This window comes from Cyrtonyx montezumae, unplaced genomic scaffold, assembly GCF_038088225.1.
Source record: "Cyrtonyx montezumae isolate F1298 unplaced genomic scaffold, pur_monq_1.0 scaffold_1, whole genome shotgun sequence".
Classification (NCBI taxonomy): Eukaryota; Metazoa; Chordata; class Aves; order Galliformes; family Odontophoridae; genus Cyrtonyx; species Cyrtonyx montezumae.
This window is the reverse complement of record NW_027071825.1, coordinates 8,158,719-8,297,704: the sequence shown is the minus strand read 5'-3', so window position 1 is coordinate 8,297,704 and position 138,986 is coordinate 8,158,719. Positions and strand designations below refer to the sequence as shown.

At 46.5% G+C, this 138,986-nt stretch overlaps 7 protein-coding genes across 8 annotated transcripts; 3 read left to right on the top strand and 4 right to left on the bottom strand.

Annotated features, from left to right (window-relative positions):
• Positions 1-56,605: 56,605 nt before the first annotated feature.
• RAD54L (RAD54 like) lies at positions 56,606-74,230 on the top strand. The gene is made up of 17 exons (XM_065739416.1): positions 56,606-56,621; positions 56,716-56,835; positions 57,504-57,564; positions 59,402-59,537; positions 60,336-60,405; positions 62,786-63,074; positions 63,562-63,686; positions 65,726-65,876; positions 67,795-67,921; positions 69,990-70,064; positions 70,497-70,627; positions 70,732-70,842; positions 70,984-71,107; positions 71,418-71,496; positions 71,604-71,783; positions 72,322-72,485; positions 73,632-74,230. Exons 2-17 carry the CDS (start codon positions 56,782-56,784, stop codon positions 73,831-73,833), a joined length of 2,079 nt encoding a protein of 692 aa, XP_065595488.1. The 5' UTR covers positions 56,606-56,621; positions 56,716-56,781; the 3' UTR covers positions 73,834-74,230.
• A 442-nt stretch (positions 74,231-74,672) lies between these two features.
• LRRC41 (leucine rich repeat containing 41) lies at positions 74,673-83,422 on the bottom strand. Of its 2 annotated transcripts, XM_065739542.1 has the most exons (10): positions 83,314-83,422; positions 83,139-83,225; positions 82,631-82,701; positions 80,761-81,925; positions 79,238-79,483; positions 78,632-78,796; positions 77,981-78,079; positions 77,377-77,499; positions 76,389-76,464; positions 74,673-75,428 (listed from the first exon to the last, which is right to left on the bottom strand). In XM_065739542.1, exons 1-10 carry the CDS (start codon positions 83,420-83,422, stop codon positions 75,194-75,196), a joined length of 2,376 nt encoding a protein of 791 aa, XP_065595614.1. In that variant the 3' UTR covers positions 74,673-75,193. The 2 variants fall into 2 exon arrangements, with proteins under 2 accessions (XP_065595614.1, XP_065595623.1); XM_065739551.1 differs by lacking the exons at positions 82,631-82,701; positions 83,139-83,225 and having other exon boundaries at positions 83,314-83,317.
• Positions 83,423-83,524: 102 nt separating this feature from the next.
• LOC136050645 (cytochrome b-c1 complex subunit 6, mitochondrial) lies at positions 83,525-84,519 on the top strand. The gene is made up of 4 exons (XM_065739681.1): positions 83,525-83,625; positions 83,720-83,746; positions 83,890-84,051; positions 84,487-84,519. Exons 1-4 carry the CDS (start codon positions 83,584-83,586, stop codon positions 84,517-84,519), a joined length of 264 nt encoding a protein of 87 aa, XP_065595753.1. The 5' UTR covers positions 83,525-83,583.
• Positions 84,520-85,740: 1,221 nt separating this feature from the next.
• Positions 85,741-89,099, top strand: NSUN4 (NOP2/Sun RNA methyltransferase 4). Its single transcript, XM_065739406.1, has 6 exons — positions 85,741-85,839; positions 86,074-86,477; positions 87,267-87,421; positions 87,589-87,743; positions 88,279-88,403; positions 88,586-89,099. Exons 1-6 carry the CDS (start codon positions 85,741-85,743, stop codon positions 88,857-88,859), a joined length of 1,212 nt encoding a protein of 403 aa, XP_065595478.1. The 3' UTR covers positions 88,860-89,099.
• Positions 89,100-89,774: 675 nt separating this feature from the next.
• On the bottom strand, positions 89,775-97,376 carry LOC136054843 (vitamin D3 hydroxylase-associated protein-like). Its single transcript, XM_065746303.1, has 15 exons — positions 97,182-97,376; positions 96,757-96,870; positions 96,278-96,421; positions 95,347-95,480; positions 94,773-94,979; positions 94,332-94,372; positions 93,838-93,962; positions 93,330-93,455; positions 92,436-92,533; positions 92,193-92,292; positions 91,645-91,688; positions 91,170-91,209; positions 90,599-90,707; positions 90,262-90,407; positions 89,775-90,163 (listed from the first exon to the last, which is right to left on the bottom strand). The coding sequence occupies exons 1-15, from the start codon at positions 97,374-97,376 to the stop codon at positions 90,038-90,040; spliced, it is 1,749 nt and encodes a 582-aa protein (XP_065602375.1). The 3' UTR covers positions 89,775-90,037.
• Positions 97,377-102,225: 4,849 nt separating this feature from the next.
• Positions 102,226-112,450, bottom strand: LOC136050633 (vitamin D3 hydroxylase-associated protein). The gene is made up of 15 exons (XM_065739637.1): positions 112,111-112,450; positions 111,064-111,177; positions 110,597-110,740; positions 110,198-110,331; positions 109,648-109,854; positions 109,271-109,311; positions 108,663-108,787; positions 107,983-108,108; positions 107,341-107,438; positions 106,736-106,835; positions 105,955-105,998; positions 105,293-105,332; positions 103,595-103,703; positions 102,687-102,832; positions 102,226-102,497 (listed from the first exon to the last, which is right to left on the bottom strand). The coding sequence occupies exons 1-15, from the start codon at positions 112,318-112,320 to the stop codon at positions 102,369-102,371; spliced, it is 1,767 nt and encodes a 588-aa protein (XP_065595709.1). The 5' UTR covers positions 112,321-112,450; the 3' UTR covers positions 102,226-102,368.
• Positions 112,451-114,390: 1,940 nt separating this feature from the next.
• On the bottom strand, positions 114,391-122,668 carry LOC136050639 (fatty-acid amide hydrolase 1-like). The gene is made up of 15 exons (XM_065739652.1): positions 122,454-122,668; positions 121,355-121,468; positions 120,952-121,092; positions 120,525-120,658; positions 119,686-119,892; positions 119,191-119,231; positions 118,569-118,693; positions 118,251-118,376; positions 117,434-117,531; positions 116,973-117,072; positions 116,652-116,692; positions 116,158-116,197; positions 115,246-115,354; positions 114,802-114,947; positions 114,391-114,711 (listed from the first exon to the last, which is right to left on the bottom strand). The coding sequence occupies exons 1-15, from the start codon at positions 122,628-122,630 to the stop codon at positions 114,583-114,585; spliced, it is 1,728 nt and encodes a 575-aa protein (XP_065595724.1). The 5' UTR covers positions 122,631-122,668; the 3' UTR covers positions 114,391-114,582.
• Between the last annotated feature and the right edge of the window lie 16,318 nt (positions 122,669-138,986).

Sequence of the window (138,986 nt, the reverse complement as noted above, 5' to 3'; positions counted from 1 at the left end):
TCCTGGCTCCATGCATGGCCACCGTGTCCCCAAAGCTTTGCTTCTAGCTCTGCATGAGAGTCCCCAGGAGGACAGGGTAAGTCCTCCAGCGCTGCTAAAATTGCTGTCAGCAACAATAGCTGTGGCTTAATAAATGGTAAATTTTCTCCAAATCCACACTGTCGGTGCTTTGTTGGGCCTGCAGGGGCTTAGGGGAAGAAAAGAGCTGGAGCTGCCACCCCTGAGAACATCAATCTGTCCACTGTGAGCACAAGCCACTGACCTAGACTTCAGCAAGGTCAGTTGTGATTGGACAAGAGGAAGTGGTTTCAAACCAAAAGAGGGGGGATTTAGACTGGATATGGACTGGATTTAGACTGGAAAAGGTTTTTTTGCAGTAAGGACAGAGAAGCACTGGTACAGGGTGCTCATAGAGGTGGTGGATACCCCACCCCTGGAAACATTCGAGGTCACGCTGGATCAGGCTCTGAGCTGTGACCTGATCAGGTCAAGCTGTGAGTGTCCCTGTTCATTGCAGGGGAGTTGGACCAGATGACCTTTAAGAGACCTATCCAGCTCAAATGATTCTCTGATCCTATGATCCATTAACCTTGGCATCTGCTCAATCCTGAGCTCTTGAGGCAGATACTGAAGCCAGGACTGGAGAGGGTTTCCCCGTGTTCTGCTGGGTTTAGGTAAAAATTAAAACAAAACAAAAAGAGAAAAATCAATAGAAGTAAAATGTCCAGCCCATTCTACAGCCCAGCTTTTCTGTCTCTGTAAGTTGTCCAGAGAAGTTGTGTGTGTCCCATTGCTGGAGGTGTTCAAGGCCAGGCTGGATGGGGTCCTGTGCAGCTTGATCTGATGGAGGGCAACCAGCCTGTAGCAGGGGGTTGGAACTGGATGGGTTTTAAGGTCCCTTCCAACCTAACCATTCTATACCCCCAGAATAGGACATCCTTTCAAATCCAGTCTTTGGAGCTGGAATTGGGGAGATGAGAGCTATCATGTCTCAGAGCTTCCCTGGGGAAGTGCCCTGGGGGTTGTCTGTCTGCTGGTGGATGGTTTAGGGTTAGCAATGAGTGTAGATCTGCTGCCCTAGCTGTGTCACAGGGCTGTTGGGTGCTGGGGGTGGACAGGAAAACAAGCAGATAAAGCAGCAGAGCAGTGCCAGAAAACGCCCACTGCTGTTACAACAACACTGCCTGCCAATTCTTCCTCTTAGATATACACAGAGATTAGGCTGTCTTAACGAGGCAGTAAAACACTTTAATAACTGGCAAGGGCAGCTATTGGAAAGTCCCCTGGGCTCTCCCCTCCCTGCATGCCCTGAAAGGGCCTGTCCCTGGAGTGCTGCAGTCATATAACAGCTTCTATTTAACCACCTTTTCCCAGGGAGGGGGAGAGCCCGGTGCCAGGTCCTATGTTCACATTCATGATCCCCATGCTTGCTTCTCCCCTTTTGCTCCTCTGGGGGGTTACACACCAGATTCACCACCTTCTTCTCCTCTGTGACCCATTGCTTAGGAGATGTCCTCCTGTGTTCCTGGGAACACCTCACTCAGTGCCACGCTAGGGGTGACACCTTTGCACTGGGGATCATCCTGTCACTGTCTTCTGCCTACCACCTCTACTCAGGTCTCTCTTGGGGTGGGGAGGAGGAAAAATCAGAATTGCTATTCCGAAAAATTTATCTCTTTTTATCATCTTAGCCCAGCCTGATCTCAAAGAACCCCTCTGTTGGTTTTTTTTTGTTTGTTTGTTTTTTGTTGTTGTTTTTTGTTTTTTTCCATGGGGTGTTTAGAGCTAAAATTACAGTAAACACTTTGCAAAGAGGCTGTGGGAGATAAGAACTGGATTGTCAGCAAGGAAAAATTGGCACAGTGAGCTCGGCATGGCCACTGGCAGGATTTCCCGTACTGCCCTGCTCCTGGGAGCTGGAGAAAAGGGCATAATCATGAGCAGCACAAAGTCTCAGAAACAGCCAAAGGTTAAAACACATTGGGTTCTGCTGGCAGGCAGGCAGTCTGGAGAGAAGAGCTGAGCTGCTTATGGGAGAGATGGTGTGGTAGCCAGAGGGGCTGGGGAGGGACTGATCTGTGCTGTACCCAGGGAAATCGGGGTGTCAAGTCCCCCTGCCCACCCAGGGACTGTGTCCCTGTTCTGCAAAGCAACCTCTCTCAGTGATATCTGGATATGTCTCCCATGCAGGGCACGGATACACTTCTCCCAGTCACACTCTGGCACCAACTGAAGCTTTTGCTGCCCCATTGTACTTCATCCCCAGGGCCTGCACTCAGATGCCATTGCAGCACTGGCATAGGACACACAGTGGGGAGTTCACAGTTGACATAACCCCAGTTCCACCTCCTGGTGTGGGAGTTTGGTACTGGTGGCTGATGTTGGCCAAATAAAATACCAAAGCTCAGGTCTTGGGTGTAGTATACAGATATTCATGAGCTTCACCAGCTCATGGGCAAAGGATGTAGTTCCCCTGCCCAGAGTTTCCCTCTTATTACAGCCCCTCATGCATCCCCCTAGATATTTTGTTCATCCCATGCACATCTCTCTACTGGGAACCAGGGGGTTTGAGGCCATTTTTGGGTTTGGGAACCTCCCATTTGTGAGGCTGTGCTTTGGGCAGGAGGAGCACACATTGTGAGCAGTGTGGATTACAGCTGCTATGTAAAGGGCTGGCACCTCTCACCCTGCTCCCTAAGGCGCTTAGGGGAGGAAAGCAGGATTTAGGGAGCTGTGCTGAGGCCCTTCCCAGACTCTAGAGAGGCTGGATTGAAAAGCACTGCTTTCTTGGGGAACTGTTTTCGGCCAAAAACTGTGCACAGCTCCAGGCTGCCCCAGGTGCCCCCTTCAGCACATGGAAGGGATCTCTGCTTCATCAAACCTGTATGTGTGGGGGCTTGGTGGGTTGGACATGGCATCGCTGGGAGCTGTGGAGCTCTGCACCTCCCTCCTGCCATCAGTTGCTGATGATGCTCCGTGCTCTTGCAGTGCCGCTTTGCAGTTGTGCCACTCTGCAGGACGAACCCTTCCTTTTTCTTCCTCGTCACATTCTGAAGTCTTAACCCATCCCTCTGTCCTGCGACGTTCACACGGAGGGGTCCCGGCTGCAGGATACCGGGGAGGAGCGGCCACAGGAGGGAGCCGTGTGCCTTCCAGGACAGCGGGTGACAGGGGGACACTGTCGCTGAGAACCCGGCGTCAAGCCCCAGGTGCTGTGAAGGCAGGGGATGAGGAGACCCACAACCCCCAGGAAAGCTCCGGCCCCCCAGGAACTGGGATCCCCCCGAATTTCCCCAGTTCTATCGCTGCAGCCTTGCTTCCAGGGTCCAAAATTGCAGGCATCACCCCTGGCCCCCCAAAGCCTTCCTCCAACTCCATGCAGTGTGCCAGAGGAAGGAGATGCTGTGACAGTGCAGCTTCAGTGGTGGGATCAGCAGAGGTGCCCCCACCTCGGCTGGCAGGAACGCACACATACACATAAACACACATATACACAGAGAATTAATGGGAACTCATGTCATCCTTTGGCTCTGCACACACATACAGAACTGCTCCCCATCTCCCCTGGCATTCCCCATTGCAGCACCACTTCCCCTGATGGCCACAGCCCCATGAAGTACTTCTGGAAGGCAGATGATGCCTGCTATGGTTATCTAGGGCTGGATCAATTGCTGCTGCCCAGGATCAGCCCTTCCATTTTTCTTGAATTCAGGGAAGATGTAGAGAACTGCGCTGTGCAGAGAAATGATGGATCCTGGCTTCAAACATCACATGTAGCTGTACTGATCCCAGTGTACCTTCAGGGAGTCAACCAGCTTGGAGGTGACAAAGGGAACCCACATGGGGTGAGCCCGGGATGCAGCTAATTGAGGACCCAAAGAGCGGTGTTCACTGCTACTGGGTCCCTGCCCTCCCCTCCAGCATCATCCCTCCAATTTGCATGGGTGTGCTGGGAGCTGCTCTCCTTCAAAGGGAGGTTTGTCGGAACACCTGTATTTCTTGTACATCTTCCTCCCCTCCCCACTTTGCCCTTCCCACCACCCCATTCCCACGACGTGGGACAGCCGCACACCAAAGGACCACCCTTTTCCTCTCCGCCTCGCCTCTGTTTGCTCGCTGTATTTCTCCATTTGCATTTTTGCTATTCATGGGGAGAGAAGGGAGGTGATGGACCCACAGGACCAGCGAGCCTGTGGCCCTGGCAATGTCCTTAGAGGGTGAAGGGCTCTGCTTTGTGGGCTCTGCCCATCTCACAGCACCTTCCCTTTGCCCCTATCCCTGCAGCACCAGTTGCTCAGCAGCAGACAATCCTCCTCTGTCGGCGGTGAGAGGCAAACAAGACTTCCCCTGGTCCTTCCCCGCCGTGCCCGTGCCATCATGCTGCTCACGTCTGCTGTGGCAGGTGGCAGGTCTCACCGATGGCAATGACCACGTCCTGGGGGTGGCGGTCACGGTGGTGCTGCACCTCGGGCATCTCACTCATCTCGTTGACGCTGTTGGTGATGCAGTTGACATCGCTTTTGTTGCTGTTGTCATCTGGACTGGGGCCGAAGATCCAATCTGGGAGCAGAGGAGATAAAAATAGAGTTGTTTCTGGTTGTTCCCAGATCCGAAACTCAGATGGCAAATCCTCCATTCCTATCCTCCATTGCATCTTGAGCTTTGAGTATGAGGTCCCAGGGAGGTCCCTTGCCCTCCCTGTCCCCATCCCCATCCCCCTCCCTGTCCCATCCCCACGACTCCATCCCATCACCCCAGTGCTGTGTCACAGCCTGTGCTTTTCCCTCTTCTTTTTCCTGTTTCTCAGGCTGCTGTTTTCTGGAGGCCCTCCTGGCTCAGGCAAATGAAATCATGCTGCTAATCCTGAAAATGAAAATTAAGTGTCTCCGAAGCGAGGCGTGCATCTGGGCTCTCCAGCAGAGGCAAGCAATGTGTTCTGTGCCATGGCTTTTTGCTGTCAGGAATAAAGGGGACGATTAAGTAACCGTGTGACATCCCAATGCATCTGCTGCTGGAATAAGGAAAAATGGCCTGAGCCAGTGACTGGGGACACATGTACTGTGAGAATGCACTGCAGCTATGTGTGGCTTGGGACCCTCCTTGGGCTGCTCCGGGGACTGGGGAGTAAGAAACGAGAAAAGCAGTGAGAAAAAATAAAGGTGGGAAAACCTAGGTGAGAGGAACGATGTTCCTGGGACTGTAGGAAGTGGAAACCTTTTCACACAGTACAGGGACACTCTTTGGGGTAGGTTTTTGGTCTGCAGTGCCTGACCTGACCAAGTGGGGGTGGAAGGGGATCAACTGTGTCACTGCCATGCGGGGAGAAAGGGAAAAATCTCCTTTAAGTCATCAATTTGATGCAGTTATCATAGAATCATAGATTCATAGAATATCCCAAGTTGGAAGGGACCCATTAGGATCAAGAGCCCAATTTACCAGTGACAGTTGGGAAATAGGCAGACTCACATGTTGTCACCCCAGGGCACCATGCTGAGTACAGAGGGGATGCCAGGAGCTGCCTTGGTGGTGGCTGTGCCAGGACACATCTCATTTCTTTTTTTGTTTTTTTCTTTTCTTTTCCTTTCAAGATCTCATTTCTTGGGTCACTGAAGTGGCCAAGTGTTGTGAATGAAGAGATGAGAAAGACCCATGGATGCTTGGTGTTGGAGCAAAAAAAAGTTGAGTTTTGGAGTTTTTTGAAGAACTTGTCATGGGGTTTTTCCCCCAAATCAGTCAACCTCCCCAGATTTTGTCATCTCTGCAATGCAATATTTGTCATTTCTCTCCAGTCTGAATCCAGATGGCCATGCCACCCCTAAGGACATGGTGCATGGCTTTCAGGGTGCCCATAGGCACTCAGGCTGGTGGTACCCCTTATGCAGCATCTTGTAATGACGAGGAACCAGAAGGCAATAAAGAGATCACCTCCTACAAATACTATTAAAGCTCTTGGCTGGCTTTTTCCTTGACGTCAGCACTAAAACTCCCACTGGAAATGGTCTGGCTGGGAAAAGGGGGAATAACCTGAAGAGTACAGAAATATGGGTGATGAGTCTTTGTATTTCAGCTTAGGATTTGGGCTCAGTGTTCCTCATGGGTCCAGTTCCACCTTGAGATATTCTATGGTTCTATGATTTAACACCCCAGGAGTGGTTGGATGAGGTTTGCAGTATACAGAGGGCACAAAGCAATGGGAAGAGAATAAAACAGCTTTGAGCGAGAGGAGGTGGCAATTGATGACCAAGTGGAGAGCCCCTGGGGATGCGTGGTTGGAGAAGCAAGAGGAGAACATGTCAAGGCAGTTGTAAAGGAAGAAATGCAAAGATCAGTCTTTGGGGGGAGCACAACAAAAGCCATTTCCTTGAGAAAATGTCACATCTAGGAGGATGTTGCTTGGTTGTGAGGGGCACCCGCTGGCTGCTTCTCGAATGTGTGCGGACTGGATTGTGCACGCTAATCCCAACCCCTGCTTCCCTGGGAATTATTGCTGAAGCCTGCTGGATCTAATTACCTGGTAATCTGCAGGAAGATGTAATTAGGTTGTCATTAGAAGGTATTTACTGCGATGCCTTTATGATTTGACTGTGTTAGAAAGGAGTGAAGTAATTACACAATTACACGTTATTTGTGGCCATTTATGGCCCGTAACTGCAGTGTGGTGCCATGTGTGGATGAGGGAAGGCACGGAGGGCATCAAGGCCCCACGTGGAACCAGCAGTGGATTTCCTGCCAGAAGGTCCATGAAGATACAGCCATAAAGATGCTGATGCCTTTATCCCCTGCCAGCCTCCATCATGCATCCTTGGCAGTGATTGCCTGCTCTGGGCTGGGATGTGGGGACTGAATCACAGGACAGAAAATGGGGTTCCCCCAGGATGTCCCTGCAGCAGGGACCAGGGAGAGAACGGAATGAATATCTTTGGCTTCCTTGTAATGATAACTTGCTCTGATGAGGAAGAAACTTTGCAGGGGATGGGATAGAAGTGGGATGGGATGGGATAGGGATGGAATGAAATGCAGATGGGATGGGCATAGGGATAAATATGGATGAGGATGGGGATGGGACACTGCACCTCACATTGCACTGAAACGTGAGTTAGAAACCTCCAGTACCAAATGCTGCAGGAGGGTTTGTAACCAGCTGATAGAGAGTGAGAGCAGCCAGGAACAGAGGAACAGTGGTTACCAGCTGAAAGCAGATAAAGCCCTTAGCCTCGTGACGGGTATTCCTCTCTCCATCTCATAAATCTGACAATTACTAACAAGAGGAAAATGAACTCTTGTTTTGGAGCAAAGAGCCCAAGTGCCAAGAAAATGGATCTGCTTGTGACCTTGATAGAGCAGGGATTTGTCTACAGGAGTGAGAACTGTGATCAGGAGAGGGGCAGAGGGAGCAGTGAGGGGTTGGAATTTAAATGCAGCCCAGTGAGCGAGATGTTCACGTTCCCTGCAGAGCTGGCAACAAGCAGTGGAAGGGGAAATGTGTTAGATGAACAACCAACCTAGTGCTTGCGCTTTATTTGCTTCAAATGGAACTGAGTGTGAAAAGGGCTGCTAAAAAAGTCCTTGTTCCAGCAGCAGGAGCAGAAGCACCTTGTGTGAAGCAGGTCCTGACCCAGAAGTCTGCAGATATCTCCCACATTTTCCCACTTCAAAGGGCTTCTCTGCATCAGCACAGCCAGCCCCAAAGGGAAACTGAGGTGGGGGTAGGTTAGCACTGAGATGGGGACACAGAGGGGAGCCTGACATGGTCTGTTCTTTTCCGGAAACTTTGATAGGCAAATGAATCATCCTCAAATCAGATCCTGAGCAGGAGACATGACAGTCCTCTCTGATGGGGCTCACACCATTTACAGTCCCTGCCTCCTGACACAGCCATGGGATGCAGCATCCAAAAGGCCCTGCAGATCTGCGTGGGAGCAATTAAAGCAGATCCCAGCTCCCCACAGGATCACCCAACAGCTATTTTCAGCAGTGATACAGTTTCTTTGTTCAAGGAGACGGCTTCTTGAAAGAAGCCCAAAATGTGGCGGATGGAGATAAGGCTGAAAAATAAAAATAGAGCCAATAGGGTGAAAGGGTGAAGAGAAGAAAGACCCCACTGCAAGGACAGCTCAGGGCTTTGAGCAACCCCAAAGCCAGCATCCAGCTCTGTCCTAGCAGAGCCTACTCTGCGTGGGACTGTTCCAAGGGGAAATTTGGGGAAGAGCTCTGTGGATCAGTGATGTGAGGAGACCTGGGCTGACCTGGGGACACCGTGGAGCATCAACTCCCACTCAGACAACAGCTCCTTCCCATGCAGGTCCCTTGCAGACAGCCCGGTGCATTCCCTGGGCATCACATCCCCATGGCAACTGCTTTGTTTTGAGTCAAACTTTTGTTATATTTCATTTCTAAACCTTTTCCCCTCCCTTCTTTTACTTTGTGTCTAAATGAGGGTGATTTGAAGTATACTGGGGAGGAAGGAGGAAGGGCAGGCTGATTCCCCAGGATTGCAGTAATTAGGCACTTCCTACGTTGGTGACAGGCTGCTCATCTGCCAAGGCAGCACCTGCTGTCTCCAGCAGTGCTCCGAGTTAAGCTGCTTTCCGAACACTTCATTCCGATTTGTCTTAGCCAGCTCTGATCCGCACCCAGCATGCAGCTTTCCTCCCGCCTTGGGGTTCCCACCTCCATCCTTGCTTGGTGTGGATTTTTTGAAGAACTCCCAGAACCTTTCTGCTGGGAGTGCTGTTGCCCTCGCAGTGATTTTGTCCAGTGCTTATCCTCCATGGGCACTCTGTTGGCCAGGTGTATGGGAAAAGTATCACTCCACCCCTCGGGGCTGCCTGCTCACCAGGTCCAAGCTCACACTGAATTCTTAATAAGCATCAGCAAAAGGCTCAACTACCCATACGGATTCAGCACGGGGAAGGACAGGGAGCCCCTTGGCCATCCCAAACCTCAGTGCTCGCTGTGTGCAGTCCCCATGAGCTGTGCCCTACAGGGAGGTACTGGGGAGTCAAAATCCTCTCCGCCGTCACTGAGGGAATGTTTAAAGCAGTGATTAACTATTCATACTTTAATCTCTCTGAAACAGGCTCTAGCCCTTTGGCATCTTATTTCCATCTGTCTCTGTATCCTTCTAAATATGATTAGCACAGAAACGCTGATAGCGGAGGTTTGAGCTGCTGCTGAGCGTATAAATCCGGTCATTGTGTTTGAGCAGCTAATAGAGCAGCTTCTTATTTACAGCCCCAGTCCTTCTGCCTTGTCCCTGGAGTCATTTGGAGCACACTCACTGGAATGCAGCTCTCTCTGTACAGGCTGGAGCCAGGCTTGGAAGGAAAAGACTGTCCAGCCTGAGAAGGGCTGACCCTGGAGAGACACAGTGTGCTGTCCCTGTGCCCACCCAGCCCTGGGATGGTCCTGGCCCATCCAAAGTAAATCCTTCTGCAAAGGGCTTTGTGGAGGACAAAGTTCAACAGAGTTCACTTTGTGGGCTGGGGTCTGCACATAGGGTTCTGGGCTGACCCTGTGCTGGGGCATCAGCATGAGCCTTTAAAGGTGCTGTCCCTACTGCCCACCTCTGTTGGGAAGGCAATGCTAAGTCAGATGAGTCCCAGAGCTGGGAAACATTACAACCCCAGCAAGCTGCTAATTAAGTGTTAGATTTAATACTGTTTCTCTTCCCCCAGCTGGGATGAGGGCAGCCTCCATGCTCTCACCACAGCTGAGCCTCACATGAGCCCCTGAAGTCCTTGCCAGAAGAGTAAGGTGAAATAAAGAGGATATGTGAATGACCAGCTAAATATATTTTAGATCAAAACCCAAGACTATTGTTGAGGTCTCACCATGACCAGCTAAGTACAGCTGACTTCCCACAGTGGCAGAAGCCAACAGTGTCCAGCTCATGTGGCTGATGCCAAGGGATCTCATTCATCAGCAACAGGATGACCTGAAGCAACCAGGAGGTCACATCTCATAGTGATATGCACTCCTTGTACTGTCATTTCACAGCAACAGCCCCAGAGGTTGTGATCGCTGTACTGGGTGCTGTGTAAGGCAGCAAGGAGGGTGAGCTGTGTTTCTTGGGAGGTTTGGTGGTGTCTAATAACTGATGATCTGGACTAGATGACCTTTAAGGGTCCCTTCCAACTCAAATGATTCGATGATTCTATGATAATAAGGAGCAAAGCTGATAATGCAGGTTTTCTTGTTGGGTTGCTATCATGTGCTCAGATGTCTGCTGCCATGAAACTTTGTCAGAGATCTTTAATCCAAGCTCAGATGAAGCTGGCAAATGGGTTTTAAAAGCATTTGGCAGCACAGACGTATGCGCACACACATTTATACACATGCACACGCACGCACAAGGCTACTTCTTTAGGAAAGGGCTAAGCCCAAGGATTTCCTCTGGAAAGCTGATCAAAGATCTCAGTATGGAGAACCCAATACACGGGTTACATTCACTCACAAAAATATGAAGGGGTCAGGGCTTGATCTAACATCCACCCACACCCAAGGAAATGGTCCCCAGGATCTTTTTGAGCACATGCAATGAGGTATGACGCCTGCACTCACCTATAAAATCATGAATGAGGTCCTTGATGAGGTGCCCAACGATGGCGTACGCCACTGCCACCACCACCAAAGCTGCCATGAGAAGGTAGAGGACAGCCTTGGGCAGAGGAATGGCGTCGCGAGGAGGGGGTTTGTACTCCTTGTATAGCTGGTCATTGTCAGAGTAAGAGTACTGAAACAAGTGGTCTAGGCCGGCTGTGATGTTGCTGGAGTTCATGGGCTGGCTGTTGGCCAGGTAGCTGTCCTGCTCAGGGTCCTGCAGGACACTCACCACTGAGCTGGTGGTGGCCTCCACTTGCTGCACCAAGTTCAGGGTCTTGTTCACGCTGGGGAGGATCTGGGAGAGGAAAGTGCTCCAATCTTTGATGGCACTGATGTTGCAAATGAGCATAGTTGCAATGGGAACAGAGATCTCCAAGCCCGAGAGATGTAAAAGGGAGAGAAATAGGCAAAAAATTGCTGTGCTTACACCAAACCATATACTTCAGGCAGAGAAAGTCTCATTGGGGTGGGTTTCTTGGTATCAAATTCTTACATGATCCAGTTGGGATGCATCCGTGGTACCGCTGCTCTCAGTGCTGGACGTGCATGCAGCAAACCCCTATGGGCATGGAGTCCCTCGGGAAAAAGTAGGTGCTGGGATGAATTGGAGCAACATCATTTCCATTCCTCAGCCACCTCTCCCTAGTGCCACTTGCTGATGAAAAACAGAGAGGCACGACCCTGTCGGCGTTTTCAGTCATCTGGAAAAGAGAGACGATGAGAAAGGAACCCCCCAGTGTCGCTCCGGCTCTGGGTGCTGCAGCGCTGGGTGCGCGGTGATGCGTTGTGACCGTTCCCAGAGTGTTTACGGAGGAGAAATGGATCTTCCCCAGCTCCAAAGTTCATCTGCTCCCGGTGTGCTCCGGAGGTGCACAGCTCCCGGCCCCACCAGCACCTGCAATTTCTGCCCACGTCTCCCGATCGATGCCTTTAAAAACAAAATCCCGGAAAAAAAATGAAATTAAATTAAAAACAAGAACCCAGAGCCCTGTGCTGTCCGGAAAGCACCAAGCGTCTGCTTTTACCTCGGGGACTTCTGAGAGGGAGCGGCTGTGCGATGCTCCGCCTGGCTTAATGCCGGGCTCCCTGCGGAGCTCCCTGCGAGCTCTGCGTGGGTGCCCCCGTCCCGCGTGGCCCCGTGCTTCGGCGGAGTTAATCCCCAACGCTGTGCTCGGCTCGGGCTCCCGGCTGGAGGAGAAGATGCGGCGACGAGCAGCCCGAGGGCGCGCGTGGGCGCGGGTGCACGCGTGGGCAAGCGTGGACGCGGGGCCGGCGGCAGCTGGGGGTGGTCCGGAGTCCCCGAGCCCCGGGCCGAGCCCCCCGCCCCCAGCCGGGGCTGAGCGGTGCCGGGCTCCGGGAGCTGTGCTGCCGGCGGGCGGCTTCACATCGCGGGCGCTGACGGGAGGAGGGCAGCCGTTCCCATCCTCATCCCCATCCCCATCCCCATCTCCATCCCCATCCCCATCCCCAGCTGCAGCTTTCCCCGCCGAGCCCCAGCTCAGCCAAGTTTTGGATGCCCGGCTTGCAGGAATTGTGCGTTCCCCCCACTGTGGAAGCCGGTAAGAGACACCTTGATGCTGGTTTTAAACCGGTCCAGAGTGCATCACCTTTGTCCGCTTCGGCAATGGGCTTTTGCTGGGGTGCTGGCTCCTTTGGGATTTAAAGGAGGAAGAAGGAACCTTAGAGAGGGAGAAATCGTCTTGCTATATTTGGAGGGGAAAATAAATCACAGCTCCATTTCTCACATCTACTTTTCTGTGTGCGTGTGTGCAGTTTCCCCATGTAAGAAATAGCTGTTATGAAGGCAAAGAAATCACCACATTAGTCTGAATGCAGACTAACACAGGAATTATAGCCAAAGACTCACATGTTTTTCTTGTGCTAGAAGGCAACAGCAGCCCTGCCAGCTGTATTTAGGGTGGGAGGGGACTGAACAAAATGAAACATCTCACCCTTACAATGGAATTCCCAGGGCTCAGGTAGGTGATGGACAGAATGTCCAACACCAGTAGCAAAGGAAATGTGGAAGAAAATGATTTTCTGCCCCATCCTTGCAGTGTGCATGGAGCAGGTTGCAGTGACTTGTTTGTCCAAGAGAGAAAATGTGGCAAGATTTATTTATTTTTAACAAAACTCTTCAGTACTAGGCAAGTTTTGAGCTCTTGCAGTGGCACTGTGGTGCAGCCTGGATTTTCCCCATTCACACAATATTCAGTGGGCTCCCCAAGAGGCAGAGAGTGACCCCAGGGTATTCCTGTTGGTCCTCAGGGACTGCAGCTGCTCTGAAGCTGTATGTTCACCAGTTGCCATGGCACCACCAGCATCAACCCAAGGGAAAGCATCCTGCTGGGCTGAGCCACCTCTGTGCTGCCTGCTGCCTGGGGCCCTGTGTGCCACTGTCTCATGCTCAGCAGGGTATGGAGCAGGGTGATATTAGGCAAAGTATTTTGCTTGGAGGTGTGTGCATAGCGAGGGACGTGGGGTGCTTAAGGTCCTAAGTAAAGTTAGGTTGGAGGCCCAGGCAGTTGAGGCAGGGGCTCTGCCCTGTGCCATATGGTGCAAAACTGCCATGACCCAGCGAGCCATTGGCTGTTGGATGTCCAGCCCTGGAGATAGGTGGTGACAGCTACAGTGGGACAGGGAACAGCCTCTGAAATTTCCTAGATATCGTGGAGCAGTTCTCCAAGGTCTGCTGCAGGCACTGAAGTCATTATCAGGCTCAAGGCAATACCCAAACCCTCTTTCTCTTTTATTTCCTTGCAGTGGAAGTGAAGTTGGCTTCCTTCATTTTCACCAAGGCCCATACCAACTCAAAGTGACTGAATAAACACTTAATTTTTCATTTTATACCCTCTGCCTCTCTCAACTGAAGGGGAGGCTTTATTTCCATCATTATCATTTCCATCCCATTACAGAGGGAGAGAGCAGGGAGAAATATAAAAGTGGAGGCTTTAATAACCTGATATTTCAAATTCTCTGTTATTAAAAAAAATGTTTGCATTTGTGGTGATGGTGAAAAGATTAAAAGCATTGCTGTGTATTCCACTTAGGGAACATTACTAATGATATCAATAAATCACCTCAAATAAAAATCACAATCTCCACAATTCCACCAAAATGCCATTTGGCAGAGGGATTGACTATGGGAGCAAAATGAATTTCAGAATTAGCTGCTTGTCCTAATGCAATTGGAGAAATTAAATTTAGGGATACACACATAGACAATGACACACACATCTCATGCAGAAGAGCGGTGTTTTGGCCCCTGGGAACAAGAACAAATAGCATTTTAGAGGGTCAAGACAGATGCTATCCCTTGTGATGGATGTTCAGTGCTTGTTTCAGCGATTTCCATGGTATTTTTACTTTATGGCTTACTCTCTATGTAACTACAGTCATAGAATGGTGTTTTATTTCCATATGGGTAGAATCATGCTGACACATCTACGATGCTGCTCTGTCTATGTAGAGTTTCATTGCATCTTTCTTCTTGTACTGGCTGCCAGCAGAGAGAATCGTGGAACCAAGGTTGGAAAGAACCTCTGAGGTCATCCTCTTCAACCATCAACAAATCACCACCATGCCAACTCACAGAATCATTGACTCCTTAAGGTCAGAAAAGACCTCTAGTCTTTTGCAGTCCAACCACCAACTCATCACCCATGCCTACTAACCACATCCCAAAAAATATCGAGCCCTGATCCCCACCAAAGCTCCCATCTGCTTGAAACAAACAAACAAACACGGAGCAGTAGCAGATTTTGCAAAATGAATCAGAATGAGCTATCTTTATCTAAATACAAAAATGCCTTTTTTTTTTTTTTAATGCTGTGTTATTCATGCTGCCAAAGCTGAAGACATTCAGATTTCAACAATAAATGCCAAAACAAACATGCCATTGCAGTGCCTGGGAAGGAACTTCCCTGTCTGCTGTCTCTGGTAAACAGAGTGGGGTTTTAACTCTGCATGTGGCACTGTATCATGGCCAGCTTGGCTTATTCTACAGCACTTCTCCACCTTAGAACATGCCACTGGATTTGGAGGCAGAGGACATGCACAGAAATACCTGGTGTGAAAAGGATCACAAAGGGAAGAGGAACATTTCTTAAGTAAACAGACCTGGGGTGATGGTGGAGGAGAGATGGGAAGAGTGAGATATGTGTTCTTTTAGCATCTCCGGAAAGTCCTGCTTGGCCACCACAGATAAAAATAGCTGGAAATTACTTGCAGGGCCTATTTATGGGTAAATCTGATACCCAGAGGCAGCAGAACAGACAGGCTCTATCACAGCAGGTGAAGGAGCAATGGGTTTTCCATGTCCTCTCCCACTCTGCTCACAGCTTCACCATTCCTTGCAGAGTCTTTGCTCCTGTGTTTCTCCTCCCAGAGCAGGACCTGATTCTGTGCTGGGACCTTCAGACTCATGCTGGTGTTCCAGCTGTGGAGGAAGATCTCAGTAGGGTGAACTGCTGCCAGGATGCCAGGCAGGTTACAAACACCCTCTGTGACTTGCAATCAATCTGCTGCTGCATCTGAGAGGTGATGCAGTGCCCTCCTTTGCACTGTAAATGGTGCCCTTTCCCCATCACCTTCTATAATGCTGAAGTGCTGCTTCCCAGTGCAGTGCCCTGTAGATGCCAGGCACGCTCACATTACAGGAGCTGATGGTGGAATGGGGGGATGTAGCTTTACCCTGTGTTCATCTTCTAGTGGGCACCACAGGATACAAAATCATAGAATATCCTGAGTTGAATCCACGAAAATCTCTGAGTCCATCTTGTGTTCCAAAGCAATGAGTGCAAATAATGGATCATAGTGAGAGCATCCAATGGCTACAGCTAAGTAGTCCTGAAGCCCAGGCAAGATGAGCTGTGGCAGCCCCAGACTTAGTGACAGAAGCACAAGGGAGCTCCAGCCCAGGCCGAGCTCTGCAGTCTCAGCAGGGACATTGCCTGGAGCACCCCGTGTTGCTCCACCTCTAGCAGCAATGTTTCTCTTGTCATCAGCACACAGCTGCAATTGGCAGTGGCAGTGAAATGCCTGATGACTTTGGGATAGAACAAACTCAGGAGCAGACCCAGCAGAAGACAAAAATGTGTATTTAACAATATCGAAACAGTTTTCAGCCCACCTGCAACTAGAGTTGAGATTGCACCCCTTCTGCCTTATTTTGTGACTACAGTGCTGCATGTTGTATTTTCCTTTCTGCCCGACTGATACCACCAAATGAATGTTCCCTTACTGGACCTGAAACCCCAGAAGAGGACTAAATTAAGAGTAAAAAATGAAATTCATCATGAGCAGGGCACTATTTTGTTTAGTAAGCTGTTAACCATACAGAGACATAGAATCATAGAACCATAGAATATCCATAGTTGGAAGGGACCCATAGGGATCACTGAGTCCAACACCTGGCAACTCCTGTCATAGTCCTTGGACTCCAGCATGCTATTGTTGGGAGGACATTCAATGTCCTCTAATGTGGTTAACAGCTCACCAAGGCACCTTGGCCATCAGACACCATACATAGGTCTATATTGGTCTATAGGTCTGTAGCTCCCATCCTACATAACACCTATCTTCAATATTGCCTGTACAGGGTGCACACAGCTATCACCTCCCCACACCGACAAACTCTTCCCTCAAACATGCTCTGCTTCCTTCCTTGTCTCATTCTGCTCCCAGCCCCGCTTTCCTGCCCCAGGGCATGCAGCAGACTGACTTGGTGGCCTCAGATTTGTTTTGTTGTCTTGTTCTGCCTGCACCAGCCTCCAGGCAGGGAGCAGCACGCGGCCCTCCATCCACAGCTGCTTCTGATTTATGACTCTGTCACAAGCCCCAGGGCTCCCTGTCACTCCATGGGTTAACAGCTGCCACCTAGAGAAGACCTTGCAAATTTAGGGTTGCTTAAACAGGTGTCCAACAAGCACCTGAAGTGTAAGTGGTTTTAATTGTCCTTTTGTCTGGCTCATTCCAAGGTCAAAGAGAAGAACAATATGGGTGAGCCATAGTAAAACACACAAAGCCTTCTGCAAATGTCCACACAGAGCTCCACAGCACAAAAGCGTTTTTATTTTCCCATTAATAGAGAGAAGTCAGAACAGCATCCCTCTGCTACAGATGGGGAAACTGAGTCATGCAGCAGCTGAGCGACAGACCCCAAACTTAAAACAAGAATTGGTTCCTCCTTGGCTTCACTGCACTCTAATTCTGTCTCAGAAATCCAGGTGAACTGCTCAAATCATCAATTTTCTAAGCAAAATCTTTTCTACGAAAGGAGAGAAGCAGTACTAGAGGGAAGGAAGTGTGGATGCCAAAGAGAGAGGAAGGGGGAGGGGGGAAATAGAGAGATCTCATATCTGGGACCCCAGCATTAATTCGTATGTTGATGAATGCCATAAATTAGACTGCAATCAGCCTGCATTCTCCAGGGATCTATTCCCCATAACAAGGCAGAGCTGAGGCTGTTCAAAATCCAGAGTAATTCTGGAGACTATGAACGTGGTTCCTTCCTTTCCCCACCCTCAATAAATAAATAACGTTTGAAAAGAGGAAGGCATTAGCTGTGAATGGATTTTAATTGAAGCAATGGCAAATTTGTTTCATAATCTTTAATTAGTAGGGGTACTTGCTGGAAATGTAATTTGCAATAAACGTGCTCTTTCAGTTCCAAATCTCCTGAAGGTCCAGGAGATGGGATTTAGAAGGATGCTCTTTCGCCGCAGGACACTTACTCTCTTTGGAAAGAGAGCACATCACAAGGGATCCTGAGCAACCTCTGGGAGCAGATTGAGCCATTGGACTGGAGACATCCAGGGGTCCCTTCCAGCCAACGTGTCTATGAGGTTCTGGAACTAATTGGGACTGGAGACCCAAGTGAGAGAAATAGCGATGAGCAGAAATAAAGGGCAGCTTGAGTGCAGAGTACCATGATCAAATCACAGCTCCTACTTCTCTGCTTGTCTTCTCTGTTCATGCTCCATTTCTTGCCTGCTTATGCTAGGATGAAAGCAAACTCCTTTCATCTCAATTCCTAGCAGATCTAGGGTTATCCCAGCAAAGGGAATGTGAGTTGTTTCTGCTCCTGAACTCTATTGACACATTGCTAAAAAAAAAATCCAATTGCCAGGAGAGGAGGAAGATAAAGAAATGAGATTCTGTCTTTTCATGATGAAAACTTTGTGAGCTGTCATTGAGAGAGCAAATTCTTGGTGTTAACTGGAAAAAAAAAAATAACGTATGAATCCCATATTGAGATTTGAAGGTGGTGATGAGAAAATAAGACTCTTCCTGGTAATCAGAGGACCTTTTGCAAGGAAGCTAAATGGGGGAGTGTTCGTTACACCTTTAAATCTAATACGGTCTTCAAACTTGGTGCTGAGCATGTATGACACATCTCCTATGCCTCAGTTTCCCTTTGGTAACAAGAGAATCTCAGAATCTCAAAATTATAGAATAATTTAGAATCATAGAAGCACTGAATCATAGAATCACTGAATCATATAATGGCTTGGATTGAAAGGAACCTCAAAGAGTATCTAGTTCCAGCCCCTAAGATCACCAAATGCAGCTATCAAGTACCAAATCTGTTACTCAACACATCCCTAAGCAGTGCACCCTTATTGCAAGTGGTTGGAGAAGGGGTAGACCTCAGTTTTCCGTGCTGGCCTCTGGCTAGCTGAGTGTGGGCACAGGGAGGTGCCTAACGCTGGTGAATGTAGTAAGAACTACACTCATGGGTGGCTTAATGCAGGGAGATAGGTGTGGCACTGAGGGACACAGTTAGTGGGTATTTTGGTTTGTTGTAACCTTGGAGCACCCCTCATGAGACTCAGGGACTGGGAGCTGTGGGGATGGATGGGTCCAGCCTTCCTCACTCCCACAAATAAGGAGAACAAAGCAAAACCAGAGCTGAAATGAGAAACCTTTCTGGACACAGCAGGGAGCTCCTGTTTTATTTCCCCTTCATTAAATACCATGCTTTCCTCTAATGAAGGGGCTATCCAGAGCAATAATGAGACTCTTCTCATATCTCACTGTTTCATATGCCACTTCCTCTTTCCATGTAGAGAAAAACATGGGCTTCAGCAGCTCGGAGGGCGGGTACCTCACTGCCACCTTGCTGTTTCTCTATCAAAATAAAAGAAAAATTAGTTCCTCGACAAGAATCATAAAGCATCCACACAGGCAGCATCTTTCTTCATCCCTTTACCCTTTGCATCAGTGATGCATTAATTTCCTTCCTACTGAGCTCTGTCATGCGCTGTCTTGCCAAAGAGAGTGTTTCAGGAGGCAAATGTGGCAGGCATCCCATCAGATCCAGATGTCTGCCACTGGGATCTTGTTGATTTTGCTCAGGAAGTTGCTGGGAGGATGGTGATGGCGATGGCAGCAGCTCCAGAGTGGCTGCACAGACACAGCGGATGGCCTGTAAGCATATCCTCATCCATCATCAACATGAAGTTCAATTACAGCCTATTGGGGTTTTCTCGATTTGCCAGTTAATTAATAAAATCTGCATCACAGATGAGTTCTATTTACATAAGAGCTGAAGGAGGCAAGCCTTCATCTTATTTAATAGCAGTGAATATTCAGATGCTAGATTAACTCATTGCTCTTGGTGCCAACTTATTATTTACTTGGTTGTGTGTTACAAATTCTCTGAATTTTCACTTTTTTATTGTGAAGCAGTAATGGGAGTGTTGCTTTTCTGAGCTCTGACTGTTTTATTAAAACAACTTCCAATGAGCTGCAAAATCATTTCAGTATCATTTCTGACTCCCTGGCTAGAACAAACAGTGCCTAAAGGGGCAATGACAGAGGTCTACCATAGTATATCATATCTGAGAGGGAAGTATCACTGTCTTTCCTCATAACTAGATGTTTCTGAAAGCAAACAAGCAGTAGCTTTGACATAGACACAAGTAAGTTGTTTTTTCCATGAAGTGCAATTGAATTGCCCAATCGATTGCTGTAGGATACTGTGGAGGCTGGTGTGAGTTCAGGGAGGGATTAGACAAAACTGTGGTGGTTGTAAAACCTCATGAGGTGAATGCATCTTCTGACAGAAGCCCTGTCCTTGGAGACACTCAAGATCAGGCTGGACTGGGCTCTGAGCACCTGATGGAGATGTAGGTTCCCTGTTCATTGCAGGAGAGTTGAACCAGATGACCCTTAAGGGACCCTTCCAACTCAAATGATCCTATGATCTTATGATTCTAATGAAGCTTCAAACTATGTATCACCAAAGCTGAGAAGTTTGTGTCAAGACCACTTTAAACATGCCCAGTTTCTGTTGCTTTTTATGCATCTGTTGTAGCCACAGAACTGGGTGGGCCGTTGATCTTAACCCATAAAGCCATTCCTATGACAATTTGACTGGCAATTTGGAGAAGAGGCAGCACAGGTCCCTTTGCATCCAGAGCTAGTGAGAACCAAATAGATATCTATGAGAAGGCCTGAAAAGGAGAGCTCTGCTGGGACATAAGGAATTCTTGAGTGGCGATGAATTTTCTAACACTTTAAGGTCAAGGTGCCACAAGCCAATCTGTCATCTGGAGTAATATAGCATGGGAGAGATCTTCCCTTAATATACTCTTCACATCTGACCTTTGTCTGCTGGTACCTCAGCATTGTCCTTGTATGATGAGCTTCTTTGAGGACTTAGAATTAAGAGGCTGTGGAAGTGCCAAAAGAAATTAGGGAATGTGATTGGGAAGGAAACCTGGGAAATGAACCTTGCTTTTTAATCAATGTACCATGCAAAGCTGGGCTAATCAGCATTAATCAAGTAGAGTACTGCTGTTAGATGGAGGCTCTGATTTAGAACATGGTGCTCTAATAATGGCCCAGCAAATGCAGGGGAGTTTTTCCAGCTAGAATTCCCTTGCCAGTGATTGATCTGCCGAAGAAGCATTGATCCGCTTTCCCAACTGCACAGCAGCTCACCTCCACAATTGTTTCTCCTGTTTTTGCAGCAGAAATGCTGGGTGACCTCCTCGGAAAGAGTCCCATGGCAGCAGCTACAAGCCAAGCAATGAAAACATCCAGCAGGAGCTGGATTTTTGTTTTCATCATGCAGCCAGCCCGTGGGCGTGCACAGCTCTGCCCTAACAGCAGCTGTCATCCTGCAGGCAGATCTGCACAGGCTGCTTGAGCAGGAATTCCCTTGGAGAGCAGCCATCGCTCCACAGAAATGCCCAGCGCATGATGCCGGGAGGATGCTGAAACCAATGCCCCATGAGGTGCCTTCAGCACTACAGTAATGGGTGGAGAGGAGCATTAGGCTAGATCCCCAGAGGCAGTGTAACGCAACCACTTGCCAGCCTCCAGCACCAAGCCTGCTTTATTTCCATAGCTTGATGAGCTCAAGGGGCTGTTGTGTTGGGTACCTTCCTTCATAGGGGGAGTTGTTCCCCACTGGAACATGGATTGGATAAAAGGGATGGACGGAGAAGCTGAGGTGCAAACTGAAGGAGCTGCCTTGGGTTGGTGGCAAAGGCAGGATCTCCTTTTCCTTGGGGATTCCAGGTCTCTCTCCGCTCCCAACAACACACTGCTTTCCAGACAAGACAGGTTTATTTTTTGGAGTCCTCCCTTCATTTGTGTAACCAAATGCTCTCCCTGCCTTACCATCCCTGATGTTTGCAGACATGAAAGCAAAGGGATGTCAGTCAGATGTGTGAAGAGCTGTTGGAGGTAACTGGCAGGATGGGGAGGAGAGCATTGTGGAAATGATGCCAACAGCTCCCTTCTGATCTTCTCTACCCCCTGAGCAGAAGTGGGCTGACAAACAGCATTTGAAGAAGGCATTGAAAAAACAGCAAGTCATGAGGGAGTTGGGCAGTTGGACCTCTCTCGTCTTCTTCTTGCCCTCTTCCCTCACCCTCTTCTCCCCCCAGATCAGCATCAGTGCTTTCTAGCAATATTCCCAGTACTTTCTATGAATCTCCATATCATTTTCTAGAATTGATCCTGGTCTCTTTCTAGGAAATTTCTTCCTAGGAATTTCCCGTTTTTCAGGAACATCCCAGGTCATTTCTCAGGAATGTCCCACGTTGCTTTTTAGGAGTTCTATAGAATGTTCTCTAGGAATTTCTGCTTTCTTCTCTAGGAATGTCTTACAGGGATCTATCACACATTTTCTCAGAATTTTCCAGAGTCCTTTCTAGGAAGCTCCGTGCTACTTCAGCCTTCCAAGAGTGTCCCCAAGTACTTGCAAGGAATTCCCTATGTTGCATATGTCCCAGAATGTTTTTCAGGAATCTCCCAAGAAGTTTCCTAGGAATTTTCTTTTTGGTTTCTGGGATTTTCTCCTTTTTGCTTACCTGAAATTTTTCTCCTTTGCCCTCCCACCTTTTATCTTTTTGTTTGTTTGTTTTAGTTTTATGTATTTATTTGTTTTTATTTTTTTTCCGGAGTGCTTCCCAGGAATTTAATAGAACCACAGAATCATAAATGTTGGAAAAGACTTCTAAGACCAACTGACTCCACCATGTTCCTCAGTGCCACATCTCCACAGCTGTATAACACCTTCAGGGATGGTGACCCCAACATCCCCCTGGGCAGCCTGCACCCGCGCATCGATGCTCTTTCAGAGAAGTTTTTCTTAATATCCAATCTTCCAAGTAATAGCTGGGTATGTTTTCTAGGAATTCTCATGTTACTTTCCAGAAGTTTTTAATGTTTTTTTTTTCTATGAATTTCCACATTGCTTTCTAGAAATCTCCCCTTGGCTTTCCAGGAATATCTCATGTTAAATTCAAGAAATTTCCCATGTTACTTTCAAAGTATGTCCTAGTATGCTTACCAGGTAATTTGCAGATGTTTTCTCAGGATTTTCTGTGATCCTCTGTAGGAATTTCTCCTTTGCTTTCTAGGAATCTTCATACTGTATCCTAGCAATGTTCCCAGCGTGCTTTCCAAGAATCCTAGAACACTTTTTTTGGTGTGTGTGTGTGTGTGTTTGTGTTACCTCTTCTGCTTTCATGCAGATCTTCTTGAGGCTTTTCTCACAGTAATTACATGGGAAAGTGGCTGAGGTGGCACCCTGGAGATCTTTAGTCTTTCTCTATAGGGCTTTGGTTTAGTGGGCAACATTGATGGCCAGTTAACTGTTGGACTGGATCTTAGGGGTCTTTTCCAATTTTAATGATTTTATGCTTCTGTGATTCTTCCTCTTCCAGATTTTGTGTGGAACTGTGCTTGTTATGGCAGCCCTGAGAACCCCTTCCTTGCTATGCTCCTGTCATCACTGCGCAGCCAGCTCAGGTGTTTCTTTCTGCCATGCTGCCTCTGAGTTCTCTCCAGCTTCTTTCCTGAGCAAACATCTATCTGCTATTCACTCAGGGAGCTGACTAGGCTTCTTGCAGTAACTCAGGTGTTGAAACATGTATGGGAACTGCTGAATCACGACCTGAACCACTGATTGGTCACCTGAGGTGGGCACCAAGTCAGCCATGGGGCACAGGTGAAGGTGATATACCTGTGTGATTGGAAGGGGTGGAGCCTGGCTCCACCTCTCCCAAACCCCATTTAAGGGCTGACCACCACCAGGGAAGGTTCTCTTCTTGGAGATCCCTCCCATGTGGAGTCCCCTGTGAGCCTTGACATCCTGAAGGTGAGCCATCTTCTCTTTTGTATTATTTGTATCCTATCTATATAGATATCTATATAGAACTGCTCAAAATATACCATCATCTATATTATTTCTTTGCTAAGTACCATCCTTGGGAGTTATTTACCCCAAGGTTTTATTGTTGAAATGGTCTTAGGCCATTTCTTGTGCTTTGCCTTAGCAATAAAAACAGTGCTGAGGAGGTTTCTTCTACACAGTTACTTCTCTTTCCAGCCACAGCCAAGCTACCCAGGTAGGGTGATCACAGAGTATGCTGGAGAAGACACCTGGATCAGCAGTGCAAATGAAGTGAGGATGACTGCAGTTTTTAAGGCATTAGCAAAATCCTGGTGAAAGCTAATAGCAAAATCCAGGGATAGATCCAGAACTCATCAGACAGTTTCAAACCTTTGATGTGATGCTGATTTAGGGAGTGACCTTGGGTGCCACCTTGGATCCCCACCAGCTTTGGACATGACAGAGCCAGCAAGGACAGCTGGGCCTTTTTCTGTCAGTGTCAGAAGTGGAGCAGATTTATTGAAGCTGAAAGTTTCAGAGGGGAAAAAGAGAACAGCTTTGACAATCTCTCAGATAAAGAATTAAGCAGCCCTGAAATTCTTGAAAGGTCCCACTTTAACAATCAAGATTGCAATTTGAAACACCCTTGTTCCACCATTTAGGCTGATTATTAACAGCATGTTCAGAGACGACTGAAACAAAACATTTTAATTGACCCCAACCAGTTGGTTTTGTTTTAATTTTGTTTCATTTTTCAATTCACAGAAGCTTGAGATTTTATCTTTCAGCTTTGGCTGGAACAGGAGGGAAAAGAAATCTCCAGAAGCTTTGTGAAGTCATACCCAGAAGAAAAGCTTGTCTCTCTGTGCCACTGGGCTCCCTAATTCTCTCTCTCCTCCAGATAAACAAGAATTGCAGCTCTCGGTTGGGTGTCTTCCTGCAAGCAAACACACACAGCTGGGGAGAATGAGGTATGGGCACGTGTCATTTTGCTGCTGTTGTCACAGGGCTGGGGACACATCCCAAAACAGAAGGTTGGTTGGTCAGGGCTACACTGAAAGCTCCCTAATATGGATTCCTATGTCTTTTATTCCTCTCAGATCACACGTGTCCAAGCTCTCTGCATTGCTCATGTGTGGGGAGTGCTGAACTCAGGGGCTGCCAGCAGCACTCCCAGCGAAGCAACACCCAATGACCTTTTGCTGGGCTCACCCCAGTGTGTGCAGTGCAGCCCCTATGAGCAAGCACAACAGCTGTAAATAAGCAGCTCATTTGAATGCTGAGCCTTACTTGATGAAGGAAAGTGTTTAAGTATGTTAAGGGGCAGCTATTTGTTTTCCTCAGCTCCCATTGAGCTTTCCAATTAGCTAGAGAATGCATGCATGATGGAAGAAACTTCTGTTGAAGGAATCACACATGCTCCCTGTTGTCCTGCATCTATCTGGAGTGGGATGAGAAGCAGATCTCTCCAGAGCGGGGAGTTTCCTTCCCACATTTGGGATTCCCCTGTGTGGGGGCAACTCATGGCCATGCATTCAGGCCCTTGGCATTCCCAGTGGGACCTCAGTCCCCAGAAGTTTCCAAACCCAAAGATTGGCTCCAGAAACACCCATGCTAACAGTACCTTGACTATCTCCACACTCAGGGAAGAGCTGTGGCTCAGCCCAGGGGACAGAGGTGAAGTGCTTAGCAGAAGTTTGACATCATTTAAACTGTGGGATTATTTGGGATAAAGAAGAATAGTGAACAGCAAAGGTGAGCATCAGAGCAGGAATGAGGAGGGGCAAGAGGGATGCTTTCTGGACAAGGGGTCCCACTGGCTCCCTGTGTTGCTGAGGGGACCCTGTATACCCCTGTCTCTCAAACAGCAAGCAGGTCAGCGTCCCCAGCTGTGCATGACTCAGGGTATTTTTCATCCCTGCTCCTTAATCCCAGCTATTAGGATCTCTGCCTGACACAGATGATAATTGCCAGGGAGGGCAGTCATATGGAAAGGAACAAAATATTTTCATCAAGCAAGGAAATTCTCTGGAGAGAACAAGTGGTGAAATAAACTGGGTGGGTTGAAACAAGGAGCAAGGAGCTGTTAGGCACAGAGGGTGTGCAGGAGCTTTGCTGCTGTGCTTCATGACTGGACACTCAGATCATGTGGAAACCCTCCTGCTCACAGCATTGCTCCTGCAGCCTGCATAACGCTGGTGCAGAGCTCTGATGATGGGAACGTTTGTGCCATATTTGAAGATATTTTTAAATGATGGACACAGGGCACAGTGTTGTTAGCAACGTGGTCAGGAAAACCATCTTTTTTCACTTGAAAATTGATCGTGTTTGATCTGAGCTCTGGTGTGAGACGGCCCTCTGCAGTGTTGTTATTAAAGGATCATCAAGTCAGAAGCTTGCTTTCATGTCATTTCTACTATATCTTCTCACAGGCAGCAGGCTGGAAATCCATCCTGACCCCATCCAGAGCAGCTGGAGCTAACTCCTTTCGAATGGCTCCTGAGGGTGTGCCAGCTCCAGGGTTGAAAGGGAACCTAGAATCATAGAGACAAAATCATTTGAGTTGGAAGGGATCATTAAAGGTCATCCAGTCCAACTGCCCTGCAATGAACAGGGACACCTACAGCTCCATCAGGTGCTTAGAGCAGGGTACTGGCCATGTCCAGATGTTGCTTTGCATTTATAGTAAAGGACAAATGTAATCTCTCCTTGGAGATCTGGGCTGGTCTCTGATCTTTGGGCTGAGGAAGACTCATGGGATGGTATAAATAAGGAAGAAATTCAAGTGGGGACTTTGTGACTATGCAGAAGCAGATGGCACCAGGTTACAGGAGTGATGTTGCGGGGATGCTCTGCGAGCCCTGGAGACCATCAGTCATGTTGTGAGTAGGTGCATGGAGTCATAATATAAAGAATGAGCCAAGTGGAGGCTTGAGGAGTGGGAGGCTAAGTGGGGGGCATCAGCAGGTGTGAGACGCTGGTCAGGTCTCCCACCACTTAATTGTAGTATAGAAAAGAAACATGGAAGGGGGTGTTAATTTGGCTCCCATGAGCCTGTTCACAGCCTCAGAAGTAATTTTTTCCCTTTCATCCTGCTGCTTACCCAGCATGTCTCTGCAGAGCTGCATTAGCAGGAGAACTTTAGGTCTGCAGGATATACCACAGTTATTTTTTCTTTATTTGCTGTTTTTCCTTTGAAATGGTTTTGGTTGTTATTTTTTTTTCTTTTTTTTCTTTTTCTTCTTTATCTATAGTTCAAAATTTACCCCAAAACACCGAGGTCTTGACATTGAGGTCTTGAGCATTGCCTCAATGCTGGTCAAAGGGTAGGACCTAAATGATTTCCAGAGCTACCTTCCAACCCCTATGGGTCTCTGATGGTGTGACCTCATAGTGTTGTTCTTTCAAGAGCCATCTACATTTTTTCCTGTGTATCTCAGAGGATGAGATTAAGCTATGTAGGGATAGAAGAGAATTCCCCCATAATAATCTTGTTGCTAATTAGTTTTCTAAACACATAACAAGGTGCCACAGCTGTAGCATGGATCTTGTTGACCTTTCAAGTTGTAAAGCATACTCACCAAATGCCAAACCGCCTGAAAAACACACAGAGCAAGGTTTTATTGGCTCTACTCTGTTATATGGGTTTTTGAGGGGTAGAACTGAAGAGGGCATTTCACCAGAGCATAGATGGTCAGGAGCATAGGGGGGTCTCAATGAGCATCTGTCCTACAGTGAAATTAATCTTGGAAGGATCATTAGACAAGACCAGGGCCCTCAGCCTGCGTGACTCCAAGAGAATTGCAGAAATCACAGCCATGGGCCAGCAGTGCTCCATGGCAGGACAGAGCAGCAGTGAAGAGGCCAGCAGGCCAGCCATGTCCACAAAGCTCTAATGCGGCTTAGCGATGTGATCCCAAAATAGTCAGCTTGTCTATTGAGAGAAACTCTCTAATTCAGCCTGTGTGTTTATTTAGGGAGATAGTCATTTCCTCCAGCCCAGCTTCTCTGCTCTTATGCCCAGCTAATCACCTGCCAAGTGGCTGGAGGTGACAGACTGGAGGAGGGAGCACAGAGCAAAGAGAAATCATTTCTGTGGGTGATTTTTAATATCCAAGAGACAGTGGCAGACAGCAGTATGATGGAAGTGTGGATGCTGGCAGCTCATCTGCCAGGAGCTGCCTCTCCTATGGTAAACAGATGGGCCTTTCAGCACATGTTCAGCAGGGGAGAAACCTGCAGCATTACATGAAAGGGGAGAACTGTACCAAAGAGTGAAGACTCAGGGAGGACAGTGTCCCTACAGCAAGTTTTTGCTCACAGGGAATTCACCTGCCTCTTTTATCTCTCTTCTGCATCCCACCTACAGCAACACAGGGAGAGATGCTTGGGTTTCAGCTGAGCGTATTTTGGAAATGAATTTTCTATTTCATTACCCCAACTAACACCTCTGAGAAGAAATGGTCAGAAAGTTAATTCTTCCCTTCTTTCCATTACTAGTTGGCAATAAAATGCTAACAGAAAGAGATGTAGAAACTCCTCTTGCTAATTTAGATTTCCTTTTACTGGTCCCTGTAACAGACTCTGGCTGATTCTCAAGGACATTCTTTCTGGTCCTAATTGCTTTTTCTGTGAAACAAATCCCCCTTGTTCACTAATAAGCTTTAATTGCCCTGAGCAGCTTCAGGTGGGACCTCATCCACCCACACTCCTTCTGCACATTGGCTGAAGGTTCTATTTAAACTCAGAGCCTCTCTAGTTGTGGTGCTTATGCTTGACTTTTATTTTTCTTTTTGGGAGATAATTACTTTTCTAGCCTTGCTTCTGATCTGTTTTCTTGATGCTCCTTGGACTCATGTTGTAAGTAGTTCACTCCTGTTTCTGCTGGGGGTCTTTGAGTGTATGCTGGGCCTGATTCATCACCTTGTCTCCACTGGAGTTGTCAATAGACCTGCTATTCCTCCTTTGCTCACCTTGTCCAGCTCAGCTTTTGTTGTTCCCTGACACCAGCCTGTTTGCTTTCAGTTGAATTGTGGTGTGCAAATACACAAATATAAGTGCTAGCTTAAGCATTTACTGAAGGGATTAAATGTCCTTTTACTTCCTTTACTTTGATTCTTCCTATCCCATTGCTTGATAGGACTCTAAGCCCCTTTTCCAGCTCAGTGGGCCTTGCCTATAGCAGGGTGTTAGAACTGGATGGGCTTTCTGATCAGTTCCAGCCATGTCATTTTGTATCACAATTGTGATCTATTTTCTGACTTATGGAACTACTAGCTAGGGATTTGCCTATGACCCCTGGAATAGCAGGAGGAAGCTCCTGTATGGATCCGGAAGGACTTGTTCACTTACCATTGGTTTATCTTTATATATTTCTGAATCCTGCTGTCTGTAATAGGATCTGGCTAAGGGGAGGATGTTCTGATCCAGCAGCAGAGCACACATTCCTCTTGAAAGTCCTTGCCTTTCTCTTGTATCTATTTCTGTTCTCCAGTGTCCTTTGATCTCAGCTTCTAGAGGATGCTGCAGCTCCTTTACTCTCCCCTTTTTCTTGCTGTTAAGTAGCACAAGTTGAGAACAGAGAGTGAACAGAAAGGTTAAACTAGTCACCTTCACCTAAGAAGGAACCCACTCCCCATCCACATTGGAGTGTGAATTGCTTTGACATCCAGATTCAGGTATTATTTTTCCTCCTATTAGATGTTGGGTTGTGGATGAATCTGCACAGCCCTCTGGTGTCTGCCTCTTACAATCCTTCTTAGTTCCCAGTTGCAGCATGACAGCAGAGGCTGTGCACTGGGTCACCACATCCTGGCCTGCTCTGCTGATGTTCCCCTCTAATGTGGGGAGCAGGACTCCATCCAAAGCACCACTAACATGCACTAGCTTAGCTCTAGGAGTGCTCAGAAGGCTAAGAGAGCTATAAGGTAGACTCCCTACATCCCTATTTGCCACCAATTGAGCTTGCTGCTGGCAGGCTCTCTGTTCTGAGCCTCCTCTCTGATTTTTCTTTTGATCCCCCCTGCTGGGTGCTTCCCAGTACCTCCCCAGCTCACTCTATAATCAGATCAACTCCCTGCAGAGATCTGCAGAGGGGCACTCATTCTTGATGTCTAACTGATTGGGTTTGTTTCAACACAGGCTGATTGTGAAGAGGTTTTGTCAGGATTGTATGGTGGCTCTGCCTTTGGAAATGGAGATGTCCTGCTATTTTTGCAGTTAATCATAGACTTGTGCTGATGAGGCTGGCTAGGCTTTGCATTGAGGTTTCTCTTTTGAGGTTTTTTCAGGTGATGGATTCCTCTTCTGCTTGAAACTGACTGCAAGAGGAAACAAGCAGCTGAATATCTTGGGTGTTTTTCTATGCTTCTGTGGTCAGGCTTTTCCTTTGTGACAGTGTGCCCTTGGAGTGACATACTGTTGTCTTGATTTGCATTTTTAAGTGGCTCAGGCTTGGATTGGAATGGATTACATCTTTCATGATCCTGGTTCAGGCTTCCTTGGGGCTACACCCCATTTGTCTGTCACCGGTTTCACTTATCTAGCTGCATCCTAAATCTGGTCCTCTGCACCTCCAGGGAGATGGAGTTACCATTGTTGGTGTTCAAGAGCAGTGGAGATGTAGCACTGAGGGATGCAGTTAGTGGGCATGGTGGGGGATAGGTTGGAGTTGGTCTAATGATCTTAGAGGTTTTTTCTGACCTTAATGATTCCATGAACGTACTAAGCGGCCAAACCTAGTGCATGTGTCTCTTTATGTTCCTTATTTAGTGGGCTTTCTCACCCTCCAGAGGACAGAAAAGCTTCCAGTACTGCAGAAATCCAGCCTTGTAAAAAGCGGAATGCGTTCATCACAACACAGTGCTCTGCACTCAATCTCCAGCCAGATGTATTCCCCTGTTGGGCTTTTCTATTGTTTAAGCCAGTAGAGCCCAGGCCTTCTCCCAGTGAGCTCAATCTCTTATCTGTTGTTTCTATAGCAACCTCTTAGCCTAAAAGAGGCTGAAATCCCTTTGTAAACACAGCTTGAGGATATGCCCACAAACCCACATGGGAAGGAGGACAGCAGGTGCCCTGAAGCTGAGAGGGGCATCCAATGGACAGCCAAGAGTCCTCCTGTGCCACCTGGGCTTTGCGGGATGATTTCAGAGGTTGATTTCTGCCAGCCCAGCTGGTGTTAATTATAAAGATTCTGCTGTTCTGCAGAAGACTTGTGCCTGAAAGTGGCTGTGACTTCAGGTCACCACAGGACTGCTTCAGCCTTACTTCCCTGGCTTCCTCTGGGCAGCTTTGCATCCAATGAAGCCTTGATCCAGCATCCCTGGATAACAGTGAAGACATTCCCTTGAGTGTAATGGCATGTGTCATGTATGAACAAGGCCAAACCTGCTTTTTCTGCAAGAATGTGAGTCATAGGATGACTTCAGTTGGAATGGACCTTAAAGCCCATCCAGTTCCAACCCCCTGCCTTGGGCTGGGTGCCTCACACCAGATCAGGCTGATCGAGTTTCCATCCAAATTGGCCATGGACACCTCCAGGGATGGGGCACTCAGCTCTCTGTGAAGCCAAGCGTGATATGCCATTAAAGTAGAAACAGTGAACTCTGATATGGCCCCATATTTGTCGTGGTCCATAAATAGTCAGAGCTCTCATGGTTAAGTCCAGCATGGGCCAAAACTGCTCTGGACACAGCTTAGTGACAACTCAGTTGTTCCACGGGACCCTGATATCTTTCTCTGGGTGCCACTGAATCACTAGTGCATGTTGGATGCATTTAAAATTTATAATTCTTTGTTTTGATGGTGGTAGTGTATGCTGACTGCATGGACGGCTGCTCAGAGACAGATCTCTTTCAGGAATATGAAAATCTCGCCTCTTTGGACATGTATCCCAGTGCCAGCTGATGTCCTTAGGTTCATCAAGGACTTTTTGGAAACTAAACACACAGATATTTTTCTGTGCCTATCTGTGGATGCTAGCATAAAATTTCCCAGAGGAAATCTCAGTGTGAAGAACATACATAGGTCATGCTGAAAGTAATTCCTTCTATTTAGTTTTGTGGGAACTACAACAGATACGAAGAGCAGAATAGCACTAATAACTGCTAATAGTGGTTTCTAGCTTATAAACTTGCTCTTTTTTTTAAAGTCACCAACATTCACTGTGCATTTTTGCCAGTGATGAACAAGAGCCTGTGCACCACACTCATAAAAAATCTGCACCAACGGAGGTGTGACCTGTTGCTTCACAGCTGATAAGATGATGCTATTGCTGAGAAAATGTTGCCCACACAATTTATTTTTTCATTCTCTCAAGCAGAAGAAAGTCAGCGTTACAAATCTGGTCTACACTGTGGGTAGGACAGTCCAGCTAAGACTGATCATGTGCTCCATGGTCTTATAATTGGGATGGGGCCAGTGTTATCCTGTTGCAGGAGAAAGGTTGTATTCCTCTGTACTGATTCTGCAATCTTGAGCTCTCATCTCAGTTAGTGTTGTGATGTAGTGATCAGAGATGATGGTTTGTCTGGTCTCCAGGAAATCCAGAAGGATCACCCTTTTCCTATGCCAAGAGGCAGTGTACATCACTGTACTCACTGAGGGCTGTATCTTGAATTTGCATGTCACTGCTTTATGGAGTGCTGTTTTGACTCTGAGTCATAATGGTGACACCACTTTTTGTCACTGGCAATGATATGGTGCAGGAAACTGTCACCTTTGGCTTCTTTTTGTTCAGAAGGTCCTGAGAAACTTTCAGTGTTCTCTCAAGTGTGTGTACTTTTTGAGGACAGAAGTTGTTTTAGCAGTTCAGTGGACCTCTCAATGGGGCTTGTCGGCTTAAGAGAGCACAATCCTTGGTGTAGGAGCATTAAACAATTGGCAGGAAATTATGCTGATTACTCCTATTAATTGGAAGAAAGAAAAGCTCTGGAGGAGGCTCAGACTGCTAATTTCCCTCCTGACACAGGCATGGAATGGTCTCCAAGCAAAATCCACTCCCTGGAGAGCTTTTCTTCAGTGCAGCTGTGACTACTGCAATAACAAACCCAGGGAACTCATCCTGTCACTGGTTAGGCAGGATGATGTGACAGTGTCTTGAAGTTTGACCTTCTGTCCCAAGGTGATGCATGGGTTGTTCAGAGCTGCCTTCATGTCTCTTGGGGTCAGACCTGGGGAAGTTCCTCCTCTCCTGTGGCTCTCAGACACCTGCCTCTGGGCTGGAAGCACAACAAGAGCCATCCCTTCTGCAGGTGAAGAGCTTGTCCTGGAGTTAGGCTGAAGCGTTGCATTTCTCAGGCAGTGCTTGCTGTGGGGAGCCTTGCTTCCTGATGAGATCTCTGCCAGTTGTGAGAGGTGGAGGGGAAGCAAGGTGGAGGAGATGCAGTGGTTGCTGGGAGATGGGGGAACAGCAGCAGCTGAGATCACCCCCCTGCTTTCTTCTCACAAGCTTGTGACTGTCTGTACCTGTGAAAAACGGACTCTGAATCCAATGCACAGGAGGGGGAGGTGTGAAAATCCCAACCTTGGAGATGCTGGAAGTGTGACTGCTGTAGTGACTTCATTTATTTTGCTGCTTTGCTCTAAGGGTTCACTGCTGTCCAGGGCAAATGCTGGCCAGAAGTTAAGCTCAGTTCTAAGCCTTTTGGTATAGACCAATCTTGAGATCTCACTTCTTCCAATGTACTGCCTGTCTGAGTAGTCTGGTGCTGTGACATGCCCCACCCTGGGGGTGATGTAGGTATTTGACATTTCCTTTTGGTGAGAATCCAATCTGTGTGCACCACTTTTAACGCAGCAAACAGCAGTTTGATGTGGGCCAGGGATTAAATTGCTGGACAGGGTGAAATCATCGCTTCCTGCTGCCAGCAAGGGGGAAGAAGGGTAATTTGTGGCAGTAATAACAAATGACAAATTCCTTGCTGTTCTCCTGGGCTGGCTAGTGACATCCCTGGAGAAGGAGATGGATGGCCCTGACTTCCCAGAGCAGATCTACCCTGCTTCCCTGAGCAGCCCATGAGAACACCAATACTTCTTTAGGCGGATACTAACAGAATAATACACAGGGATGGAGTGAAAGACTTACAGTGCTGGAGCCCAAACAGATCTCACTGGGAATAGTGGAGTTAGCAATGGGGCTAAGGTGCATGTGAGGTTGGAGGAAATACCGTGAAAGCAGTTGAGTTACACCGTCCCTGGGCAGGAGATTTGGGTTAGGGTCACTCCACAGAGTGGAGCTCTGCCCCACTTCTCTGTTCCAGAAGCACATGCAAACTGAGCATTCTGGCACCCTCCACCTTTAGAGATATTTGGGTTGAAATTAGCTGACCGATTTCCAAGTGGAGTGTGAACTGACACACAGGCAGTTACATGTGATGTGCTGTTGTTTCTCTAGAAAAACCTGGTTGATAACAGTAATAAACCCAGCAGCTTATGGCTCTGGTGATATATCAGCATGCTGTCACACTCTGATGGCAAAACATTTAAATCCAAGCAAGCAGAAAGTGATGGGCCTGCAGAGAGACATATGTTCCTGCTCTATTATTTTTATTGTTGTTAATAACAAGGTTTTTGAAAACCCTCAATTTCCTGATCACACCTGTAAGTGACAAGAGCCAATCCCATAGAATGTGAGGAGAGGGAGGAGATAACAATCACAGAATGGGAAGGGGTTGGAAGGAATCTTAAAGCCTGTCCATTTCCATCCCATGCTGTGGCTGGGTCACTCTATCTCCAGTCAGGACCCTGCTCAGAAATCCTCAGAAACTGCCACATCTGAGCCCTTTAGAGAGATCAGGAGCAGTCTGTAGCTTCTGTGCCTAGACCTGTGGTGTGACAGCTGTTGTTCATAAGCATTAGAGGAAAGTGTCATCCTGTAATGGCAGTAGAGTGCACCTGGGCTAACGATGAATTGCAAATTACTGATGTGTTTTGTAACAGGACAGCTTCGCCCTTTTCTCTCTATCTCTCCTGGAGAGCAAAGTGATCCAGACTGAAATACAGGCTCAAGCAGATGAGCCCATCTGCTCAGGGACCTCTGTAAATGGCACCCCTATAATCCTAGAAGAATGGTGGTTGGGGGGGGAGTCCACTCATGGATCTGCTCTTTATTTCCCTAACCAAAAAGCAAAGCAAAGTGGGGAGGGCTGGAGACAGAGTTCAGGACAGAGCTTTGTGTGTGGGTGGAAACGCTGACAAGCAGGGAACCTCCTTTCTAATAGAAAATGCAAACTGATGGATGCATGCAGCAGAGGAGAGAGTTGGCACTTCAGTGCCTGACAATTCAATGAGGGGAAGATGATGAGGACAAGAGGACTCTGATCTTGCAGTTCCTGCATGCGTGTGAGAACAGGGCATGCCTGGGGGCTCAGATTCAGGCAGCTGCTGGAGTGAGCTGAGCTGGCCATTGTAGGTGAGAGAGATGACCCAGCATCCCCCAGCAGTGCTTCCCTCCCACCATGGTAACCTTAGGATATTCCCTTTGGGATGTGCAGTGGTCCCTGCTCTGCCACACTTCATCCTGATCTGTACTCAGCCCTGGGCCTAACCCAAGTCAAGAGCTCAGCATCATGTGTATGACCTCTCTGGCCTTTCACCAGTCCAAGCCCAGCATTTTGATCCCAGTTCTCACTGGTCAGCATGAAAATGGGGCATCCTTTGTTCTGCAAAATGCTTAGAGTGCCATCAGGAAGTGCTGAAGGAAGAAAGAAACTAGTTTGGTCTGAATGGAGGTGGGGTAAAAGGGAGAACACAGAAAAGAGTCATCTTTGCAAATCCATGTGCTAGGCTGGTTTCAGTGACCAAAGGTGACATTGGAATGGTGCAGAGAGAGAAGCAGTTTTAAATAAATGGGTGTGGTGCTTATAGGGGATGTCTGGTGTCAAAGTGGCTGTGATTGATAGAGAAAGGAGACAGGAGTGATGAGATTTCCTTGCGCTGCCCTCTTTGCATCCCTTAGGCTGGGACCTACCATCCTGCACAGGACTTGGGTGCACCAGGCTGGAGGAAAGCACAGGGATGCTGTGTCCCCCTGGTACATTGGCCCATAGATGGGATGCTGGTGGAGCCTCCTGCTCAGGCAGGAGGTGGCTGTGCCCTGATGCCAGGGACAGTTGCATAAGCCATGCACTCTCCTCCAGCTCCTGCATAGGCATTCATGCTGCACAGCCCCTATTATTGGGCTTGCAAATGACACTAATTTCCCTTCCCAAGCCCTCCCTATAATTTAGCAGCAATGTCCTGTACTCAGATATTATTAGCTGTCTTACGTGAATGGTTGCCCTCTTTCTGTTGATGAGGGGAGATAATGAATTTGGTAGGAACAGCAGCCCCAGACCAAATGCCTCTGTCTTTATTTTTTAATTGACTGGGCTGGCTGGAGTGGGAATGGTATTACACAGCCTCTCTTTCCTCCTCAGCTGTCACCATCAGCTCAGAGGGGTTCCCCAGCTCTCTTCACTGCAGGAGCAAGGCATTGCAGGAAGCCAGCTGTAAAGGTAGTTGACAAAGGGCTGTTTAAGATTTAAGTAGCTGTGATGTTTGCAGACATCATTCCTCGGGGCTCAGAGCCACCCAGCTCTTTTGTTACACCCCATTCCTTTAAGGTTGTTCTGAGCTGAATACAAGGTGACCTTGGACCCACAGAATGCTGTGTACCCGGACCGATGTGTGCTTTGTCAAGAGCAGAAAGAAAAATGAATTCTGAGGAAGACAGTGTGCAAATACATAGACCTGCCCCTGCCTTTTGTGCTGTGAGCAGCTCAGCCCGTATTATTCTGCCTTATTCCACATTTCTCATCATCCAACCAAAGCACCATTTCCAACCCAGTGCAGGATGCCAAATGGCTCCAAAACCATCCATCAAGGCTTGGCTTCCAGTTCCTTGGGCTTCCTGCCATAGTTCAAATATATACTGGTGACCACGTGCAAATAGTGTCCCTGCTTTCCAGCTGATGACTGTGCTTGCCACAGTGGGCACAAAGATGGAATTGCGAGGGTTCTGCTCCAGAGGAGTGATCACTGGGGTGCTTCTCTAATCCATGCTAATGAAGATAACCTCCAGCCAGCAGGCAGGAGAACCATAGAATAATTAAGGTTGGAAAAGACCTCTAAGATCACTCAGTTCAACTGTCAACCCATCACCACCTTGTCCCTCAGTGCCACATCTATGGCTCTGTGTGTGGGCAAGAGCAGGACCCTGAGTGAGGGGCTTAGGAGTGAGAGCAAAGCTGCAAAGTTCTGGATGGGACCCCTTGGTTAGAGCTGGAGAATGCTGCTGGAAACATGGCCTTCTCCCTCCATTGCCTGGGAGACAATATTTTCCTTCTCCCACGTAGTCACCAGGAGTTTCTTACTGGTGGTCAACAAAGAACTGATGCTCCCATTTTGTTAATCTTCTGTATGTACTTCTACTCAGTGTTTCCAGGAGTTTGTGAAAGGGATTCTCATCTGGCTAAGTAAACATTAGAGATTCAGTCTGTATAGAAAGACTGAGGAAATCATCTTCTGTTGACCCTTCTCTCTCTGATTACCAGCCTTCCCCTGAGCAGGTGCTCAGCTCCCCAGCAGGGATCACAGATGTTGGCTTTTTCTCAGCTCTGTTTCTGCAGAAGTGTAAAAATCCTGCTGGTAATTAAAGCTGAAACCTAGGTTTTACTACAGGCCACCTCCACTGGCTACCCAGGAATGTAATCTGAAGCTTAGCAAAGACTGCACTAATTTAAAAGCTGAACGGCCATGGGGCTGAGCTCAGTGATAAAGGAAGGGATCCCCACTTAGACTGAACTGTAGTAGCTCATGCTGCTGTCTCTTCTAGCTTTGATTTGGTTCTGCTGGGAATTCAACCTGGGAAGGGAAATAAATTCAGCTGGACCCCACTCCTCTCCCTGTCACCTGGGGCTGCTCCACTGTCTGGCTTCAAAGCACCAGAGTTAGGCAGAGAGTTCTTTGAAATGTCCCCTGTTCATTGAGACTGCAGAAAATGAAAGGAAGAGAAGGAATAAAGCTGGGAGAAGAAAAACTGTGGGTTTTTGCAAATGCTTGATGGGGATGTCTCATGCCAGCTCTGTGCTGGATTGCAGCACACATGCTGGGTGCTTTGGGTTGATGTGCTCACCTGATCTTGGGAGGGTTTAGGCTGGGTGAGGGCATGGGGAGGGAAGCCCTGGTGTCTCCTGGTTTGGAGTGGCTGTCCAAATAGAAGGCTTCATTTCTCCCATTTATGTTCTGCTAAGGCCAGTCAGCTGAGGCCAGCTAGAGTATCTCTTCCAGAATAAAAGCAAACAGAAGCATCTGTCTGTGATCTGAAACCACCAAAAACTGAAGACTCTGCTGGGCAGCTTGCTCACATTTGTGTTTCTCTGACTTCCAGTGCAGCCCTGATAGCCCTTTTCTCTGCTGGACTAAGGGAAGGTAGTGATTAGTAGCTGTGCCTGAGGCAGGGGATTGGAACTAGATAACTCCTAGATGCCTTCCAACCTCAAGCCATTCTATGATCCAAGGCATCTGAATGGGACATGCAGGTCCCCTCACTTTGCTCATGGAGGGTGACAATTTGGGTATAGGATCTGCACAATGACAAGAGACAACAAGCAGGTGACTGTGATGCCAGGGGAACCTCCCTGCCCTATCAAAGCTGTTGATCTCTACAGTGTCTGTCTGGAAGGATGTGGTGGTGGTGACAGCTCATCTTTCCTGGCCAAGATCTTGCTGGGGCCTGGACCAGCACCAGTTCCCTCATCTTTTTGTATATTAAGAAACTTTCAAAACAAACAAATGAGCTATTGGAGGAGGTGAGCTCACGTTGGTGATTATCGCTGCTCTGATCAGAGGCGCTCTGGAATTGCACTGTCTTTGCTGGAGATGATGAGCTGCTCTTTATCGCTGCTGAGATAAATGTCCTGTTAGCAGGACATTGTCACTGGGCAAACAAAATTGGCAGATGAGGTGTTGTCATGGATCCTATTTGAGAGAACAAATGCTCCCAGTGTGGGGCAGTCTGTGAGCAGAAACATGTGCCACATTCAACCCATGTTTTTCCCTTTTTATTTTCCGTTAAGAAAATAAATATCTCTCTGACATCCTCCTAATCTAACATCAAATGTATCTTGATTGAGCGTGACAAGGAGAAAATGCAAAGTGCATAGCCTGAGGCTAATAGGAAATTTCTGTCTTGCTCTTTCACAGCAACTTGGTTCCTCTACCCTGCCCAGCACTGAGCTACTCTCATGGGTAAGAGATAGTGTCTGCTCTGTTCAGCTTGCAATGCACATGGACAGCCCTGTGGTCTCTACTCTGTCCTCTCGGGGGGAGGCGACTGCTCTCACAGTTTGCAGCCAGAGCTGGAGGCCAATTACCTGACACGTTAAGCAATTTGGGAGTGATTTCACGCTTCCTGGGTGTACCAAAGCTGTGCTCAGAGAACCCATCCTTTCAGAGCACTAATGCTAAACATCAAACAGGACCTGAAGTTTTCAGTGTTTAATTTCCCATTTAGCCGAGGCAATTAAAAGCATCACCATGTAACACGGGCTGATTTTCTTCTGCATTTTTATTTGCTTGTGTCCTTAAAGAGAGTGCCTGGGAAGCAATCATATCCATCCTGCAGCATGTTCTACTGCAGCATGAGCAAACCTGTCTGCTTGCCACACCAAGGACACCTGAATGTCTCCTTGCATAGCCCTGAGAGTCACAGCTCTCAGAATATTCCCTAGCCCACCTGGAGAAGTACTGTGCAGGCACGTGACCATATGAGATGTCTGTTCTGATGCTGACAAGGCCAATTGTTTATGGAAATTTAATACTGATGGAAGGAAATGGCCTCAAGTTGCACTAGGGGAGGTCCAGGTTGTGTATTAGGAATAATTTCTTCTCTGAAAGTGGTGATGCACTTGTACAGGTTGCCCAGGGATGTGGTGGAGTCAGCATCCATGGAGGTATTCAGGAACTGTGGAGATGTGACGCTGAGGGGTGTATTTAATTTGGATGGTTTGGGGGTTGGACTGGATGATCTTCGTGGCCTTCTCAAAATTTTATGATTCTATGAAAATGAATGTAATGTGCAATCACTAATTAGGCAGTAGCGTAGAGAAGATGGAGCTGTGCTCTTCTTGGACATGTCAAATGAAAGGAAAAATGCAATGGACACAAGCTGTGACAGGTGAAGTTCCAGTTAAAAGTTAGGAAAAAAATCACCCTGAGAATGCTCAGACACTGGCACAGGGGCCCAGGGAGGTGGGGGGGCCTTGAATTAAGAACTTAGCTAGATCAAGTCCTGGACAGCCTACCCTGAGTGGTCTTACTTTGATCAGAGACTTGCTGAGACTTGCGGCAGCATCATTCCATTTGTTCCCCAGCAGCTGATGGGCTTTTAACCAAGTAATTAATGGTTGGCTTCACTTATACCTGAGATCCAACCAGTGAGGCAGAGATAAGGTAATAGCAACACAAGTTCTCTGCTATTATTCTAGCTATGAATTAATCTCAGACGCTACAGCATTATGAATAAGTGCACTGATCATTTGCTACGACAATAAGAATTTCAGCTAGTTATGCTTTTCTCTCTATAAAAGCTTTATATACTGCAGACTTAATGAACACAAGCCCAGGCTCTTCCCAGAACACTAACAGCATCCTTTTAAAAAAAAGAAAGAAAAAAACAACAAAACCAAAGCCCAGCCCTCTTTTGTTGTGCATGCTGAAAAGCCTCTTGCTGTTAACTGCCCAGTTCTGGGTGCTGCTGATGGAGATCCAGCTCCCCAGTTTGCATGAGTATCCCAGCTGTTCCCTGATATTTGGGGAAGGACAAAAAGCAGCTGGAAGCCAACCAGGCTGGCACAGTGAAGGAGATTGGACGTGAGGAAATTCAAGGTGGACTATTCATTTACCCAGAGCTTGCATTTTGGTTTGGAAAATTATTATTTTTTTAAATTATCAACTCCCATTTTTTAAGGTTCTAGGCTTTATTATCCACTTGTTAAAATGGGACTAACAATCTTTGGTCTGTGCATTTAGAACTCTTCCTTCTCAAAACTATCTTCTAGTTTGGCTGGAAATTGGTGGTCTTGTTTTCAGATGGAAACTGTGCATACTGTTTCTCAAAGAGCAGTAAGGAAAATTCCCATACACCCCTAATGACTCAGGATCGTTCATGACACGAGGACAAATACAGGAAGCAGCTGTCACAACCAACATACCTTTCAAGAGCTGACAAATCTTTCCTTGGAAATCCAAACATTGACTTTTATCTCTCCCCCCTCAAACCATTTAACTCCCAGAGTGGCTCAAGCAATATGTTTCCTTTAGATACTCTAATGTTTTATTTTCATTTTCACTTGTTAACCTTCATTTGAACTGACATTGTATAAATTAAATTTATTCAATTAAAAAGATTAAATGTTTAAATTAAAGAAACATTGATGTATGAGGCTGGATTATTTTATTTTTAGAACTGTATTAAAAAAAAAGAATATGGGCTGAATCAGAATGTTTTTCCATGTGTTTCACTGTTTGAGCCAAGATATCTGCCTTTAGTAGGCTTGGCAACCATTTGGCAGGGCGACCCACTTTTCCCACCCAAGGAACCTCACTGCACCAGGGGAGGTTCAGGTTGTATATTAGGAAAAAAAATATTGTAAGGAAAAAAAATATTGTAAGTAAGAGTGGCGATACAGTGGAACAGTGTGCAGGGAGGTGGTGGCGTCACTGTCCCTGGAGGTGTTCTTGAGCAGTGGGGATGTGGCACTGAGGGACATGATTAGCTGGCATGGTGGGGTGTGCTGGGGTTGAACTGGGTGGTCCTAGAAGCCTTTTCCAACTTTCATGATTCTATAATTATTGACAGCCCTTGGAGCATGGGAGAATAAAGATGAGTTCAGTTGTTGTAGAATTTACTCAATTACTAGTAAGCACCCATCACTACTATGAAACTATTTCCACATCTTAACAATGACTTTAGTCTAATGATTAATAAGCTACCTTATTTGCTGGAAGTGCAATCCAGGATATTCCTTCACATGCAAGTGATAAACATTTTAATACCTCTTCCACCAGGAACCAGCCTCAGAGCCAAGAAGGGCCTGCTTGATTTATCTGTTAGAAGTTTTCCTTAATTGAACACAGCTGTATAAAGAAAAATGAGACAATATGGCAGTAAGAGGTAGCTGTCTGGTCATTGCTGGAGGATCCAGGCTGAGAAACACTTTTTTTTTTAATCAACAGGAGGAATTCAGATGAGAAACATACAAATTAGAGCTTGGGTTTAGTGTCTCTTCTGCCAGAGATGCCAAGGATGTTGGGATCAGAAGAGTGAGGAAAAGAAAGGAATTTTCTCAGTCAACACAAGATTAGACATATTTTCTGGCATACTGTTTGTATATACTTTCCTTGCCCTTTCCAATCCAACCCTGGAAGATGGTTCAATTATGAACAACTCATAGGTGGTCTGACCACAACACACCTACTGATGGAGTACCCCTTTATCACTGAAGGGGAGTGACTCCACCAGGACACTTTGACTGAAGGATGAAGGAGTGAGGGAGAGAAGATTCAACAATCTTGAATCATGCAAAAGGTGGCAATTAATAAGTATATTGTGCTCCTGACACACACAAAAAACAGAAGTGTCAATGGAAAGATTTGATACAAGTGAAATAACACATAGTGTGTTATTAAATTATGAATGTTATTTCTCCAGGCAGGTGTGAATAGATCTAAAGCAGCCTGAGAATTTAATGGGAGTAATCATTCAGAGCCTGTTGGTGACTATGCGTCAACCTCCAATTCAAGAGTCCAGCAGCCAAAAAGTTCTGGAAATGAGGAAGAAATCTGAGTGAAGTATCACTTCAGTCTTGTATTTTTTCCCCTACACCCCTGCTAACATCTCATGCCAGTACTGACATGGGTGTATGATGAGATAGACCTCCTCATATTTATTTTTATTTCATGCTGCTAACTGGCCATGCTTTAATTTCTACCCAAGGCAGAGCTTTGCCTTCTCTCAGCTGGGATTTCTCACCAGGATGTGGCTGGCACATTGGCAGGAAGGATATCAAACACTCAGACTGACAGACCCTTGGAAATCCCAGGCCCCAAGATACAGTTTTGACTTTGAATCCATGAATATCAACCATTTTTATTACCCCATAATTAGTATGGAACTTAAACTTTCTAATATTGCTATTAAGAGAGAAAGAAGCTCTTGACTACCTTGTACATATGTATCCATGTACTGCAGACTCATAGACTTCACTTTGGATCAAGAACAGCCTCTCCCTGGCTTAGGTCTGCTACTCAGCTGTGAGCTGAAGGCACCCAGACACACTGAGTGCCATTCTCCTTGAGTTTGCTCTTCTCATTTATCTCCCACTCTGCTAAAGATATGTGCCTTATGTCTTATTTGCATTTGTCTGACTTCATCTCTCAGCCACTGGTTCTTGTTCTGGCTTTCTCTGATAGATTAAAAAGCTCTTTAGAAACTGGTGTTTTCTTCTGCTGACGACTCTTATGCACTGTAATCAAATCACCTCTTGACCTCCTTTCTGATAAGCTAAATAGACACTTTCCTTTGCTCTGAGATTATTTGTAAGTTCTTTCCTGCAGCACTCAGCCTAGGAAGCAGCAGGGATGAAGGGGGAAATGGGTACTTAAGGAAATTGGAAGAGTTATTTCATGGCTGAGGCTTTGGCTGAGGGTTTGACCTCACTGCTGAGGCTGTGCCCTTCAAGAACACCATGTCTTCCTCTCTTCTCCTCCACCAGTCGCTACTCTACCTCCCTTACTGACCTGTATCTCTTCTTCTTGGACCACAACAGCAGCATCCTCACTTCAGGGATGTCCCCCATAGATGTTGTCTTCCCTCCTTCAGATTCTTCCTTTGCTGTAGCTCTCCCAGGATGACCAAGCATCTTCTCTGCAGAATAACAATAGCTGTTAAGGAAGACCCTTCCTTCCCCAGCCAGCTGTTATATCAGCGTTTAGTTTCTAGCTTGTTATTAGAGACTCCTCCACTGCTCCCATAGCATCTGTGTTTTTTCAGCATTGAAAAAAGCAGACCCAGACTTGAAGCCATCTCTCAGTCTGCCACACTTGGAATGGCTCCACTGCTTCTCCCCACAGCTCAGAGGCATTCAAAATGTATTTAATTAAACCCACATCAGAGAGCTGTTAGCAAGCGATCTCCAATTAGCAAGGTGGAGAGCACTGCATGTCAGGTAGGGAAATGAGGGGACATGAAACGGTTTTGTTGCCTGTGCCTTCCTCAGTGTCAGATTAATTGGCACTTTTCTTCCAATTTATGGCAGAGCTCTGGACACAGAGGTCACAGCACCACAGTGCAATCCCATTCAATTTTCTCATTTCCTCTATCTCTCTTGAAAAATATGATCAAAAATTTCCTCAGAAATCTGAATCAAGTTGAGCTCTGTCTACTGGAGCAAATAAAGGAGAATCAGTGACACTTCGATTGCTGCTAGGTACAGTGTTCTTCTAGGATTTCTCCTCTGCTCTTCCTTAGCTACTCTGTGAGGTGTGGATCAGTGGCTTGGCTTGGAGAGAACCACAGGTCAGACAGAGCTGGCTGAATAACCAAATCCTGCTCCTTGACCACGCTGCACAGGCAATGAAACAGAACTGCCAAAGATTGTCCTTCGACCCCTTAGGAAGGAGAGGGAATGAGATGCTCACTCCAGAGAATTCAACAACAAATTTAACAGTTCTTCCATTTGGCTTTCAGAATTGAAGACAAAAACAGACTATGTTTTTATCCTTGGAAATCCTTACAGGATTGTGTTAGGGGTGCCAACAATCAGCTCCATTTTTTTCTCCTAACTTCAAATGCAGTTACAATTCTAACAACACAGCAAATCCTCCCCTGATAAAGCAGGTGACCAGGTTTTGTTTATTATTTGCAAACTGCTGAGCAGCACATACAAAGGAGCCCTCAGTGTGAGAGCCAGCGACGGGGACACGCTGCTATGACAACAACATGAGGCTGAATCATCCAGACAGACAAGACACACATAATTGTGTGATCACCTGTTCCTGCTTGTTCAAAGGAAATTTTATTAGCACCACTGAAAGTACATTAGAGAACAAATCATAAAGCATCCACACATCAATCAGGATCCAGCTAATCAATGCAGGCACTGCACTGCCTGAGCCCGCTGCCTTGCTGTTCGGACATTCATATTTCACAGATTTGAGAACAGCATCAAGAGAAACTTGCATCTGCACGTGAAAGGCCCAGGAAAACTCTATTTCTACTGAATAAAAATATTTATGGATCTGGACTTTTGTTGGGAATACCAGACTTGACTGTGGGTTGTTTATGGTCAATGGAGGGTCAGGTTAGTTCAAGGATGGTGGTTAGAGAATGGGCACAACTGTCAAATGGGCAAGCATGTCTTTCTTAGCATAAATAACAAATTAAGGAAGACAAGTGGGAGAGGAGAGTTGGCCTATTGTGTTACAGATAGTTGGAGATACGCAGGGCCTCACTTCACTTGGCACTAAGTATAAATCCATGCTCATTTATGCTGGGCAGGTGCATCAGACACAGCATTCATTTCCAGCTAGTGGGAGAGATTTCCACTTGCTTTGTTTGCTCCCTCCTTTCTCCTAATAGAAGGGCACCAAGAGCGAGACTCCCTAATCTTAACACTGCTTCATGCATCCAATTCTTTTAGTGATGTAACTCCTGTCCTTTCTGAAAATATTTTTTGGTTTTGGTTCCCAAAGTCCTCCATACCTTCATTTCATATCTTAAGTTTCCAGCAGCTGTAAAGTGCTCTTCAAGTGCAAAGGCATCATTTGCAACTATTAATCTGGTCAAAATATTCCACAAGACATTTTTTTTTCCAAGCATTTCGTCAGGATTTCAGCAGACAGTGACAAAAAAAAAAAAAAAAAAAAAAAAAAAGGAGATGCCTCAGTAGGGTCTTTACAGCATTTGAAGACTCTACCAGAAGCAGCTATGGCATTTTAACTTAGGGATTTTTCCACCAATGCTGCTTTCTGCCCCTGCCCAAGTAAATATCCCATTATGGGTTCATCCAGAAGCTGGCAGGCAACGCTGCAGGCAGCAGCAATGAGATCTGAGATGTTTTCCCCCACAGATGTTGCATATGTATGAATGTCTCACAGAGAGCATTTCCATCTGCTCCATGGGTATTCCATGAGAGCCATGCTGAGACCTCTCAATCAACCACTGTTAAAGGCAGCCCCAGAGTAATCTGAAAACAAAAAGTTCAGATGCACAGACATGAAACGCTGATGAATGAGCCTGTGCTACAAGGGCTATTCCTTCCAGTGACAGAGCGAATCATGAAATCTCTCCCAGCTTTCCTTCATATGTGGCACCAAGGTCTAGTCAGGTGCAAATATAGAATGACTGGAATGACTGGCCACAGTCATGTTCAACATCTTTAGAAATGGCATGGATGTTGTACCCCCAGCAAGTGTGATGATGCTAGGGTTAGATCTGGCAGCTGTGTTTGCTAAATGACACAGCATTAACAGGAATCTTCAAGATTAGATGGTGCTATAAGATTTCTGCTTAAGAATGGGTGAAATTTGATTGCTTTCCTAGTATTTAATCCTGGAAAAATACCCTTACCCTCTTGAGCCTCAGAGGCTCAGGAATGACATAAAAAAGCAGTCCTATGACCTTGCTCTGCTTAAGAACCTATGGGTGCCTTTTAATGGGGTTGCTTTGCCATAGGTGAGGCAACCTCATGCATTAGCCTTTAAACTTAGTTTCCTTTCACAATTTGTCAGCCAGATCTTGTGATTTGGAAAGACATGACCGAGCTGCAGAGAACTGATCTGCCTCAAATCTCCTCCTTGAACTTTTCCCCTGGGAAACAGCCTATGAGGATGGAGGTGATGGACCCTGTGTGAAGTGTGGGAGTGGCTGTCATTCTGCTGTCACACATTATCAGTCACCTCCTCTCACCAGTAGTGTGACTGAGGAAAGATGGGCTCCTCTCTACCTGTCTCAGTGAATAAAGAGAGGGGAACACACGCACAGCAGAGAACAAAAATAAATGAACCTGGCTGAAGGCAGACACAGTGTCACACCTGCAAGAGGTAACAGAGGTACAGACGCTTTCTTCTGTTTCAAAATCAATTTCAAGCCCATTTCATGAAAGAAATGGCATAAAGGGCATTAGGTCTTGCAACAGAGCCTGCTATCCCTGGGATAATGGATGGAAGATGAGTACAATTACCTGGAAGCTGAGAGCTGGGACACAGCCTTTTTTTGTTCAGAAGGCTCTGGCTGTCCTTCCCCATCAGCACGAAGATCAAAACAAACTCTGTGGAGACTCTGACAGTGCCGGACTTGTCTCTGCTCCAGCTGTCTTGGAGAACAGAACAAGGAGCAGAGATCACAGCTGCTCAGAAAGGACCGTCTGTGCTGTTGTACTAAGGATGCTCTGCCACACAGCATGCAGGGGAGCCTCTCAGGCACAGGCAGCTCAGTGCCATGCCCTCTCTCCTGTTTGGTGAAGTGCCATGCCCCAAGCTGTAGTCCCATACACAAGCAGTGATCACTGCAGCTGCAGAACAGTCTCCCTAAAAATGAGCTGCCACCTCCTAGATGCAGCTAAAGCTTCTATACCCCAGCCTTTGTCTCAGTGGTGTTGGTGCTAATAGCATCAGTCACAAGCTCTCCACTGGGTTATCTACCAAAAGACCAAAAACATGAGGCTGTGCTTTACAGTGATTGCAAGAGGTGATGTTCAGTTGTCCCTACATTAGTCAAGTGATGACTCTAATTCTTTCAATTTCAATGCTGTGGAGCTGCCCTGCTCATCCCCAAGGCCTGGGTACACCAACACCCCAAAAGGTGCAGCACAGGCAGACTGTCAGCAACGATCCCACAGATCCCTATGGCTGCCATCTCATCACTCCTATACTCAAAGCAAAGGAGAAAATATGAGACCAATTCCTCCACACACCTTGCAGGTGATGCTTTCTTTCTGTTGGAGCTGGCACAGACAGTGAGGCCATCAAGTTCTCATTGAGTAAAGATGCTGATGTCCTGGCACCATTCACATTCCCCTTGCTCAAAAGGTCACCCATGGGATGGCAGAATGAGGACACACACCCACACTTGTGTGGGGTTTGTGTGATGCCCACAGAGGTGGGAGAACCCCACAGCCTGTAAGAGATCTGGATGTACAACTCCAACCCCTGGACTTAGCTTCTGTGGAAGGTGGTGGTTGTGGGGTTCCCCTCTGGCTGCACAGGACCTTCTGCTTCACTCCCCATCTCTGCTTTCCCTTGGAGGCCACAGTCAATTGGAAACTCCAGAAGGTGGCAGTTCAGAAGCTGTCACCACCAACTGCTGTCTGTGGCTTTCCTCAGCCCACAAAAGGGCAGACATCAACAGCGAGCTGTAGGATAGATGGGGACCACTGCATCTCACGCTGTGCGGTAAAACTAATGAAATCTAGCCTTTTTTTTTCCTCTTACACAAATTGAAATGCTTTGGGAAAACTTTATCCTCTGTCTTGTGGCTGCAGGCAGCTCTCCTGAATAAGCTATTGTCAGGCCTTGGAGACGTGAGTCAGAGCATCTTTAATCTCTGGGCGGGAGCGTTCTCCATCGCTTTCATGCTTTGGAATAAATCTTCAGAGACGTTCCCAAATTAAGCACGATTATTTTCTAATCTCCTTGCACTTCTTCCTCTTCCCATTTTATCAGCCAGGCTCAAACACATTCAGCATGGCCTACTTCGAAGCAAACTGATTAATGCAATCGCTTCAGGTTTTAGGAGGGATCAGTGCTTACAGCAGGGGAAAGAGCTCCTGTTGTTGCCGGCTGCCCTGCCTCTGCACTGGGAGGCTCATGGAGAGCTGACAGCAGGGCCTGGCACCTCACACTCATGTGGATATTCCAAGGTTGGGGGTTGGAACTGGATCTTTAAGGACCCTTCCAAACCAAGCCATTGTCAGCTCATTTTGTAGGACAGTGTCATAATGGGATATTAGTTGCTGAAGCTCATGGAGCTTATGGTGAATATTGAATGCTGATAGTGGAGAGGAATGAGGAGCACAATTAAATGAAAAAAGCCTTGACAGATGTAGCCTCCCAGAGCTTTTGGTTCCCTTGCTTACCTGCAGTGTCTGTGCCTTTGCCTATTTGAGCAGTTGCAAGGAGCCCTGCCAGTTCCCGCCTTTGCAGCCTGGTCCATAGGTCTACAATCTGGCTTTTTCCCTTGACTGACAAAAGCAGAAGGTGCTCTGGCTTTAGTGAGTGTATAATGGCTGACCTGATTTATTTTGAAGCTTTGGAATAGCTATGCTTTCTAATTACTTCTTCCTACCTGCCCAAAAGAGCACCTTTTGCTTTCAGATTAACTTCTTGCTGTCTCTTTGAACATGTGCCTTTGTACCGCAGGCACCCTGGGTTTCATGAGATCAAGGCGGGCTTGGTTAAAGCAAAAAAGCAAATAGTGATTGAGATTTTTTATCTCTTTTCTACAGGAACGTGCCAGGTTTGCTGATTCGACCTTGTGTGGCAGCATCAGCTGACTTAGGGTCCTTGTGCCTTCAAAGCACTCTCTCCAAGACAAACAAAGATGATTTTGAAAAGGAAAATCCTTCTCAGAGTTCAAAGGGGCATCAGAACTATCCAGAACATGCACATATTTAGGCATGGAATTTGCAACATCTTTATAGTATAGAGCAATGGGGAAGGGGTTGTCATGAGCTTTGCACATCACCATGTGCACCGTGGAATCTGACACGCTGGCTTCTTCTCTTCTAAAGTTCAAATCTTGCTGTATGGGAACTGCAGAGTCATGGCCTGAACCACTGATGGAGCACATGGAGGAAAGACCCAGTCAGTTCTGGAAGCACAGGTGAATGCTCCACCCCTCTTAGACTTCATTTTAAGGGCTGACTGCCTCCAAGGAAGGTTTGCTTGTTGGTGATCCCTCCTTTGTGAAATCTTCCTGTGAGCCTAGATCTTCAGATATGGGTGAGCATTTTTTTTCTTTTTTGTAATGCCTTTTCATTGCATATATCCAGGTCTGGTCCTGATGTCTTTATGCCTGCCTATGTATTTAAAACAGTACATAAACCTGCTGGTGGCCTCCTCAGTGACTGCTGCTGCCTTATGGAAACATATAAACTATGCTGGTAACTAGAAGCTAGGGCAGGAGAGAGGTCTAGTAGTAATCTCCACCCAATGTTTAATTCTAGATACAGGGTGTATTGTCTGTTTTTAAAAACTGCGAAAATTGAATGCCCTCCCTGCCCAGATGGAATTATTTTTCCCCTTGGCAAGGTTTTCCTTAATTTCTGACTTGCATCTCCTGGTTGCAACTGAAACCTACCACTTCCTTTCCTACCTGTAACCATCAAGGAGAAGTCCTTCTTCACAAGGACTTTTTGCAGATTTGCTGATTATTCTCATATTTCCCTAAGTCTAAACAATCACATAATTTTTTCAGTTCTGAAAAGTTCCCTTCTATACTTCTCAAATGCTATGACAACGCTGGTCATACTTATAACCTTCTAAAACTGAATTTCTGAAAGCAGACACAGAATTGCAGCTGTGTGGAGAAGGATGCTCTCTTGGTGCATCTGAGGTCTCATGGTATATCCCAGGACACAGCAGAGCTCTTCAGCAGCTGCACGCAGGGTGTCTCAAGCTGTTCATTGGTGAAAAAGCCCTGAGTGCAAATTCCTTCCATGCTACAAATCAGTTCTTTACTCCTGCTTGCACACAAACTTTTTTCAGCATTGCTCAGCGTGAGCTACAAAACCCTACCGTGAAGCAGCACAACTCACGTGGGACTCAGCCAGGTTGAACTCGTGAATCCCACAGAGTAATTCTGGAGGCCAGGTTCTGGTTGGAAAATGGGATATTTAATGTGACTGCCATCAGGAGGCATTTTGTGCCACAGGAGTTTCTCTCCATACCCTGGCTGCCTGTTTACTCCAGTACCCCTGTGAAAAATCAGTGTGAGCAGCCAAAGGATTTAAAAGTTATAAGGAAGGAAAAGAAAAAAAAAATGGCATAATTCGGCTTTCTTCAGAAATAAAGCTTAAAAAAGATGAAAGGTATTTGCCTCAACTCTCTGCAGGCTCCACCTCAGCAGCTAAGTAGAGAGGCTTTGGGAAAAGCCTGGAGCTCTTAGCATCTGTAAGAGCTGCCACTGGGACAGTGAAGCCATCTCCCTGTAATGTGCTCTCATTTCTGGCAGCTTCAATCTCTTTCTAGCAGGTTTTGGAGCTGAAGATCCCCCAGTAGCTTCATCTGCTCCCTGTGCAAGATAAACCAGATGGCTCATGGCAAATGATTGCCCACAGATGTCAGGCAGATTTCTTGCTTGGCAGGCTATGGCTGTGCAGTTCTGCCTTTTTGTTTGACTGTTCACTATCAATAAGTGATCCTTGTGCCTTCAGAAATTCAACTGCTAACAGACTGAAAGGAGGAAAACCAAACAAGGATGAGAAACCAAGTGTGACAATTTTGGAGTACAGCTTGGGGGCAGCCCTGTGTCCATTCCTAGAGATTCTCAAGCTCAGCCAGGCAAAGCCCAGAGCAAGTTTAACTTTTGCCAATGGCCCTGCTTTGACCTCCAGAAGTCCCTCCTCACTCAGGTCCCAGATGAATATGTGATTGCAGATGCCATTTTCTGGTTCTGAGGTCTCCATCTCTGCAAGGAGGAAAACTCACCTACCTAATTCTGCATTATCCAGGCAGCCAAAATCATAAAGCAAGGAGTCAAAAAAAAAAAAAAAAAAAAAAAAAAGCCCAATCCCTTTTTCCAAGGCTGGGGAGATTGTTGTGCTTGTCAGATATTTCATTTCTATCACATTTCTGCTGATTTTTTTTTTCTTGAAAATGTTATTGCTTTTTTAGCTTGACTGGAAAGCTGATTTCAGAGAGGAGAAATTCTCAATAGCCATCTTGATAGCACTTTCTATTTGTTTCTGTGGTTTGTTTTAATATACGTGATTAAAAGCACTCATTAAGCGTTCAGAATCCCTCATGATCTGTCTGTTTTGAACCCTGCAAAATGAAATTTTACAAAAATACAGATATTTCTGTATTTTTCACAAAACAGTTCCTCCCCTTTATTTTTTAAATCCTTCCATTCAGGCTCTAAGCTTTTGAGGGCAAAAATTGCTTCTCTAACAATGTCATTTTACAGCTTCCACTTCACCAAGGTTTTCAATTTGGATGGGAGCTCCAAGTCAGATAATCATTTGAAACCACAGTGTCTCTGGTTCAAAGTGAAGCTGATCATTTTAGGTCACAACTTCAAAATAAGACTTTCAGTTTATTAAAGAGCTGAGTTTTGTGGGTTTTTTTCTTTTATTTTTTCCAGTAGATGAGTTTACTTACGCCCTGGTTCTTTTGTAAACTAGTATAGGAAAATACTGCTTTTTTTTTTCTTCCCAGGAAGATGCTATTAGTTCTCCGATTTTCATGAGTTGCAGACATCAGATATGGTCATCTCAGTGCCTAAGAGAACCATCATATCTGCCCCTTCCCTTTAATACTTACAAACATGCATCATGTTGATGAATTTAGATGGTCATTTAAAGGCAAATTGCTTGTCCTACTTTTTGGTTCTTATTGATTGTCATGTAATTAACTGATTCATTTTGTTAATGTAATCCAGAGTGTCTGCAACCCACTTAATCAGGAGAGCCTGATCAGAAGACTAGGGTTTAATTAGAGTACACTAATTGCCCCAATGAAATGCTGTTTCCTCTGTCCTGAGCCATTACTTATAAAAGCCAGATTTTTTTATTTCTGCTGAGATTTAATCAACGGGCGGAGAAATAACATTTTGTCTCTTGCCTGGGGAAGGACTCCTCCAAACCATGGCACAGCAGCTGGGGGGACATGTCCCTTCCCAGCTAAGCAGTCCATGGCAGAGCAACGTGATGCTCTGTTTGTCATGTAAAACTTAGTGTTTCCAACTGCATGACCACTCAGCTGGACTCAGAGCTCACAGGGGGACTGTACAAACTTCAAAATATATCTTTCAGAGGTGCAGCTTCACCGGGCATCGAGATTTATTTCCTCCAGGTAACAAATATGGTGCTGGGCATAGAGAGTATCTCTGCTGCTGGCCAGCCTTGCTCCCAGCCCTTGGAACAGAAATAATACAGAGACCAAACTCTTCTCCCAAGGGGTCCAGGGCTTGTTCTCTGCAGGGCTCAAACAGCAGGGAGGAAAGAAATTCCTCCTCTTTCTGAGAACAAAAATATCTGCAGAAAAGTCTTTCTTGGTCATGCCAGCTGATGGACAAGTATTTTTAAACATGGTGGAAGGCGCTTGGTAGATTAACTGCTTAGAAAGTGTGTGTATATATAGGATACATTCATATATACTTTCTGTCTTTCAGCTTTCATGTTCAGACTGACTGTGGTGAGATTTTTTTATAGGTCATAAAAGTGATCTGACGGAGGCTGCTGTTCTGGGAAGATGCCTGTATCCTCATTTACTTCAGTCCTGATCCTGCAACAGGACTGGCACAGGGCATTTATGCACGTGAGCATATAACTGTTCCCTAACACAGCCCCCAAAGCACTCTAGTGGCAATGCTGATGGGCTGGAGAGAGCCCAGTGTGATCAAGGACTGCTCCTGGTCCACACAGCTGAGATTTGCCCTTGGATTTTTTCTGCGGCTGAGTGCTCTGTAAATGTCTGAGCTTGGTGAGATTGCAACTGATTGTAAATTTCTTGCAAAAAAAAAAAAGGACATTTGGAAAGGCTAAACCAATTTGCAAAATCAAAAACTGAATTTGGGAAATCATTTCGGCCTCACCACCTCCTCTTGAGAACTGAGGGATGTGTTTTTGGAAGTGCTAACACAGTTTGAGTCTAGTATTTCTTAAATCCAGCCTTTGTGATGTTTGCAGATTGTGTTGTTGGCTTGCCTGTGCTTATAAAGGTGAGGCAGATAAGAGTAGCTAATTAGCTTGTATATAAAACATTGAATCAGCCTAAGGAATATCTAACCCTGAGACAGATTCATGCACATTTAAAATCCTTTTGCTGGAAAAAAATAAAAATAAAACCACTCTTCAGCCAGTACCATGAGCCTGAGAAAAAATAGTCTGCTTTGTGTCATGCTAGTGACAGAGCTGTGATCAGTGTTTGATGCAGCAACAGCACAGAAGGAGAAAGCCCAAGGGTTTGACCCAGATCCTTGCTCCTTCAGGATGCTATTGCTTTACCTGAAGGTAGGTATGCTGCCCCTCTGCATCCCCTTGTTCCACATCCTTCTGTGCCCCTGACTCCTTTTCCATGTCATGGCTCCCCTGCAATGACCTGGGGGTGGTCGGCATGATCTCCAGCACAGAAACAAGGAGTTTGGAGAAGGAAGTACCAGACTCATTAGTAGAGAATGCAGCATTCTTGGGGCTCAGATTTTGCTGGAGAAGCATCGTGGAGGTTTCTTAATCTCAGATCTCCCTATTTCTTCTGCCTTTGCTACTTTAAAAAATAGGATTTTGTGTTGTTTTTTTGTTTTGTTTTTGTTTTTGGTAAATAAATGAGATTAGCAGAGATTTATTTCTTCTCCTGCAGCAGTAATAGGGATTAGGTACTACTTGGGCCAAAAGGACAGCAGTCATAAGTGAATCAAAAGACACCATGAAATCTCATGCAGTTGCAAAGAGCTCTGAGACTGAAGCAAGCAACAGCTGTGTCCTCAGGCTGGGTGACACCAGGGTTGTAGCTTGTCTGTGCCCACCTGCACAATGGGTGCTTGCAGAAGCTGTAAGCCCAGTCCAATGCTCACTGCTGGGATGTGAACTGTGTTAGCTGAACAATTTGAGCCTAGCTGGGCTCATGATTCAATTTTCTTTTGGGTGGTACTTATGAAAATGTGCCAAAAGCAGCTGCAGCACTGAGTTCTTGCTGCTGAACCTCTGCCTACATCTGGCACGCAGCATGCAGCCTGCCTGCATGTGAGTGGCATCTGACTTCAGGGAAGGAAAAAGGATTTTATTTTTTTTTCTCCTTGAATTTAATATATTTTTTAAAGCACTTAGCATTTCCTCTCTCACAGTAAGTGGTTTTGGTGTAAGGGCATTTGAGCTGCCTCTGACAGTGATGAAAGGGGATTACAACTCCAGCTGACAGCAATTTGGTGTGGCCATACTCAGTTTCCCTCTTGTGGTTTCTGCAGGAATTAACTGGAAGGATATTTAACTAATTACTTTCCCAGCTGAGTATGTCCCAGCTAAACTGGTAGGGCTGAGGTCCTGCTCCTGCAGCCCTGGTCCCTTCAGAGCTTTGCTAAGAAGATCCATGTGGAACTGCTGAAGCTGCTCAACGAGGCCTGAGGTTTGCATCCATCAAGAGATGTTTCGTCACATTACATCTCCCTCATGTTGTTTTCTGTCTGCTGCTGAGGTCACAAGCTCCACTGAAGGCTGGAAAGGGCCTGTCCTCATTGCCTGGTGCCTGCAAAGAGCTGGATGTGAGGCCCTGGCCCTGACTCCTGCAGATGAAAAGGAAGAAGCCTCCAAATGAACAGGGAAAAAAAAAAAAAAAAAAGGCGGGGAGAACAGGTGAAGAATAACAAAGATCCCACAGATTGGGAAATCACAGCATTCACCAAGGAATGGGATGGGAGGAGGATGGCAGGCTGATATTGCAGAGTTCTCAAGGAAGATGTTTGCTATCTCTCCTTGCTTGTACTGAAGGGACTTGGCACCCTGCAGAGATGGCAAGGGAAATCACAGGGTTATTCCCTGTGGTGATTATCTTGTGATCTCTCTGGGTTGTATAAATGGGAACTGATTACAGCCAGAGGAGGAGTAAATTGTGTAATTAGACAGGGAGAGGGGAGGATGATTTAACCTTTGCTTGAAGGTGATAGTTGGGAGAGAAGGGTGGAGACAAGAGTGCAGAGTGGTGGGGTCTGCTGTGCTGGGGATTGCTATTATGACCTTGTCACTGGCAAGTCCCTTCAGCTTTTCCCTCAGGAAAACAAAACAAAAAAGCACTGGAAAACAGACAAACAAAACCTTTCTGCTGGTTCTTAGTCTTTACATCTGGGAACATTTCACAGTGTGTGCTTGTGCCCAGCACAAGAGGATACCCTTGCAGCTGCCCATCATGCTCCAAGCTCATGGCATGGCTGCTTCCTGATGTTAGCAATGTCCCAGATTCCCCCCTCTGTGAATGGTTAGCAGAGAAAAGCAAAACCAAGGCACAGGACTGTGTTCCTCAGTGCTATGTTGGGTATAAGAGAACTGAGATATTGCAGCAGTGATGTCTACACAGAGCAAGGAGAAGTGCTCTGCCTCCCCTTGTTATCAATTCAGCCTGCCTAGCCCAGAAGATGTGTCAGCTCCCATAGCAGGCAAAAAGCACAGAGGAGCACTGCTCTCTAAGCCAGAGCGAGGCAGGCAATTAAAGTATTACTCATGCCAGGAAAAATAGCCAATTACCTTCCTGTGAAGCCATGCTCTGCCCAGTGAGCTGGTAACTGCAACATCTGACATTTGTCATTCAGAGCACTTTAGGAATAAAATACTGCCAAATGGATTTGGGTTGCGGAGAAAAAGACGGGAGGAAAAAAAGTTGAGGGATGGGATGTTTGGCTCCCCTTACACGTCTATGTCCTGGAGCTGTGAGAATGCAGCTTTCCCTCATGTCCACTATGCTGTAAAGGGGCATAAATGCGTCAACACAGAGGTTAATAAGCTGAATATGGTGTGCAGTGTAAGGTGGGGGGGTACAGTTAGAGGGGCTGCTTGCGTTTCTCATTAATTTGAGGCATGGGGGAGTTTCCTGCCCTACCCACCACTGCCCAAGGAACTGGATGCAAGACTGAATTTCGTTTTTCACGATTCCATTAAAAATACACGCGTGTATTTAAGAAATATTTCAGGAAGTTTGGGGCTTCCTGCGTGTGGCCAACGGGAGAATGCAGCAGGCTATAGCCACAGGCTGCGGTTCCGCAGTTTGTAAACACTTGTTCCCATAAACCTCAGCGAGCGACAGGCACGACTCGTGTCGCCTTCGGGGCCAGCCTGACGCGCCGCGGCACCTAGAGCGAATCGATGCGGTTCGATGCACTCGGCGCTCGCTTGGCCACGCCTGGTGCTGTGCCTGAGGGGCGGGGCGTGGGGGCCGGGACGGAGAATCCCGCGCTTTTCGCGCTTCGGGAGCGGCGGTCGCGGCGCTTCTGTCACCTTTCCGCCCTCATCGTGCGGTGATGGTGAGTGCGGGGCGGGCGGTGGGGCGGCTGAGCCCTCCGCTCTGCGTTGCCCCTAACGCGGCGTGCTGTGCCCCTCTATTGCAGCGCAGGAGCCTGGCTCCCAGCCAGCTGGCCAAGAGGAAGGCGGGCGGAGAGGAGGAGGAGGAGGAGGAAGACGGCGAATGGCGGCCGCCGGCGGTGGGTGAAGGGCTGCGGGGGGTGGGGAAGGGGTCACAGTGTCACGGTGGTCTGGCCGGGTGCTCACGAACTTTGTCTTGATTTTGTTTTACAGACTCAAAAGAGGCAGAGGGCTGACAGCGAGGCGGAGAGCGGGCACTGCTATGGCTCGCCGTTCCGGATGCCCTTGGCCCAGCTGACCAACAGGCCTCGCTGTGTGAACAGCAGCCAGCACGTGAGTGGGCATCGCTGCTGGCACGTGGGGGGGGTTGAGCTGCACGTGGAGCTCGTAGGGAGAGTCCATACCCTTCCACGGGTCCATTTATCCCAGGTCTTATTGGAAGGGTCACACGGAGTGTGTAGGAAGGACCTTTACTTGCTCCAGCTGCAAAGGAAGAGTGGTGGGAGTGCTGTGTTGACTGCTGTGGGAAGCTCTCCACACACATACCTCAGCTGCTGTCTGTGTCTCTTGGAGCACCCATAGAAATCCAAAGAAGGTGGAAATGAAGTTGTGCAAAGGCTTGCTGGGATGTGCTGAACCTTTAGGGCTGACTTAGCTGTTTTACTGCCTGAATGAGTTACTTGGGTTTAGGGAGGAAGTCACTGCATTTAAAGAAGTCTGTGGATTTGAGAAGGTGGAGTTATGAAAATCAATTTAATACATTAGAAAACATAAGGAAAAACAGTTTTAAAAAGTGGAGTAGGGGCCAGATATACTGTTGTATTAGTTTCTTCCCCTTACGTACAGAAAATAGTTGGGGTTGGCTGGAGCTTGAGCAGCTTGAATAGAGGAACTTTCAGCACTAGGCAAAAATGTGTTCTTAAAATGCATTTTAGGCTTGTTGGCTTGAGCAGTCTCTCCTTCAAACTTCTGAAACACGTGCTTTCTTTTCGAATTCTTAGGAGGCTTTTATCCGCAGCATTTTGTCCAAGCCCTTCAAAGTTCCCATTCCAAATTATAAAGGTAAGATGGTGAGGTTTAAGAATTGTCTGTGTTGTCTGACTCCAGGAAATCATGATGCTTTGGCCTGTTAAATGTACTTGTGGGGATTATTATTTTCTGGAATGATGCATATGTTCCAGAAATCCTGTCTTAATTCTGATAGAAAAATGCTAGCATATTAGTGAGATCTTTATGTTTCTTTTTAGTATTTAGGTTGGATAATCCTATGTTTCAGAACTGGGTTTTGCATTCTTGCAGCTGTGTATTTGATGCAGTGCCAGAAGGTTATATGCCACATCACAAATACAGAAGCGAGATGGATTCTAAGCTATGGAAGCGTGTCATCTAAAAAATACCCTAATTATGCTAACAGACTGAAGGCCAGGGTGGAAAAGACAGTATGTGCCAGTTCTCTTTCTACTTTGCTTGGTGCGTAGAGTCTCGAGGTGATCTTTAAAACAAGAGTAGTTTTGAACTTCAGAGCCTCAGCTAGTTTTGAATCAGGCAGCACATGATCTCAGAAACATATGGGACTTTTCTCGTCTCCTTCTTCCCCTTTCCCCTCCATCTGAAAAACTGAAAGATAGGCCATTTTTCACTCGCACATTATTTATGAAGTGTGTCTATAGACTCATTCAGCAGGTGCTGAATATGAAACAGCTAGTGTCAGAAGAGTTTGTTTGGCATAATGGAAAAATAAATTTATCAGGAGACTGAATCAGAAGTGTAACTGCAGGAGCTGCTTTCTTTGGCTGTGACTTTTCTGTCTTAATTGGGAGATGAGACTGTTTCCTTTACTTTTATCATGTGGAGGCATTGTCTCAAGTTGTGGTATGCTTTTGTTTTGCAAGGAACTTGCTAGTGGCAAGGGATTAACTCCACTTGGTTCTCTCACAAGCATAATCACTCCTGGGAGTGTATTTGCCTCCCAGGACTCAGATGTGTCTTTGAGATGAGTTCTGACAGAAGTGATTTCTATACATCTTCTTTTTATGTTCATTTCCATTCCAAAACTGTGTCATCAAAATATAGCACCAAGAAGAGGGGCTCATCCTTGTTTTCTACTTTTCAGAGAAACTGGCACCTATGCCAAACATCTGCTATTAGTCAGCAGGGAGAGAATAATTTTCCAGACTAGGTAAAGGCCGTATGATTCTGACTGTGGAACCACAGGACTTCATTAGTTTTACAGGCCTCTTCCTGATACTGTATGAGAGAGAGAATTCTTACAAAGTCTGGGCTAGATGACCCAAGAGGTTTTGACCCAGTATGTATGACGTACATGCAGATGTACTTACTGAGCTGTCAATGCGTATATCCTTGAATCTTGCTTGTCTTTCAAAAAAGATAAAACAACCACTGTGAGTAAAACAAGTACTGGGAGCAGCTGGGTGCCTGAGGATAGCTGAGGGAAACATGTCTTGGAACTAGTATGGTATAAAATCGTAGAATTCTTAGAGTTGGAAGGGACTGTTAACAGTCATCTAGTCCAACTCCCCTGCAATGAACAGAGACCTCCACAGCTGGATCAAGTTGCCCAGAGCTTGGTTCATCACTCTGCAAGTTAGGTTATATAACTGTACGCCAGCATTTCTGGCATTTACTGCACCTAGTTCCCACTTTGCTGCATCCATCATGGAGAACAGTGCCATTGTTCCATCTTTGCCTCTGGTCCTTTTTTGCTGCAGTAGAGCTATCCACTGTGTGCTGGCAATACAGTCTGCAGTGGTTGTCTTCTCTAATTCAGCACTGTATGCAGTTAACTCAGTATTTCTAAATTTAATCAGATGCTTCTGCAAGTCTCTGCTTTCTTCCAGGAGGATGTTGTTCTTTGAGTTGTGCTTTTGTTTGCTTTCAGGGCCTACAGGCTTGCGGGCGCTGGGTATTAAACGGGCAGGGGTGAGGAGTCCTCTCCACGATCCTTTTGAGGAAGGAGCTCTGGTTCTGTATGAACCCCCACTGCTGAGTGCCCACGAGCAGCTGAAAATAGACAAGTGAGTCATTACCTGGTGCAAATGCTTCAGCTCTGTCCTCCTTGTATGTGTAGGTTTGTGTGCTTTCTTCCCACATGTGTCTGAGTTGGGCACTGAACATTGAGGGAAGCTTGGTTCCAAGTATTCTGCCACTGAGTTGTTTCAGGTATGGTAATGATCAAAGGAAAGCATTGCCCATGGTAGATTGTTTGCTTTCTTCCACAGACTGTTTGATCTTCCACTCATCAGAAATTTAAACTTGATGCACAGAATAAGGATGCATACACAGATAAGCTGTTTAGGAAACCTTATGGATCAGTTTTAATTCAGGATATATCAGCATTTAAGGACAATCAGAAGGAGATGACTGACAGTCAAATGCTAACCTGCCTAATGGTTTTTATTGTTAAGTAGTTTCTTCTGTGCTGTTTTTTTTAACTTGAAAGGACTATTAGCTGGATCTTAGATGGAAAAGGTGTTCCTTGATTTGGTTTCTCCATTAATGCGATTACAGTAATGTTATTGAGACTAAGAAAATATTGGCTTTTTAAATACCTCTCTGAATGATGCTCTGCTCTTGTTTTAACCACAGCTCAGCTACTGGTTTCATTGACATTTTAGTCTGTAAATCAGGCCTGTGTAACTCCATGCTCAGAATTGAATTAGTCCTTTTTTTGCTTTCATTGGTGGTTGATTCTCTTACTCCACTGAGGAGTCTTCAGAATAGCAGTGAGGTTAAAACAAAAACCAAAAACCTTTAACTGAGCATATGCTGGGCTGAGTGCATTGATCATGTTTTTTCTTGACTATCTCCTGCAGGGATAAAGTGCCTGTGCATGTTGTGGTGGATCCTGTCCTCAGTCGTGTTTTACGGCCTCATCAGAGAGAAGTAAGTTTTCTGCTGTAACATGAGGTTGGAGAACTTGGTGCATTCCAAAAAGGTGCAGTCCTCTGCTGCAATTGTAACCCAACAACTGTGAGGTCTGTGTGGACCTCACAGTCTGACAGTCTGAGACAGTCTTAACAGACTAGTGTGTTGCAAATGTGAAGTGAAACGTGTTCTTACCATGATCTTAGAGGCCTGAATACTGCAAATATTCTCTGTCCTGTGCAAAGCAAGAGAGTGTGCTGGGAATTTTACAACAGCCATGTTTGCCTTTAAAAATGTGGGATTTTATTGCTTTCTAGTGGGTAAGAACTTTTTTCCTCTTTTCTTGTCTGTTATCTATCAGTCAGAGCACTGCCAGCCTATACACAGTACTGCCTAATGCAGGTTTGTCTCTGCAGGCTTATAGGTTAGATCAACTCATGGTGGAAATCTGGGAATTTGTGGGCATTTGTGCACTGGTTGCATAGGTCTTGGAAAGCTTTTATGTCACCAGGGATCCCCTAGGAAATTACTAGGTTCTGGAGAGAAATGGGGTTTTACAGAATAAGGGTTAAAAGTCCAAACTTTACTTAAAATCTGGAGATGTAGCTCTTCTGACTAGAACTCTTTGTGAAAGGTGGTAGGATGTAGTTGAAATAACTTTTGTAGAAGCCTAGTTTTGCGTTGGGCAGGGCAGATTGTCCAGCACTGTTTTGTTGATCACCAGAATTAGTTGAACCTGCAGTGTCTGCCTTGGTACACAGCAAAGTTCTCTCTGGTACCATAGTTCCCAACAAGGTGTGAGGTGGTATCCTACTTCAATGTGCTTTATTCAGAGACTACCCTTTGTAGTTGTAAACTGACTTATGTAGACATGGAATTTCTTAGTGGAGTGTGCTTAAAAACATTTTCTGTCATAAAATTGTGGAACATTACAATACAGGAGCAGTGGGATCTAATCTGCAGATGTCTAGTGTAGGTACGTGTAGAGTTTTAAGTTTATTGCAGATGCAGTATATTATCATTTAAGCCTAGAGGCAGCAGAGGTAAAAGCTGTTGTTGCTGATCTTTGAGCTAAGCAGGTCAAGCTGAATGTGTTGCTGTGTGAGAGATCTTCAGGTGGCACTTGAGCAGCCTTACACTGTTCACCTGGTTTGTGCTTTTATCTCAGAGTTGATACTTAACCTGTGAGCCAATTGTAAAGCTGGCCCCTGGCTGCATAGCTGGAGGGACTATGTTTTATGTAAGATATTGCCTGCTGGCACTTCTGTCGAGTGATGATAGTTATGCTGGTGTCCTATGCACATTTTTTTTTTGACAACTAGATATCTCTGAAATAGCAGTCTCTGTTCTAGTCTGAGTGATCAGTCTTTGCTTGCTGAGATTCCCGTGCTGTGGTTTGTTTTTTTTTTGGTTGTTATTCCCAGGCTGTTGTACAGTGTTGTTCTTTGTTGTGTCACTGGGAGGTTACTGAACTAGATCCGCAGCCAAATTCTTTGTTTTTTAATTAGTAATATATTTATTTAATAATTGTTCAGCTGGCTTAAATGAATGTCATAAACTTGCTCTTAAGAGCCCAAGAAAGAAAGGAATGACTTGGAAGTGGTCTTTCTTCTAATCTTGTACAGTAGAATGTAAAGGGTGTGTTCATTTTGTATCTGTCACTCCTAGTTTGATTCACACTATGGGGATCTTGTCCATTGCCAAGACAGTGCCCCAGGTTTTCTTTGACTCTTATCATCACATGATAGAACACCTTGCAGTCTTTTTTTTCTACTTTTATATGTCTTGGTGATGTTGTCAGAGCCTAGCAACCAGCCTGAGTGCTTCCAGCATGTGATGAGCAATAACCTCAGCCCTGTTTCTTCTGAAGCTAAATCTGGTTTGGTCTTTGAGTCCCCAGGTGAGTCACAGTGGTTCTGTGCTTTTAGGTGGAAACAATGAGAGCTGCTGAGGATGTTCTGGGAGTTAATCAAGGAATAGAAACAAGTCTGGTCATTCCATTGGGTGTTTTCAAGATGGTTACCATGTTTGCACTGATTGATGCCGGTTAGCTAATGGTCTGGGTCTAACTAGTGTTGTTAGGGTAGAAATTCCTGGGAATTTTAGGTCAGGAAACTAGTTACAACAGTATAGTTAATACATGGTATGGTTTTGTATGTGGTTTGAAGTATATGTCATCACCAGCAATGTTTTTCCAGACCAGATGTTGCCATGTTTTAGCTGCATCTCGGGTGATTTCCCTCTGTCTCATTAGAATGCTGTGTGTCTCTTGGGATGTGCTATACAAATTTGCTGTTTGTTGTAATATCAGTCCTGTGCACCGCGGTAATACAACTCTAATGAAGTTGTCATTCTGTGAATGTCCCCATCCTGCTGTAAGAGAACAATTTCTTGGCAGGGAGTGAAATTTCTCTGGGATTGCGTGACGAGCCGACGTATTCCTGGGAGTCATGGCTGTATCATGGCAGATGAGATGGGGCTGGGCAAAACCCTGCAGTGCATCACTCTGATGTGGACACTCCTGCGGCAGAGTCCAGACTGTAAGCCTGAAATTGAGAAAGCCATGGTGGTGTCTCCCTCCAGCCTGGTGAGAAACTGGTACAACGAAGTAGAGAAGTGGCTGGGGGGAAGGATTCAGCCACTGGCCATTGATGGAGGCTCCAAAGAAGAGATTGACCGGAAACTAGGTACGGAAATGTTTGCAAATGGTGTCGTTGACTGGTTTAGATCAAAACCTTGCATTGAAAGAAGCCTACAGCAGCTGTCTTGAATATTTCCAAGCAATTGTTAGAGCTCTGGAGACTGACAAGGCTGAAGTTATCTTTTCTAGTATGTTTAGATCAGATCATTGCGTATTTTGTAACAGTTGTTTTTTTGGAATAATTCAAGTCCAATTGTGCTCTTAGGGCAGCTCCTGTGTGTCATCTTTCTTCCAGACAAGAGCTAGAGTAGGAGTGGGCAGGGATGAGAAGGGGGATGGAAATGGGAACAGCTGTGGGGAAAGGAATATGGATAAACACGGGATTTCTCTATGAAGAAATCAACTCGTTGGCAGCAACTGACATCCCTGAAAGAAAGAAATGGAAAGGTTTTCCTATAGAGTTTTAGAAGTGTAGAGTTTAGACCCTTTTCTGTTACTGTTTTCATCATCCTTTTCTGCCTTTCCATCCACAGTTGGCTTTATGAACCAGCGTGGCCTGCGAGTGCCTTCACCCATCCTGATCATCTCCTATGAGACCTTCCGGCTTCATGCTGAGGCACTACAGAAGGGCAGTGTTGGGCTGGTCATATGTGATGAGGTATGGTTAAATCTCTAAGGAGAATATATTCCTGTTGTTTTCTTGAAATTTGGGCAAAAATGGACCAACTTTCTTAAAAGGCAGAGAGTGAAGTTGGAGGTGTCAAACAAGGTTTGTCTGCAGAGAGCACCCATGCCAGTTTGGGAGGCTATGAGAATCCAGCTTATCCTTACTGGGTGAGCCTGAATGAGAAAGTCTTCTCAGAAGTTGAAATAGGAATAAATAAATAAATAAATAAATGAAGTGGTGGCAAGTATGGTCACATCTTAGGTCCTGGAAGGTTGGGACACCTACACCTACCTCACTGTGAAATATGCAGTAGAAGGAAGATCACCACGTATCTGTGACTCTGAAAAAGCCCTTACTCAGTTAGATCCTTGCTGATTTTCTCATTTGTTGTCCAGCAGTCTCAAGACATCCCTTAGCACAGAGTGGGTGAAAGTGGCCTGCTCATCGGAGTCACAAACTCAGGAGACTTGTTTCTGTGCTTGTAGGGGAGTGTGAAGGGTTCACCCATAGCAGGACCCTCTTCCCGCAGTGTAGCATACTGCTTGGAGTGTAAGTAGGAGATGTGGATGAGGAAGCCCTTTCTGCTGCCTGTTCAAGGACAGACCTGGCTTGACTCCCTGCTCACTGACCACTGGGATCCAGCTTTGACACACAGTTAAGCTTTTGTATGTCTGAAATAGGGCAAAAAAGAAAAACTCAGTCATTCTATATTTATGATTATAGGTAGTGAGAACCAGAGATTCTTGAGAAGAAAAGCAAATAACCTCTGCCTCATTGAAATAATAGAGCTGGGGGCCTCATCCAACTGTGTGTCCATAGTAGCTCTTTAGAAGAGATTAATTAGAAAGTGGTGCCACCCAGTGGTTTGGTTCTTTATGTGCTGGTGTAGCACTGAGAGGGACTTGTGTGATCATCCTCAGGATTGTGATGACTCCCATTCATGGTTTATGCTCTAAGTCTGTGTCTGTCTACACCTCTCAGTGCCCCTGGAACAGGACCAGCACCTGGGGATGTTGAGAGTGCAGGTCCTTGTCTATGCATCTTCCCTGTGTTTCAGCTCTAAGGTGGTCTGGCACTTGTAATGAGCATCTCTCCGCTTACTCTTAGGCTGCAGGATAAAGTGTATGAGCTACTTTTTCCCAGATAGTGTTTTGCAGCACTTCAGGTGGTTTTATTTATCATCCTTTAGGAATCAGAGGAGTCAGTGGTCCCGAGTATTTATATATGGAACATCAATATAACAGTTTGTCTTTGAAAAAGAAAGCAGACGTTGAATGTTCTTCTCTTACTTTTGTTTCATTTTTGTTTGTGGGGTTGGTATTTTGATTGTTGTTTGTTTGTTTTTAATTTACTCGTGTTTGGAGTGTGAATGTATTTTCTTTATTAAACATTTTTTCTTTTTCCTGACAGTCATTTTTTTTTTTTTAATTCCATCTCCCACTTCTTCCTTGCCATGAGTGGCCATGGAGCATGGGCTGTGAAACACTGATGCAGAGCAATATATTTTCTTCATCTCCTTCTCTGATAAGGAAATTGGGCCCATACTTGGGTTACTACCTGTTGATGCAGAACCTATTTTTATAAGAGATCAAAGGCCTGACTGTTTTGGTTATATGTGATATGTATGGTTTAGTCATCTTAATCTTGTATGATGCAAGGTCAAGAGTTTGGTGCCTGGTGTTGCTAGCTGAAAATGTCCTTGTCATTGATTGGGAAACAATTCTTATAATTAGAGCTTGTGATGGTTGGTTTTTCATGACAGATTCTTTTCCTTGGGTGTGACTCAGATGTTCCTACCCTGGGAAGATTGTAATGGAAATGGTATTTCTCCTTGCATAATTATTTCAGGTTTCCCACTGGTTTCTTGCTATTAAAGGAAGTCACAATACCTGAATACAGGAAAAACATTCTACTACAAGGAAATGGAAAACTGTGAGGTTCTTTGTGATGTGTGTTGATGATGGTCTCCAAGGTGCTTCCTATCAAGGCCGCTGAATTTTTCAGCTGTGTTCTTTTTTTCTTTTTCAAAGGGGCATAGACTGAAGAACTCTGAAAACCAAACATACCAGGCCCTCAACAGCTTAAATACACCTCGAAGAGTCCTTATCTCAGGCACACCCATACAGAACGACTTGCTTGAATATTTCAGCCTGGTGCACTTCGTCAATTCTGGCATCCTAGGTAAGAAAAATGGATGTGTGAGGCATGAGGAAGAGTGAAATTAATAGCAAAGCTTCCTCTGGTAACCAGTGCCAGTAAAAGGAGCAATCAAAGCGTTAAAGGAAGGGAAGACTGTGTACAGATTGGAGATTTGGTCTCCTTTAGAGAGTCCAGAAAGTCTAGGTGATGGTCTCCTGTTCTAGAGGCTGTACATAATCAGAGCTCTGTTTCAATTTAGAGTATGCATGTCAAACATGTTTTGTGAGTATTAATTATTAAGATAAGGTGAACATGTGGTCCTGAGTGCAGTGTGGCTTATCTCCTTACGTAGTCAACCTTACTGGTCAACTGGAACGTCTGGGACTAGGAGTGTCTCTGATAATGTGCACTTTGAGATACTGCAGGTGTTGCTGAGCAGGAAGAGCTAGCTCAAAATAGTACTGCCCAAAACACCTGTAGCCTATAGTAAATTCAGAAAACCAGGAATGATGCCTTTGTGGGAGAGGCCCTGGCGAAAGGGGTTTTGTGTGATGTACTTCTTGCATTCTGTGCAGAGGTGGCCTGGAAGATGTGCTTTTTCCTTTTCTCTCTGTTGTGTTCATTTGGATTAGGAGTTTGAAGCGACAGGTGCAAGGTGGTGAGGGTGTACCTTAAGACAGTGCAAACACAGCTCAAATCTTTGGCAGTCTGCCATCCTGCTTTCAAATATATTGAGAGAAATTTGAGGATGATGTCTAGAACTTGGGAGTTAAGATGTATTTTGTGTTTGTATGAGGTGGCAGTTTGGTTTTTATTTTTGTTTGATAAGGGAGGGCTATGAATGTGGGGTTGAAAAGATCCTGAAAGCGGGACACTGATTAGTGTGAGTTTTCAGGGGGGTTGGAGCTAGATAATCTTTAAGATCCCTTCCAACCCAAGCCTTTCTGTGATTCAGGATCAAACACCTTCTACAGTTGCTGGTAGCTGACTAGAATATTCAGTCTCTGGCTCTTATGCTCTGCTTTCTAAGCTGTTTCTTTTTGTAAAGCAGAGTAGTTTTTGCATTCTCTCCTACATCCTTGGGTTAGGATCAAGTCTACTGCTTTCCAGTGTGAAGCAGCTTGTCTTTGTCAAGAGAAAATTTTTCTGTCAAGGAATGAAAATAAACTGATCTGTAAATCATTTATTTGCTGCAACTTGTCACCCACCTGTGTGTCAGACTGTTGGGAATCCTGTCAAAAAGGCTTCTTATTAATTCTAGTGCATGTGCAACCCATCGTTAAACAGCTAGTCATCAGATTCTCAGCCTTAAAAGCAACATTTGGGCTGTGTTTCTCAAGGAAAGGATGGGATGCAGCGATACGCGTTCTGCATCTACTTGTTCCTTGCATTCAGCTTTTTTTTTTTCCATTTTAATTTGATGTGACTTTTCTTCTCTTGACCTGTTCTTTGGGCAAGGTTAGCCTCCCTGTACTTGCAGTTCTTTCTCTCTGAGATTAGATTAATACTATAAATACTTCTATCAGAGCTGTATGCATGCAGTGGTCACTTTTCTCTCTCTCTCAGCTTGTGACCAGTAATAAGCAACTGTTTACAGGCTGTTTTGGAACAGACACATCATTTCTGTGCTGTGTTGACAAAGACACAAACTCTGTGAGTAAAATCTGTAGCTGGAATGAAAGGAAAAACAGAACATGCCTGATGGGACTCAGGTTTAACTAAAATTTGTGTGACTTTGGCAGTACAGTGTTTTTAGAATTGAAAATAATCTCCTGTTGTGCAGTTTTGCCTGCCTTGTTTACGTTTTTCCTGGCTAGAAAGCAAACCAAATCCTACTGATGGGGCAGGAATTTGTATTATCTGCTGGGCCTCTTGTTTCTGGTGTGATAGCTGGGGCTGTGGGGATACTGATCAAAGTTATTTGGTAGTAGTTGTCACTTTGTCATTTATTTTTGTACAGGGACTGCACAGGAATTTAAAAGACATTTTGAAATGCCTATCTTGAAAGGCAGAGATGCAGATGCGAGTGAAGCTGAACGACAGAAAGGAGAAGAGAGGCTTAAAGAGCTGATCAGCATTGTGAACAGGTGAACTTCATCCCTTTTCTCTTTGCAGAGCTTTTGCATAAAGCCTTGATGCATTAATGTCTTTCAGAATTCAAGTTGTAGCTGTAACTTGCCAGTTAAGTCTGTTCAGTGAGCAATTATACAAGTGTTTATTGCCTTAAGAAATCTATGTGTATGTGGCTTTAGTCTGAAAAGTAGCACTTTGAAATGACAGTTAGCTGCAGTCACTCCTAAACAAATATACTCAGGTATGAATGATTATTTGACTCTTATGTTTGTTTTCTTTTGTTATCTAATAATCAGGTAGCATTTTTTTTATCTGTGTTAATGTAACTGCAATATGTAGACTGGGTTGGTCTGCAGATCCATCCAGTTCAGGTGTGAGCAGCAGACAAAGGATGAGGAGTGTTGCTCGGTTCATTGATGATATCCAGGTCACAAAAGAGTCCAGCTCATACATTCACAGCTGCATTGGCTCTGCAGGGCCAATGGGATTAGAATACTAGCATCAGAGATGTGACCTGATCCCTAAGGAGCACCTCTGTGAAGTAAAATGACATCTTTCTTCTCTGATTTTTGATATTTGCTTAAGTATGCTTTGTTTTCTGTTGATGAATACAACCAGTATATCTACATCTGCTGACAATCACTGACCCTGAAGAACTGTTAATAGAAACTCCTTTGAATTCTTAGCATTGCAGGTGTCGTCTTTTCTTTTTCTCATTTTATTAAATCTGAGCTGTTGCAACCATCACAAATACAATCCAGCAGTTCACAGTCATGGTAAATTGAATTTCACATTGAGTATAGCCTGTCTGCAGAGATAGCCATGCCCTTGACTCAGATTGGCTTGCAAAACTCTTAAGACAAAGAATAGGTTTAGAGAAGAGGTTATTCTTTTTGAGGCATGTTATTTCTTTAGTTCATCAAAAAGGATGTAAAAGTGTGTTCAGGACTGCTTGCACCTGACTGTTGATGTCTGTGTCCTTTTCTTTACTGTGCTATAGTCTTAGTGGACAAATAGAGAAGATGAATCACACTGGCAATATCAAGAGAATCAGCAGAGACTAATACAGCTTTCAAATGAGACAGTGATCCAGAGATATGTGGAATCATAGGTGTGGGGCTGAAAGACTCTGAATAAGGCACCTAATCCATCCTGATATATTGAAGTAGAGAATGTTAGACCTAAAGCATCTGTTTGCTTAATCCTCACAGAGCAGTGGGGACCTCAGAAATGCTCGGGACACCTTTTTCAGGGCATCACTGTCTTTCTGCTTAGAAAACGCTCTTAATATGTAACCTAAATCTTCCTTACTGCAGTGTAAGCCTGTGTCTTTTTATCCTACTGCTTATGGGTTTGGAGACCAGATTATTCCTTTATTTAACAACCTTTGACAGATTTTGGGGCTGTCATATATCCCTGGTGTTTTCTGTGGATTTTGTAACCTCATGTTTTTGATGTTTCCTGGCAGAACTGGGTCTTTGCATCTATTTCTTATTTTGGCTGCTTTTTTTTCCCCCCAGTCCTTTTCATATTTTCTGCAGTATGGTAGAATTATTCTGCAGAGTACCTTTAGAGCCCTAAAGGATGTGCCCTGACCTCAAATCTTGGACCAGAATGAACCTATTTTGATAGAAGGTGGCTGATAAGTTACTTGGGAATCTGACAGCTTGTATTTTATGCTAAGTCCATTGTGTGTGGTGGCTAAATCCTTTCCCTGTTTGCTGTCCATGCCCCTGATCTGGTGCTGCTTAGCAGTTGAGAGTGCTGTTGGTAGTTTGAGGAAGGGCTGAATATCTCTGCTAAGGAACTGGACTTCGATAGCTGTGAGTTTTGACTTTACCCCTCCAAATCTCACAAACAGCAGTTGGGAGCCTCACAAAGATGGCAGACTATTCTGGTTTCTGTATCATGGGCTAATGTAGGTGTTTAGTGTGGATGGGGGGTGTCCAGCCTTTACCATGTGTTGATTATCACAGGCTTGTGGAGATCAGATGTCAAAACTTTGTGTTAAACATGAATAATATTGCTTAAACGGAGTTTTGATGGCATTTAAGCATTTGATTTTTATTTCCCTCCTTGCAGGTGTTTAATCCGAAGAACTTCAGACATTCTCTCCAAATACCTGCCAGTAAAGATAGAGCAAGTGGTCTGCTGCAGGTATTGTAAAGCATGTGCCCTTGCCTGAGAGAGGGGGGGAAACAAAAGGAAAGACTAAATAGCTGCAAAAAGCCTAGAGTTCTGTGCTTGTGGTGACCATTTCCCTCTAGGAATGAGTTTGTAACCATTGGCAGTATGTTCCTTTTCCTCCTGAAGCAGGGCTGGACAACTCGGAGCTGATGGTTTTGGAAAATGACTGGCATGCTTTGTGCAGCTGTGGGGCAGCAGAGCTGTGGGCTGTGCAGAGTATCTGTGAACTTCTCTTCCAGCTCTGGGCTGAAATAACAACATTGCACCATCAGTCATGGAGGGCAGTTTTAGGTTGTCTGGGCTGTAGCTAAAGAAGTTTTGTGCTCAAGCTAAAAATGAAGCCATGGTATGGAGAAGAGATGGTGTTGGTAGAGTGACTGCAGGGATCTTACTCTTTTTCAGACTGACGCCTTTGCAGACTGAGCTGTACAAGAACTTCCTGAAGCAAGCCAAGCCAGTGGAGGAGCTGAAGGAGGGCAAGATCAATGTGTCATCCCTCTCTTCCATCACTTCCTTGAAGAAGCTCTGCAATCGTGAGTTGCTCCACTCGTGTGTAAAGGGTTTGGTTTTTATGCTGTTGGTGGGTTTTTGGGTCTTCAATGTGCACTCCACAGACTTTGAGCTGTTTGTTCTCCAGACCCTGCTCTTATTTATGATAAATGTGTGGAAGAAGAAGAAGGCTTTATGGGAGCCCTGGATTTGTTCCCTGCTGGCTACAGCACCAAATCGGTGGAGCCCCAGCTTTCAGGTACTGTGGAGCTCAATAGTAGAGATGTTCTGCCTAATAGGCAATCACGAGAGTATATTTAGTATGCTGTTATTGTCCCTTCCAAAGTCTGGAATTTGGGAACTTCTTTTCTAGCTTGCTTTCTTCTTTCTTCTTACCTAGGAAAGATGCTGGTTTTGGACTACATCCTTGCTGTTACAAAAAGCACCAGTAACGACAAGGTAGTTTTAGTGTCTAACTACACTCAGACACTGGACCTATTTGAAAAGCTCTGCAGGAACAGGAGGTTTGTCTTTGGGCTTCATTTATCTAGTCCTGCAAGACTGTACTTGCAGCCTACACTGCAAAAGAAACTGGCTATTTTTAAAGTTTTTGTCAGCGGGAACTTTTGACCTGTAATGTACCTCAGATGTTCCTGAATTGGAACTAATGTGGCTTGTGCTCAGCTACTGGGGTCACTTGGCAGAAAAGTTCTGGCCGTATGCAAAAGCTTCTGAAGCTTTGTTGCGAGGCAGTTTGTGGAAAGTTTTTCTCTTATGAGTAGGATGCTTTAAAGGTCACAGCAGTCAGATTGCAGTAAATGTTGTATATTCTAGGTATTTATATGTCCGGCTGGATGGCACCATGTCCATTAAGAAGAGAGCGAAGGTTGTGGAGCGATTTAACAGCCCCTCAGTGAGTAGAACCTAGCAGATGTGGGCAGTTTTCCTGCCTCTTCTTGGAGTGTGAATAAAAGTGTTGGATGCCTCTGTTGTTTAATCCAAGCCTGCCTTTCTCTGCAGAGCCCTGAGTTTATCTTCATGTTAAGCAGCAAAGCAGGTGGCTGTGGTTTGAATTTGATTGGGGCTAATAGACTGGTTATGTTTGACCCAGACTGGAATCCTGCTAATGATGAGCAGGCCATGGCTCGTGTGTGGCGGGATGGCCAGAAGAAGACCTGCTACATCTATCGACTGCTTTCAGTGAGTCTTTATCCTCTCCTCCTCTATGGATTCTTGGTGCTAGCCCAGGTTTCAGCAGATGTAATTGGGACCAGAAGGGAGACAGCCCTTTTGTGTCAGCAACCAAGACTGAGTTGGAGCTTGGTTGCTTCCTACCTTTAGATATATTGCCATGGAAAATAATGAGCATTTAAGCTGGAAGGTCATTCCTTCAGGCCTTGATTTCTGATGATGATTGGCTTCTAAGGAATAGAAACGATTGAGGCTTCCCAGATAACATACTTTTTAAAAATCATTAATGCATCTGGCTTTCATGGGTTATTTCATGCTGAAGTTGCTGCTTACCACTCTGGCTGTGGTCTGTTGTGACTGGGCTTATATCTGCTTAATAAAAAGTGAATGCATTCCCAGAACTACAGAAGCTTTTGAAATGGGGATACTAGTTAATAGGTAGCTGCTGTGTAAGGATAACAATGAATATGACTAGTAGCTTTTCCAGTATAGTATTCTGCACTAGCACATACCAACTGTGCTTCATCTCTGACCTTCTCTTATGCAGACAGGGACCATAGAGGAGAAAATATTTCAACGCCAGACCCACAAGAAGGCACTCAGCAGCTGTGTGGTGGATGAAGAGCAGGATGTAGAAAGACACTTCTCACTCGGGGAGCTCAAGGAGCTGTTTTCATTGAATGAGACCACCACCAGTGACACTCATGACAAGTAAGTATATGGTATGGTAATGGATGGAGTCAGCAAAGAGCTCTGAGCTTGGTTTACTGATTCAGAGTTTCCTCAGGTAGGAGGAGGAAGCTCAAGAGAGAGGCTTCAAGTGTCTCTACTTCTGAAGCTGTTAATCATCTGAAGATTAGCACTTCCTTGCTTTCATCCTTTTTGTTGTGTTAGAAAAGCTTCCCTGGCTGAATAAGTGAGCAAGGCATCTTGTTGGCTGTTTGTGCTTACAGGCTGTGAAATACTGCAGCTGATGAACAGCTCTGAGCAAATCTTGCTTTCAAGTTGGTGAATTTTCTTGCCAGTACTGCACACACCAGTAGTGTGACTGGCTTCCAAATACCAAGATGCTGAGCTACTTCTATAGCCAGGGCTATTCCTTCTGCTAAGAACGGATGAGGCCAGCTCAGGTACTTCTCTGGGGACTCAAATCCTAGGCTCTGTTGTTTTTCCTTCTGTGCTCCCCAGCCCCCAAGACCTGTGGTATGGAAGACACGAGAAAGAGGACAGGGAGTGCAGGGTAATGCTTCACTGAGTAGTTTACTAAGACTTATTTCAAGCAAGAAGTGACAAAGATTAGTTTTAAGAAGACTTAAAGCTTAGTTCTGTATAGGTCTGTGTGGCAACAAGACTTGCTAGCAGGACTGCTCCTGTTCCTTCTCTCCTTGTACAGCTGCTCAGCAGGGCATCTGCTAGACAGTCTGAGCACTCAGTGGCAGTGGCAGGAGTCAGGATGGAGCAGTTTGGTGCATGGCACTCTCTTTTGTGCTCAGGAAGCCTGACATGGTGCTGAGGATGTGTATGTGTTAGCAGTGGGGGGTGATCACTCAAGATCTTCTCTAAGCATTCCTGACTTTCAAGAGCTCATCTTGAACTTCATTTGGGCCTTTTCCAACTTTGCTAGAAGTTGGGGGAAACACCATTAGAAACAAATTGTGGGTTTTCAAAATGTTTTTTTTCCCCTATCCATCAGGTGTGCCAGAGTGGTGGTGTGTTTAAATAAAGCATGATAGCAATTCATTCTGTCTGAAAATCCAGTTAGCAATGATGCAGGTGACAGGGAGTCAATGCAGATGCTATTGGGATGTGTTTTTAATACTTAAGCAGAGGTGAAACCTTGCACTGACTCTGTTCCAGGATCAAGTGTCGTCGCTGTGTGAATGGCCACCAAGTACAGCCACCTCCTGAAGGGTCTGACTGCACCTCTGATGTCTCCCAGTGGAACCACTGTGCTCATAAGCGGGGCCTGCAGGACTCTGTGCTGAAGGCTGCGTGGGATGTTGCTGTCACCTTCACTTTTCATCACCATTCCCATGAGGAGCAGCGAGGGATTCCCTAACAGGTTACTGTCCCCTGTGGGGGCAAGGGCAGGCTGCTGTGGCAGTCTTTAATCCCTTTCAAGGAAAGGGGCAGTAGATAGCAGAACATGCTGAATTTGTTGTGTGGCTGTGAAGTAGCAGAACAGCACGGTTCCTGAGAGGTGGGAAGGCCCTTAGTATTGGTCAGTTTCTGCTGTAACAGCATTGAGTTCATTGCTTTGCCTCTGCTGTGTCTTAGACCTTAGAAACAGTGTGTTGGGAATAACTAGATCTTATGTGGTTCATCAGAGATTCTGTGCTGGTTCCCATGCTGTGCTGAACAAAATTCTGCCTTCAGGTTTATGTTAAGCCTGCAGTTTTAGAGCACTTGATATGCAGTCACTTTTTTTTTATTAATAACTGTGACTTACAGCTTCATTTGAAAATGTGCAGGTTACATTTTTGTCACAAAATATGAACCTTGGTTCGTTATTCAGGAACGAGAATCTGTGCCCAAAATGTCCTCAGTTTTTATGCTGAACATCTCACCTTAAGAAACACGTAGACTGTGGGAAATTAGGCTCCATTATGGTCACTATTTTTAAAACTATGGGTGACAAAGTGAATTAGAACACATTAAAACCCAGTAATAAAATCACACTTTAGTATCTTATGGGTTTTAATTCCGTTTTTATTATAAAAATATTACAAAAAACAACTATTCAAAGCCTCTGAAGAACAGATACAGACAGTTGGTCTTGGCTCCACCCATTATTTTCTAAGGTACCTTGATAAACAATTGCAAACAAACAGCAGAGTACTTTGTATGCAGCTTTTAAAATGAGATAAACAAATGTCAAAGCAGGGAGCTTTATTTAGCTTGTTTTTTTTCTCATTTTAAGTGGAGGGAGAAGTTCTATTTGAAGGATCACAGATTTAACAAAATGGCTGAGGTTGAAAGGGAGCTCTTAAGGTTATCCTGTTTAACCCCAATGCTCAAAAGCTGCATCACCTAGGTGTGGTTGTCAGGATCTGTGTCCAGACAGAAGTGTCCAGAGAAACTTTCGAGTTTCTCTAAGGGTGGAAATAATCATTAATATAATATTGGGTAAACCAACATGAAATCCATACAAAAACCATGGTCCAGAGGTCTGCAGGACATCACAGAAGCTTATTTAAGAAACTTAAATGAAGAAGATAAGAGTTTAACTGGAAATAGAGCTGCTGCCCCAAATGGTCATTTATATCACTTCACTGTGCATCTCTTTAAAGGAATAGAAAAGTGACAAGAACTGTACCCTGCTTGGACCAGGGGAGGAAAACAATCTGTGCTAAGTTTTAGTGGTCATGGACTGCAGCATCTTAGTTCAAGCTGATCAGTTTTCTCCTGCCATGTGTCCTTTACATGACACTGATGTAGTCAGCGAAGGCCTGGGAAGAGTCCCAAGAGTCATTGACTACACTGCACACTGCTCTGAGACGTCGAAGTGCTTCTTGAGCTGTTTCAGCATCCTGATCCAGCCAATTCTGGAAGAGGCGTAGGTGGGTGAATTGAATCTTCCCCCCTCTCTGCTGGATGTAGCCTTCCAGCTTCTTTGTGAATTCCAGGAGCCCATCAGGTTTGATGCAGTTTGAGCTGCCCAGAAAAAGGACAAAAAGAAGTCACTAAGTCTAAGCTATAATTTGAGCAATTTAAATGACTGCTCCGTGTAATAACTGTCTATGTGAGGATATTTCAGTGAATGTACAACTTCCCTCAGCAATACAAAGTGGAAATGGTCCATTAATTTAAACTGGAAAAGAAACAACACCTAAAACACAAAAATATTAAGGGCTGCAACTTTTTAACTATGTGAGGAAACCATTACACTTACTCTACTGGCCTCCTAAAGGATGACTGGAGTAGGCCTCACCATAACCTTAAAATCCTGTTGGACTCAAGCTTCTGTCAGCACCCTTCAGTCTCAGCATCTGTTTGGACTAAGGGGCCTGACCCACTCCACAGCTCCCAGTGCATTAGGGTGTAAACAAGATTAAAATAAAATAGTCATTATTACTGCAGAAACGCCACCCTGCTTTGTGAAGGTTACCACCTGTATTTATAGCCATTCAGGCTCAATAAAAAGCAGCAGTAGTTCAGGTTGAAAACCAAAGATGATGAAAGGAATACAGAAGCATTCATAGGATCTGAGAGTGGGAATGACAGCGCTCTCTTTCTGTGCTGGTGCAGTAGGAGAAGAGCTATTCATGCTGATGAATAAGAGTAAGTAGATATATCAGTTCTAACCTTAAGAGCAAGGAGGGTGTGCAGCAGTCTCCCAGGGGAGCGGAAAATGAAAGCTGCTTTTAAAATGGAACTTTGATTCATTTATAAATGTGACAATGCAACACCTCAGGGAGCATGGCCTGGCCTTGCTCACTGGAGTTCACAGAGGTTTTTAAGCGCTCACTCCAGCATTTCTTTAAGCTTTTCTTGTGCATGCATTTCCTTAAGGAAAGAAAAAAAATCTGTGCTCAGGCTCTTACTGCTGTTCAGAGCCTAGCTGAGCTCTGGACATCCTGAAACAAATTCAGTGTATTTAGAGCAACAGAATACCTGACATCCAGCTGGCAAAGAGAAGAAGAGGAATCTTCAGAGAAAATGTCTGCCAGGGCAACCAGCCTCTGATTCCCTAAGAGGGGAGAAATGCAGCTGTTAGATGCAAGCTGGGAACTATCTTAAGTATTCAAATGGTCAAGGGGCTGAGACATTAATGCCAAAGGAAGGTTGAAAGCATGTGTGCTTTCAACATAAAAAAAGCCCCCTTAACACTGAGGTGGTGGAAATATTTGCTGACAGGACAGACTGTTTCACTAAAAAAATCCCATTTTTGTTTTATAAAATACAGTTTTGTTTTAAAAATGGACAGAAGCCAGAGTTTAAACACAAACCTTGGTAATGAAATACATTTCAGGTGCTCCCTTTTGTTTCATTAAAAGATCAGAAAAACAGTATTAATTGTTGACCTGAAATTCTTTTCTCACACATTTCTACTTGGCATGTAATCCAAAGAGGCAATTACTTCTGTTAATTCAATTCCACAGGTTTGACACAAACTCTTCCTTTACAGATCCTGTCCTTTCAGTGGCTCCAAGAGTTTTTTAAACCTTTTAAGGCACAAAATATCCCAACGTAAGCAAAAATCTGTGCCTTTGGCTGAGAAGCAGTACATCTGGTGATGCATCTGGTGCTGGCTCTGTTCCTGTTAAAGCAGCTGAAGCAGTTCACTCACTGTTCAGTTGCATCTGGAGTTGTACTGATACTTGGTTTTGCCACAGAGATAAGCAGTTACAATGCCTGGCAGTACCTGGGCTCTTAGTACACTGTTGAATGCAACTGAAATTCTTCCTGTAAAAAAATTACCTCCGTGCCCCCACCCCCCCCCCCCAACTTTGTGAACTAAGTGACAAAACTGATGCTGTTCATGCAATATGTTAAGTTCAGTACTAAGATCACTGGCTAGTAATAGTCCTAACTACAACCCTGAAGCTACCACCCCCTAGAAAACTGGTCTGAAGTCAAAGCTGACACCTATGGTACGCACCAAGGCGATTCCCAGGTAGTTTGAGGCTCTTCAAAGATGAATTTCTCTTTACTGTATTGATTATTTCTGACAAAAACTCAGTGGTGCAGCTTTCAAACAGCCGGCAGAAAGAGAACGTTATTTCTATGGAAGAAATGGATTGTCAGTATGTGTTAGTACTCCCTCTGTGCTTAATTATTCCACAATTACATCCTGCAGACAGCTCCAGCCTTTAATCCATTTGCAAGAGAGCAAAGCTTCCCTGGCAGCAGACCACATGTGACAGCACTGCTGTTCCATCAACATAAAGATGGCAATCCTCACACCAGGGAGGTGGCTTTGCTGGCTGACCCAGTTAAAGGCTGATCTGTGTTGCAGGTTAAAAACCTTTGTTTTGTAGCCACGTTGATGGACTCTCATATGAAATATGTGCTGACTTTGCAGCTGATCCTCCCTGCCATTCTAGCACAAAGAACTAGACATTCCCACTCTTGCAGCATCTACAAATCTGCCCCTAGGACATCTTAGTTTTTGCTTAACATTGCACATCCAGATATCAGCCATCAGCCAAACACAACCATCTGCAGCATCTTTCCAGACACCAGTGCCCAGGAGTTTGCTGTACCTTGCAGCATGGGATCCTGAAGCAAAAGCAGAACTTCTTTCTGGTGGTCAGCCAGGTTCACATCATGAAAGCTCAGCTTCTTCAAATTTGGATTATTCTCTAAAAGCAAAACAAGTTCTCAGGTGAAGTACTGTCTGGCCCTAGGATAAATGAAAAAAGCCACTGATGCAACTACCAGCTACACCCAGAAACTACTGGAGCCTGGATAAACTGTGCTGGATTGTGGACAACTAAAGAAAAACATCCTGTTGTGCAGGATCATCCACATGTTCAACAGAGAGACTGGGATGGCTGGCACCCTTTTTCTTTTCTCAGGTAATTCCAAGGATTTCCACACTGAAAGAACAGACCCACCCAAGCTGGTTCCAGACTGAAGACATGGAGGTGACAAGAGCTCAGTTTACTTGCAGGGGGTTCAGGTACCTGAGCAACTAAGGACTGCTGGAAAACGTGCCCCAGCAGCCGTGCAATGTAAGCATTTCCAGACTAAAGCTGGGCACAGCAGAATGGCCAGTGAGGGCTAACCATATCAGACCCTGACAGAGTCCAAGCCAACTGCCAAACACGCAGTGACACTCCAGGGATGGGAGACTGCAGCAAGGAAGCTATTCCATGTATCACAGTGACACTACCTACAGATTAGCAGAGTACCTTTGAGTGCCTGCAAAAGGAACCCAAGCTCCTGAGACGAAGGCAGTGTGGCACTATCAAGGGACAACTGCTGAAGGGACTTTGATGCCTTAAGCACTGGCAGCAGGAACACAGTGTGCAGAGGCTCCCGGGGGAATCGGATCTCCAGCTGCTCCAGGCAGCTCTCTAAGGCAAGAAAAAAAAAACAATGAAAGACATTGGTCTGGAGTACCTGTCTTCAGCATAGCTACGTCCTAGAGCAACAACAAAAAAATCTGTGTGCCTATCTATATCCTTTACGTTGGTAGGAAGTGCAGAAGCTCCTGAACAATTTAAAGACCTGGTGGGTACATTCCCTGTGGGCTGCATGGACAGTCATGGCTAGCAGCTTAGGTCCAGCCTTATGCAAAGTTGTGCTGTATCAGGTTGGCAAGCAGCAGTTAGATGCTTTGTCAAAGGCACAGGCTCCATGAGAGCACATCATAGGCTGGGATTGACAGAGTGCATCACCGTGTCAATCAGAAAGGGGAGGCTGTAATCACTTAATTACATGCCACTGTGACAACGAAGAGTTCAGCTATCAATTACGTGCCACATCCCTCTCATTGCTTAGAACTGGTTTCCTACCTGGGATTTCTGCATCACTGCAGCTTGGGTTCCCCTCTGGCCTGTTTCCCTCTGGTTGGTTTTTGAGGTCAAAGCTGACGGAGAGCGTGTGGAGCCGAGGAAAGACACTCAGGATGCAGCGAACAAGCTCCATGCAGGGCATGTAGGAAAAGATGTCGCTCACACGCAGCACACGGAGGCAGCAGTCTGAGTGCTGGGAGAGGGCCCGGAGCCCAGAGAGGATGCAGAAGATGTTAGCACCCAGGCCTGAAACAGCATTTGTAGGAAAAGGAGTTAGACATGTCTGTACAGACACCAGTGGATATGCAGCTGGAGCTACACTAACAGTGGAACTTTCAGCCCAGTGCCAAGCAACTGCAGTCAAAGGCTAAATTCACAGGTTCCTCCTAGGTACTCTATCCACACACGCTTAAGTTACTGACTATACACAGGAGATGGAGATCTAGTTCTTTCATTCTCCCTCTCTGAAGTCTTTCAGCGCAGGGCCATGGGCTGTTTTCCAACAGATGAGACCCATTCTCTATTGGTAGCCCTTGTCTTTGTACAAATATTTGCTGAAACACAGAGCAGCATGCAAACGTCCAGTTCTCCTGGGACCTGGCCCTGCCAAAGACATTCTTTACAACTGTACAATGCACTAGTCCAGGGTTATTCAGAAATCAGACAGGTCAGAGTAAAAAGAATTATGTTTTGCTTGGACTCTGTCACTCTGTGTATGTCCCACATGGCTACAGCACGTCCCTGTTTCTCACTGCACTGTCACTCCCAGGCAGAAAAGATGCAAGATCAAAACCAAGTTATTTCCTCCTGCTAGTAAAAATTAATCCAGGAGCCTTACACTAAGTCATGCATAAAGGGAGAAATCCATACTGCAAGAATGGACCATAATATTTTCGAGATTACAGAATGATGCAGTTAGCATTTTTGTTTTGTCTTTCACAAATACCAGTAAGTGACAGATTCATGTCCACACCAACAGACATACAACATAATCATAGGTCTGTTTTCCCCAGTTCAATACCCACAGAGCTTCTTCTGCTTCATTCTCTGCATATTACCACTGTCCATTATAAGTCATTCATCCTGTCACTCACCCAAATGGGTTTGTGTATCCACATGAAAAAAATGCTCAGCAAATTCCTTTGAACAATCCTGGAAAAACCTGCAGGCTCAGGCCCTGCCACAGCTCCCCACAAAGGAGGAGGAGCCAGTATCTGGCCAGAGTTTGGCCTGTCACCTGTTTTGTCTCTGTGACACCCCATCTGTCCTTGTGATCTTACTGGACTTTCCTCACCTCTCCTTCCTCCACCCGACATGCTGTGTTTTGCAGCTGCATGTTTCCATCTGAGCACCATGTCACACAGAAAGACTCCTCTCATATTCCTGACCATCTTCTAGCTCTCAAGTAAGTCCTCACTCTCACTGAACATCTCCGCTAACGCCATTCTCAGGATCAGGAATCAGTACTCTTACAATGCTCATAAGTCACAGCTGAAAAGAAACATCCTGTTCACACAACTAACCATTGTAAGAAAGAACCAGGTTTTCTAAGGACACCCAGGAACTCAGCAGGTTGCTCAGAGTCCGACACATGTCACCAGACAAAGGAATGGAGAACAGTTCTAGTGTGGACACACTTCGGAAGCGGCGAGCAGCTTTTAAAGAAAAGATCCCCGTAGATCCTCCCCTTCTTTTACAGCCAGCACGGCCACAGCACGGAGATCCCGTGGAGGAAGTAGTCCAGTTTTCAGCGTTTTCTCCCTCTGTTATGCTGGTTTGGTCTACTGACACTGAGCTGTCCTCTTTAGCAACAGTAAAAACAAAATCATACAGGTCATCCCGGTCAGCACCAAGTCCCCTGCTTCGTCTGAGGCAGCGGCGTTTCTTCCCTAGTGCAGATTTCACCCGTCTGCGTGACTTCCGAAGAACAGAGCGACAGGACAGCTGCTCTGAGAAGCAAGGAGAAAACTCCCCTTGTCTAACTGTGCGGTCACAGGACACCTTGATGCTTTCACACGTTTGGTTCTCCAAAGGGCAACAATTCAGTCCAGAGAGGGCAGAGTTGTGGCCAGCACCAGCCATCTGTCCATTCACCTCTTCCTGCACATCAGCTTTCTCCAGAGCTCTGGGGGATTTCTTCTGGTGCTCACCATCGCTCCACTCCCTCTCATTGCAGCAGTCCCTCTCAGGCTGCTCTAGTGTTGACTTCTGGCTTTGGGCATCGCCCTCCTCTCTGCAAAGGCCACACGGGCTGCTGTGATACGTAAGAGCATTTCCTGACCGCCAAAACCCAGCACTCATGCTCAAGATGAGAACAAGAAGAACTGTGTCAGGTACAGGCCAGGCACACATGGACACGTGGCTAACAGAGCCGTGGTGAATCAACCGGTGGAGGAGTAAAACCAGCGAACGTCTGATGGACTGGTCAGAGGAGAGGAGGTGCTGGAACTTCAGGATCCGCAGCGAGCTGGCCAGGTTCTCAAGCACTTTCTGGTTGTGCTCTGCAGCGAGCTCCACCGCGCCCTGCAGCATGTTGCACAGAGTAAGCTGGCTAACGTGTGGTGAGCTGTGGAGCAGCGGTGAAAAATGATGGTCATTGAGACGCCAGTCAGAGGAAACATCCAAGACTCCATGAAGAACGTTGGAGAAGAATGTTTCAAAGAACTTCTTCCTCCAGCAGGTTATACTCTGCAATCAAATCACCTTAGAGTCAACTGGGATAAAAACTACTCGACAGGTTAACGAGAAGTCAGCCACCATCCTCATTCTGTCTGAATCAAATCACTACACAGGTAAATGCAGTGTCCAACAGAGAGACTGCTAGCACAGCTAAGACTGCCTTCCTAATTCTCAGCGTCCTTCCTCTGTGTCTTGGTTCAAAAAGCGATGCTGCTCCCGTTGTTATCTTTTCATCCTGCTTCTGGCCTAACTTATACAGTCAGTAATTTGATACCAAAGCTAAACCACGTTTCTGCCAACTAAAGAACACGCAGTCAGGAATTTTCTTCCCAAGAGGCCATGGGCAAGTTGGTGACCACTCTTGTGATACTGAATTGATAGAGCTCCTTCAGTTTTTATGTGTAAAGCAATTCTTTCAAAACTCCCTCTCTTCCATGTTTTCTAACCAGCACAGTTTCTGCATGTGTATGTTTAACCAAGGTACTGTTTTTACCTTCTACTCCCCTAAAAGCTGCATCTCTACAGACAGAGCCTTGTGTGATCAAGGCTGCGTACAGTGCATTTCCCACAGTATTATTATTTCCCATAATTACTCTTATGCAAGAGCTGTGCCTTGGTCCCAGGCTCTGCAAACATTTATAAGGAAGCACCAGCAGTGCCCAGCAGCAGTGGCACAGCTTGAGTAAAACCTGGGCATCAATGTAGCTTCCTCACCTCTGAGTTGGGAGGCCTGGTTTTCATCACATCATCCCACAGCTTGCGCCAGATGGGCTGTGTGGACAGCCCTGCAAGAAAGAAACCAGGTGCTGTGAGCCCTTCTTCCCCACATGTTGCCTGCCCCCACAGACACAGGCAGGCAACAGAAGCGGGGGGGGGGGGGGGGGGGGGGGGGGTGGCTGCAGGGTCAGGCTGGGACAAGGAATGTGTTCTGAAGTCACCATTCAGAGCGTGATGAGGTAAAGGTGAATAAAATCAACACCCAGCGCTCTCGACTGGGGCATCCCTCTGGGTTGGGTTCCTCTCTTCAACTGAGTTGGGGTCCCTTCGGTTTGGGGAGCATCCCCCCCCTCCGGGCATTGGGGCTGTGACCCCTCCAGGTTTGGGGTTACATACCTCCAAGCTCGGGGTTGTATCCCCCCCAAGTTTGGGGGTTTACCCCTCGCTGATCGGGGTCCCATCCCTCCAGGCTTAAGAGAACCCCCCCGAGGCCCTCCCCCCGCACCTGCTCTCCGCGCGGCGGCCTCAGCTCGCTCCAGACGGAACACGGAGAGCAGCGGCAGGAGCCCCCGCAGGAGGTGCCCGGGCAGCGCTGCGGAGAGCGAGAGGGAGACGGCGGCAGCGTGCGGGCAGGTCGCGGCCCCGGTCCCGTTACCCCGCGCCGCCGCCCCGCGCCTTACCCCAGACGTCGGGCTCCAGGGCCGCCATGCTGCGGCTCACGGCCGCCGCGCTCAGCGTCTGCAGGCTGCGCGGCCCCTCGGCCGCCATCGCCCCGCACGACGCCGCCATCTTGGGAGGGACGGCAGTTATGTTGAAGAGGTCAGGGGCGCGGCCATGTTGGGAGGGGAAGCGCTAAGGGCCGGAGAAGGTCAGGGAGCGTAGCACTTCCGCTTCCGGAGCGGAGAGCGGCACTTCCTGCGGGTGACCCTGGTGAGTCCTCTCGCACCGCCATGGGGCTGCACGACAGCGTCGTCCACGCCGGGGAGCCCGAGGTGAGCGGGGCCGGGCGTGGGGAGCGCGCTGTGCGCCGGCACCAAGCCTGGCGTCAGGGCGGGCGGTAACGGCCGTGCTTTGCTTTGTCCGCAGGAGGAAGAGGAGGAGGAGGAGCTGGTGGTGAGTCGGGGAGCGGGGTGCGAGAGCCTGGGGACGCGCGGCGGGCTCGGGCTGCGGGCGGCTGCCAGCCAGGTCCTTAAGACGAGGAAATCTGGGGTGAACCGTCACCCTTAGGGGTCTCTGCGGTTATGCTGTGCCTGTAGGACCCCCTCACCACGGTCCGGGAGCACTGTGAGCAGACGGAGAAATGCGTGAAGGCCCGGGAGCGCCTGGAGCTGTGCGATGCGCGGGTGTCCTCTCGGTCCCAAACGGAGGAGCAGTGCACAGAGGAGCTCTTCGACTTTCTGCATGCTCGGGACCACTGTGTAAGTGCAGTGCTGCTGTGTGTCACATCTCAGCAGTGCTGGGAACCAGAAGGCCTTCAGCTGTGCTCCTGAGCGTGAAGGTGGTCCAGGTGTGAGCCTGGGCTGCTGCTGGGCCACGGCAGAAGGAGCTCTTCAGACCTGTGAGCTTAACACTTTCCTACAGTTCCCTGAAAGGAGTTGTAATGAGCTGGAGCTCAGTGTTTTCTCCCAGATAACTGCGATAGGATGAGAGATATTAAACCTGAAGTTGTGCCAGGGGTGGTGCAGGTATTAGGAAAAATGTATTCTCAGAAAGAGAATAGGTGAGCAGAGTTGTAAAGCCATATGCGTTGGTGGCTTAGAGCGCCAAGAGCCTGGTGGTGAAGCCATGATAGTTTCCAGACCTTTTGCACTGGGAGAACTGTCAGTCACTGAGCACTTTGTCTCCTCTTTCAGGTTGCCCACAAACTCTTCAGTAAGCTTAAGTGAATGATTGTCCATCTGCTTCCATTGTCCATCAGAAGAGCCTTGTTGGTTCCTGGGTTCACAGTACTGCTTCTGCTTGTTTACTGCCAATGTGAAGTACAAAGTGGCTTCCAGGCAGTGGCTGAGCACCAGAATGTCACTGCATCTGATCTCATTGAAGATGATGTGCAGCTACTCAAAAGCCATGTTGATGTTCTGTAATTTTCCATATTAAACATTCAGAGTTCCTGTGGAAATGCACTCAGTTCATTCTGTAGTCCTTGCAGCACTCACTGGTATGGGGTTATGATGAAAGCAGTGAGGAGCAGAGCCTGCCACGCCTGTTTGTATATAGGAGAGACTTTTCCTGCCTTGTAGGAATGTCCTTTCTGTGCACTCCTGGTGAGCAGTGGCTGGTACCATCCCATTGCTCAAAGCTTGTCTCGTTGGAGCAGCTGACACACTGCTGAACTCTTCATGACTGGTGCTCACTCAGTGAGTCGTGACTGTATCAGTCTTTCCAAAGACACTGCCACCCAGAGGAGGTGAAGGGATGACCCTTTTCTGGAAGGCACTGGTTTCTGTAACACACTTCTCTTGTGAGCAATGAGGTGAAGCTGTTCCTGTTCAATGTGCCCTCGGTGAAGCTGTCAGCTGCCCCTATTGCTAGCAGAGGTTGGAGGAGCCTCCGTTGTTGTCACCTCCAGGCTGTGGCCCAGGGCAACGTGGAGCTGTGGGTGGGCAGGGTGGTGGTGCCACCTGAGTCAGAACAATGCCTGAGTGGTGCTCTGGGGCACTGTAGCAGTGGTACCACTGCGAGCAGCAGCCCCTTTGTCACCCTGGGGCAGAGGTTGAGCCCTTAAATTGTAGAACATCCAGAGACAGAAGGGGTCCTCAGGGGTCACAAAGTGCACCCCATCCTTTCTGGACTGGCTGTTATGCTCCAGGACAGGTTTAGCAGCAGGAATACTACAGGGCTGCTTCCTCGGGCAGCAAGTACTTTCTCAGCTCTTTTGCCGAGCAAAATGGCACGTTATAAACAGGGCTGGTATTAGCGCAGCAGCGGTGCAATCCTTTTGCTGGGGATCCTCAAGCTCCATCCATAATGGCTCGGCAACGGAGCTCTACTCGCGCAACCTTAAGGCCAAACCACGCCGGCTCTCGCCTCGTTCCCCCGGCATCCTCGGGCCCGGGGGAGGGCTGGGAGCTCCGGTCCCGCCCCGGAAGGCGCGGCTGAGCGCGGCCATGGCGGCAGCGGTTATGCGGGCTGCGGTGCTGCTGCGGAGGGGTCGTGTGCCGGGGCTGGGCGCGGTGCCTCGGCGGTACCACTACAAGAAGAAGTGGGTGAGAACAGGAGGAGCCCCGCGCTTGTTTACTTCCCTCTGTCGCACCTTTGTCCGTCCCCATTGTATCCTCTCTACCCTCCTCCCCATTACACCCATCGCGGCTCTCAGTGCACCCCTCACCCCTTTGTCCCAGCTTACACCTGGTACTCCATTCTCTGCGCCCTCTTGCATGCCAGCCCTCGGCTCCGGGTTTTGGGGTCCCCCTTTACCTCTTGGATTTCTCTCTCCAAAGGCCACCACTGCCCCGCGCATCCCGGCCACGCGCCTGGCACTGCATCACTTCGACACCACGTACAGCCTGCAGCTGCAGGAGCACTGGCCGGCCGTGCGTGCTGCTATGCTGTGCGAGCAGAAGTACAGTGCTCTTCTCAACAACTTCACCTCCACCGACCTCATCGCCCAGGAGCTGGAGCTGATAAGTGCCACCGATTTTGTTTCTGAAGCTGCCAGAAAGGCACAGTGCTGGCAGGAGGGTGTGGAAGTGGAGAAGAGGAGGAATACATCCCTGGAGGGGTCTGGTGGAGATAGCATGATGGTGTTGACAGAGACGTCACCACTGCTTCGTGCCCCCATCAACTCCAACATTAAGTGCTACACCTTCCCCAGGGGTGACATCTCACGCTTCCGTCCTGCATGGTGAGATGGTTCTCCTGCTTCCTTCACCCCACTGCTAAGCATAGCACAGGCATACCTGGCAGAAGAGGTTGTGTTTGTAAAAGAAAACCAACAAATAAAACCCCCACATTTTCGTTCACAATTAATGGTGGCAGCCTATACCCACTCAGGCTTCTAGGAATGCTTTGTTGACTGCCCCCACACACGGAGGTGCTCAAGGCCAGGTTGGAAGGGACTTAGGGCAGTCAGATCTGGTGGGAAACACCCAGCCCACAGCAGGGGTTGGAGCTGGATGATCCAGCCATAAGGTCAACTTCCAACCCAGCCATGCTATGATTCCATGTTTCTATGACTGTGAATGTTCCTGCTACAAACCAACATTGCTGATTGTAATGCTAGAACGTGATAGAAAGTGCAGCAGTAGCAACAGGGTTGCAGCAACGAGAACAAGCTCAAATGCAGCAGCCATAGAGGCAAGAAACAGAGGAAGCAAAACTGCTTACCTTTGAAAGGCCTCCAGTAGGCAGTGATCTCCAGTGAGATGCCCTTGCCTCCCCCTGCCAGCCCTTAAAGGAGGTCTGGGAAAGGGTGGATACTGGCTTTACCCCTTTAGTCACTCAGTTACATTGCATGCACCTGAGCTCCCCTGAGTTGGCCCTGCCTTCTTGCCATGTTCTCTATCACTGTTTCAGGCCATGACAGGCTACACCTGTGTCAGGCTGTTAGCACCAGCTCCTTTTGGCCATGTCTGTCTTAGTTTCTAACTCTATATTTTTCCTTCCTTTTGGTATGCAAAATGATGGTTTCCAGGCCAGACTCCCTTGGGATCCTCAGCTACTATCTCATGGATGCAGCGTCCCTCCTGCCTGTTTTGGCCCTCAATGTGCAGCCAGGCAACCTTGTCTTGGACCTCTGTGCAGCTCCAGGTGGCAAGACACTGGCTCTGCTGCAGACTGGGGCTTGTGGTAAGCAAAGGAGTTGTTCCTCAGCCCCATTCTGTTAGTTGAGCTGGGATGGGAGAGAATGCATGATACATGGTGATGCTTTGTTCATTTTTTCTGCTTATAAGAATTGGTGTGGCTTTTTTCCAGAGCGAATTTCTCAGCGTGCTGTTTCCCATCTCTCACCTCAGGGCATCTGGCAGCCAACGATATCTCCATTTCCCGAACAAAGAGGTTGTACCACATCCTCAATAGCTACGTTCCCAAGGAAATCAGGGAGACTGTGAGCGTTACATCGCATGATGGAAGGGACTGGGAGAAGCTGCAAGGTGGAGCTTTTCATAAAGTGAGCAATTGGAAACCAGTGAAAATAATCATAGAGTCATAGAACGATTGGGTTGAAAGGGACCTTAAAGCCCATCCAGTTCCAATCCCTGCTGTGGGCTGGTTGCCCCCATCAGCTCAGGTTGCCCAGGGCCCCATCCAGCCTGACCTTGGGCACATCCAGGGATAGGGCACCCAGAGCTCTCTGGACAGTCTGTGCCAGCACCTCATATCTCGTTAAGTTTCTTTCTGTTTTAGAGGAATACAGCAGCTTACCCAACAGTGTAATTGCATAGTTTTGCGTAGCCTGATATGCTGAAGAAGAGCTAAGACTAAGCCAGGTATAGAGTGATATTTCCTCTGGCTATACCCTTCCTCCAGGATCTGGTGAGAATGGGTATCCTGAGTTGTACTTTCATCTGGTGGCATAAGCTAGATAAGGTACAGAGAGGTGCGTTTATCTGCCTGGTGTGATGGAAGTACTGGGTGAGGTGGTTCTGGGGGATTTTTGAGACAAACCAGGGCCCAGAGCTGATGTAGGATCTCTGCTGCTGCAGGTCCTTGTGGATGTGCCCTGCACAACAGACAGGCACTCCGTCATGGAGGAGGAGAACAACATCTTCCACAAAATAAGAACCAAGGAGCGCCAGATGTTGCCTATGGTGCAGTTGCAGCTGCTGATGTGAGTGAGCTTGAAGATGTTTTGTTGTTGTATGTGTTAGCACTGAAACTTCTTCTTTACATGTGCCTGGTCAACAGCTCTCCCCACTCCACATGGGTTATGTGCTGGATTCCTTATTACACTGTCCCACACTGTCCTCTTCCTCCCGTGATGTGTGTTTGTTTGTTCCATCTTGTCCATAGGGCTGGGATCCTTGCTGCCAAGCCAGAAGGAGAGGTGGTGTACTCCACATGCTCCCTTTCATCGCTGCAGAATGAACATGTGGTCGAGAGAGCAATAGACATTGCAGAGACCCAGTTCAACATCACTGTCCATGTTGAGGACCTGAGCCACTTCCGGACGCTTTTCCAGGACACATTTTGTTTCTTCTCAGATTGCCGGCTGGGGGAGCTCGTTCTTCCTCACCTCACAGCCAACTTTGGGCCAATGTATTTTTGCAAGTTACGCCGAGCATAGAGGATAGCAGATCTGGGCTTGGGGCAGCTCAGTTTTCCTCACTGTACGTCTCTGGGCTATCACATTTGGAACTAGCGTTGTTTCCCCATTGCTGGCTATTGTGAAATACCCTGAACGTCCAGGGAACGTGTATTGAAAGGATATTTATTTTTCTTTTTAAAATGTCTCACTTGGGCTAAATTGTTTTCATCCTATGTGAGCAGGTTCAGGATAATAAATACCAGCTGGGGATGGATCTCAGGCTTTCTCCGGGTCTGCATAGTCTGTCTCTACTCTCCTGTCTGCTTTTAGAAAAAGCAGCTCAAGATCCTGAAGGAAGAGGTTCTGAAGAATGTTCCTCTGCTGGGATTGGAAACACACTCGTGATATTTGAGATCTGCTGGTGGAAAAAGCTCAGTGTTGTAGAGAGGCAAGTGTTGCCATCTCTCGTAGACAGGCAGAGAGGATAAGAGAGGTGTGAGTGCTGCTGTGCACACTTGGTGCTGCGTAATGGCCAGTGAGAAAATGATTTTGGGTAATAACTGCATTCATATGATTGTATCCATTGAGGGAGGGTTACTTGAGTTTTTAATAATGTTTTTATTTTTGTGGGCAGAGTAGTTCATGGATTGTTGATCATTTGACCTCAGCATAAGCCAGCCCTGCCCTCTACATCATGTCTCTGACAAGATGAGTGTTGGTGTGGCTGTGCAGCATGCTGGTAGGGAACATTGCATAGTTGTTAATGCAGCAAAAATGACTGTTTTTCAGCCACTGGTGCAAAGAGGGGGAAAAGGGGAATGAGAAGCAGAGAACTGGGGGGCAGGTGACAGGTGAGTTGTGAAGCTGCAGTGTCCAGGTGGAGTCTTTGGGTATTATCATTTAAGAAAAGAGTTTGGTGCTGTGAAGTCGTCATCATGACGAAGTGCTGCAGGCTTTATGCTGATGTTTTGGTCTCTGCCTCAGCTGCTGGCTATTTAGAGGTGAGTCCAGCGGTGTCTCAGCCAAGACAGGATAAGAAGGCAGACTTACAGCCCTTGTAATGGCTACTGAGGAAATGTCTGTGTCCTTTACAGGATCTGTGCTTGTCAGCAAGAAGAGGGGCAGGAAACAGCTTTTCTTTTTCCCTTCAGATTGCAAAAGGAAGAAGTGACGCAGAGCTGTCCCCTTCCTGCCCTGTGGAGGTGGGACTGGAGGGGCTATGCTGTTCCCTTTGCTCTGCTGAGGGTCTCCACCTCCTTCATGAACCGGAGACACAGCTCATCCTGCCATGGCAAAGCCACACACTGCACTGCCACGGGCAGCCCCACAGCGCCTGCCACAGCCTGCAATAGGGACACAGGTGGTGAGGGGACGTTCAGGAGATGCTGATTTCAGCGATACTGTTACTCTCTGAACATTCACCACCTCCTGTGTCACATACCTGCTTCAGCATCCTGTCCCAGGGGTCATCACAGCATCCTCGGTAAAGCTTCAGCTCTTCCTCGTCATCCTCTGTCACCATGCTGACAGGTACGACCCCGGCAGGGAAGTTCAGGACGTTGTACAGCATTGTAGAGGAGATGGCAGCTGAGAGAAGCAAAACAGACAATACATGTGGCCACAGCCTCAGCTTACTTCAGTTATATCCATGTTCTTTGAAGGCCCTGAGAAGCAGCTGCTTCTGGAAGATGAGACTGCATAGGGCCGGTCATCCATGAGTCCCAGTCCTGTTACAAGAGCAGCCCTCACCCCACCCAGGAAGGCCAAGGCTCACTTACAGAGGAGTTTCCCAGGGAACCCCATGGTGAAGGCAGGCCCCAGCACAGGGCACAGCATGACATCCAGCTGGAGTTCCCTCCATTGGGTGATGAACTCAGAGCGGTACACCTGTGGGAGGAAGGGGGAAGCATGCCAGGAGCATTTCAGTTTCTTTGGAGTATGTGTGGTGGAAGAATCCTTGCTGGGTCACAGTGCTACCACAGAAGATAGAGGTCACTACTGACCCAGTCCTAAAGTTCCACTCCATGGGACCAGCTCTTGCAGTCTCCTAGTGCTGATATCCCCACAGGGAGACCTACGTTAAAATCCAGTGTGTAAGTGTCTGCCTCCACAGCCTTAGCTGGCCCTACTGCACTGGGACAACTGAGCACTGGCATTTGGGCATTGACCACTGCAGCCAGTGAAGTCCTGACTGGCTTGACCCAAAAATCCCAGCTATGCCATTCTAAGCTCTCTTTTGTGCCTTTCCTTCTGTCTTCTTCTTCCCAGCACCCCACTTTCTTAAATACTGACACCTCTGCAAATCTTAAGCCTCAAATCATACTGAAGAGAAAAATCCTCAAAGCGTACCTCTATTTGACGCTGATGATCCCACATCTCCTTCACTGACCTGTGAGTGGAAATCACAGCAACATTTTAAACCTATTTCAAACCATTTTGGTGAGGAAACTGCTTAAATGATTCTCCAGGTGGATAAATATCAGTGATTATAGAATTTACTTAATGTATCTTGCCTAATTTCTCCTAAGTTTCCTTTGGCATTTGCCATGTAGTTAAACGAATGTTTGGAACTGATAAGAGAAGATTTCTCTAGTGACCCTACCCAAGTCCCCTAATCCTTTTGGTGTAACGCTAGGGGCAGTGTAACACTAGAGGAGTAGAGAAACAAGCTCCTGCAGTTTAAAGTGTCCGAGGCAGAAGGAAAGCTCCTGCAGAAAGTGGGTCAGAACCTGTTGTGAGCCCAGCACCCTCCACCCCACAGAGTAGACAGAGTAGAAGGTAAAGTTCATTTCCGCAGACATTTCTGGAGAGGATGCTGTCTTACCTGATGCCACACAAGGCGTTCAGATAGTCAGCCATCCGGGGAAACTGGAAAGGCAAAGGGTTGTTGTTAGGGAAGGGACGTGGGGTGCAGCACCACGTGCCCTCTCAGCAAATGTTCACTGCTGTCTTGACTCAGCCCTTGAGAATGCTGCACTGGGGATGAGTGACACAGCTTAAAAATGCTCCACCTGGCTCTGTTTTGCTTTGCTTCCAGCTCAGGGATAGAGCTTCAAATGTGAGTGCCCCTGCCACAGTATCCCAATGCATGGATCTGTAGGAAACTTGGGGCCATTAGATCTGATTTGGAGAGCCACTTGCTGTGGGTTCTGCACTATTCTTTTACAGCTCTTGGCTGGCCTGTTCTCATTTCTCTTTGCACTGGATAAACCCCAGCAGGATCCTAGAAAAGACCTTCCCAAATCACTGCATTTGCCTTAGCCTGAAATCCCAGTGTTCGTAGCTGGAGATGCATACCAGTACCATCACACTTTCAAGGATCTCAAGGCTTTCTGACACCACTCTGCTTTGAGAATGAAGCCAGGAACTCACCAGAGGTTTAAGAATCAGAGCCAGCAACTTCTTTCCCAGCCTTGGGATCCTGCAGAAATTCACCTGGGGTTTCAAGCTTGGATCTACAAAATTTCCTGTACTGAGAGATGACAAGAGGAGGGGATCATGCCAGAGAAGCTGTTGACCATTTCTCAGAAAGCTGAGTATCTCCTGTTTTGGGTGTAAGAAGAGCTAGTTTTGCTGTGAGTTGCGTACATGGGCATGGGGAATGCTTCTACTCACAAGACATCCAACCAAGCACGGCCTCCATCAGCAAAAAATGTCTTCAGAAACAGTTCAGTCATGACACGGTGGATGTGAAGTGGAGAAAAGAGCACCATCTGCATCAAAACATAAAATTATGTGGCAGCCTGAGGACATGAATAACTTCCATGGCCTGACTGTGGATATACTTCTAGGTCTCTGCAGTAGTAGCCTCCCTGGGCTCCTCACACTTCTGGACAGCCCATTGCAGCCATTTGCCATCCCCTGCCATCTCTCCATGCAATTATTTCTCCCTGGAAGCCATTTGGCTCAGCACTGAGACCTCTCCATCCCATCTTGGGCAATCACTGAGCCAGAAACTGCGCCGCTTTCCATGTGTCCCTGCAGAAACAACTCCTGCTTAGACATAGGTCACGTTGCCATGAAGTACTAACATGTTTCTACAAATAGGTCTACATGGAGGGAAATATGCTTCCCATCCTGTGTACAGTGGCCCTTTCCCCTCAGTAATGTGGTAACTTTAACAAGAAGTAGTGGCCTTAAGCCAGGGGAGGCTCAGGATGAGTGTTAGGAAACATTTCTTCTCCAAAAGAACAGTGGCACATTGGCACAGGCTGCCCACGGAGGTGGTGAGGTCACTATCCCTTGAAGTGTTCAAGAACCATAGGGATGTTACACTGAGGGACATGGTTATTGGACATGGTGAAGCTGGGTTGGGGTTGGACTGGGTGATCCTCGAGGTCTTTTCCAACCTTAATTGTTTCTATGGTCTCAAACTGGTGCTTCTGTTAGATCATTTATCCCACAGCTGGACTTGGCGGCTCTGTGTTTAGTTTCTTGAGGCTGATTGCAGCAGCAAGGAGCAAAACTGGGGACACTGTGGGGAGAAGAGCGTGGGGTAGTGGTGCTCACCTCGTGCCCAGCTGCCTGAAGAGCCTCCCTGGTCTCCTGCACTGCCCTCCGCATGCAAGGAGGCAATGGGAAGTAACCGTCTGTGTCATAGTATCCGATCCGCAGGGGAGCAGAGCTTGAATACACCTGGAGAAAAGGAGACACCAGTCTGATGCTGCCTTCCTCTTAACTTTATGCTGGAGTGTCTCAGACTAATAAACCACACTCCAAATGAAAGAGAAGAAATGATAAGTAATTATCTTTGTTAACCACTTTTTTTTTTCCTAATAATTACGACCTGTGCTCTCAGAGAGATGATCAAATAGAATCATAGAATCATTAAGATTGTAAAAGACCCTTAAGGCCATGCAGTCCAACCCCAAAGTGCAGGACCCGGCACTCTGTCTTGTTGAACTTTATCCCATAGACATCAGTCTATTGATCCAGCCTGTCCAGATTCCTAGAAGTTGCAGGCAACCAAAATAACTGCACCCTTGAGGTATGCAGGGCCACTGAGGACCAGGCTCACCTCCTCATTGAAGGGGATTGGGGGCACGGTGGGATCCAGCTGGAACATCTCCTTGCAGAGCAGTGCCTTCATGCAGAGGGCCAGGCTGTCCACATCTCTTGCCATCGGCCCCAGTGCACATGGAACTGGCATGGGATGAGATGAAATGTCTGTGATAAATGAAGGGATGGGCCAAGCACTGCTCTGCCATCATGCAAGGAACCGCTGGGGAACGAGGTGGGATGTTCTAGATGCCCCCCACACAAATCCTGGCTGTGTCAGCCCTTCTCAGGCCTGGAGGAGGACAGAAGATCTTAGAGATGACATAACTTCACTGAGGTGACCTCAGGGAGCCATGGCCATCTGCATCTGGGCTTCTTGAACCCAGATCAGGGTCCTACAAAGCAGACAGATACAAGCAAACCTCAGCCTCTACTACATTCCACTCTCTCTGCTCCTCAAAGCACCCCCCAAAAAATAAAAAAAAAATAAAAAAGAATCTGAATTTCACATACCTGACACAATCCCATCAACAGGGCCACTAATTCCAGACAGACTGCAGGAAAAGACAAAAAGTGTATTGTTATTTCAGTGACAGCAAAATATTCCCAACACGTCTGAACTCATCATTGAAGTCTTCAGTTCCGGTTCTGAAATAGGATAAATTTAAGCTGAGTAAAGCAGAAAATTTTGATCAAAATGATAATAATAAACCCCAAACCCCTTACAAATATTTGTTTAAGCAAAAAATGTTCCATTTTGGAAGTTTCAGAGATTTAAGGGCTGAAAGTCAGACAGGTCTGAATTCACATCCCCTCATCAAGGACACCCTATGTGAGCAGGCAGCAGATCCATCTGTTTGCTGACCCCTCCCTGAACACGGCAGGTAGATGCGCAAGGTGGGTTTGAGCAAAGAGTGTCCTAGCAGAGTGGGAAGCACAGACCCCAACACCTACCTGAGTCTTTCGGCTGTGGGTTTGAGCCCACACAGCCCACAGAAGCTGCATGGAAGACGGATACTACCACCGATGTCCGAGCCGATGCCCAGGAGGGAGCCTCCCCCTGCAATCAGAGCTCCCTCCCCTCCTGAGGAACCACCGGGGGTCTTCTGGTGGTTGAAGGGGTTCAGTGTTTGGCCAAAAATGAGATTGCTGCAGTCATAGCTGTGGAGAAAAACAGGCTATCAGGAAAAGCCAGCCTTGAGTCAGTTGTCTGTCCCTTGCAGTGGGCTTACATGGCATTGCCAACCCCTCCTTCCACCCTATAAACTCTTCAGACGTAGCTCATTCCCATGAAGCCACCTCCCATGCACAAGTGCACTCGATTTCTGTTAGGTCATGGTGGTTTTTTTCCCCTTTAATCTTATTGAAAAAGCCATCTTCAGTTGAACTGAGATAGTTGGCAACAAATAGAAGACAGATTTGTTTGAGAACATCTCAGGGGGCAGGAAGAAGCCTGCTCCCAAAACCCATGACCTACAGGCTGGGTTTTAGGTTCAGGAGATGAGAGATTTCTAATGATGTATGTTACTTGAAGAGGGATTGTGGCACATTGGTCTTAGCGAATGGGATGGCCCCTTGTCTCTTCAGAACCTTGACTAGGACACTGTCCTCCTGCTCTGGAGTGCCAAGGAACTTCACGAGCCCACAGGTTGATAGATGCCCCTGCAGAAAGAAGAGGTAACAGTGGACAGTGTCAGTGCAGTTTCCCTGCTGTTTTGAAAGGAATATCATAGAACCATAGAATGGTTGGGTTAGAAGGGATCTTAAAGCCCATCCCAGTTCCCACCCCCTGCCGTGGGCTGATTGACCCCACCAGCTCAGGCTGCCCAGAGCCCCATCCAGCTTGGCCTTGAGCACCTCCAGGGGTGGGGCACTCACAGCTTTTTTGGGACACTGTGCCAGGGCCTCACTGCCCTCTGAATAAGATCTGGTGTCCCCTTTGGGGTGTACTAATCCACTCCCTTGCATGAAGGGACAAGGATTCCCTCTCCTTATGCCATAAGCACAAGGCTGCCAAACACAGGGTTAAATCTCCTCCTGAACCTGTCCTTGCTCTTTTTCTTGCTGTTTCTCTCCCCTGACCTATACACAACACTGCAGGTACTCTTTGTTCCCTTGCTCAGGATCAAACCCAGCATCCTGCTGTTCAGGTGAATCCACCACTGAATGTTCAGGGAGGGGATACAAGACCTAGAAAAACCACAGCATGATCCTTTTTCTGTTAGCCTCAGTGTCTGGGTCTTATTTTGGGCTCAGAGTCCTCTTAACTGTGTTGGTAAATCAGCATGGAGCTGAACTCCTAACAAATCAAGTCTCATCAACAGCTCCTAACTGCATGGGTTGAAGATACAATGAGATGTGGGGCCACAGCCTCAAGCCTAGCCAAGTTCCCATGTTCATCCACTTCGCCACCTATCCCAGCCCATGATGGGATATTTCATGGGCACTAAGGGAAGCACCTTGTGGCCGATGTGATCCTTGATGCTGACTGGGATGCCATAGAGAAGCCCTTTCTCCCTCTGCTGTTGTATTTCCTGGAGCTGCTCTTCACACTCTGGGATGAAATACTGCACACAGTTTGTCTGCTGGGTCACTTTCAGGGCCTTTGCCAGACAGATGGAAGAAGAAATGTTAGTTAAGAACAAGGCAATGACATGGCTATACTCAGTAGCTATCTGGATCTTCAAAGTGAGGAGCCTGGTTTGAATGGTAACCCCCTACCCAGGACATCTGAGAGTGCTCAAACCACCTGCAATGGTTGTTTGGTGATGTGTTTGACCCATTAGACAGAGATACCCCTGTTCTTCCGTATCCTTCGTCTAATATCTGCTATAATAAGGATGTGCCATTATCAGCAGTTCTAGCAAGCTACCATCTGACACATGACAGCATGAAGAATATAATCAGTTTGCCCTTCAGGATGCAAATAAGCACTCACTTTCTCTACATAAGCGTAAAGGACAGTCCTAGGGGACAGGGACCCTTCCTGCAGCCTCCCAGAGAGTTCCAGTAGGGGCAGGGACAGAATGGCATCTGTCTTGTCACTGGGGACCTGCAACAGAAAGATGAAGAAGAAAGTTTTAAAAATACATACCTGTAGCTGGTATGCTTTATCTCCAGGTACATTACTGCTGTAAATGTTGAATTGATTGAACCAGAACATATGGAGAAATAAATAGGGCAGGGACAGAGGGGGGTTAAGAAATGAGTACCGCAGAATTCAGGGCCACATCCGTGCTGGCTGGGTTGGTGCATGTCTCACTCACCTGGTTGCTCACAGGTGACACTGAGTGCCCCATGTTTCATTAGTTAAGTCAGGTCACGTTTTCATGTGGTTCTCAGCTCCCCACAAGGATGAGTTACCTGCTCCCTGAACTGTTGGATAGTCTTTGCCATTTTCTTCACACCTTCATCCCGGCTCCTCCGAGCCTCTTCCATCTTCTTCTGGATGTGTCTTTTGCCCAACCATTTCCAGACCACCACAGCTGCTGCTGAACCACAGAGAAGGGCAAGGGCAGCAGGAGGAGCCAGCTCTGTCTCTGGCAGGAGCTGTCTCATCACTCCGTATGACACTCTGGTCTCAGAGGATGGGTTGAGAATGAGAAGCAAGAAAGGGGTGGAAGTGCTTCCCTGCCTCCCCACATCAGTTCCTCCTCCCAGCACTGTTGTGGCTCAGCAAATAGCTTATAAACCCAAAGCTGACCTCTGCAGAGGTGCCTTCTTTGGGGCATGAAGTGGAGAATGATTGACTGAAAAGTGCAACAGGTTAAGCGTGCAGAGCCACTGAACCCTGGGCTGTATCGGGTTTATGCTGGCTGTCTGCACTGCGGGAAGTTCTCTGCTGGAGAGGAAGAGCTGTGGGATTGGCTGAACAAAAGAAGCAAGGAAATAGCTTTGCTCCTGTTTCCTGAATAGCCTAGGAGGACAATGGAAGAAGGGGAAAAAACAGTTTGAAAGCACAAGATTTCCCTGCACAGAGATGAATATGGTATGATGAGATGATGTATATCTGTGGGGTACTCACTCATCCACCAAGCTCCTTAAGCCCATTCCACTCCCATAGCTGCTGAAGGCTGCTTCAGGAGCCCTATCAAAGAATCACAGAATCATTAAGGTTGGAGAAAAACCCACTAAGATCACCCAGTCCCACCCCAACGCACCCCACCACACCTGCTGACCATGTCCCTCAGTGCCACATCCCCACAGACGAACTCCTCCATGGACGGTGACCCCACCACCTCCCTGGGCAGCCTGAGCCAATGCATCACCACTCCTTTGGAGAAGTTTTCCCTGATACACAAACTGAACCTCCCCTGGGGCAACTTGTGACCATTCCTTCTCATCCTGTGAGTGGGGGCTCAGCACTGCCACAATATCTGCATGCTCCAGAAGAGCTTGGTTCACGCCATGACAGTACACAAAGATATTGTGATAAATCCCATAAGGTTGCAGCAAAATATTCCCAACAGACATTGAGACAGCCAGTGGCTGGGGATAGCACAGATACCTCTTGCAAAAAGCACACAGGATCCATGCTCTGAGATGAGGGCAAGAACTCAGCAAACATCAGCCTCAGCAGAAAACATCGATTTTGGCATTCTCTAAGAAATAGTGTAGAGTTGAAAGCAACTAACCAAGAAGTAACAAACTAAGCTGATTATCTACTGTGCTCCTTTTCAGTGGCATCCTTGCTTAGTGGGCATGCTGGTGATGGGTTGACAGTTGTATCTCAGCCATCATTTCCATCCTTAACGATTCTACAATTCTAGGAATACCCAGGCCCTCTCCCAGCCTCTTGAGATTTGTGCAAAGGCTTCCTAAGAAAGAAGTGTGCTCTTTGCACATGGCAATGATACAACCCCTGCACTGGGCTGAGCGGATGCTGGAGTTTATTCCCCATGCTGGGAGGCATCAGAGCATTGGGTTCTCACATCCGCTCATGCACTGGGTCCCGTGCTCTGATCCTGCCCTTTAGACGCTGCAAATGTTTAACAGAGACAAAGCCAGCTGTGTCCAAACCAACTTGGTGTTTCAAAGGGCAGTTTTATTAGTGAGAACAGCTGCATTTCCAGATGGCCGGATGCTGCTGAGGAAGCCCTTTTCCTATCAGTGGACAAACATTTTCACCTCTCTTGTAAACTGGAGGCACAGCTCTTCCGACCACGGCAGCACCACAGCCTGCAGCGAGAACAGAGGCAGCAAAAAGCAATAGGAGGGGAGTGAGGGCTGAATCCATACAGAGGGATGGGATGGTTTCAAAATTCACACCTATTTTGCACCTTCTGAGTAGACCTTTGGGCTGCTGAGGCGCTCCAAAAACCATATGAAATGAGAGTCCCTAACAAGGAAAGGAGCAGCTACACTGAGGCAGATAGGCTGAGCTTTATGTGTATTCAAAGGCAAAGCAAAGGGGATCAAGGGGTGCTTTTGGAAACCTGATGAGAATGAGACTACTGTCCCCATGGGGAAAATGAGTCAGGGAATGCCTCAGATCATATCTCAAATCCCTAGCAGAGGAGTCAGCCTGCCTAACTCACAGTCCAGAGTTTATTCCTGAAGATAAACAATCAAGGCCAAGTGCAGCTCTTTTGCAATGATGTTATCACTCAACTCAATCTAGGTCTAAGGTCACAACCTCAAAGTAGTTGTGAATGTACTCATGTGGAATGCCAGGTAGTAGTATAGGTTTGTGCCTCACTTATTGCTAAGCATCTCCCTTAGGCTTTAATGGGAACTTCAGGACAACTGCTGAGACACTATCATGATGTCCAATTGAGGAAAACCATGGCTCTTCAAGGGCACCTACCTGCCTCATTTTTGGGTGTTCTCCTAATTCAAGATACAGTTCCAGGTACATCAGCTTAAAAGAGGCAAAGGTGACCCAGTCCCAGCATGCAGCCTCCAGATATATTTATAATTATTTTATAAATGACACACTGCCTCTCATGCTTGGTGTCAGTGCCATAGAAGAGACAAGTTTTGAAATAATCATCCAATTGACTTTCTTTGCTGTCCATTTAGTGGCTTCTTCTTTTTTCTGTTATCCTGGTGCTGGGGATAGAAATAAAAATGCTTACCTGCTTGCATGTGGGGCTTTCAGACATTGAGCAATGCAGGGAGAGTAAGAGGAAGTTCAGCTAAGTGGGTCACGGGACAGAGCCAAAACAGAAATGGAAGAATCCTTATTCCTTTAGTACTCATCTGACCCCTGAGGCAGACAGCACCATCATTGCTTCTCATATTTCTGTGGACTTTCTTCACTATGCCCTGCACAGGAAAAGGCAGCAGACCAACCCAGGCAGTCTGCTCCTGTTCCCAGCAAGACAGCATCATCGCTGCTTGAAGAAGTTAAATGAGACTGGCTTACTGTCATTAACTTCCACCCAACACCTGCAGCTCTCAAGCAGGCTGATTTTCATCAAAATCTTTACACAAGCAGTCCTCCCTCCTCCAATTTTTATTTTTATTTTTTGTTACGTCAGCTTAGAATCCATTTTGATCAAAAAGGCAAAGAGTTAACCCTGAGAACTGTACCCTGTATTCAAGATGTTTTGATCTATACACTCTGATGTGCTTTTCCAAAATGAAATATGTTGACTATGTTGTTCTGAAACAACTTTAAAGTTGTTTCAGAAGCTGCTGAGGTCATAGGGAGTTGGGCTGGTCTCCTCTAGAATTGTTCCGTTTGACTCAGGAGGGCTGAATAAATATTTTCTGGGAACTCTCCAGTTAGTGACTCATTTCAGCCTGGAATATCTATTGGAATCATAAGTTTTTCATCAAAACACATGCCTTAATTCCAGTCAAAATCCATCAGTAGTTGCAGAACAACATTTGCCAGCAGTCACAGAATGAAACAGGCTGTCAGAAACTCCCCGTTACTGTAAGTGTTATATGGATCCTACTCACAACTTCTCCAGCTACACAGCTGCCATCAGCCAAGGTGATGCAGAGGTTTGTTAGTTCTTCAGTCCACCAGCATTCCTATGTCCTCCAACATGCTATCATGCACAGGTCTGGCCCTACTAAATGAGTGACTGCAGACACTTCAGCAGCGTGATGGAGAACGATGAGGTTGTTCCCAGCTGCTCCATGGCTGGGCACAAAGTTTACTGCAAGAAGTCAGCTTTTCAGTATCTTATCCTGGGTATGCAGAGAAGAAGAGGAAGCCAGAAAAGCTGAATGCAAAGGAGAAGATCAGTAATGAGGTAAAAAAAAAAAAAGAAGAAAAAAAAGTGCAGATTGGAACCATGCTTGGAGGGCTGAAACAGCTGTTTCAGAGTGAAAGATGAATTAGTCCTAACTTTTGCTAATTTCACCCATTTCTGTACACTTGCTTTAAATTACTTCCTCACTTGAGCATGATGGCTCTAACGTCTCTTGTATCTTCTGCCACATTATGTTACACCAGGCAGTCAGAAATTGTAAGAGGACAGTGACCTGTCCTAACAAGGTATGTATGTCCTGCTGGTACCAGTTCTTCTGGAGAGCTTTATGTGCTCCCAATATTGCAACAAGATAAGGTTTACTCTGCAAAGTGAAGAAAAATTAGCAGGTTTAAGTACTTATTAAAATCAGGAGAAGGCAAAAATAATCAAAGCAAAGACTACAGCCAGGATATTGTGCTGGACACAAGAGGAGTTGGAAACATTACATGCAATGGCTGGGTCAAGGACAGCAAACAATTTTCAGTGAATCTGGAAGTATCAAAATCAAGCCAAAGAAATGTTCAAACTCAGGTTTCCCTTAAGTGATTATTGGCAAAGACAATAAGTGATTATTGGAAAAAACAAGCACACAAAATGGCAACCTTCTTTTGCCACTGCTTAGCTAGAAAAAACAGTGAGGAACAGGAGTGAAGGCAGATTATCTACTATTTCAGACAGCATATGTTCAAACAACAGGAACAAAGCTTTCCACTACTTGCTGCCTAATCAAACTGCAGAGCTCACTGCCACTGGATGGTGTGGAGACCAAGAGAATATAAGAGATCAAGAAGAAGCTGAACAAGTTATTAAATTTTTGTGGCCAGTTACTGATGGGCTAACTGCAACTTTTTGTCAACTAATGGTGCAACCAAAGAGAGAATCCTGCCAGATTATTCTCTCCCGTAAACATCTGCTCTGTCACTATTGGAAATAAAACACAGAGGTAAACAGCTCTTCAGCCTCATATTATACACCAAATATCGTTTCACTATGGCTTTTGGACTCTCTTGGTCCAACGTGAACTGTCATGCCTTTCTTTTAGCTTTTTCACAGAACCATTGGAAGGGACCTCAAAGTCACACAGTTCCAACTTCCTTCTATGGGCAGGGTTCCCAGCCACCAGAGCAAGCACTAGACCAGGTTTTATCTCATTTTAATGAAGGAAGAAGTTTGGACAGAGAATAGATTTTATCAGTGGCTTTCAAAGAACATTTATTGCCATTTTATTGAAATGGTGTTTGGAGCCTGCAGGTTGCCATCCACTTTGTATACTGGGTAGAAGGTGACTGGAGTGAAAAGTGGGGTACTAAAGGTCAACATAAGGAAGGCAGATCCTGAGAAATCACACATTTCTCCTCATGCCACGAGAAAGGGTTTCCACCTCCTTCATGAACCGAAGGCACAGCTCCTCCTGCCATGGCAAAGCCACACATTGCACAGCCACAGGCAGTCCCACGGCTCCTTCCACAGCCTGTAAAAATTAAGTGTGGTGTTGAGACAGATGATCCACAGTGGCACACTGTGGGTAAAGCTCTTTTGACAGCACAGAAAGTCAAAGAAAGATATACAAGGAGACAGATATCATCATGAGATGGAGAAAAGAGAATATGCCAGTGGTACCACTGTGTCATGGCCTTCTGTTAAGACTTTCTCTTCTGACCTCTTTCAGTCTCTTATCCCAAGGATCCTCATAGTGCCCTTGGTAATGCTTCAGTTCTTCTTCATCAGCTCTTGTGGCTGTGCTGACTGGCACCACTCCAGCAGGGAAGTTTAAGACATTGTATAAGTTGGTATAGGAAGTTGCAGCTGGAAAAGATCAAACAGAGCATGCAAATCAGCAAAATTTAAATGTGCTGGGCCAGAAAAGACTTTCAGATGATAACTCAGTTTGAAGGAATTTTGGACTGGTATTGCTGGATCTAAAAAGACCATGGGACTTTTGGTGGGAAAGTTTCAGGACTGCATGCTGGATATTAGCTCTGCTCTGAGAGAGATAGGTATGAGTATTTGATCTGATGAAGACAACATCTGAACTTGTCTTCCATACCCCAAGGAAAAATCCTGGATATCTTTTTCTGTTCTGTAACAGCATCTTAGAGATTTTAGATCCCAGAGGGCTGCTGTTAGAGGAATGAAGGACTCTGGATGTTTGCTGGAAGCTACCAAATTACCTTTCTCTGCAAGTGAAAGGCAACTTATCACATTTGTTCCTTGCCAAGTCTTGAGGAACGTAAGATGGCCACATTGAAAGGAGCTTGGTCTTAAGCTAAGATCTGCCACCACTCTGGCACTCTATCCTCACAAGGACTTTTGGAAGGTCAGATGACACAGGCAAAGCTCACTTGATGTGTCACTAAATGATGTCCATAATAATCCAAACATCTGCAGCTCAGATGAGGTGGGATCATGACACACTGAAAGGAGACATTCCCTTTGCTAACTTCCTCAGAAGGAAGAGCAGGCACTGCACACTGTCTGAGAAATGTACAGGAGATCAAAACATCTTGCTGCTGCTCTGCTCACAAACAATACTATAGATGCATCCAGAAATGTCTCAATGGAGATTACCAAATAGCTTCCCAGCATAGCCGTGGTTAAAAGCTGGACCAAGAGCAGGACAAAGAATCACATCCAGTCTTTGCTTCCTCCATTTAGCAATGAATTCAGTGCGGTAAACCTAGACAGAAAGACAGAGCAGGATGACAGTCAGTGTCAGTGGCAGATGAATGTTTACAGCATGGAAAAAGGAGGAAAAAAGTATGCTTAGATGAAAGGAAAAATTGAAATAAAATCTGGGCTGTGTTTTGAAAGAGCTAAAAGGCTTTGTTTTTCCACTCTCAGGTCTATCCTGCCCAGATATAGGCAATGATGCTAAGTGGGCATTTCAGAGTTGACAGCTTTGCACATTAATCCAGACCTTATGCACAGTTTTGTCTTTGCATTTGACTCAATGGAGATCAACAGTAATGCAAAGAAAAGTCCATTTCCTAAAAGCTTTGCTGTTTTGGTGGAAGAATCTGGAGTCTACTGAACATCAGGCAGTGAGTGAATCCATCCTCAAAATGCTGTTCCACTTTCTCTTAGTAAATCAATATGGATGGGCCATATGGCTACTTGAGCAGCCTCAGTGGTGGGTGTGTCTCATGGGTGTGGTAGGGATGGGTTGGGATTGGACTGGATGATCTTAGAGGTCTTTTCCAACCTCAGTGATTCTACAATTCTATTTTTTATGTGTTCTCAAATTCCATCTGCAGACTGAAATCCTTCTGCTGAAAATTTTACAAAAGAGAGCATTTCCAGGAAGAGCAATGCAAGTAGTCTCATTTTTTCCTGAGAGGAAAACTGATAGCCAGCCAAAAATTTTGGATCAACTCATGTTTGTAATAAATGAAAACCATGAATAATGCTTTGCTGAAGAAACAAAAGAAAAAATATCCAAGATATCTTTGAGGTTACCAAATCTTTTTAGAGGATTTTTTTTTTTTGGCAGGGGGTGGGGTGGGAGTAGGGGAAGAATGATCTGTTTTCACTCAGACCTGCTGCAGTGAGCATACAATTCCATCTCATGACTGACACTGAAGGAGGCTGCAGGGTGAAGGCTGAGGACATGTTTGCTCTCAGGGATGGTTGTAAGGGTGTCCCAAGGGACACAGATCCTTGTGAGGAGACATTAAACAGCTCAAGTCCTTCAGCCCCGGAAAACACAAGCTAAAAGGTGATACACAGTTGTCCATAAATAGACTGAGGACGAGTGAGGCAGTGGAAAATACCCGAGAGGAGAGGTGTAATTTAAACTCAGGGATGGAATAAAATGAGAACAAACTGCAAATGAACAAACAACAAAGGAGATATAAAGGTTTCCAATCATCAGATCAGAGAGGAGATGGCCAATAAAAATAAGTGCAAGTGCAAAACCCACATAGTTTTGAAAGGAATCTGATTGGTTTGTGGCAGTGATGGTCTCAGTTGTCCATGACAGTGCTTCCTGTCCCACACTGCTGAACCAAAATGAGTTCATACAAAATACTTGTGAGCCAAATAGTTCGCAACCACAGATTTTTATTCTATCCTAGTTTTGTTTGGGTAGCGTAAGTACAGACCTCCACATTAACATCTATTGCCTTGAACTCTTGTCTCTTTTTGCAAAGACTGACTGAAAAGCCCTGAGGCTTCATTTCAGATGACCCAACACCAAATGCATCACAGAGGTGAAACCAAGGATAGGAATCCCTCAGTGTACTTAGTAAAGAAGGGAAATCATCCTACCGCCACAGCTGCATGCTGATCCCAGAGGTTTTTGGCAGACCTGGAATGGTGGAAAGATTAATGAGAATTGAGACTGTGGCAACAGAAAACAACAACAACAACAATAATAATAATAATAATAATAATAATAATAATAATAATAGTCAATTGTTATGGAAACTACATGACTAGATGATTGCACAGGGTTCACATGTTCTTGTACGTACAATGAAAGACCCTACTGCCATGATTCCATTTATTCTGGCACCTAGACCACAGTCATGGTAGTTTTTTAAATGTGACTGCTCTCAGTTTCTTTGTCTCTCCCAGAAGGGTCTGTACTTCACACCGTACTGCATCCACGTGCAGATACCTCTGTGCTCCCTTGGCACATTGCCTTCACCTGACAATGAGGAAAGCTGCCTTTATCTGTGTGATGTGATATCTTTATCTGTGAGATATCCTAGCCCTTCCACAGTGAGTAACCTTGGGCCCTTAATCTCTGGTGCCTAACCCTAGATAACACCACGCTGAGCAACAGTGGCTCAGCATGCATTCATGCAGGCTTTAGACTGTGCTATGCAGCCCTGTGATAGGGCTTTGCACAGCAAGCTGGTGACTACCTTCACAAACCCAGTGGACACATCCAGATGAATTCTTTCCTCTACTTCAGTGCCACTTACCCCACTCCACAGAGAGCGCTGAGATCTCGAGCAATTCGTGGGTACTTTGCGAAGGAAGAGGAAAAACGTGGGATTAGTCAATAACAATGCAGTTGAAATAGATGGGACTTTATTTTGGGCACGCTTCTTGTCCTAGCACAAATGGCTCTGAAGAACAGGTGCAGTTTCTAATGAGATGGTATATACAGTAATAATTTACACATTCATAGAATTATAGAATCATTAAGGTTGAAAAGACCACTATAAAGACCACTATTACCATTTATTCCGGCTGTCACCCCATCACCACCATGCTCACTCAGCCATGTCACTCAGTGTGACACCTACCCCTTTCTTGAAAGCCGTCACTTCTTATCTTATTACTGCTGCCTGGGAGAAGTTTACTCCCACCTCACTACAACCTCCTTTCAGGGCACTGTGGAGAGTGATAAGATCTCCCCCATAAGCCTCCTCTTCTCTGGGTTGAACAATTCCAGTTCCTTGAGCCACTTCCCATCAGACTTCTATGCCAGACCATTCAGACCCTTTTTTGCTCTTCTTTAATTCAATTACAACATGGGAATAAGGCACTAGACAGCACTGCTAACCCTGGTGAGCATCACCTGGATGTGGGACACACTGTTTAGATCCATGCACAAAGTTTATTTAAGTGTATGGCACTTTGGAAACCTTCAGACTCTTGACACAAAGCAGCAAAGCATTGAGTGGAGCAGCCCATAATGTGGAAGGTTCCCCACCTTATCGACTTCCTATAACACAGATGAGATGTGCTCATACTTACTATAGGCTTCAAAATGATAGCCAGGATCCTCTTCACTAAAGCAGGAAGCCTGTACGTATTAAACTGGGACTTCAGATTGGGATCCACAATGTCTCCTTTGCTAGAAGGACAGAGAGCAAAGGGGTACTCAGGACCATCAAGTCCAACTGCAAAATGAGGAAGGGCAGTGGGCAATTGGCTGGGTGGGCATTGGGCTGCTCACCAGAGCTGACCCTCTGTACCACCAAGGGAAGTTGCATAGCTCATGGTGTTCCCCATGTGCCATAGATTAATCACATGCATAAAAACAGTTGCAACAGCACTGCTGACACTGGGCATGTTGTTACCCTGCAGGGTTACCCATATGAGCTAGTTGCTGTCCATGCTGAATTCACCCTTCCAGAAATCACTCCTCTGCTGCCCTCTCCTTAAAATCACAGAATCATTAAAGTTGGAAATGACCTCTAAGATCATTCAGACCAACCATCCACCTACCACCAATGTTGCCCACTAAACCGTGTTCATAAAAGCATGCATCCACAGGAACAAAAGCACTTCAGATGCATCAACTGCCCACACAGTGTCAAGTCTCAGGGTTTGCACTGAAAGCAATGAGTTCTACTCACAAGGAGTCCACCAGGTGAGCAGCACCATCTGAGAAAATCCCTCTGGTAAACAGCTCATCTACCATGTAGTCAATCTTAGGTGGTGCAAAGGGAACAATCTGCAGGAAAACCATCCTTGTTCAAGAGGCATGAAAGACAAATAATTGACAGAGCCCTATGAAAACCTTCCTCCATATTCAAAGGGACCTGGGCTAGTGCCATCTCCCCTCTGTCCTTTCCCGTTTCCAAGGCATTAGCATACAACGACATGACTTTGCATAGGTTTTGGTTCTCTGCTCCTTAGAGAAGTACATATAGAGGCCAAATATTCAAAACATCAAATATTCTTAATTTATAATTATCATTGGAACAGCACTCATATAGAAAATACTACAGGTAGAAGCACATGGTAATTTAGGCTGGAAGTGATTACAGGGAGCTTAACTGCACCACCAAACCCATAGTCTACAAAAAATCTGTAAACTGGATTCGGCAGATGTGGGATCGTGGAAGCTGCTGCAAGTTTGATGTTTATGGAGACACAAAACATGACAGAAAAAAATACTGCCCCACACCATGCTTTATAAAAGAGAGAGATGAAATGTCCATACTCTGTAAGGAGCAGGATGACAACTCCTGGCAACCATGGGCATGAAAACTTACTGTATGCCCTGCCTCCTGGAGGAGCTTTCTGGTCTGCTGAACAGCCCGTTTCATGCTGGGTGAGGGCTGGAAGTAGCCATCTCCTTCGTAATATCCAATCCGAAGTGGCTTCGAACTGGTGTAAACCTGTGAGAACAGCCACTGCTTGGACACATGTACCAGAACAGACCATTCCCAGGATTTAGGGAGGCAGTCTTCTAGGCTGGAGGGACAACAGGGGCAATAGGGCTGGTGGAAAGAGCCATATGTCATGAGTAATTGTCTGCATATCAGGGACAATTGAAAGATCATAAGACCTGAGCCAGAAAGCAGCAAATTGGTAAAACCAGAGAGATAATGGTAAAGTGCAAAGATTATTTAGGTTAATGGCTTTTAAATCAGGTTACTTTTAAAGATGCGAGGGGTGAATTTCTCTGATCAGGAAAAATGAGCCCCTTTAGGAAGCCAACAAGTTTGTCCTGGGCATTGCTGGGAAGCGAATGGTAAGAATTGGTATCTGACAGCTCTTGGCTGCCAACCCTGCTCTGTGGCTTCTTCTTGTGGTTGCTCATGCTGAGGCCCATCTGATCAGTGGTACTGCTTCCTCTTCATATCTCAAGACATGAAACCAGATGAGAGTCTCCCAAGATCTCTCTTCAGTAGTAGACAAATGGAGGCATGGGACTGCCTCTGAGCCTCACCTCCTCATCAAATGGGATGGGGGGCACGGTGGGATCCAGCCGGAACATCTCCTCACAGAGCAGCGCCTTCATGCAGAGAGCCAGGCTGTCTACATCCCTTGCCATTGGCCCCAGCATTCCTATCACTGCAAGCACAAAGATCCCATTATTTCAGGCAGGTGGGCACAGTACTCCCATACAGTAACTGGTAGTGACCCAGAGAGGAGTTTTATTCAGGCCAGAGAAGAAGAATAAGGAATGAATGCACAAGAAGTGAGCAAGGAAACCAGTCAGGCACAGTCCCTAAGTCTCATAAGTTCATAAGTTCATAAGTTCATAAGGTTGGAAAGGACCTATAAGATCATCTAGTCCAACCATCCTCCTATCACTATCTCTACCCAACTACTAAATTAAGTCCTTAAGCACCTCATCTAAACGCTTCTTGAACAGCGCTAGGGATGGTGCCTCAACCACCTCAAAGCAGAGGCAAAGTACCATCTTCTGAGGTTGACCTTCTGGGCCAGCCTTCTGCAGGCACAAGTCCCACTCAAGAGGAACAAGGACTGCAGCCATACTACCAACAGCAGAAAAGTTTTGGCAGTAGTAATATATTATCTAGATAAACTTACCTGAGCTCATTCCTGTGATAGGAGAAATCACACCCAATTTGCTAGAAACAGAATGGGAGAAGCAGGTCAGAAGCAGCTCTTGCTCATGTCACCATGCTGGGTTGCACACTTCCCATTTGCCCCAGTGAACATCTGGGAAGACCAAAGGCCCTGCTGACTTGACCCTTTCTAGATTAGGAAGACTCTTAGAAGCTTTAAGTTTCTAGGCGCTAGAGATGTCTTATTTTTATCATTTACTCGCCCTGGTGCATATGTAATTCCTCATCTGGGAATAACTCATCTCTGATAAACAGAAATTTATTGTGTAGTTTGGTGCACTGCAGGGAAAACTTCTCAGCCTCCACATTAGCTGGAAGGGAACAGTTGTTGGGGTGTACCTGATCCTGAAGCCTGTGGGTTTGAGCCCACACAGCCCACAGAAGCTGGATGGCAGTCGGATACTGCCAGCTACATCAGAGCCGATGCCCAGGAGGGAGCCTCCCCCTGCGATCAGAGCTCCCTCCCCTCCTGAGGAGCCCCCAGGGGTCTTCTGGTGGTTGAGGGGATTCAGTGTCTGGCCAAAAATGAGATTGCTGCAGTCATAGCTAGGGAGAAGAAGAGTAGGTGAGTGAGGTACTTCTGTCTCCACAAATCATAAAGACATGGTGCAGAGCATCTGTACAGGGCTTAGTGTGGAATTAATCCTAGGGGCAGAATCACTGTGAAGGAGATTCGTTGGTTAGTTTAGGAAGAAAGTGGTGTCAGAAAGAAATAATTTCTCTATAGCATTCTAGAGAAGGAATGGTAGATTGAAATGAGGAGGCAATGAATTCAGCATGCATGATTTGTTTGGACGACAGTGGGAGCTTATGCATGTGGGCCCATTTTCTCTCGTCTCACAAGACTTGCATGACACAGTGGTTTTCATGAAGGCAAACACGAGATTACTTTATCATCGTCTGTGGGATGTTGGTTTTCACGAAGGGGATTGCCCCCTGGCTCTTTAGAACCTGGACAATGACGCTGTCTTCTTCCTTCACTTGGCCCAGAAATTTCACCAGCCCAGCAGAGGAGACATGACCCTTGGGGATGAGAAGCAAAGCTTTATAGGTACCAGTAAAGATATGAGAAGCAAAGCTTTATAGGTACCAGTAAAGATACTGTTCAGAGCTGTAACAACTACAGAAATAAGATGTATGGTCCAGAGCATCCTTGTCTGAGGGCACTCTTGGCTAACTGTGATAGGGTAAAAAGGATGAAACTGGATCCCATACAGAAGGTTAGAGAACTGGACATCCTGGTCTGTTTCCAGCCCCAGGCCAAGGGAAGGGGGTATTAGGGATGTACCTTGCAGTCAATGTGGTCCTTGATGCTGACAGGAATGCCATAAAGCAGCCCCTTCTCCTTCTGCTTCTTCAGTTTCCGGAGCTGATCCTCACAGCCATGGATGAAATCTATTACACAGTTCACCTCCTGGTTCACCTCCAGAGCCTTTCCAGAGAGGTTGGATGAAGAGTAGCAAGATGAATGAATAGATAGAAGGAAGGAAACAGAACTTTGGGCTTTCAAGCTGAGAATTCAATCTCCTCAAAGCAATCCAACACTCTTCAGCAATCATTCTTCATACTTATTTTGTGGATAATTTTCTGCTCTGGATCTCTGCATTCAGCCATAAGCCACTCTTTATCCATCATAGCACTGACAAATTGTTATCCCCTGCATTGCCATTTTCCCACAAAATAGGCTGGTTCTCAGCTTGGAAGCCTCACCAGAAGAGCCCTGATGCATCTCTCCATGTTGGAGATATCACTCACTTTGCCCATGTAGGAGTAGAGAACACTCTCTGGGGACAGGGACCCCTCCTTCAGCTTCTCCACCAACTCCACCATGCTCAGTGAGAGGATGTGTGCAGTCTGGATGCCTGGGTTCTGCAAAAGGGAAGAATTTTGGTGTGGAAGGAAGAAGATGATGGGGAAGGTTGGTGCTGAGGCTGTGAAGGCCCTATTCTAACATCTGCCTGGCAATGACCCTGAATAGATGTCACAGTTCAGCCAGGTTTCTGTGTCAAGAATCTGTTATATGGCACTTGAACCAGCTAAAGTTTTACAAAAATGTATCATTAACTTGGAGAAAAAAAAAAAGTGCGAAAGCCATTTGCAACCTCCTGCTGGTCTTCTACCAAGAAAAGAATAGCAACTCGTGTCCATTTTGGATTTAAGACCAACCCAGATCCAAGAACTGAACCTTCTAAATTCTATGTGCTTCTTGATCTGGGAGTATGCAGGAAGAAATGGCTTTTGGTCACTGATGTGCAGATGTAAGAGGGACCATTACATTGAAGACACTGTGGCAGATCCCATTAGTTACTGCCCCCGGCAGCCCAAAGAGGTGGTGGAGTCACTGCCTCTCACTCGGAGATTTTCAAGAAAAGGGTAGATGTTGCACTGAGTGACAAGGTCGAGAGTGGTCACAGGACAAACTGTTCATATTGGTCTTCCCAGTCTTAATGACTCCATGATTACGTCAGCTGTTGGGATGGCAGAAGAGAGAACGATAGGAGCAGAAAGTCTAGGCAGGATGAACAGATGAGCAGTGACATGATTCAGAGGGTCCCAAATTCCAATCCATCACTCATGCTCAGAATTCTCACAACATGATCTGTATTACAAAATATCCCCTTTAGGCAGCCTTTTCAGCTTGAGTTTTTTGGTAACAATGGATATGATGACCTTTAAAAAAAGTTGGTGTCGATTCGAAGTATGTGTATCCCTGCCATAGCCCTAACAATCCATCAGGAATCCCGTTTCTTCAGTTACCCAAAATACGACCCCATGCTTCCACACACACTTTCCCCAGATTACCTCTTGTTTAAACCTGCGAGCTGCCTTCTCCATTCGCTCCAGAGCCCGATCTCGTGCTCTTCTTGCTTCTTCCATCTTCTCCAGGATCCGCCTACGACCCAGATGTTTCAGCAGCACGATGGCTGCAGCTGAACCACAAAACAAGGCTGAGAGAATGCGAGGGTCAGCCCACAATGGATCAAGGACCTGCCACAGTCGCTCCTGGGTCATGATTTCTCTCCTGGTCTGGTGCAGTTACAGACACTGGGGTCTCCCACCCTCTCCTAAGGAGAGTTGATGTATGCAGACTATTCAGTTGCCTTCCGCGCAAGATCAGCTCTGAGACAGAGTTGCATTAACAAAGTCCAAGAATGGACTTTTTAAACTGTGGACTTTGAAAGGGTCTGCCTGCCTGAGGAACGCTGTTGGTCGGGCTGCAAGTTGTGTGCTCAGATCACATGGTGTTTAGAGGGGATGTCCGCCAAGACTGCGGCTCTCCAAGCCACTGCTTGCTGCTAGAAACAGCTGATTAACAGAGCTGAGTATCTGAAAAACCCAGGTCTGGGTTATCCCCACATCTAATAATTAATTAGCAGCTAAGCCTTTAACTAGAAGCACCCAACTGTCATCTCTGTTCCCCTAGCAACAGCATGCACAGCCTTCAGCACCAGACAGGATAGCTCCGCTTGCACTGGGGAACTTGCATTTTTTGGAAAGGAGAGAGCTTAAGACAACAAAAGGTTTGCAGTGGAGATTGGAAACAAGTGGGAAAGATGATTCTGGAAAGGCAGACTGGAAGGACCTATCTGAAGCTGCCTCCAAGGATTATGACTGTTCCGTCATTCTCAATCCAAGACTCCTTAAAAAGTGTTTTGGCAATCCATATCAGGGAAATCTCCGCTGATGGGTTCAGCATCCCATCTAGTCCCAGTAGCGTAGTAGAGCTTGTAAGGAGACTGGGTCCTGGGAAGTCATCACTCTCTGATGGAGAGGTCTTCCTTGGGGGCTGAAAGCCAGTGCTCGTGCTGCTGTCATGTTACCTTGCTTGTTACACATACATCTCATGGGATTATTACTGTGGCAGTAGGGAGGGAACTACAGGGAAGAAGGCCTCATTGAGAAACTGGCTGCTGACTGGAAAGGTGACAAGGCCTTTTCTGTCCATCCACGATGGAGAGCAAAAAGCCAACCAACTCAATGTTCATCACCAGCCTCTCCTCACTGACTGTGGGGAGATGGTCCTCATTCACACATTCCAGCTTTTTTCAGTGCCAACATTAATGCCACCCACCCTCTGGCTTCTCTGGGCTGAGAGCTGGCCAGTTTTTGCCACCTGAAGTCCCCAAACCCAACAGTACACCCCAGCACTGTTCCTTGGCAGTGGGCACAGCTTGTTGGAGGCCTCTGCTCCAGGATACAAGAGGAATCTTTACTGGTTCAGGTTCGCAGGCATCTCCACCCATAGGACTTCTGCACCCCGCCCACCCCCATGCTAAGGAAAGACTAGTTAACAAGACTGGTTAAACTAAGGAGGCAACACAGCTGCTGGCTGGGCTGTGGGCTGCACTCTGCCAGCTCAGGCCAACACGTGATATTCCTTCTCCTGGGACCATCTTTTCCCAACTTGGGCTTTAAAATGCAAACAGAAAATCACAGACCAGGATTTTCTGTGACAGCAGTGACTGCCTACAAGTGATGAAAAACCCAGTCCAAACTCCTCTGGTTACATAGCATTCAGTCCTGGGATGCCTGAAGTTCCCCTCCCTTCCTCTTCCACTCCTTTTTTTAAAGCCTGCTCACAGACAGCTCTGGGGCTGCTATCTGACAGGCTGGACTAAGCCCTCTGCCCAGCTCACGAAGAAAACCAACTATATCCGTGACTCTGTTTTAAACAATAATAATACCTTTAAAACCAAGACATCCATGCCTTTTCCTGTCAAAGCTTTGTTATGATCTATCTGTGAGCAATTGCATCAGGAAAATGCATGGTGAAATGCCTTTCTCAGACACACCAGATGCCTTTCGGGAGCAGCCGCTGCTGCCAATCGCGGTGTGGGTGCCTATTGCGGTGTGGGTGCCTGCCAGCAGCTGGGAGACCTCACTGAAAACCTGGCCTGGCTCCCTCTGCAGACTGGAGGCACGAATGTGCAGCAGAGCTGGGCTCTGATGCTAGCATGCTGCTGGGTTTGTGCAAGACAGTGAACTGTAGATGCTTATACCTCTGAAACCCCCCAAAACAACCAACCGATCAAAAAAATCAACAAACACCCCACAAAAACCACACCTGAAACAGACTTTCCACTAACAAAAACCACTGTGTATTGGGACAATTGGTGGAAACAATTAACCTCATCTCACTTTTCCAGTCACCCCAGGGCTGGCAGCTCCCTGATCATCATCACGAATGGGAATGCCAGCCCTGCGGGCAGGTGGGATGTGATGGCAGCTTGCATCACTCTTAGCTCAAATCCTGCTCTGGGTGAGTGTGAAGACTCAGACAATCATGTTTTTCTTCATGACAAGTGTCTCCACTTCCTTCATGAACCGGAGGCACAGCTCTTCCTGCCATGGCAAGGCCACGCACTGCACGGCCACTGGCATCCCCTCAGCACTGCTAAAAGCCTATGGCAGAAATAGAAGGGAGAGAGTAAGGGATACAGCAGAGATGGGATGGGGACACCTATACCCCCTAGGGGACCTAGCACAGCTTACCGTTGCCAGGGTCCGGTCCCACCAGTCTCGAAAATAGCCCTGGTAGTTCTTCAGTTCCTTCTCATCCTCATCCGTTGCCAGTGTGACGGGGACGACACCAACCGGGAAGTCCAAGGAGTTGTAAAGCATGGTGTAGCTGACTGCCACTGGGGGAAAAAGGGAGGTCATACCAACAAGAAAAACCTTCACCCCCTCTGTGTGACCACAGCACATGTGAACACCCAGTGCCACTTCCAGTTAACAGGCATTTGTGCTGGGAACTCAATGGCTGCAAGATGGAAGTCTGCCCATTGGCTCCTGCACGTACCATGGTGATTGCCCCGGAGCTCAGATGCATGAGCTGAGCTCTTCCCACTGCTGCCCAGTGCCTTGGGAAGCGAGGGGAGGAGGAATGCTTCCCATTTACATTGGCAGAGAGGCTTGGGGTCAACAAGGCAGTCCTACCTGAGAGCTTTGCTGGGTAGCCAATTCGGAGAGCTGGGCCCAGCATGGGACAAAGCATCACGTCCAGATTCAGCTTCTTCCACTGGGCAATGAACTGGTGGCAAGACTCCTAAGGAGCAAACACACCGGTGGTCAGTGGGGAGGATGTGCTGACCCATAGCTGAGGCTTTCCCTGGGCTACATCAGCTGTGAGGTGATGCTAAAATTCAGTTACTCGTTGGGGGCTGTGGCTGCTCTTCTCCAGTGAGAAGCCTGGCCCAGTACACTCAGGACATGGCAACAACCAAATATCAACGTGCTATTAATGCTGTCTCAGCTGAAACCAGAACAAGAAAGAGCATAGTGCCCCACTTCTCATGCCCATCACACACATGCTTTGGTGACAGATAAAAGTACTGATGCTACAGGTACAGCTTGATGTGCCATGTTTATTGCAGGTTCTGGTAACAAACATCATGTCACTGAAGAAATGGCTTCTTGGTGCCTTGAGAAGACACAATAAACCTCCTGATTTTTATGAAGCAGAAAAAGAAGTACATTGAAGTGATTTTCTTTAACCTTCATCAGCACACCTGGCACAGCTACTGATGGCAATGGTTGGTGAAAAAAAATAAAATAAGAGAGACTTATAAAATCAAGAGATAATGCAATTGCGGCCAGCAACTCATCACACGTGATGAAATATCACTGCATCATAAATCAGGAAAATCCATGTGCAAAAGCTTTGAAAGGTGGTTCACGTCATGCAGATTGGCAAAGCCATAACTTTGCATAAGTCACCAAAAAAAAAAAAAGTTTGCTAGTTTTGTAGCTTCACTCTATTATATACTTCACATGCAGCTCAAGACAATTAATTTATTTTCACTCAATGTGGGCCAGGCAACCTGAAAGGTTGCGATACCCATGCTTTACCTCAATTTCATGATGAAGACTCCAGAGTTCTTCCACTGTGCTGAAAAAGGAAGCAAAACCAATGAAACTTAGCAAGAGGTAATGCACACAGCAGATCTGTGGACAGGGAAAACAGGCACTGGTTAGCTCCACTCCTGGAGCTGTAGCCAAGAAAGGACTTTGGCAAAGCCCTAGCTTTCCCCATACTGCATGACAGATGCATTAAGCACTACCAAAGCAGCCAGCATATTTCACTCCTGCAAACTTCATCCAGTTCATAAACAAGAGGCTGCGAATCCCTGCCTTTATTTCCATCCTCAGCACTTGAACAGTTGGCAAAACTCTGCAGGGTTAGTTATGACACTGATATAAACTGCTCTCAGTTTGCTCCCTCCCTTGTATTTTCTGCCTTGTATTTTCTCAGATGCATGCAGCTGGGGAAGTATCCCTAACATAGCAAACACTGCTGCTCTCAAGAGGAGAAACTCAAACCCTCACATTCGGCATTTACTCACTTTGCTCTCAGACTTCTTATGACATTTGACAATCGAGGCACCTGACAAAGAGAAAGTAATAAAGAAAACAGCTTACATTAATCCCAGCTCTGTCCTCTCAGACCTCTCCATCACAAATGCAAGCCACTGACTCAGTGCTCAGGCAGAACTTGTGGCTTTTCCACAAAGTGGAGAGAGGGGGACAGAAATAGTGTCACTCCAGTTTGGAGGAGATGTGTCTAAGCACAGCCAAGATGCAAAGCCTGGAGAACTCTCTTTGGTAAAGTCTTACTGCAATGGGAGATAATTATTGCATTCAAGCTAGGAAGAAGTGCACCTTACAAAGGGTTTGGTAATCCAGGACAGGAGAGTTTTTAGCCAGTTTGGTGACTTCGCCAACCAGAAGAATATCCCCAAGCTGCCTTTCTCCAGCTCCCCTTCACTGAAAAAGAAGAGGAGTGTTTAGCTGAACAGTAATAGGAAACAATTACAGCAGATCAACTTTCACAGGACCAACTCCTCTAAGTAGCATATCTAAATGACAAGGTTTTCTCCTTTCCTCTGGGCTCCCCTGTTTCCCATGAGTTTTATAGGCTCTGCACCCAGGATCCTTTGGAAGGCTGGCAGCAGTCTCAAACAGTGCCAAAGTTCACCTGAATCTCTATACCAGTTAATCTCTCTGCATACCAGCTACTGTCTATATCCAGTAGATCTACTGCCCCAGTCCAGATGACAGCCAGATCCCAAGGGAGGAATTCCATGGACAGGCACTAACCACATAAGTCACTCTGGGTTATACTTACAATTTCTTGAGAAAGGAGACACCTCCATCTGCAAACATTCCCCCGATGCAGAAATTAAAAGTTGAGTAGTCCACATTTGTAAGTTCAAAGGGCACCAGCTGGAAGGACAACAAATGAGGTGTCAGTGGTGCAGACACAACCATGCTGCATGGAAGAAGCCATCAAGGGCTTTCAGAGGCCCAAGCTGGGCTCCGTCTGACATCCTTCCAGGATGGGCTCAGCCATTTGATATCCAACCATCCCAGCGCACAAAGAACCCTCCAAAACCAGCAATGAAGGACACAGAACACAAGAACTGCTTGGCTACAGATAAGCTGCCATCTGCAAATGCCCCTTTATTTTCTGCATGGGTTCTGGTACAAAACCAGTACATGGCTTTCCAAGCATGGAATGTGCAGCACAGCTGTGGAACTGCTTGCCAAAGGACATCATGCAAAGAGGTGAAATGGATTTATGTATGTATGTTCATATAATCCTAGAACCATTAAGGTTGCAACAGACCTCTAAGATCATCTAGTCCAACCATCCATCTACCACCAATACTACCCATTAACCATGTCCTTAAGTACAACATCCACCCTTTCTTTAAACAGCTCCAGGGGCAGTGACTCCACCACTTCCCCATGCAGCCTTTTCCAATGCATCACCACTCCTTCCAAGAAGAAATTCTTCCTAATATCCAATCTGAAATGCTGTGGGAAGTTGAATGAATTGAAGGTCCCTCCCATAACAAATGCACTTTATGGTCACTCCTGGGTCCTGAAGCCAAAAGGAAGCACAGCTGAAGCACGACTGTTGGGTTTAAGCAACAGCCTACCGTGTGGCCAGCCTCTTCCAAGAGCTGCTTCGTCTCCCGAACAGCACGTCTCATGGCAGGACTTGGCATAGTGAAGAAATCAGTTTCATAATAGCCTATGCGGAGAGGCTGAGTGCTGGAATACACCTGCAGAACAAGGAAAAGCTCTAGCTGAAAGAATGTCAGGAGCCAACAGCCCACACACGACGCAGGGCTGGAAAGCATTTATTTCACCATCACACCAAACCACATTACATGATAGGTTGGCAAGACACTGGTGCTTTGCTTAAGGAACAACAGCTCTTCTCACAGCCCTTCATCCCCAGCCAAATCCCTTACCTCTTCATTGAAGGGAAGGGGAGGAACAGTGCTGTCCAGATTGAACATGTCCTCACACAGCAGCGCTCGCATGCACAGTGCCAGGCTCTCCACGTCTTTTGCCATCGGCCCCACAGCTGCTGTCACTGGGGGAAACCAAGAGAGAGCATTTCAAGGGACATGTTTTCCTCTTGGCAACACTCTGACTTAGTTTAGTGTTAGCAGCAGTTCCTCTTAGCAAAGGGCTAGAAGTGCCTTTAGGTCCCTCCCTACCAATCACCCATGGCTACAGACCCCGAGCTGTTATCCAGCAACCTCCCTCCATTGCATAGCTTACAAGGTAAAATGAAATCTTTGTGTATCACTTCTGAAGACATCCTTCCAACCACTAATCCCACCTCCCACAGAGCTGTGGCAAACATCACAGCAAGCTAGAGAGTCAGAGGATGTATCCAGGTTTGTGTAACATATAACTCATGCATATTGCAGCATGCTCCTCCAGAGCTGGGTTCTCTGAAAGAGTCCCTGAAAAGGAGCCCGCTTTTCTCTTTGAACACATTGGAGAAGCCAACCCTAGCTATCTCAAAGTCCTTCCCAACCCTGTCTTTCTCCCCTCCTCAGCAGGGCAACTATCAGTTCCTACCTGACTTCTGCCCAAAGATACCAGAAACGACTCCTTTTTTGCTGCAAAGAGAAACAAAAGACAGCCACTAAGTTTTCAGAGAAGGGAACACTCTGCCCTCCCTTTGCAGATGCTGAGGTTGGCTGAAGGGGAAGCCCAAATAACACCCAACCTAGGCCAGAACAGTTGATCTCTGACCCATCAGCTACAATTATACACTCTTAGCATGCAGGTGCAGAATATTCCACTGTCTCTGTAGTGGAGGAACTGATGCTTCCCTCCCCCAGAACACATCTGGGCAGGAGGGAGAAGCAAGCCCTTCCTGGTACCTCCCATGCTTCCCCTTGCTCAAAGAAGGAGCATATCAGCACAGCAAAACAGGTGGTGGTGGGTGTCACCCTGAGAGGTTACAGCAGTAGCTGGCAATGCTCCCTGTGGCAGGGTGTTGGATCTAGATGATCTTTAAGGTCCCTTCCAACCCAAGCCATTTTATGACTCTATGATTACTCCCAGTACCTGAGTCTGTTCCCGGTGGGTTTGAGCGCACAGATCCCACAGAAGGCAGCAGGGAAACGCAGGCTCCCTCCTAAATCCGTGCCAAAGCCCAGGATGGACCCACCTCCTCCTATGAGTGCCCCTTCACCACCAGAGGAGCCTCCAGGAGTTCTGGTGTAGAGCAGAGGGTTGCACGTCTGACCGAAGATTAAGTTATTGCAATCATAGCTAGACAGAGAACATATAAATGAGGGGAGCATAGACATCTGCTGGTGCAGAACCTGGTCACTCCTTCCCTCCCCTAAAAGGAGGGATGTGACAAGCTGTCCCCAGAAACACACTACCAGAGGTCACTTGGCAGGGCAGAGGGCCATAAGCAGGACAGTACACCTGACCTCACTCTGCACCAATAACATTGTGAGCAGTCTTGGCAGACACAACAGCAGGTTTGGGGGCAGGATAATTTAAGGTCTTTTGGTTAACTAGCTAATGAGCTTCCTGTTATACGAATGTGCATCTGCACTGGCCCTGCTAAGACTGCCACTAAGGGGTTAATTAGATTAAAAGAAAAAAGAAAAAAGTGATTTCAAAACAGCCAGCACAGGAAAGAAGGGCAACATTTTTTCCTCCTCTTCGCCTGTGTCTTTGTTTCATGTGAAACTAGAATGAATTTTTACTGTGCATGGCTTTAAAACATAGAGACACCAAGGATCTAGAGCTTGACCTGGTGGCTGGCAACCCTGCCCATGGCAGTGGGGTTGGTCCCTTCCAACCCAACCCAATCCGTTCTGTGGTGAGGTCATTATTTAAAAGGAGGCGAGAAGTGAGAATAAGACTTGACAGAAACCCAGCTGCTGTACCTGATGAGGGACTGGGGAACATTGGTTTTGACGAACGGAATTGCCCCTTGTCTTTTGAGCACCTGCACCAGCACGCTGTCCTCTGCCACAGGCTTATCGATGTATTTCACAAACCCCAACGTGGAGTCATGGCCCTGGGAGCAGAGTACAACGAGGTTTCCAAATGCAAGATTGCACATTCCCCCATGCCCCGCATTTTTATCTAAACCTAAAAGCATGATCACACACCATCCAAACTGCATGCACTGTGTGGTGTATTGCTAACAAAATCCAACCAGCCTTCTCCATCAGCTTGTGTGGGAGATGGGCAGCAAATTCTATCACGCACCACAGCAGGGGCACTCTGCATCAGCTATGACATGACGCTAAGGTTAAATCTCCCCCCGCCACCAAATTTCAAACCTTGGTCACGTCACGCTTGCGGTACCTGGCAGTTGATGGAGTCCTTGATGCTGACAGGCACCCCATAAAGCAAACCCTTCTCCCTAGGCTTTGTGTGCTGGAGCTGGGTCTCACTTTCTTGCATGTACTCTGTGATGCAGTTTGTTTCTCTGGCAATCTGGAGGGCCTTGGGAAAGGAGACAAAGCCCACATGTGAGATACAGCCCGTGGCGTTGTACAACCATTTTGCATTCTGAAAAGCACACTTCCGTCTTCCTGCTTCCCCAGCTGGCATCAGGGAAGCCCTTTTTGTTCCTTGCCAAGGAGCTTTTGTGCCAAACCCCAACACCTGTCCTTGGGAAGGTGTGGGCTACACAGGTGCTGAGCTTGCTGCACCTCACTGCTCCAAACCAAGCCCAGGGCTGTGACACCATGCACCTAGCTCTCACCTTGCCCACGTAGGCATAGAAGACGTGCTCCGGAGGGAGGGAACCATCCTGGATTTTCTTGGAAAGCTCCGGCAAAGACAGAGAAAGGATGGAGACCATGTTCACAGAGGGATGCTATGGGAAAGGTTGGACAGGGTTAGGGTTAGCTGACGGGGTCCTCCTCTTCCCCCAATGCCCACTGCATTCCATCCTAAAAATACACGCTGTTCAGTGGTCAGATGTAATACACGCTCCTGAGAATGGAATGAAAACCACAGGGTCAGCAGAAACCCAAGCTTTCTGCAGCCCTGTCTTCCCAGCCAGACTGGGAAGACTCAGTCTTCCTCAGCTCTGTTGTGTTCAGACAGGTCCCAGCTGAGCCCTGGGGGAGCTGCTCTGTGATATGCGTTTCACTGAACTGTGGGGAGAACTGGCCACATTCTTCAGATATTGCTCCACCAGAGAACGAAAACAGCATGATGCCAGAGCTTCTGCCATCCCCAGGGGAGCGCACAAAGCAGCTGAATGCAGGGAGTTCATCTGGGGCCAGCAGAAATCTCCCCCATCAGGGGTGAGCATCAGTCTCAGCCCTCACGAGCTGGGCGGCTGGGTGGGACCGCAGGGCACGGTGCGGAGCTGGCCTTGATGCGAGCAGCCCCCACAGCCTGCCAGCTGTCCTTGGGTCGTGCTGTGCAGCTGTACTTTGGCCTCTGCTAGAAAACGCTGCCTCTCCCATTTCCTACAGCTCCTTAACGAGCAGCGGGCTGAGCGTAAAGCCATGGCGGATGAGGCCAGGAGGCAGAAACGGCGCTTTCAAACGCGACGGTGGGATTTTCCTCGTCACGCTGCCGCTTTTTGCTGACTCCTGCACTCACGGGGCGGGCAGCCCTTCCTCCCCACCCCAGCACGCTCATCAGCAGGGCTCCCGCCGCATTTAAAAGCAAATAGTAGCTGCAGATGTGGACCCAGGATCCTCCCTCCCAAGCACCTGCCCAGAAACCGCAGGCACTGCCCCGCATCAGCCCCGCGCTCTGCCCGTCCCCAGCACACGTGGGGTTCAGGGGGACCCATCCACCCGAGCCCGGCTCGGGGCGGGGAGAACGCAGCTTCCTGCACCCACCTGCTGCCGAAAGGCGCGCACAGCCTTGTCCATCTGCTCCAAGCCTCTCTCCTGCCTCTCCCGAGCCTCCTTCACCTTCCTCCAGAGCCCCCTCCAACGCCGCCATCGCAGCAGAAGCAGCAGCAGCCCGGCTGAGCCGCACAGCACGGCGGGCACCGAAGGCACAGCCGCCCGCATGCCGCTCCCCGCCCCGCCGGCCCCGGGCTGCCCACGGAGGTGGGGAGGAGGGAGGAAAACCCGGGGAGGACCGCCTGGCAGGGAGGGCTGGGCCCTGCGGAGCGAGTTAACCGCTTCGCTGCTGGGGAGCAGGTTGGGCAGGGGTACAGCCCTTCCGTGATAAGGTGTGCTGCTCTTGCCCAACGTGCGTCTAATCGCCTCGCCGTGACTTGTCAGCTGTCTGGCTGTAACCTTGGCTGAGCACACCGAGAGAGATGGGGGGGAGGCAGAGCGAGGAAAAGAGGGAAAAAAAGACCGCCGACATGCTTCAGGGCGAGCAGAGCACGCTGTGTGTGATTTGCTCATTGCTGCAGCCTGCAGCGGAAAGCAGCATCCCTGCTCTTGCAGGCAGTGCTTGCTGAGGCCCTACACTCAAGTTTTAGGGGAGCTCTAACACCTCTGCCTTCTCACTGGGCTTCCTTGTGTCTGTCTTTAAAAAGAAAGAAAAAAAAACCAACAAACCAACCCCTCGCTGTTTGCAAAAGTTCATGCCCAAATATTTCAGTTTGGAAAACCTGCTGGGAAAGGTTTGGACTATCTTCTCCCTCCCACTGTCTCCCAGCAGGACCTGCTGTGCCTAAGCCAGCCCTGGCAGATGCAGCACTGAGCTACAGAACCCCATGGACGGTTTTACATCCCCAGCCCCAGCTTCCTGCTGCTGTGGCTCAAACCACCTGCTTTCCCTCAGCCTCCAGGCTGTCAGAGCTGCCCTGGCACAGCTGCCCCAGGCTGAAATGCAGCCCCATGCACAGAGAGTGCTGGCATCAACTTTTCTATCAGCAATACTCAGCCTTGGGAATAAAAGCTCTCTTAACTCATTGCTTACAGCTTCCTGCTCTCCGTCTGAGGACAAGCAGCTCCTTGTTTATCTGGGTCAAGCATATTACATGCAAGAATAGCCTTTGTTTCCTAGACCCTGTGGTTTTTTACCCCCTCATTCTTTTCCTTTTCTCCTCTCCCCCTTTCAGGCCATGGGGCTCAGATGATCACAAAGCAGCGTGAGCTCTCCAGAGCACTGCACTCCCATGCTGACTGTCCGAGGGCAGCAGGATGGCAGGGTCCTGTTTTTATGTCCGTACACATTAGCAAAGCTCAAACTTTAGGATGGTGGGTATTAGGATGGATCCCGACCTTGCATCTCCCCCATTGCATTGGGAGTCACCAAACCCCAGCAGTGCCATAGTGCTGTGTTTACTGTGGGAGGGACAGAAATGTAGAGCACACACTGTTGGCAGGACTGGCTGGTCTGACAGCAGACACCAAGGGCTTGCTAAGCACACAGGAATGTTTTCCAACGCCATCTCCTGGCGTCTGGAGATGTCTGGCTTCTCAAGTTTAGTGACAAATAGCTGTGCGCATATGCAGATAGATGTTTCTTGAGTGAGGAAATCCAGCTCTGGCACTCACAGCGTCCTGCAGCAGGAGGGCCATAGCTTATCCACACACTACAAGCATTATCTCCTGTTTGCTGTCATTGGCTGATTGCACTTGCTGCCTTTTTTGTCTGAAGAAGCAATGAACACTAATAATAATAATAATTCACTGTTACCAGGAGTACACACAATGCCAATCTCCTGTTTTAGCCACCGCTTTCAGGCTGTTCCCAGCAGTTAACTAACTGCCCCCAGCTGCCAATCCCCCTTCCTAAGGCCTGGCCCTCTGCAGTCAGATCCAAGCTATGTTTACAGTGGCCTGTCTTCTTCATTTCTCCTCTCTCTGCAAGTAAATTGCATGTTTCAACCATACAATCCACTTGGTGACACCCTTGGTGTTCACTTTGTAGACAGCCCTAGCTAGAGAAGACACCTCTACCAGTAGAAGATGAACTTTTGCTCCTTGGGCACTTTCTTCTTGCACACATGGTGGGGATCACTAGCTGGCTCACTACTTGGGAGAACAAAAGAGTTGTTCACAGTATTCCTATCAACCACTATGGATAACATGATTTGCAAGATATTTGTCTCTTTATCCTCAGCCCAGGTGGCTTTCAGATGGGAAACACAACAAACAGATGCAGGTGCATCCATTTGCTATGCCAAATTATGGAGCTTTTTGGCTAGGAAGGGTCATGGGATGCTCGGAAGTGGTTCTCATGTCCACTCAACTATCGAGTATGGAGGAGCTATTACCTGGTCCCTTAGTGGGAAGGAAAGAAAGGTTGAACAGGTCACGACAGTGAGGTTGCAAGGATCAGGGACGTTCCTTGACATTTGGTTTAGATTATCTCAGTGGTCTTTCCAACCTTAATGATTCTATGATTCTTTGGGAGATCTCTGGGGTTGTTTGAAAACGCTTAAACAAACAGTGCACCCTGAAAGCACTGCAATCGGGCTCTGAAAACCCCTCCCAACACAAATGAAAGAGTGAGGACTCATTTCTAGCAGTGCCTGTTCTACAACAAGTCAAATCCAAACAGCTTTGCATATGAACAAGTGAACATTAAAGAGAACTAAAGAAAAAAAAAAAGAGGGGGAGGGGAGACAGAAAAATATTTAAGCATCTAAAATTACTCCAGTAGTTGCTTTACACAGCTGAATGAAGATAATTGTGTTGGCAATTGTGAGTGATTACAGTATTATCTGCCATCAAAAAAGTTATTTTTTTGAATGCTAAAGGAATTAATGATACATAAAACTGTGTTTAGATTGAGTGCATTCATCAGCAGAAATTCTTGGTGGTGGCACTGCTACACTGTAATTACTCCAGCAGCTCAGAGGGAGGAGGAGAGCAGGAGATACAGGGCTATTGCAGATATACTACCACAGATTTACATACATTTATGCACTGAGGACCCCTCATGATTCAAAAGGGGGAGCAGAGTCAGAGAAGAAAAGCTGGTGAAGGATGGTCAAGTTTGGCCCCCTGTTTAGTGCACATTACAGAGCAAAGCATAAGGGGTTGTCACTGTGTTGAAAACTGGACAGGTTGAAGACAACATGGAAAAAATGAACAAATGCTCTTCTGAACAGCAGGGGATGAGACTTGGCTTCGTGAGATCATATTCATAGAATCATTACAGTTGGAAAAGACCTCTAAGATCACAGAATCACAGAACTGTAGGGGTTGGGAGGGACCTCTAGAGATCATCTAGTCCAACCCCTGCCAAGGCAGGCTCCCTAGACCAGGTTGCACAGGTAGGCATCCAGGCGGGATCATCCAGTCCAACAATCCTACCACCAATGCTGCCACTAAACCATGTCCCTCTGTGCCACATCTCCACATTTCTTGAACACCTCCATGGATGGTAATTCCACCACCTCTCTGGGCAGCCTGTGCCAGTGTGTCACCACCAATTTTCCTGATATCCAACATGAATCTCCCCTGGTGCAACTTGGCGCCGTTCCCTCTCCTCCTATCAAATCCACAAAGATGCTGCCTCATGGTGTATTGAACTGATGAACCCGTTCCTGGGACCACAGACAGTGGTTCTCCATCTTTGGGATCCCGATGGTGGTGATGGCCATGGCAGAGGTGGAACTCAGGATATTCTGTGATTCTTTGATTCAGCAAGGAGGCACAAGAGTGGGGGATGAATGGACAGGGTCAGCCCAGGAAAGGCTGTTGGGTGGGTTGTGAGGCAAGTGGAAAATCTGAAAACCTTTAATGATCTCCATTTCTTTTTGAACTATATCTTAATGTAAATTAGTAAAGAAAGTAGAGCATAAACTCCCCTACAGCCCCTACAGAAACATGATGCTCAGGAAGATAGCAGTGCTGGATGCAGCTGGCCTTTCAGATGTAAGCCACCAGAGAGCAGGATTGAGCTGCTGGCCCGGTGGAAATCGGTCTCTCCTGAGTATTTTGCTCCCTAAAATCTTGCACTGTGCCTTTGATCTGCAAGGAGCGCTGTATGAAGCAGAAGGCTCTTTTCTGAGTTGTGTGTTGATGGGACAGCCCAAGATTTGAGGGGAGAAACGCTTTGATTTCAGGTGATTTGAAATGCTCGTATAAAATGATGGAAGATTTGCTTTTGCTCCAACCAAACATGGAATTTTTTGCTAGGCAGAACATCTTGGCAGGGCTTGATTCTGCGAATGATCAGTGTTCAGAGACCTGAGCACTGTGACTATGAGAATTTTCTGTCGTACATAGGATCATGCCTTGAATTCACCACAGTGCCTTCAAAGGCATCTCTGACACCCCATCTGACCACATATTGCAGAAAGAGAGAAATGGCTGAAATTGTTTCTGCTTGAAACCTAGTTTTGAGTATAGCAGGAGCAGCTTCGCGTTTAATCCTGACAGCCTTCCTCCAGATAAATGTTATTCCTTAGCTCGGGATCAAAATTTAAATGGTCCTGGTTCATCTCTGAGTGTGGCTGTGCTAAGCCCAGACCTTCTTAGTGATCAGTTTTCCTTACAAAACACAGATCCCACACATTTTTTTCTTTCTTTTTCTTTTTTTTCCTTCTGAGCTCTGCTTTCTGCACAGGCCAGGAGAGGGAGACAGACAGCCAATTACTGCTCCATCCAGATTTCCAGCTCTCCCTGTGTGCCATGGGATGAGAGCAAGCACACTTGAATATTCACATAGATTCTCCCAGAAGTCCGGGAGAGGAGATTTGATTGTGCAGACCTGTGACTGTTCTGCACTTCACATCACACAGATAGGATGGGCACTGAGCAGGCAGGGAAGCTGAGGTGCAGAGCAGCCCTGTTCTTCTTCTTGGGGACCCTCCAAGTCAAGTTATGGGCTGTGATCACCCTGCACCTATTGGCTCTGAGTGCTCAGGGTGCTCTGGGTGTGGGGTGGACCCACCAGGTGGGTGTAGAGGGACCGTTTGAACACATTCCCAGATGTCACCCCTATACAGACACACAACTCACACAGCACCACTCCGCCTCATCATGGCTGAGTGTTGGTGCCAGCACAACTGGAGGCATGCTTCACACCACTGATGGTGAAGCACTGCAGGCCCCCAATAGGAGGGGGCAGACACTGGTGTGCAGATGCAGGGAGTGCTGGAGGGGCCATCTTCCCAGTTATCAGCAAGGAGCAGAGCAGCAAAGCCCACCTTCACAATGAAGAAGCCGATCGATCAATCAGTCCTTCATGTTCCTCCGTATTGTCCTTTCCCCTCATCTCCTCTGGACTGGTGAGATCACCCCAGCGTTGAGAAGAAATAAATAAATAACCAAATAAAAATGCTGACGTGGAGAAGTCAATCAGCTTTGTGTGGCCTTGTAATATCTCATTTTATCCGCGCCACGCTTTATTAAATTCTCATAAACCTGTCAATGAGGACAGATACCATTTCAGTTTACCCCATTAGTTCTACACAATGACATTGGGGAGAGGGAGATTGGGAGGAGGGGGAGGCACTCAGTGAAGAGAAAAGAGGAATGAATTAAGAAAAGAGAGAAACTCAGCTTCGTGACAATAATGTAATAGCATCGGCGCCCAGGGAAAGTAATTGAATTAAGTGGCTTTTGTTAATGGTTTTAAGATTTAGAAATGTAAATAATAGTTAGGACTCTTTAATGGGACTCTGGTTTTAGGTAACTGCAGCCCTGAGAATAAGAAATGCTTTGCTGTTTAATATGATGTCAGATAGTTTTGTTACTGCTCCGGTTTCATGCCTGCAAAGCATATTTTGCAGTTTTAAAGCCGAGTGTGTTTATCATATTCCCTTTCTCACTTCAGACGGAGCTTAATTCGGGAGTATTTGCATGAACCCTTCTTAGTCAGTCCCTATCAGTTATTTGCACGGCCAGGAATAAAGTATTATTTCTCCGAGCTGCTTTGGAGAACTTCCTGACGGAAGGGTCACCCTGCCCAGAAGCCTCCCATCTATTTACATGTTCATTAAAGCAGCAGAGCGGGTGCTGTCCCAGTGGGGCCAGATTCAGCACAGGGGAGTAGGGCTGGGAGCAGTGCTGTTACACCCAGCTTAGCGCAGTGGGGATGGAGGATCCAGCCGACAGGTAGGATGAGCCGAACGATTTAGAAATGACTTTCATGGGAACTCGTTCTGCTTAAAATATTATTGGATTTTCATTTAGGAGCCTATCAAAGTGCAAGAATAAAGTCTGAGCTGCCTAACCCACATAGGTCTAAACAAACAGCCTCCCTTCTGCTGCGGGATCTGACAGCTCAAGGATTGGAGAGGGTTCTTCATCCAGAGTCTCAGGGAAACCCACAGCGCCAGGTAGAATAGGGGACTTTGTCCCCCCTGTCACCTTGAGATCCTTGGCTAGAAGAGCCCAAGGTCCAACTCTGACCTGAACCAGCTCATGGGGACTGAGGAGAGCGATGTCAGGCAGTAAGTGCAGAAGTGAAGGGTTCGAGTTGCACATTTGCCCCATGGGATTTCTTAAGTAGGTTGTCTGCAGAAAAAAATAAATAGTTCACTTCTCCCTGGAGAATTTGAGAGAAGGTTTCTAGCTGCTCACCATTTTCCATATAGCTGTACCCTAAAGCAAATGTGGGGTAGAATAGAGATGCTTGTTTCTTCCTGTGTAAAATGAAATCAGAATGAGAAAAACACTACAATTAAACCAAGAAATCTCTCACTATTTTCCCTGTGTTAGAAAAGAAAAACCAACTGCCCTTATTACCGACCAAATTCTTAAAACCAGCCCTTGCTCCAGCAGGATAGCAGCTGGGGAGAGATTAGCACAGCCCTATAGACAGGTGAGGACTGTTTAATGCTTGGAGAGCCATTAAAGAATTTGCCATGATAAGACCCAGGCGATGCTATTTGCTGCAGATAAAAAGCAGGTTATTTTTCATGAGCTGCAAAAAGGCTGAAACTTGCCACTGGGTCTGTGGCTCGACACAATGTGAACAGATAGGAACAAAATCCTCACCCCAAATAATTGAAATCCACTGAGCACAGCTGGAAGGGAGCTCACATTCTGCCCAAACTGTGTGTGGATGAGAGTCCTGCCCTCACTGCAGCACTACAGCCATGCAGGAGCAAGTCAAAGGATTGATCTAGTGGTTGGCAACCCAGCCCATGGCAGGGGGGTTGGAACTAGATGATATTTAAAGTCGCCTCCAACCTAAGCCATTCTACAATTGGTGGCATTGTCCTGGGACAGGGACTGTCTCTGCTGACAAGTTCCCTGCGCAGCCAGGAGCCTGTCAGAAGCAGACGATGGAAGAACAGCTCTGTGAACCAAAGAAACCAGACTTCAGATGATTTACATGGAGCATGAGGGGCACCAGAAGGGCAGCCAGCCCAGAAAATGAGATTATAGACTATCATCCCCTGTTACATGCTGGGACGTGTCTACAGGGTGGCCCTCTGGCATCATTCAGGGAGGTGAAAGCAGAAGGCTTTTGTCTCCTCCAATTGGAAAATCTCCCATCTGAGAAGTTTCTGAGAACACACTGGGGTTTCTGCCTCCTTCCAGACCCACGTGCACTGCCTGATACCATTGGAGGGACAAGGATGTCCTGACTGATCACTGCTGTCCCATGACACCATCTGACCCAACCTTCCCACTGAGTTGCCTGCTGGCCCTGCAGATCACCTGAGGGCTGAAAAAGGGATACAGGAACCCCAGTGTGAATGCTCCAAGCTGCTTATGCTGGTGTAGTTTTCAAGCAAGATCAGTGTTGCATCTGAGCCAAGAAAATGCAAAATAGCCCATCCGCTACATAAGATTGAGACTTGCTGATTGGAAGGTTGTTTTTTGTAGTGTTCTTCACCTCTGCAGCATGAACCAGTAGGAGGGAGAAAGACACACAAACAGGAGGCCTCAGAAGAGACAGAGGCTGGTGTTTAATCTGTGCTGGCATGGAGGTGGTTAATAAGATAATCTCTGGGCCCTCTAACACAAAGGAAAAGTGAGTTTTCTGATCCATAAAGGATCAGTCTGCAGGAAGCCCCATCAGACTCCTCAGCGTGAAATTACACCACAGCAGGGGGGTACAGTCCTGCTACTGTACAACATTAAAGAGATGAATTAGGACTTGACATTCATGTGCTTAATATGCCTATTCCTGGCATTATCCCACAACGACCAGCCACCACCAAGGACTTACGGTCACTGGGTCTAGGAAGGTATTTAGAGTTGTTCATTTGTTTGCTTCCAAAGCCAGGCTATCTGGCTTCCTTATCTAATCTCACAGCGTTAGGAGCAGGGAGGGATGCAGCCAAGCTCATCTCTCTTGTGGCATTCTGGTCGGGTGAAGAAACGCTGTGTGTGCTGTTGTTGCTCAAATAAATCACAGTGATCCTCTGGGCTGGTTGTTGGTGAGAAAAGGGATAATGTGATGCACAGAATGTCAGAACGTGGTCATCTAGAGGCTCACCAAGGGGAAAGGGGGAAATCGCCTGCCCTGGAAGTGCATCCCACAGATAGTTGCTGCTAACAAAAGATAAATTTTTGTTGGAAAGGAAAACTTCAGCAGATTTATATTGGAAATCATTCGAAGTGGGATAGCCTGCATGGTGTTAAGCTGGTTGGAGGTGTGCCTCTGAGCTACTTGGGTGAACCAGCTTTGCCAAGAAGCCAGAGTGTTTCCAAGCCCCAGGTCTGGACTGTGTGAAAATCCCCATGTGTTTGAACTCTGAGCCAGGGCAGAGTGCTTTTGGTTTGTTTTTTCTCCATGAAATATTTCAATGAGAATGAAATTTTTGGGGGAGGAGAAGAATCTGCACTGAATTCTGGAAGAAATAAAAAGGAAAATGTTGGCTATGGGGACACATAGTTCTGTTTTTTGAGCTGATTGTTTTCCAAGAGAAAATTCAAGCTTTTTTCAGAAAGTGGCAGTCCTGCAGGAAATTCCTGATTACACGGGTGTGCCGCACTTCTAGCAAGAGCATTTTTGATCAAACTGATTGAAAAACCAGCTAATTGGAACTGTTTTAAGAACTGTCTGAAATTTGGCAGGGTTAATGGGGGAAGCATAGATGGGCCCAGGAGAAATAAATGAGAAGCAGAGTCCTCCCAGAAGCTGTTTTTGCAATGGTGTGGTGTGGAGAAGGGCTGGGAGCCTCCCAGTGCTGGGGCATCCTTGCAGCTTTGATCACACTGTGTAGCACACGGGTGCTTTCCAGCCCTCAGCTCCTGCTTCTGACCATCCTCTTTGGAAACCCAGGCTTTGAATTAAAGGAAGCAGGCATTGGTGGGATCTGGGGACTCATCCAGACATGGGCGTGCTGTAGCAAGAGCCTGAACATGCAGAACGAGTCCTAAGCCTGGCCATACAAAAATATCCCTCATGTCAGACCAATTGGATGCCCCAATTTTCAACCTGTTTCTACAGCACATTGAACACTGCACAGTCTTTTTTTGCCCTGATTGATAATGAGATAATGACAATAACAGAAAGGTCATTCTGTAAATTCTTGGGAAAAAAAGGACATTGTGACTTTTAAACAGAAGGCTGTATATGGTTTATGTGGGGGTAGTGCTACCATGCTGCTTCTCAGGGTTCTTCTGATCTTTATTAAGCTCCTCATCACCCATATTGTGCTTTTTATTCTGTTTATACATTCATGGCTTCCTGATGTTACACCAACTTCAACAGATTAGCTCATAGAAATAAATCTTCATACACACCTGGAATATGAGGCTGAGGACTTCTAGAGACCACTTTATTCCATAGGTTCAGACCCCATGGAATTGTTTTTGTACTTAAGTCAGAAATAGTATTGTTGTGGATGAAATCAAATAGCACTTTATACCTGGATATTTTACTCTTTCCTATGTGACAGATGTGTTGGTTCTGAGCTCATACATCCTGAAACCAAGCCAAGCATGGAGGTGCTCCTTGGACATGTAGAGCGGTCTCTGGTGGCTACAGCTTCCACTTGAAAAACAGCAAATTGAATGAATGATTTAGGTGGCTGAATTTGCCATCTCTATGGACAGGATGTGCTCTCCCCAGGAGCTCTCACTGCCTAGAAGCCCCATCTGAGGGTGACGTGTGATGACCATCCAGTTTGTTAAAGTCCCTATTGGTAAAGCTTGAGAAATAACATTCTGGATAAAAAGACAATGTTGTCCCAGATAGATGCCACGAGGAAGGGCACACTAAGGATCATTTGTCCCTGGACAGGGCTATGGGTGATACAGATGCACAGTTGTGTGGAGTGAGCCATGATCTGAATGGCTGCTGTGACCTCATCTCTGGGGACAAATGCACTGCTTGTACCACATGGCCTTTCTATCTCCCAGATCTTCCCCAAATTAGGCCTCAAGTCAAAATAAACACTGACAGAATGAGACAAGAAAAAAGCCTTGGATCCTGAAATCTGACCAACTTTTTGGTTGTCCCACCATCCAGGCAGGGCAGACACACAATGTTCTCAAACCCATTCTGCCGATTTAAAATAAATCCCAAGAACGACAGCAAATCCATGGCCCCAAATGAAGAAATGGGTGAAGGGTGATGGAGCACTTCACACCTGAATGATAAATCCCCATTCTCCAAGCCAGTGACAATTTATTTATTTTTTAGTGTGCTTGGCTTTTGTCTCCTATGAAATTAGAAGTCTCCCACTGAGGGCTGGGTTTCATGTCTGGGTCACAGTTTCTACAGAAAGGAATTTTCATTATGGTCTTGGAAACACTTAAGCCTCCCTATGCAACTGATCTAGCTGAGCTTTTTATAATCAGGAAGGACAATGGATGCCATCAGCAATCAGGGGTGAAATCTCAAGCAACTTGAGAAGGAGGTATGAGCCTTAGGATGAGACAGGATCTCATAGAGAGATTAACATGGACTAGGAGGGTAATTAACCACAGTAACTGTTTGCTGAAGGTGAGGTGGGGAAAGTTCGTCCTTGTTGGCAAGCTTAAATGGAAGAATAGATTCCTTGTTTCAAGGATGAGTTAATTCACTGAAGCCCTTTGGCTTGTGATGTGCAGAGTGACAGACTAGATTATGAAGCTGGAAACAGAGATTTGGAAACAGTCTAGTAATATCTGAGTCTTCAGGCCACACAAAGTGCAAGAAGTAAATAGCTATTCCCAACGTATCAAATAACATGGTGTATTCCAAACAGATATGAGACCTAGGAACTTCTCGCAGGGGCATAAAAACCTTCACAAACAAACTCTGATTGAAAAATTTGAAGAACAAATTCCTCAGCATGGGGCGTGTTCTGGTTTCTTAGTTCCTGTTCTTTACCAGCCTGTTCTTCATATCGATGGAGGAGGTATATGTCTGAACCTCCGTATGCTTTTCTCTCTACGGGCAACACAACTTCAATATTCATAATTTTTCTTTATGGATAATGTTTTCTCTGGCTTCTCTCCACTTAATACACATATTCCTTGAAACGGTATTCAACATCAGAGATGTTTTCCCATTTCAGATCTAAGCAGAGATGTGCAGAGGGATGATGCATCCCAGTGTCCTTCGGGCTGTCAGGGTTGTGAAGTTGTCTCATGGTTATCATATGGCTTAAATCAAGCAGTTACACTGAAAATCTGTGACAGAAGTTGTGTAGGCTGAAAATGGCACAAACTTTTGTGATTTCCCCCCTCTTGTTGGACGTGATGAATATGTGGAATGCCTCCTCTCTCCTCTTGCCTTTCTCTGGAGAGGCAAGATGCCAAAACCACAACATGTGTTAAAAGGAAGCAAAACAACTGTTGTAAGGTGGCCCTCTTCATCAGTGCCCTACATTCAGAGGTTTTCTGCATTGACCAAAACAGGTTTTGACATGCAGTTGGATGAGAGAAGAGCTGGAAAATCTATGCCATGGTGCATACCCTTGATAATGGGTAACGATCATTGCAATCCATCTGGACTTTTGAGGCTTGGGCTTGACAAACTGTGAATCTAAGGCATCATAAGGTGAGTGTACAAGGATTTTCAGCCTCCTCTGACAAACAGGAAAGCCAGAATCAAGTTTTTTTTTTTTCCAAACCACATGTAGTGCAACACTGGAAACAACAGAAGTAAGATTTCCTGTTGCTCGGGGTTGAAGCTGCTCCATTTCTTTAGTTGAAAGTTCATCTTTTCATGCAAGTGGTGGTAGCTCTGGGATTAGGTCTATCTTATCTTTCATATTTGATCTGATTTTTAACTCCTGGGAGCCGCAACATAATCTCACAGTGCTCTTTTTGTTCTGTCCTTCTCCCAACTCCACCTTCACTATCTCCTCTCTACTGGGGAAAGAGTCATTTTTACACATATTCATAGAATCATAGAATTGTTTGAGTTGAAAGGAACCCTTAAAGGCCATCCAGTCCAACTCCCCTGCAATGAACAGGGACACCCACAGCTCCATCAGGTTGCTTAGAGCACTGTCCAGCCTGACCTTGAATGTCGCTAAGGATGGGGCATCCACCACCTCTCTGGCTATGCAGAACACTTTGCACCACTGGGCTTCTCATTTCTCCTTAGGAAAAAGAAACAACAGAAAAAAAAAAGCCTCAAGAAAAATGAAAATAAATACTACAAGCAGGTTTGTGGGGCCGCTCTTTGGAGATAGTGAGGCAGCCTTTAGGAATGCAACCAGAAAGGGATGGAGGGCAAGGGGAAAGGCAGCCCTTTCCACTGACCCCCACCTGCCCCTCTTTTCCCCTACTGTGTGAACCTACTGTAGATTTCTTGAATTCCCTTTGATGTTTATCTCCCCCAGTAATTCTATTTGGGGGATTTGCTAAAGCGACGGTTAGAAGAATACAGCCTGGAATAGGGAGGCCGAACGGCAAAAGAATGTTAGAAACAGGATTAAGATCATATTCTACAAGCGGTTGTCAGCCGCTGAATAGGGCTAAAGTTTCTTATCGGGCCAGGGTGCCAGAGCTCCTTTGGATTCTTCTCCCCTCTTTCCCTCCCCTCCACACGGGGCTTTCAGCACAGTGGTGAGAGCACAATCATGGCCCTGAATGGGGAGATGGGCGCTTGAGAGCGTCACCCCACAGTGCAGGAGCTGGGAGAGGGGTCAGGGGACGGCCACGAGCAGGCAGCCCGCCTGTAAGGGGGTGGAAAAATGGAATAAAGTCATGGTGGGTAGTGCTGAAGACCCTGGCAGATTTTTAGGTAACTATATATAAGAGCTTGTTGTTTTATTTGTTTATTTAGCATATGATTTCATGGCTTTCATTGAACATTTAATTGCATTTCTCTCTCTTTCTCTTTTTTTCATTTTATTTATTTATTTATTTATTTATTTTTAGGGGATTGTCTTCCTAGTTGGAATTTGATCTTGCAGGTGTGAGGAAGGAGAAGTTCCTGCAAAGCAGAAGACTGTAGAAATAAGGAATAAAAATATATGTTTTTTGAGAATCAACAGAACCAAAAATATCTCAAAAAAGAGAAGAAATTTTAGCAAATTTTGAAGCCACTTTCACATTAAATAAAAAAATGCAAGTAGAGTGAGCTTGCCTGTGCTGTAGGATCAAGTGGTAATAAATTCAGCTTGGCAACTCTCCTGTGTTCATTACAGAAAGCTGAGGGCTTTTATGCTGCCACCTGTAAGTTGTTCACACTCCTTAAAGGTTAAAGCCCTGATAGCACCTTTGTGGCACTGAGTGATGCATGATCTGGTGGTTGGACTGGATGATTCTTGTGGTCTTTTCCAACCTAAATGATTCTATGATAGTAAGAAAATTTTGAAGGTGGTAGTGTTCTTGCCTCTTCTAAACTGAGAGACAATGGCTGGGCCCCTGTTGTCCTCTCTGACATGTGTATTCCACCAGAAACCTGATTGAAAAGGTTATTGTAAGACATTTGGACTCCAATCAGGGTTTTATTTGGGTAATGTATTTAGACTGCGTGGGTGTGGAATGTTTTTCATTTGTTCTGCACAAAGCAAAGAGAAAGCCTGCCATTGCTTCTGGTTTGTGTTGGAGGAGGAAATTGTTCAGGTATTATAATTTCTGGGCTGATCAAAGCACCTGGGGAAAGGAGCAAATAACTTTCTTTAGATCATGACTACAGGTAACTATCCTATAATTAATTAATTAATATGTTGTTGCATTTCTTTTTCCACAGTCCCTTCTTACTCAAAAATGTCAGGAAAACTTTTGTCAAAGTGACATAAAAACGTGCACAGAAGGAGCATCAGTAGTTCATCTTGCTGGTTTTCTTCCTCTGAGTTCACAATATTTGGGGAGTGAGATGAAGAACAAAGGTGCTTAAACTCAGCTCCTGAAGTTCTGTGAATATGGGGCCATTTTGGCTTTTAAATGAGTTTCTCCCTTGTGTTTTACAGAAATCTGGCAGCTGAATGCTGAAGTCAAAATGTCCTTTATCTAAATGACAAAATCTCTCTAGTTATTTTAGGGATTTGAGAATAACTTCTTTGATGTTCCTGGCTAGCAGTGATGTGAAACAGAGAATGAATGACATTGCTGTGTCCAAAAGCAGTGAGGTTCGATTACATTAAACAGCCCACACAAAATGATGTGAAATAAATTAGATTATAAAAATTCTTCCATTTTTCATAGCTGTTAACAAATAATGCTTTCAAGTCAAACTACCAGGCTACATTCTGTAGTTGTTATTGATTTCAGTTCGAACTCTACCTAAATAAAATGTGCCCACTTTTATTGTGACTCTAAATCCATCATTCTTTTCTGCTATTCCTTGACTTTGTCACGTTGCTCCCTACACTGATCAGCCCTTGTTGTGTGAACACAATGTGCCATTATAGCTCCTTCTCCAAGGAGATGACAAACGGTGGTATTTTCACATCTCAAACTTATGCTTTCAATAATCCTCAGTCATTTATAGTATTAGAATGTGAAAGATTGCTCCTTGTGCAAGGTGAGCACAAGGAGATGGGGTCATGGGAGCAGAAGGAAAGATGCATGGGAAGTAGGGGCAAAATCACAAGGGCTATTTGGTCCAAAGATGCTCTGTCTTATATCCTTGTGTGTCGCCAACATATTCCTTCTCCCTTTCTGCTGTTGTTATTATCATTTTATAATGTAATTCATTGGTTAATGCAAATGAAAATGTGACAAACTGGTTATGCAAGTTGAAGGCAAAATTGTTATATTGTTCTGGTAAATTCAGAATACTTTCACAGCCATGTCAACAAGTTGCAGTAGCTCCATCCAGATGCATCAGACTGGGAACCATATCAGCTCTGCAAATACAAAATAATAGGAAAGTGTTAGGGCAGCTCATCATGGAATCTAACCCCCCATGAATAAAAGCAACACAGCTTTTGGAAGCCAACCAAATCCAAAGCAGAAATAATTTTGGCTCTTTCACACTCAGAATTACCATGTCATAGTAGTTCTTCCATCTTATGCAAGGGCAGCTCTATAGAACCACAAAATTTTAGGGTAGTTTGGGTTGGAAGGGGCCTTGAAGACCATCCAGTCCCAAACTCCTGCTTTGGGAGGTGTTGTCTTCTGCTAGACTGGGTTGCCCAAAGCTTCATCTAACCCAGCCTTGAATACTTCCAGGGATGGGGCATTCATAGCTTCTCTGGGCAACTCATTCCAGTAAGTCCAGTCTCATGCTGTGACTCAAGCAGTTAAAGCAATATCAAGTGTTATAAATGATGTGTATAATCTCTTTGGTACTGTACACCTCCTTTCACTTTTTAACCCAGGTTGAGACATCATAAAACAAGAGATGGTACATCTGAAAGTGGAGAAGCCATTTCAGCAATCACTGGGTCCCATCAAATGGAATCAGAACTGCGGGAGATATGCTTCCACCTCATAAATTAACGACAAAACTGCCTGCCACTAGCTCCTTGTTGGTTTGGTGCTGCCAACGTGCTACAAAGCGCTGTCCACTGCGTCACTCAAAGACAACCCCAAGAGTCATCTGAATAGAATGAAGCTCAAATATTGAGTTAGTTTCCATGATGTTGGCCTGAACCGTTGCTGGCATGGGGTGATAGTTAGGGTGACAGCTGTGAGCTTGCAAGGGGGACAGGCGACTAAACACATGCTTAAACACGGCGCTATTTGCCCAATAATCAGTAATGTCGAGAGGGCGACATTAAACAAAATAATAAATTGTGTGCTGAGCTTCAAATTGGATCCCTTTTTTATTTGATTTTGCTTGGATTTATTCCATTTGACAAACCATGCTGTTTAGAATACAATAGTGGCATAATCACAGCCTGAGGCCCTCATTCTTCAAGATAATGGGATACTTATTCATCTAAGGCAGGTACAAGTCTGTCCTTGGCTTTCATTTTACAAGATTACTTGTATTTCTGTCTCGTTTGCAATAGGTGATATCTGTCAGAAAGCAATTTTCACCCAATTTGGGGTTTTTAATATTTTGTCTTTAAACTCGCTTTGTTGTTGATTTTTCTTTCCCCACTGCTTGACATACATTTGGCAAGCAACCTACAGACAAGTCACTTTTCTTTTCAAACAAATAAATAAATAACCAGCATCCTGGCCCTGTTTACATAGCTCGACAATTTA

Excerpts from the sequence above, each read along its gene's own strand:
- LRRC41 (XM_065739542.1), bottom strand. The coding sequence starts at position 83,422 with ATGGCGGCGTCGTGCGGGGCGATGGCGGCCGAGGGGCCGCGCAGCCTG. Across the intron at positions 81,926-82,630 it reads CCAGGCCTCCCAACTCAGAG|AGTATAACCTGCTGGAGGAA; the intron begins GTGAGGAAGCTA and ends ATTTGATTGCAG. Across the intron at positions 78,797-79,237 it reads CAGTGATGCAGAAATCCCAG|AGAGCTGCCTGGAGCAGCTG; the intron begins GTAGGAAACCAG and ends TTCTTGCCTTAG.
- NSUN4 (XM_065739406.1), top strand. The coding sequence starts at position 85,741 with ATGGCGGCAGCGGTTATGCGGGCTGCGGTGCTGCTGCGGAGGGGTCGT. Across the intron at positions 86,478-87,266 it reads TCACGCTTCCGTCCTGCATG|GCCAGACTCCCTTGGGATCC; the intron begins GTGAGATGGTTC and ends GATGGTTTCCAG. Across the intron at positions 87,744-88,278 it reads AAGGTGGAGCTTTTCATAAA|GTCCTTGTGGATGTGCCCTG; the intron begins GTGAGCAATTGG and ends CTGCTGCTGCAG.
- LOC136050645 (XM_065739681.1), top strand. The coding sequence starts at position 83,584 with ATGGGGCTGCACGACAGCGTCGTCCACGCCGGGGAGCCCGAG. Across the intron at positions 83,747-83,889 it reads AGGAGGAGGAGGAGCTGGTG|GACCCCCTCACCACGGTCCG; the intron begins GTGAGTCGGGGA and ends CTGTGCCTGTAG. Across the intron at positions 84,052-84,486 it reads TGCATGCTCGGGACCACTGT|GTTGCCCACAAACTCTTCAG; the intron begins GTAAGTGCAGTG and ends CTCCTCTTTCAG.
- LOC136050633 (XM_065739637.1), bottom strand. The coding sequence starts at position 112,320 with ATGACCCAGGAGCGACTGTGGCAGGTCCTTGATCCATTGTGGGCTGAC. Across the intron at positions 106,836-107,340 it reads GCTCACCTGGTGGACTCCTT|CAAAGGAGACATTGTGGATC; the intron begins GTGAGTAGAACT and ends CTGTCCTTCTAG. Across the intron at positions 102,833-103,594 it reads CTATGCTGGGAAGCTATTTG|CTGCAACTTCCTATACCAAC; the intron begins GTAATCTCCATT and ends GATCTTTTCCAG.
- RAD54L (XM_065739416.1), top strand. The coding sequence starts at position 56,782 with ATGCCCTTGGCCCAGCTGACCAACAGGCCTCGCTGTGTGAACAGCAGC. Across the intron at positions 63,075-63,561 it reads AGAGATTGACCGGAAACTAG|TTGGCTTTATGAACCAGCGT; the intron begins GTACGGAAATGT and ends TTCCATCCACAG. Across the intron at positions 71,497-71,603 it reads AGCGATTTAACAGCCCCTCA|AGCCCTGAGTTTATCTTCAT; the intron begins GTGAGTAGAACC and ends CTTTCTCTGCAG.
- LOC136050639 (XM_065739652.1), bottom strand. The coding sequence starts at position 122,630 with ATGCGGGCGGCTGTGCCTTCGGTGCCCGCCGTGCTGTGCGGCTCAGCC. Across the intron at positions 119,893-120,524 it reads GTTCCCCAGTCCCTCATCAG|CTATGATTGCAATAACTTAA; the intron begins GTACAGCAGCTG and ends TTCTCTGTCTAG. Across the intron at positions 119,232-119,685 it reads CCCACCGGGAACAGACTCAG|CAAAAAAGGAGTCGTTTCTG; the intron begins GTACTGGGAGTA and ends TTCTCTTTGCAG.
- LOC136054843 (XM_065746303.1), bottom strand. The coding sequence starts at position 97,376 with ATGAGACAGCTCCTGCCAGAGACAGAGCTGGCTCCTCCTGCTGCCCTT. Across the intron at positions 96,422-96,756 it reads TTTACGCTTATGTAGAGAAA|GCCCTGAAAGTGACCCAGCA; the intron begins GTGAGTGCTTAT and ends TGTCTGGCAAAG. Across the intron at positions 94,373-94,772 it reads CCCACAGCCGAAAGACTCAG|TCTGTCTGGAATTAGTGGCC; the intron begins GTAGGTGTTGGG and ends CTTTTCCTGCAG.